General features: G+C 42.5%; 4 protein-coding genes and 1 long non-coding RNA gene across 7 annotated transcripts in view; 3 read left to right on the forward strand and 2 right to left on the reverse strand.

The window, feature by feature from the left end:
- Positions 1-8,053: 8,053 nt before the first annotated feature.
- Positions 8,054-15,093, reverse strand: ndufa10 (NADH:ubiquinone oxidoreductase subunit A10). Its single transcript, XM_023950681.1, has 10 exons — positions 14,943-15,093; positions 13,931-14,099; positions 12,278-12,493; positions 12,119-12,205; positions 11,925-12,046; positions 11,778-11,857; positions 11,370-11,424; positions 11,213-11,298; positions 11,000-11,108; positions 8,054-8,237 (listed from the first exon to the last, which is right to left on the reverse strand). The coding sequence occupies exons 1-10, from the start codon at positions 15,015-15,017 to the stop codon at positions 8,169-8,171; spliced, it is 1,068 nt and encodes a 355-aa protein (XP_023806449.1). The 5' UTR covers positions 15,018-15,093; the 3' UTR covers positions 8,054-8,168.
- Positions 15,035-55,884, forward strand: LOC101170061 (aryl hydrocarbon receptor-like). 2 transcript variants are annotated; one of them, XM_011490013.3, is made up of 11 exons: positions 15,035-15,109; positions 38,564-38,754; positions 44,540-44,646; positions 45,268-45,357; positions 45,447-45,561; positions 48,109-48,236; positions 48,305-48,507; positions 48,603-48,712; positions 49,959-50,100; positions 50,176-51,577; positions 53,197-55,884. In XM_011490013.3, the coding sequence occupies exons 1-11, from the start codon at positions 15,078-15,080 to the stop codon at positions 53,248-53,250; spliced, it is 2,574 nt and encodes an 857-aa protein (XP_011488315.2). In that variant the 5' UTR covers positions 15,035-15,077; the 3' UTR covers positions 53,251-55,884. The 2 variants fall into 2 exon arrangements, with proteins under 2 accessions (XP_011488315.2, XP_023806448.1); XM_023950680.1 differs by lacking the exon at positions 15,035-15,109 and adding an exon at positions 24,734-25,737.
- A 1,688-nt stretch (positions 55,885-57,572) lies between these two features.
- LOC101170311 (aryl hydrocarbon receptor) lies at positions 57,573-87,271 on the reverse strand. The gene is made up of 11 exons (XM_011489981.3): positions 86,764-87,271; positions 84,927-85,114; positions 75,821-75,918; positions 71,139-71,228; positions 69,186-69,318; positions 68,753-68,886; positions 67,123-67,325; positions 66,944-67,053; positions 63,886-64,027; positions 62,080-63,097; positions 57,573-60,063 (listed from the first exon to the last, which is right to left on the reverse strand). Exons 1-11 carry the CDS (start codon positions 86,802-86,804, stop codon positions 59,977-59,979), a joined length of 2,244 nt encoding a protein of 747 aa, XP_011488283.1. The 5' UTR covers positions 86,805-87,271; the 3' UTR covers positions 57,573-59,976.
- Positions 87,272-88,072: 801 nt separating this feature from the next.
- LOC110017387 lies at positions 88,073-94,922 on the forward strand. The gene is made up of 3 exons (XR_002292765.2): positions 88,073-90,142; positions 91,090-91,171; positions 92,378-94,922. It is a non-coding gene; the product is annotated as an uncharacterized LOC110017387 (long non-coding RNA).
- A 10,397-nt stretch (positions 94,923-105,319) lies between these two features.
- Positions 105,320-125,469, forward strand: part of kalrn (kalirin RhoGEF kinase) — a 128,272-nt gene continuing 108,122 nt past the window's right edge. For both annotated transcript variants that reach the window (XM_023951149.1, XM_023951150.1), the window contains exon 1: positions 105,320-105,654. In XM_023951149.1, the coding sequence (XP_023806917.1) occupies positions 105,588-105,654 (67 nt within the window). In that variant the 5' untranslated portion in view covers positions 105,320-105,587. The remainder of the gene's footprint in view (positions 105,655-125,469) is intronic.

Consider the following 125,469-nt stretch of genomic DNA (forward strand, 5'->3'; position numbering starts at 1 on the left):
GAAAATGCACAACGTGTCCGTGTCATACAGAGTTTAGTTTATGTGCTCGTCTTTTTTGTTCTTCCTACTGACTTTATCCACTAAAGATTACAGAGTAAAACATGAGGAAATTAATAATTATTGACCAGTATGAACCGTTCTGTTTCTGAGTTAATCCAATGACAACATCGGGAACAAAGCAGGGAAGTCCGTAGGTGATCTGCTGGAAGATCACGCTGTGGGTGTGGTCAACTTCGTCAACTTCACTGTAATGTTTTCAGAATTTGCTATATATTTTTTTCTGAATTTGCTCTAATTTTTTCTAGAACTACAACAGTTGTAGTCCTAAAGCGAGGAGATAAGGACACGTCTAGAACTTGCATGACTTAAACACGCTGGTTCACTCTGAGAGAAAAAGGAAGGATATTAGAGATTTCTGTAGGGTTTGTTTGAACAACGTCTTTTGTGATGTTTTAGAGATTATTTGTGGTGAGTCCCTGAGAAACTGCTGTTGTTTGCCTGGGGTGTTTTCGTGTACTTTATTGACGATCCCTGCCTGCCTCTGCAGCTTCACATGAAGGCAAAGGGTGTTTTCTGCATTACCACAGACACAAACAAACAGCTCATACTGGTCAAAAGAACTACATCCAACATTTTTCTCTGTCATTTTTGTGGATAAAGTAAGTAGGAAAAGCGATACCATTACGAACACAAACAGATCATGTCTATGACACGGACATTGTGGATTTTCTAGTTTTAATCGCAGCTCATCTCCTAGTTTTCATGAGCAGATGAGGTCAGTTCCCAGCCTGTTTGGAGTTCTTTGCTTTTGTGGTTCTTGAAAATATTAGAACGAAAATCACGAAAAAAGATTTGAACAAAGATCCCCCATTTTTTGTTGTTGTTTTTCTTCATTTGATTAATTAAAAATGGAATGGAATGTGATACGCTTCCATAAGACCGAGGCTTTTAATGATGAACAATTTAGCAAAAGTCACCATGTAGTTTTTTTTTACAACAGTGCTATGTCCCTTTGACAATCCCAAAAGTAGAATCAATGTAAAGCTAAATACAAATCCTAACATGCTAAAAACTGAGCTTTGATCAAATAGAAGTTCTGAATTTTCCGTGAAACATCCAGGTTTGTACCATCAACGCTGAAGAAAAGAGATGAGCATCAATGGCCACATACATACCAACAATATCAACGTACAAGTGCCAAACTGAATCAGACTCCTTCCTTAAGGCAACTGTAGCTAAAAAGCTTGACCTCAACAACAGAAATGCTACATTCAGTGCTAAGCTAGCTGAAGAAAAAATACTAAAAATAAAACTAAAATTATCTCGACAATGCTGAAAACAAATTTAACTGTATTGGTACGGAGTGATTTTTGTGCCATTATTCCAGTGCAATACTGACTTTTGAGGGTAAAACTTTTGTGTGCTCAAAAAATTATTTTGCACTTGACGGTTGATGCTGATTGATTAGAAATTCTTCCAATCGCGCACAAACCCGATCCCGTCTGCGAACTGATTAGAAGAATTTCTGACCAGTCAGCATTAATGTTCATGTCCATGTCTGTGATTGGCTGGCTTTTGAGGTACATTTGTAAGTGCATTTATCTCTTTCAAGTGCAACTTAATTTTTGGAGTACACAAAGGTTTTACGCCCAAAACAGTGAGTGTTGCATTGAAATAATGGCATAAAAATTGTTCCATACATTCCTAACTGCAACTATGGCTAAAAAGCTTAACGTCAACAACAGAAATGCTACATTCAATGCTAAGCTAGCTGAAGAAAATACATGACAGCTGCAATTAGCTCTACAATGCTGAAAAAATTAAAGTGAGAAAGTAAAATAAATGTTGTAAAAGGCTACTTAAAAATCTTAAATAAGTAAATAATAAAAACAGATGAGCAACTTAAACGTAAAAGATATTTCTAAAATGCTAAATATTTTGTTTTGATCAAAGGGAACTTCTGAATCATTTACTAAAAGTTCAGTTTTATTCCATCAAAAGAAAAGAGAGCCGAATATCAGCAGAACCGGAAAAAAACAAAAATCAGACTCAGACTCACAGTTTTATGCAAATTTAGCTAAAAAGATCGACGTCAATAACAGAAATGCTACATTTAGTGCTAAGCTAGCTGAGGGGAAATACATGAAAGCTGAAATTAGCTCAACAATGCTCAAAAAGTTAAATTACTAAACTAAAAGTAATTAGAGTAAAATAGATCTCATAAGAAGCTACATAAAAAGATGAAACAATTATATAAATTAAAGATTAACGTTCTGTAACAACAAATATTAGTGAATTTTGCTGAAATACCTTTGTTAAAATTAGCTGAGAAAATTGTTTTTTGGGCTAAATTATCGAAAAATGCTCAATTATTTGAAGACTTCTAAATTAATAGTTTTAGTGTTGGTTTAAAAAAAGTCAAACACATCAGAATTTGTATAATCAAAATGATTAAAAAACAAATTTGCACTCCATTACATTGCATCCAGACAAACTTCCTTTATTAAATCTGTGATTTTTTCACTTCTTTCTGGTTGAAATGTTTCTGTTGCTGCTCAGAAACATCACTGAAGTTCAGAATTCTCACCTCTTCTACAGAGAAACAGGAGGTCTCTGGTTCCATTAAAGCTACAGCAATGAAGGAGGTGTCTTGTTTCTCTTGCTTTGCTCTTGTTGGTTACCATGGTTTCAGGCAGCACAATAAAGAGGAGACCAGCTGAGACCAGAAAAATACAGATGAACAAATATGAGGGGAGTAGGTCACCGAGACCCTCTCTGCTCGACACAACACAACACACACCAGAACAAACGGGGACAAAACTGTTCCCGCTCAGACACACAAATTCAACACAATAACATTTCAGCAAAAACTATGACCTTTACCAACACAGAGTCTGTGCTGCATGAAGTCTGACACCAGCACCTGGATTTTCTAAGGGAAACATTTATAAAAGATGTGTTCAACCAGGTAACTGTGCCTTTTCAGCATGAACTGGCAGGTCCGGTCCACAGAATGACCAAAGTATGGACCTTCATTTGATGCAGATATATATTCTAGTTTATTCTCCTGTTAAGCTTTAGCTTTCAGCATTTTTAAACATGTTTTTCATGTTGTGTGAACATAAAACGGAGCAAGTTTTATTAAAATACAAGGTTTGAATGGTTCTTTTTTCAGAATAGACAGAATTATGCCTTAGCAGCAGCCTTAGCATCTTCTGTTAGCATTTCAGACTTTAGCTAATTTTTAGATATTCCTACCCTAACCCCTAACTACTAAAAAACTATATAGTGCAACACTATGTAGTGCCCTGAATTTCAAGGCAATTCTGACATCATGCTCACTACTTTTTTTTTTTAAATGGCGAAAATGTCGTCATCGACTTCACTAAGTTGAAATGTAATTGATATGATTGTTTTGCGACGATTATTTATGAGTCCACTGTCTTCTGAAGATAAAAATGTTGGTTTATTTAAAAAAAAACCATTTAAATGCAATTTCTTCCGCCCAAATTGTTCAAACGCAACGCATTGTGGTCTACATTCGCCAATGTGGTATACATCGATGTACACTGGTTTTTCACAGCGACTTCTGGGAAATTTCTAGGGCACTGGATTTTGGAATTGTAGGCTATGTCGGAATTCCCTCATTACTCGCTACATAGTGTGTTCGCCATTTTGTAGTGCCGTCCGAATCTATTCCAAAATTGAGTGCCCTACAAATTTTCCAGAAGTCTCTGCGAAAAACCAGTCTGCATCGATGCTCACTAGATTGGTGAATATAGACCACAATGCATTGCAAAGAAAATATATTAAAATACATATTTTACTAAAATATCAACATTTTCATCTTCAGCGGATTCATAAATGGTTATCGTAAAACGCTCATATAAATTATATTTTAACTTTGTGAAATTGATGACGTCAATTTCACAATGAGCACAGTGTCCGATTTTTAAAATCCAGGGCACTAGATAGTCCCGCATTAGATAGTTTTTCAGCAGTTAGGGATTAGGGATTTAGAATTCGGACACAGCCTTAGATTAGGACAGCACTACAAAATGGCGAACTCACTATATAGTCAGTGGTGAAGGAATTTGGACACAACCAATAACCATTACTTTATTCTGTATTTTTAACCTACTCTGCCATATGCTCTTGTTGTCTTGCTAACCGAGCCTACAAATGTTAAGTTACCAAGAAGCTAACTGTTAGTTAGCTTTTAGCTAACTTAACCGGGCAGTTTCTGTCCATTAGCTTAAAATGTTGTTGATTGTTGTTGTTTAACATTTACAAAATCCAAAAAACTTTGTTTTTTTCACCTGTTCTCGGTAAATAAAGCCCTCTGCAGTTAGACTTCTTTTACATTCAGGTATTCTGCAGAAGTTTGTATCCAAAGCAACTCAGAAATACAGACTAGATCTATCAAAAATAAACAAATGATGTTAAAAAAATATCGGATTTGGGTTTTCCTTTTGTTCGGTTTATAAAAAAACTACAGAGAATGGCAGTTCTTTGTGTTTTTATATTTTCTAATTATAGAGAATTTTTGTGAAGAGAAAAAATACTAGAAGGACTTTTGTACTTTTAGACAAAATAAACGAGGACTCCAAACATCAGACCCACACGTACCACACTGATGGTATTCACACGTTTACGTGCAAACGGATGGAAATACATGTTGGCCACACGTTATACATGCGGCCAAGATACCCATGGCGAGGTTGCCTGCACATATTTTAACCCTTGTCCTATCCAAGGCATTTTAAAGTTGGGAGTGGGGACATCTGGACCGTATAAGACAGCACAAAGGTTAAGTGCGTCCAGGGCTGAATGTTGTTAGTTGCTTGTATTAACCTAAACATAACCTTTCCTTCAGTTCCATGCAGCCAAGAAAAACAGTTTAGCACTGGCCACACCTTTTCAAAGAATTACGTACAAATAGTCAAAAAATAAATAAATAAAATTCAGGTATGGAGTTGAAAACTGAACGTTCGCGATCAGTTCCCACATAAACTTCATGTTTGCAAAAGTAGAACTCAATGCTCCAGCTTGGAAGCCATTATTCTGACTTCAAATGGAGACATTTTGTTACCAGTCCTCTTTATTAATTTTCTTTTGGCGTCTCTCAGTCACACAGACGTGTTGGCTCTTCATCAGTGGTGCTCCACCGTTAGTCATCTTCATGTCTGTGGCGTCGGTTCTGCAGGAACCTCACCGCCGCCGGGCGTCTGCGCCTGTTGGACCTCAGTGTTGCTCCTTCGTCTGAGTTGTTCCGGCCTCCATTAGTTCAGTGTGACAGTTCCAGGTGAGTGTGCTGTCATCTCCCCCCTTGGATTTGTGCCAGCAGCTCCATGCTCCGCAGTAAACAAGCTGCTGACCTTCTAACACTGTCACTCCACCAGGAGTCTATTTCTGCTCTGTTTGGGATCAGACTGTGAGGGATGTCGCTTCCAGAAACCAGTTTTTTTGGTTCATTTTCAACATCTTGGAGGAAAAAAATATTTAAGAAAAAATATGTTTTGAAGGACTAAACTTTTGTCAAATTGATCAAATTAGCATTGCTAGCTTTAGCATTGATGTTAGCAGCAGAAAATAAGTATTTTAAATATGAAACTTCTTTTCGCTGTTTTCATAAATGAAGTATGCAGCATCTCGTCGTGAATTTTTTAACGTATGCTTGATTGTTTGTTTTAATTTTACATTCAATTGTGTCACCTAATGTAGTGTTTGGCTTAACCCTTGTGCTATCTTAGATGACCCCAACCTTACACTGACATGTAATTCCTAACATGGCAAAGGTGGATAGACTTCCAATGTTAAAGTGCCTTGGATAGCACAAGGGTTACATTAACCGATTTTCATTTTAACTTATTAATTTTATGTATAATTAATAGTTTTTTAGCCTTTTGATGATTTACAGAAGCGTTAAACCTTTAAATTAATAATCTTTTGGAATTTTTGTCAATTTGATTTTGGTTTAAATTAGACAGTTAATTAGCTTTTGTAGCTTTTTGTTTTATAGTTTAGCTTTTCGTAGGATATGTAGAATTGAATTGTATTTTATATATTTAGTGTATGATTTAATTATTACTGTAACCCTTGTGCTATCTTAGATGACCCCACCCTTACATTGACGTGTTCTTCCTACCATGACAAAGGTGGATAAAGGTGGAAAGATTTCATGTAATCCATGGACACCAGTGAAGATCACAAATCATTGAAGAAAACGCGTTCAGAGCACTGTCTAGTGGGTCTAGATGACCCAAATCAAAACGTTAACGTGCCTAGGATAGTACAAGGGTTAAAGCGAAAAATAATACCACAGTATTAGTACAGTATTTGCCTTTTTTTTAATCTTTTCCTTGCTTTGGGCTAGTTTACGAGCTAAGTTGGCATTTTAAAATTGCTAGAATAAGTTATTTCTTACAACAGTGTTCATGTTTTATCATCATTTGCTAATATAGAATGCATTTGTTGGCTTTTACTTTAGAGATAATTAGGAATAAAACTTAAAACTAAATTTTTATTGTTTTTTTTTGTTTGTTTGGGGGGCTAGTTTACGAGCTAAGTTAGCATTTCAAAAGTGCTAGCATTATTTATTTTTGTAATAATTGTCAGGTTTTATCATCATTTTATAACATGGAAGTGTTAATTTCTACTTTAGTGCAAGCCAAGTTAATGTTTTTAAATTTGTTAGCATAATTTAACAATTATTTTGCCAAATCCTCAATTTTTAAATAAATTATTCATTTATCTAATCTGCAGATAATTATTTTTTTAAATCTTTTTTTCTTTAGTAATTCTCTTTTGTTTGTAATTTCTTGTATATTTTATGTTTTCACTTTTTGCAATTGGTTTCTATACTATTAGCTTTTAAAGTAAAATAAACATTGTTAATTTTAAACTTTTCAGAGTTAAATTTAGAACTTTAATGTGATGTAACAGCATTTGAACATTTGCCTTTTTTGTGTGTGTGAAAACTCTGTTTTCTCATTAGATTATTGTAGATTTTTTAATTAACCCTTTCATGTTTTCCAGCTTTTTTTTCAGGTTTCTAGTCTGATTTTTTGCACAGACTGACCTGATGACGCAGAGAAACCATGAGACCTTGATGTCCCTCGCTAATAACCCTTGTGCTATCCTATGACCCCACCCTTACATTGACGTGTTCTCCCTACCATGACAAAGGTGGATAAAGGTGGAAAGATTTCATGTAATCCATGGAAACCAGTGAAGATCACAAATCATTGAAGAAAAAAGATTCAGTGCACAGTCTAGTGGGTCTAGATGACCCAACTCCCAATGTTAAAGTGCCTAGGATAGCACAAGGGATAAGGAGGTTCTCTTGTGGGTGGTGGAGCCACGGCGTTCAGGCCAGTAACCAGACCTAATGCTTCACGCTGACTCAGCATTTATGCTGAAACATCATTTAAATATAGAAACGGGAGACGTGGGTGCCTGTGACCTTTTCTCTTCCGTCCAGAAGTTTGGGGCATCAGTGTCTGACCTCAGAGCGTTAAAAGACGTTCTAATGCAAGTGGGAACATCTGGAAAGCTTTCCGACTCCACATTGATCCAATTTAGCACCTCCTCAGTAAAGCAGCGCGATGCAAGTGAACTTTGACCTTGTAACCCCCTAACATTGGGAGTTGGGTCATCTAGACCCACTAGACAGTGCTCTGAACCTTTTTTCTTCAATGATTTGTGATCTTCACTGGTGTCCATGGATTACATGAAATCTTTCCACCTTTATCATGGTAGGGAGAACACGCCAATGTGAGGGTGGGCTCATCTAAGATAGCACAAGGGTTATGAAAATGATGAGACACAAAAATAAAGGAGACAAAGTTAAAAAATTAAATAAAGTAAAAGAATCTAGAATTCGTTAGAGAAGTTAAAATCTGCGGTCAGATGTTCGGTCGTAACCGAACGACCGGAGTGTGTCTCCACTCTTCCGTGCACGTTAGAGTGCGCACGTAAGCTCTTCATCTTCAGGCTTCTCCAACCCTGCAGCTCCTCTTCTTCAGCAGCTTCAGGAAGATCAACACTCAGAAAGGCTTTGAAATCCAAATTTATTCTTCCAACACACACATATATATATATAACATTTAGGATGTACAATCGAGCGACCGCGTCCATGGCAACCATCCGTCCAAAGGGCACGGCGTTCACTTGAACCAGATGAGTTTGTCTCCAGCGTCTTCATTGTAGCCCGGTGCATATTTCTTCCCAGGAAGCTGCGGAAGAAAAAAAAAAACAGACGTTTGTTTGACGCGACTCTTGTTTGAGAAGCAGGTACAAACATTAGTTGCCGTGGAAACAATGTGGATTTCACACAGAGTTTTTTGTTTTTTTCCGGTTATGCTACAGTCACAGAAACAACGGCCACCGCGCGATGGGGAGGCATCGGCAGAATCTTTCAACATCTCAAGCCGCTGGCCCATTTTTTGGGGAAAATCGGTGGCGTGGTCACGAAGGAAGTCACTGTAAACGTAGGCGGCCACAGGGTCTCCAGACGGCGGCCGCCCGGTAGCACATGAACAGTCACTGTCCGAGCAACAGTCTGCACTGCAACCACGACCTCACCCAACAACGCCTTCGCCCAATGTTCTTCCATCAACGCCACGATGAGTTTTGTGCAGCAGTGATGCCGTCTACCCATTTGGACCCACGGTGGCCGGCTTTGTCATATTGACATCGGTCATTGCCGGGCACCCGGCCCACGTCAGCAGCCCTCATCGAGCGCCCGCGCTGCCCGCCACCGTCCGATTTCAAACAATCGTTGAGACCCTCCTATCAGTCAATGATCACGCCTCCAAATGTGCCCGGGCGAACAGAGACCCACAACAGAAAATTGTCAACTTGCTGTAAACTTTTTACTTATTCTTAAAGCCTCGCTGGCCAGTGGCATTCTGGGAAAATTGGTTTTTGATGGTGTGATTCTTCAGAAGCTCCACCTTTACCAAGCTTTGTTTTTAAAATGTTGTCGAAGCTTCCTCAGAGCAAAGACGACCGCTCTACTGGACCTTTGGCCTTCATTTGGAGGCGGAGCCTCCTTGTCATCCGTTTTGGGGGCGTCGCAGGAAAACTTCCTGTCATCTGTAGAACCACAGTTTGACATGAGGTGGCGCTCCTCTGAGGTTTCATCTTGTCACGTCTAAACGTGCGTTTCTGACCAGTAAGGACCACCTTCACTCCTGGATCTTCTGACCTTCTACAGAAACACAATGAGCAGCATGAAGTTTAGGTTCAGGATGCTCTGGACCAAAGAGCGCAGTGTGAACATGTCCGGAGGAAAAAAAAACATCAGATTATCATGACATCAGCTTTAAACTAAAGTCATGTTTTTATCTGAAATCTTTAATTCAGAGATTTTTATTTTGAAAAACTTTGGTAGAAAAAAAAAGGTGATTCTCATTATTTTACAAAATTTTTACGTTTTTGCAACTTCCTTCAACTTATTTGGGTGTTTTTAAGTAGCAACTTGAAGAAAGATTTGAGTTTGAGTGGAGGAGAGGCAGATATTTATAGAAGGGAAAGCTCCCAGCGGTCTTTGAATGCAGCATAACTGCTCTGAATATTCCCTCCTTTTTAATCGGGAGCGGCGCCATTCTCAGCAGCGGGTTTTGCCGCCGTTGTTCTCGCAGCGAAATGTCAGGTCGCGACCCCCCTGCTGCGCTAGGCGGCTCGGCCCGTTCAGCAGGAGGGGACAAACCCGTCTGCAATCGATACGCCGGAAAGGTCAACGCAAATGTTTCCCCAGAAGAGCGCCGACACGGGCGGGCGGAGAGAAAAATCCCACTTTCTGACATTTGTAACGACGAGCGGCGCCATAATTCACTGAAAACCGGAGCGGGAAGACGAGACGCTGAAGGAGGGAGGAGCTCCACGGAGGTAAAATTCCACCATCAGAGTCTCTGGCATCACATTTATCCAGAGCCAATGAGCAAACGCAGAGGCAGAAAGGGCAGATCCACAAATACCCGTTTGCCGTCGTCAGCAGGTTTGAGGCGGCGTCTCTGTACTCAAACTTCAAAACTGGGGGTACAAACTTTACACACTCCTTCAACTGACGAACTCAAAGAATCACGGAAGAATTGAAAAATGTCGCCGTTAGGTGAAACGTTGGCCTCAAAGAAATGAAAGGACCGCAAAAAAACAAACAAAAAAACCCCAGAACAGAACCCTGAGGATCTCCCAAACAAACATCTCAGTTGAATTCGATTTAAAAGTTCAATAGAGGCCACAAATTTACATTACGCAAAAATATTTTCCAAATTGGTAAATAAATATTATGATATAGAAAATTTAAACATCTCTTTTATTCTAGAAACATATGATTTCATTTTATCGCTTCTCTAAAGAAAAGAAAACGTTTTTTTTAAATACATATTAATAGCTGCGTTTATGTGGACAAAAGCAATCGGAATAAACGTAAACGGATAAAATAAATAAAAACGGACTGGTAGAGGACGGTGTGTGACCTGGCATGAATGCAGAAACGCCGGCCCACAGTCCTGAGAAACCGTGTAAACAATCAGGTGAATTTGTGTTTCCAGTTGTGTCCAGATAAAATAAAGCCTGGTGTTATTCCCACATATATATGTGCAGCCGGGATGCACAGTGCTGCACTGACCGCACAGATTTAGAAATTATGAGCGAACAGGTACTTAATAATAATCATAACAATAATAAAAGCATGTTTAGAAAATCATCTCGCTTTATGCTGCAGCTCTGTTTGTTTACAACAAGCCATAACAAACACAGCCGCGTTTTCTGACCGTTCCCCTTCCCTTTCCTCCCATAACATGCAGGTAAAGTCGTTTCACAACGTAAACATCTGAAGTACTTCCTCCAACAAGCTCTAGTGGGAGGAGCTTATCAGAGCGGGTCACTAGCAGAGCGGGTCACCGGTTCAGATGCTTTGATCCTCTACAGAACTCCATTTTTTTTTTTTTTTTGCTGCAACATTCTAGATTGTGAAGCGGAGCGGACTCACTGCTCTGTAGGCGTAGTATTTCTCGTCATAGTCGTGCGCCCCGATGGTGATCTCCGGCAGGAACCTGGGTATGTGCGTCAGCGTGGCCACCCTGTGTTTGTCCTCCGCACTGAAACACAGAATCGGGAACTTTTACCCCCAAAGTCTTTGAACACGAAGAGGAGCGGCCCCGAAGCGGCGTGTTCGGGTGCTGGTCGCGGGCGAGGAACTCACAGCATCCTCATGTGATGATAGCTGACGTCGTCCTGCTCCAACCACGGCCCCTTCTCGAACTTCAGGTACTCGATGTCCTCCACCACCTGCAGGACAGGCAGGGCGTCAACGCCGCTGCAGACGGAAAGGTTGGAAAAGACTCCGGCGGTGGACTCACCCGCTCCACGTCCTGCGCCTCCGTGGCGTCGTAGGTCAGCACCTCGGCTTTTTCCCTGCAAGATAAGGAAGAAAAGTTTGGAGCAACATCTGCAGAACCGTCTCATGTCCTTCATCCTTCATCACAGCCTTTTGAACACTTCACCTGTCATGTTTTATTTTGAAAATCCAGGGAAGTTCTTCCTCTCTAAAGCATTTCCTTTAATCTCTGACAGAAGGACTTCCTGTGGTCTAAACTGACTACCTTTAACTTTTTAACGCTGATTCTTAACAAAAATGACTATTTTACATTTTATTGATGTGTCGACAAAGAAAAATTTTCATTTTTTTTTTTAATTTAAAAGATTCCAGATTTTCGTGAACGAGAACCACGAGGGTGAAACGTGTGAAGCTTTTGGGGATTTCTAACCTGATTTCAGGGAGAAAAGTCTTTTTGTAGGACTCCTCGATGCTCTTCAGGTACTCCAGAGGAACGTTCTGCAGGTAAGGCTGAAAAGGGTCGTTAGTTTGAGCCCGAGCGGAGCGGAGCCGAAACGCCTCCCCGCCGGCGCCGTACCTTCCCGCTCTGCCGGAGCTTCTTCTGCACCTCCTCGGCCGGCGAGTCCACGTACACCACGAGGTGCGGCGGCAGGAACTCGCAGATGCTGATGTTCTTGATCTCGTCGTAGTGCTGCACGCCTGCAGGAAACAAAGGTCTAAATCAGCGCGGCTTCCTCCTGGCGGCGGCGGGAAGGCGCCGGCGTCACTCACACTCCTTCCTGATGTACCCCTGCTTGAACATGGCGTCCAGGAAGACCACGTCGCTGAACGGGGAGCGCTCCAGGATGACTCCCTGACCTGCGGGACCACAGAGCAGGTGAGGAGGAGAACTCACTTCCTGATTCAGATCACATGACCGCAGGCTCTCACCTGTGCTCAGCAGGTGTTCGATGGCGTCGGAGTACTGCAGCAGCCTCATGGCGTACATCCACATCTGCAGCCGGTAGCTGTTCCCGTCCGCCGCCTTCGGATTCGTGTAGAACTTTTCCAGACTGCACATCCCGTTGAAGTCCAGCGGCAGAGGCTCCGCCTCCCCGGACATCTTGTCCAGGTAGAAGTTGTCGGCTTCAGGCATGTAGAGCATCCCTGCAGGTGCAAGCGTTGAACCAACAACCCCACAGACGAACGCCGGCGAGCAGATTAATAAATGCAACATTTTTTATGAGTTTGAAACAGAATTTCTTTTTTAAAGTTTTGTAACTGTTTGTACAGAGACTCACAGTCCAATCAAGCATTAAACTCACAAATGCTACACAATAACAGAGTACACAAGATGAAAATCAGCCATAAATTAAAGAATTGAAAAAATTCGAAATGACATTAAATAATAATACAGTGGAAGCTAAAAGGATAAATAAAAGGGCGTCGGTTCCAGTACGATTGGATATGAAGATGTGCTGAAGCTTGCAGAGTTTTCATTCTGGAAGACTCTTTACGTCACCTGCAGCTTCTTCATTAACGTCTGATCGCAGATTCACGATCTTTTTGAATCAAGTAGAGTGTAAAAAAAAAAAAGCAAGAATCGCTTTAAAAAAAAAAAAAAAAATCCATCTCAGAGTAATTTCAAATGTCTAAACTAAACAAAGCGAATGCTGTCAACGCAAATAAATAAATCTAAAATAAAGGGTCACGGCAGGTTCTGATTTTCAAAGTAAAACGATCGAGTGTCGTATCTGTTTTCAAAGCCTTTCCAGTGGTTTTTCATTTTTAGGCAAAATTTTCAAGGACAACGTTTCTGCAGAGCTTAGTAGTTAATCAGAAATTCACCTCTGGGTGGGCGGGGCTTCTAACTTTCAAAAATGTAGTGAGCGATATCAGAGCAATCCAGCCGTCCAGTTCTGATCCAGATTCCAGCTCAGATGAGGAAAACAAAGACGTTCACGGATCTGTTTGTCTGACAGAGGGTGCATCGGAAAGGGGCGGAGCAGGGAGCTTGTGGCCCCGCCCAGAGTATTTTCTAGGTCACGAATACGATCTTTTTCAAACGGCCTCTTTTCATCTGCTCCTGATTCACAGCAATTTGAGTAGAGAAATACTCAGAAAAGTAATTTTTAGCTTAATTTTCCTAATCTGCCCTTCGTCATCAGAAAAATGTGACAAGAACTTGTTAAAAACCCCGAAAAGATGATTTTCATCAGAGGTTTTTTAAACATGCTGCCGCGTTTCCTGTTGTCTTGAAAAGCCTCTCTGAAGCTGAACTTCTAGCAAAGATTATTTATCATATGTTGGAATGTAATTTGGTAGTTTTTTTCCCCTCACAGACGGTTCCACTTCTACAGTTTGTGACGGATGCAGAACAGAGGATGTGGAGAAAAAAACAAACTTTTTTTTGCGTCTTCACTGGGTGTTAAGGACGTTTCCACCGTCTTTTGTGACGTTTGGCACCAGCTGATGGTGATAAATGTTCCATTTCTGGTAAGAATCCGGATTTGATCAGTGAATCGCGTCGCCGCCTAACTGACGATTCTCTGTCTCTGCCGGCTCAGACCCGGAGACGTCCGGTTCCGGCCCACGCCAACTCACCCAGTTTGTCGGCGAGCTTCTGGGCCAGCGCTCCTTTTCCTGAGGCCAGGTTTCCATCCACAGAGATGATCTTGCTGTACTGCGTCAGTCGGGGCGTGGTCCTCTCCCCGAGGGCGTACGCCCACCAGCCGTACTCCAGACGCCTGGCGGCGCTCACGTGAAGCCTCGCCTGCAGAAGCAAACGGGTTCGTTCATCCGAGGCAACAGTGCAGCAGAACCCTCTGGATGAGGCTTTTGGGGGTAAATCAGCTCTGAGGGGCGAGTTGGGTCTCAGATTGTAGAGATTATAATTATTTACATTCCTGAGAAACTAACATTTTCTAGTTTGTTTTTAAATAAAGTAGACTCTGCTCCACATATAACAGATCTAACTTTATTTGCATTGAGAAACTTCTGGGTTTTGTTTATTTAGTTTAAAATATAACAAACTGTTTCTTAATGAATAACATTGTTCATTAAACAGCCTATTTAGTCACTTACATAGTTTACATTCTAAATAATATTTGAACATGCTTCAAGAGGAAACTGCGGATGTTTCTTATGCCTTCCAGCAAGAATCCTCAGTTCAGGTCCTCGCAAAACACCATCCGGCATGTTTTCCATCCCAGAATTCCACGCTGCACTCAAACGCAGCTGGTTTTAATTGCAGCCTTTATAATGTTTTTGCAAAGGAAGACGGTGAGCTGAACTAGAGTGGCATGGAAACATGCAGGACGCTGCTGTCCACAGTCAAACTATAGCTCCGGTTTCTCAAATGTAGGAATGATGGGAAACAAAGATGGAGTCCAGCTGTGCCGAATGTTTAAAGCTCGCGAGACCTTTTCTTTGAGGGAAAAATGATGTTTGTACTTTCAAAAATTCCTTTTGATTCAAGTTACGTCCCAGTTTGGATCGGAAAAAAACTAGTGAGCAGAAGCGGTGCTAACTTTGCTAGCGGCGTTAGCCTGCCCTTGTGAGTCGGGGATTTCGCGACGCTTAAACCGGGAGGTACCGGTTCGGTTCCGGGGCTCACCTTCTGGGCCGCGCGCCCCGCTTCGAGAGCGAAACCCCCCGCTGGGAGCAGCAGGCGGGTCACCCTTAGAGCCATGGTTCAGCGTCCTCTAACAGTGACCTGAGGTCCACAACACCGAGGCCCTGTGACGTCACGATGGGGGTCCAGCAGACGTCTGAGGCTGCCCGGTGAGTGCCTGTCTTAAATCCACTTTTTAACGGGAGGAAAAAACGTTTTTATTCTAACTTTTATAAATTGACTCGATCAAAATGACGTTCTACAGTTTAATTATACATTTTGTCGCCATGTTTTCTTCTTTACAACACAAAGAAAAAATAAATTTGACTGAATTCCTTGTAGGGATGATGGGACACCCTCTGCCCCGCTCACCAATCACAGCGGCATTTCAGCAAATCAAACAGCAGAGGGCGCCATTGATTCTTTGGCCTTTGTAAGCAATGCAGTGACAAAGAAAAATCTAATCAAACTTTTACAAGACGAAAGTAGAGCATTGTTAGATTTAATTCTACTAAAATTAAGAAATATGCGGATTTAAGATGCTGCATTAAAACCCTAAGAGAAAAAGGAAATTCTTTTTAAACTATTTTAGTTTTTAAGGTTTTTAGGTTAATGAGCAAATATTTTGCTCATAAATATAAATACATTTTTGGTCAGACCTGTTCTTACTGGAAAAATGTCAAAATACACCTTTAATTTAAGAACAAAAATATAAATGCAAGAAAGAAGCAAAAAAATCACAAACAAAATAGTTTTTTTTTTTTGTTTTTCCACGTACGAATGTTGCCTTTTTCTTTCATTAATTCCTTATCTATGGAAGTAATTGGGTTTAGTTTTAGCATTAAAATACATAGATAAAAAAACAAAATGAATTTATGGAATTGTTTTAACCTATAGCAGCATAATTTTGAGTTATTCTTCGAAGAAAAGAAAAAAAATTATATATATATATATATATATATATATATATATATATATATATATATATATATATATATATATATATATATATATATATATGTATGTATATATATATATATATATTTTTTTTTTACAATGTTATGAAAAAAAGCACTTTTCACAAAATAAGGAACCTCCAAGGCTGCACAGTGGTGCAGTGGTCAGCGCTCTTGCCTCACAGCGAGAAGGCCCCTGGTTCAAGGCCCGGCTGGGGGACCTGAAACAGAACGTCAGTGGGGGACCTTTCTGTGTGGAGTTTGCATGTTCTCCCCATGCATGTGTGGGTTCTCTCCAGCTTCCTCCCAAAAACATGCTTCATAGGTCAATTTGCAACTCTCAATTGTCCCTAGGTGTGAGAGTGAATGTGTGTGTGTTTGTGGCCCTGTGACAGACTGGCGAACAGTCCAGGGTGTACCCTTCCTTCGCCCACAAATGGCTGGGATTGGCTCTGGCAGCCTCGTGACCCAGAAAGGGATAAAACGGTAGAGAATGAATGAATGAATGAATGAAAGGAACCTTCATATCAAGTTGCTATAAAGAAACATTCCTGACGTCCAGAATCTAAAAATGTTCAAAAGAAACCCAAACTACTTTAAAACGTTTATGTGCTAAATCATAATTTATTATAAATTTTATTTGTAAAATTATTGCTAGAGAAGTGATGGTGTGTAACCATCAATATTGAGCTCTTTACATAAGAAAAAGTTCTATAGTTTTTCAATTGTTTTCTTTTATTAATGACCTAGTTCTGTAATTTCCTGTTGTTTTTTTAAATCTGCTGTAACAAGACTTTTTCTCATGGGATCAATATAGTTTAATCCTTTTAAAGTGAAAAGCATTTATTGGTTTGGCGGATGCTTTTTCCCTTAAACGAGTTACAGGTTTGACACAGTTTAAGTCCGGATCTGATCAAGCGTCCAGCCTAATGACTGTCAGCACTGAGATTTGAACCTTTGCCTTCTTGGTGGGTGGAGGTTGGTGCTTCCCTGAAGGTCAGAGGTCATGTGTGTAGCAGTTTCTGTTTAGGCTCTCTGAGACTGCAGGCAAAAGAAACCATTTGGAGTTTTAGGTCTTTTTTGAGCCTGGTTGTCATGGTGACGGTGGGTGATGGGCGGAGTCACCTGTTTTGATGTGCAGTAGCGGCCGTCTGTGGCAGGCACTGTTGGATTTTCCCACAGATGTAAAAATGAAATGTTTGGGGTCTGATTGCGCGGCCTGCTCGCGTCAACGACACGCTTTCCCGTCCAACTGTTCTGGCTGGAATTCCCGTCGTGCGGTTTCTCCTCCAGGAACGAGTCCAGCAGCGTTTCAGACCGGCGTGTTGGAAACCGTCCACACGGTCACAGAAACGCCGTTTCAGGAAGTCGAGTAATTTAGAAGCAGTGAAACAACAATACTCCAGTTTGAGGGGTCCACGCTGCAGCCCCAGGAGGCGGGCTGGGCCGGGTCAGAACTCTGCTGACTCAGACGCTGCCAGGTTTCTGCTGGTTTCACTGCAGGTTCTGTTGCTCGGGCCGAGCCGGCAAGGAGGAGACTTGCAGTTTGTCCAGACAACGACCCAAAAGTGGGATTTCCCGCTGGAGCTGGAGGTGCCGTGAAGGTTTCAGGAGGACTGAGGCCTTCAGGGGGGAGTCCCCCAGAGGAGAACATCCCACCTGAACCATCCCGGAGGGTTTCTGGACCTGCGCAGAACCGACCCAAGTAATAATACCAGCTGTGACTGCGATAGCTTTGAGTACAGACAGCGAATCACCTCCTGCATTCATCCCCAGTGAACTCATCATGACTCATAGTACCGGGAGGATTTAGTCTGAGCTCTTAGCAAACCGTTGCCATGGCAACTGTGAAAAGTCTTATAGTACATTTTGTGCATTTTCCAAGTATAAAATGTCTTTTTTTTATCGTGTAACATGGGTGATAGACGTAACTCATAAGTGTTTCTTGCTCGTCGACGTGCGCAGATGTCCGTCGACGAGGGTTTTGGCCGACGGGCTTTACGTGACTTCGGGTTTTGAGTTGTTCAAAAATTTGGGTCGACTGAGAATTACGCAGTTTACGCATATTTTGCTTTTTATTACGCAATGATTAAGTAAATCTTACGCAAACGTGCGTCATTTTCCAAGATGGATACGCAAATTTGTGTCTTTCCACGACAGCTTCACGTACGTCTAACAGACTTTTTATGCATGTGCCACCAATGTATTACTTGTATATCGCGTTGCAGAACGTAGTAGATGTTCCACCTCCAGACTTGTCCTGCAGTCGTGTTCTGGTATGAACAGAGCTGGTACAGATGCTGAATGTTTCACTCAAATGGCTTCAACCAAAGATGATGTCTTAGTTAACTGTTTATCAGCAGAAAATTGGCATATTAAGCGTCTCCTTTGTGGTTGTGACCAATCAGATGATGCTCCAGGCTCCACCTCAATGCAGTTGAGCCAGCAAAGGGTGTTGAGCATTGACCGAGGACTGGATTGAGTGACCCCCCCCCCCCTGCCATTCCAAACAGGAAGTACTTTCTGGTTCCAACATATTTTTGACCATCCCCTTTTGTTTCACGATATATTTCCTATAGAGCAAGTCATAAACTGACCAATCAGATGCCTTAATTAAAGTAGGCGGTGCCTCCAGGTCACCATGTCAGTATTGGAAATTATTGATAGATTTTGTGTAGCTCCCTTTCAAGTGGTAGGGGGTGTGGCATTCTTATAAGCCCACTCCTGATTGGAGAGAGTGGTTGCCAGAGGAACGATAACTCAAACAACGGACCAGTCGCTGCTGATGGAGGATGTCTGGTTCTAACATGGCTGCGTCAGCGTAACAAGAAAAAGGCGACTGAATTGACTTGACCAGGTTAGAGCTGGAAGTTAACCGTTTCCTAAGGTTGACGTCACACTAAAGGCCCATACACACCGGGACGAATATTCGCCAGGCGTTTATCGCCACGTTTTTTGTGTTCACACCCAGGCGATTTTCGCTGACGATGAGCCGAGCGAACATGCAATTTCATTCCCTGACATTAGATGGCGCTTAATGTAAACAGAAATACTCCTGTACACAAGGTGGCGCTGCGCAACTTTACGATTCTTAAAGTCGCTTTTCACTCAGAAGAAGAGAGCAAGTATTTACGCACTTGTCAGACTCATACAAAGAAAACATGAATATTTCAAGCACCAGTAGCTCCAACTGGTGTTTGAAATGATGGTTAGGGGATATTTTAGAATGTCCGTCATTATTTCTTCGCGGCAGTGTAGACGCTACTTGGCGTCTATCTTCTTCGCTGGTATGTGTGCTCAGCAAGGCAGTTTTGTGTTTGAGCGCCCCCAAGTTATGTTTTACTGTAACTTCAGAAGCTCCAGACACGTGTGCAAAAGCGCCATTCTCATTGGTCGAATAGATTTCGACGCGACGCATCAAAAAAAAAAAAAAACGAACCCGAGGCGATTTTTTTTTTTTTTTTTTGACGCGTGGCGTTTTTTCGCGTCGGTGTGCACACTCTCATTGGTGCCCTTTGTTTAGTCACGAGGCGTTAAACGTCGGCGAATATCGCGCGCGAAATTCGTCCCGGTGTGTACGGGCCTCTACTCGGTCCAGTTCTCTTATGGCGTTGAGCCAGAAACGTGCTGGTCGTGCGTCACGATCCTGATATGGAAACGTTCACAGATCAGAAACGCTACATGTTGCATTTTTCAAAACGTCCTGCCCGTATTCTTATTGTTGTTGTTTTTTGTTACCATAGAGGTTTGGATCCATTGAAGGCTCACATTTACAGAATTCCGTGTCACTTGTTGGGTTTTGCTATGATGCCGGGGGAAAAAAGGAAATGAAACGTCCTTTGATCCACCAAAAGGAGCGTTGACGCTCTGATCTTCTGTGTTCTGTGGCAGAAGATGCAACATCCTTTTATACACAGACACACAAACTGCACCAAAAAGGGGATTTTTGGTTGCCAGCGGGCGACACATTTGGCTACATTATAAATCATCACTGCAGGCTGTGGAATAATGTGTTAAATGGGTGTGGCCAAAGGTAGTTTTCGTTTATGGAGTGGGGCTACTCTTTGTAAATGTCTGATTTTTGCGGAGAAGCTGCTTTGTTTCCGAGTCAAGTTGAAGGAAAACAAAATGGGGAAGAGAAAACGTCATGTGTGGTCTTTCATGAAGCATGCTTTGTTTCTGGGGGAAATGTGTCCAAACCCCTTCAGCTTTCCCGCTCGAGTCTCTTTGGCTCCCGGACAAATAGCTTTCTCTGCTAATAACGCCGCGCCGCAGCCGTCTGACCACACGAGTGCAAATGAGAAGGAGCAATCAGCGGCGGCGTTAAATAAGCTGACGTTCACGTTAATGGGGGCTGCGGCTGGAAGGGTCACGGCGCTCGCTTCCATCTCACAGCTGAAAAATCTGCCCTCCTGTTCTTCACACGCAACTCCTCCTCCTCCCAGAGGGCAGCGGTCCTGCTTCTCATCAAGCCTGAGCCTGTTTGAAAAGGACGCGGCAGCTCCGAGCGCTGATGGTCAGCAGAAGACCCGACAGCTGCTGCAGCAGCAACAACCGCAGAAATCCTGCAGCGGGGACGCCAAACTGGTCTGATCGATTCCTTTGGAACTTAAACCGACACGGTAAAAGACCAGGTGACGGTTGGGTAGTGTGAAGATACTTTGAACCGGATGATCTTCAGTTTGGCTGAAAATAAAATTTTTGAAGAGACAATTTCCTACGTTCACTCCTGTTGTTGAAAAGCTCGCCAACAAAAAAGCCTCCAGCTGCTGCTGTCTTTCGACTGGTCTACGGTGGTAGTGGTGGCGATGGTGGGGGGTCCCCTGTAAACCCACCACCACCACAGTTTTGCAGTCTCCCATAGAGGAGTCCTCGCTCTGTTGGAATCCGGCTCTGGTGGGTCTTTGGAGCAGTCGTCATGGCAACGGTTGACAAACGGAAAAGCAAATGGTTTTACCGTCAGAGGTTGTGGTTCAATTCCTCATCCCTCACCTCGAACGAATTGCTCGGCCGTCCTCGTAAAACCAGAACCTTTTTAGAAACGGACCAACCTTCAGATTAAATTACCAAAGAGTCCAGAATCTGATGGATCTCTTTTGCCATAAATTGAACAACATTCCAGGTGAAGGTTGTCATTAATTTGTGTGTCTGAGCGTTGATGAGCTCACAGCACAGGCTTTTGTACTTTATTCCCCTCTTAAAGAGAAAATCCTTTTTATATTTATAGGTTATTTATAGGTGGCGTTTCCTGAACGCTCACAGGAATCCAGTCCCACCGTCGTGTGGAGATACGAGGGAAGTCATTTGTAACCTCAAACCTTCAACCACCTGAACACACACCGGTGACGGCCAAAACCCCGTTCTCATGGAGCCCGCTCACATCCTTCATCGCCTCTGTAAACAGCGGCGAGCTTCATTTCCTCATAGTGTGGAGGAGTGGGCGTGGTCCGTCCCTGCTTGACTGGCAGCAGGACATTATCGTAAAGAATGTTCTAACAGCACCACGATCAAACACCCACGTTTCACACAACGTTTCTTTTTCTGTTGTTTTTCTTCATGCGAGTCGTCCCTAAACTGAACCCGACACTCCGGACGGATTCTGTTTAGCCACAGGCAGCAGGGATCAATCATCGTCCACAACCGGCTGCCAGAAACAGCAGATACTTTCCTGTGGATGAATAACTGCAAACACTAAAAAAATAAAGAGGAAAAAAAAAGCTAAAATACAAGAAAGGTGTTAAAAAAAACTGTGTTTAAAAAAAGGTCTGTTTGTTTTGTACAATGTGTTGTGGTCCACAGCGCTGATCCAGTCGGTCCCTGCTGTTTCCACGCAGACAGAACCCCCCCCCCAGCTCTTCAGTGTAGATGTGGTCATGCTTTTTAGAAATGTTCCATGTTTTCTGGAGACTCTTGTTTCCCTGAGGGTGTGATGTAGTTCTGGATGGGATGGCAAAGACCAATCCCAATAGGAGAAACATCGCAGATTGACTTGATTTTTGTTTCCCGCCTCAAAGATGCTCAACATTATTATTTGTTTGGACAAAACAGAAGCTGGTGGACTGATATACCAGGCGGTGGTCCTTCTTTTCAAGAATGAGGAGGACCAACTACAGAACAAACCACCCAACCTCCGTAGGAAAGTCTACTTCAGAGTAACGGAGAGGAGAATCTAGTGGAACCTTTGATGCAAGAGGAACGGTGGATCAGGTCCCCAGAGTACTTCGAGGTTCACTTATTTATTCATCGTGTTCTTTGTGAATTTGAAGCGTTCAATGTTGTCTTTTCTGTTGGAGATGCTCTGGGACAACAAGATTTGGGGACCCTTACTAAGGGCTGTCTGTTTTTGGTCAAGGACCGTAATTTGTACTGGCGGCGGCAAGTCAAGCCTCTTCCCGTGTTGGACTCTGGCAGCGATGACATTTGTCAAGAGTTCTGTTCATGATCTTTATGGACTGAGATCTGACTCCTCCAAGTCAGAAGCCGGTCTGATGGTTCAGGCCAGTCAGGGCTTTGGCTTTTCTGGATGGGTAGAGATAGATCCTGCCTCAAATATATGAATCTCAGGCTATGTCCGAATTGCTTCCCTACTCACTATGCAGTGCTGCCTGAAACTGCAATTCCCAAATCGAGTGCCCTAGAAATTTCCCAGAAGTCTCTGCGAAAAACCAGCGTGCATCAATGCTCACTGATCAGTGAATATAGACCACAATGCATTGTCTGAGCATTTTTTGGCAAAATATTTTTTAATAAATCATCAACGTTTTTATCTTCAGAAGACAGTGGCCTCATAAATGATCATTGCAAAACGCTCATAATAACTAGATTTTAACTTTGTGAAATCAATGACGTCATATCTGCCATTAAAAAAAAAAAAAAAAAAGTAGTGAGCATAGCGTCCGAATTCCTTTTAAAATTCACGGCACTACTTAGTTTTTTAGTAGTTAGGGGCTAGGGTGGGAATTCGGACACAAGTATCTCAGAGGTTTGTTAACAGCTTCTCATGTCATCGATGTGTTGCTATGGAGAAGTCTAAAACCCAGGATCCGCCCCTTTCGGGAAGAGTCTGCACAGTCAGCCCCGCCCCCAGGCTAACACACACACCTTGAACGCTTTCCTCTTATATGCAGAATATCCACATCCATCTTTGCAAATATTCAGATGTTTGTTTTCGTGGACCAAACTCAAGACACGCTGCCGAGGCCGGCTCTAGGATGATGTCATGAAATGGGCGACACCCACACGGAAAGAAAGGCGGAGCCTCAGAGATCGAGTCGTCTTACTTCTGGGTAGGAAAATGAGCAGCAAAAATAACTCATATTTCATTATTTCATAATGTGTTCTTTAGTCTGCCAAAGGTAATATCATTTATATGATTATAGTTTACTCTGAAAGCCTCAAAGTTTCCCTCCGATGAAAATCATGTCTTTTGAGTTTTTGTGGCCTATTTCTTATGAAAGAGAACAAGTGTAAAAAAAACATTTCATTATTAAGTTTCTAAGTATTTCTCCTTTTTAAATCGCTGTCAATCAAACTGTTGCAAAGAAATTTGGTTTGAATTAATGAGCTGTTGTGATGTCACAACAGCCCAGGAGCGCATTGGAACCAAAAATATGTCACTTTTCACAGTTTATCGCTAAAGACATTTTGAGAATAGAGACCGTCAGACGGTGCCGCGTCATGCTTTTCACTCATGCAATACACAGCTTGGAGTAGGGAGGATAAAGGGCAGGGCTACTCACCTCACCACCAATAGCCGCGCCCACATAGAGGAGATTTTGGAAACCGAGGCTTCAGATAGACACGATGTATGTAGGGGGTAATGGCCAGTAAAGTGTGCATTGTAATAAATTAGCACACACCGTGGAAGCCTGAACCTTACGCTAAGTGCGGTAACGTGACAACACGCCGCTCAACCTCGCGTGCAGCAGCAAAGGAAAGCTATATATGTAATATATATATATATATATATATATAGTATTCCGGGTGAATACTCGATTCAGATTGGATGCTGGGTGTGCATTAAAACCTGATAACCGCATGGTGAAAAAAGACGTTCCGGTCACCTAGATTAACTGTTTTGTATCACTGCGCCGGCTTCTTTAAAACAACCTTTTGCTTCATCATTTGGACAAAAACCAGCGGTAAGAGGAGAACTTTCTCTCTGAACTGATGCTTTATTCAACCCATAGGAAAGATCAGCATATGACTGCAGCCATGGTACGTCGCGTCGCAGACTATTTTTACGTGATGCGCCGCATCACGTAAAAAATAGTCCACTTTTTGTGAGAAAAGCGATCCAAATCGAAAAAAAAAACAAGAGTTAAGGACTAAAAACTGGTTCATATGTATTGCTTTTGTGAGTGACCATGGTATAAGCGGGTTAATGGCCTTCGAAGTATGCATTATCACTTTTCAACGTACTTCGCAGACTCAACCGTCCGGTTCAGGCTTCCACTGCGTGCGTTAAAAAGTAATAACGCACACTTCGTCGGCCATTAACCCTTACTTATACGCTGATGATCACGAGGTGTTACACAACTTTCAGTTTAGAGAGAAAGTTCACCTCTTACCGCTTATTTTTGTCCAGATGGTGAAGCTAATTTTTTTTTTTTTTTTAATAAAAACATTTAAGTTACGTGACCGGAACTACTTTTTTAAGGTGTGCATTATCACTTTTTAAAATACACCTGGCAGCCAATCAGAATCGAGTATTCACCAGGACCACGGTGTAAGGCTTTTTAAGACATTTAGGTTGTGGGATTTCGGGTAAAAACGTCATAATCATAATTAAAACACCACTGGGAATGTTAAAAAAAGTCCTAGGGGGACTTTAAGAATAGCATGATATAATTAATATTTGCTAATCATCCGTCTGTTTTCTTCTTGTGATGGTTGATTAGAAAAGTCTGCATGTAGATGTTTTGGTAATCATCTAAAAGAAAGCACTTCCTGTAGGTCAGGTGTGCAGAAACACCAGAAACAAAGATATCACACTTTGCTGCAGCATTTTGCTCTGGAGCAAAGGCATCAGTGGCTAAATCTTCTGATTTACCCCTTCCTGGGGGATTAAATGACACTTGATTAATTTCAGAGTGGGGTTTTGACTCTAACTGTTATTAACTGCAGTTAATCTGCCTATAAAGGGGTTACAATGGTATCAGATCACTAGAATTAACCCCGTCCTTTATGCGCTGCTCCATTGTTCTGCTGCTTTCTGGGCCTTTGTTGAACTTGGCAGTGAACTCCAATGTTTTGAGGGGAAACGTTGGTTTTATAAGGGGGAAGTTTTTCAGCATGAAGTTGTATAACAGGCTGCAGTTGGACCCTTAGTTTTTTCTTTTTTTCTTTCACGCGGATGTTACAAAAGCCTGTCAACAAAAAAAAAAGTCCAGTCCACCTTAAGCTCACACAAACTGCACACATTTCCTGAAAACGCCCCGTCAGTGAGACACAGAAAGCGACTCCGGATCGCAATAACAAGGCGGAGTAGTTCAACGGCGGCTCACTTCTGCTGCTTCACCGACACTTCTGCCGCTCCTACGAGGTCTCACCCACCAAGGTCAGCCGCGGAGGAGCTGTCACGGCGGCGGCGGCAGGCGCCTGCCCCCCCCCCCCCCCCCCCGGCTCTTTTGTCTCCAAGTCCGAACTTTTTTTCTTTTCTTTTTTTGCTCCCCTCAAACATGGACCTGACTGCGTGAACCGCCGACAGAACCTGGACTTGCCTCCGCGTGGATGGATTAAAAGTGTCGGAACTAGTTGGTCGGAGTTGTGCCGCGTGCCACCATGTTGAGTAACCCGGGAACGTACGCCAACAAGAAGAGGAAGAAGCCTGTCCTCAAGCAGTAAGACCGCCGCGCTTTGTCTCCACACACATGTGCCTATGTCTGGGGGCTCAAACTCCACGGTTTTACTGTACACTTTATACAGTTCAACCAATTTAAACATTCCGAAGTGCCAAATGATTTCTCCTTTCCCCCAAAACCTCAGTCATTATGGGTGAATAATAACGTTTTAAACTAGGAGTGTGAAGGGAGTTGCAGTTAAGGTAGACCGCGGGCTGTCCCGGGTCACGTTGTTGCCACGTTCGCTTTCTGAGATTAACCGAAAACGTTGTGGTCGTATGAATATTTTTTTCTTGCGATCTTTTAGGCCGTTCTGAGCTCAGAAAGTTGCCTCTCTTCCCAATTAGTCCGTCTCCGTCTCTGGGGCCACCTTAAGAACGGAGTTTCTCTGGATCTGGCACGGACATCTTGGCCTCGCGCATTAATCAAGTTGGAGATTCGGCTGCTGCTCTCACGCGATGCTCGGCGAGGGAGGGGCACGAGGCAGGAGCGCGCGCGCCTCGGACTCTGTTATTGTAATGTGATATGAGCTCGCGCGTCTGCTTATCGTGTGTCCTAGCTTAGGACAAAAAAAGCATGTAGACTTTTCGGAAAAGGTTAAAATAGAAAAAAGTGACTCATTCTAGAACTTTCTACGAGATTCGATTTGTCTGAGTGTGTGTGCGCGTGCGCGTGCGCGTGAGCGCAATGTATTCCACTGTTTAACAAAATCAGACCAATACTAAAAAATAAACAACAAAACCAAAACAAAAAAAACAGTTCCGTTCTTAGCAGACTAATTCCTGGTTTCCACTGAGCGGTCTGGTATGGTAAGGTCCAGTCCGGTTTTTCTGACCTATTAGCTGGACCAAATTGAACCTTTTTGGTTTTTTTGGGCTCCCATTGGTTGTAGGTCCAAAAAAAATGGAAAGGACCAGTTAGGGCGGAGCTACTGTTGAAACCAATTGATTAGCTGAAGGTCATTATGACTATAGAAAGTGGCTGTATTCCTATTCGCTGCCCGCAATCTTCTCTCAAACAACATTTAAAGTTTTGGATCTATGAAGAACCAAACAGAAACATGTTGGATGACCTCCATTGTTGTTGTTGAGAGCTTCACCCCACATGCGCCGTGACGGTCCAAATTTGAAAGGAAATGCTCACCTGAACTGCCGGGACCATTCTAAACCGGACCGGACCGCTCAGTGGTTTTAATGTAACCAAAGACCTAGTAGCTGTTTAGCTCCAGGTTTTGGTTCCTAGCAGTTATGAAAGTCTGGTTTTATTTCTGAACTGTATTGGCTTTAAACCACAGTTCTCTTGAGACTCTGGTCAGATCAGATCCAGATTGACGTGATTCATTGGGATACGGTCAACAATGACATTGCGTCATCTTACGTATGGAACCATAAGTTTGTGTTCCTCTTCCAAAAAAAGTAAGCGCTTGAAAAGTTAAAGCATCAATTCATTTAAGATGTTTTTAATTTTTTTCTGATCTGCTGTTGTTAAAACGGTTTCCAGAAAATACCATCAACTCAATCAAACGTTTATCCTCTGTTTAATTTAATCATTTTTACCCATCATGCAACAATGACATAAACGATTGTATTCACTTCTATTGCTCAATTTGTATCATGCACTATCATAAAATTTAACTAATTTTCTGAAGGAAAGTTGGTCTTCGTCTTTTAATAAACTCTTAATAACAGTAAAATAGATCATCATCATCAGCAAACGTATAGATTATTCTACGAGAAGTCTAAGCTTTTCACATTACCTCCTGTTTATTCTTGCTCCAAATATAGTTCTGACTGATAACTGGCAAGTTTGCAGCAATTCGATCTTTGGTTGGTTGGGCGATGTCCCCTAAATTGGCAGTTGACGATGTTTGCAGTAAACCATCGGGATGGACGATGATATCGCCGGGGGGGGGGCTTATTTTTTAATTTTTTGTTATTATATAATTATTATTTGTTATTTTACTTTATCACTTCATTTATTTTATTTCCCAACTAATGACTCAGTATAAACTGAGGGAAGTGACTTTAACAAACAAAAACATAACAAACGAAATAGAAAAGAAGTAGTCCGCTCCTGCACTTGATTAGTCAAGTGGGCCGGTGGATCGAGCGACCGTGTCTCTGAGCAGAGCAGATGGACTTTGTGTTTGAGGGGAAGGGAGGATGCTTTGTTATGTGCTTTGTCTTCGAGCAGAGCTCGGTCCGCCAGCTCACACAGCGGCTTTGGGGCGGTGTTTGAGCTTTTCAAAGCAGAAATGTCCCTCAGTCTTTAAAAACCGTTCAAACAATCTCGTGGATTTGTGTTTCCAGTCGTGTCCCGACAAAATAAAGGCTGATGTTATTCCCACTTATTTACGTGCAGTCAAGATGCAGATTGCAGCGTTTCCCACATAGATTTTATGTTCATCAAAGGCTAAATGTTGTTAGCGCATGTTAGCCTCTCTTATTAGTCCTGGCTTCTTCCAGCTCCGTTCTTTAACAGAAAAAGCACTGACCACACAAAATTAAAATGATAAGTGAACAGGCACTTCATAATAACCGTAACATTAATAAAAGCACGTTTAGAAGATCCTCTCGTATATTTTCTAGCTGCTAGATATCTATGTATGTAGCCTCTCAGCGGAACTCATTTCTTCTACTGGTATTTCAAACACTACTGCGCATGTGCGAATGATTTATTCCGACCGAAAGTGTGACCCATGTGAACGTTTGTTATAATCGGAAAAAGTTTTTCTGTGCCCATGTATACGGTTGAATTCTAATCCTATCATTGATCCGATCAAGATATTTTGCACATGTAACCGCGGCTTATGGTGGGGGCGTTGCATCACGATGGTGTCTCTCCATCGTGAGGTCAGTCAGCCATCACGGTGGACGATGGTATCGTCCATCGGCACAACCCTAGTTTGATCATCCCGTCTGTTTTTTTCAGCGGACACTTCTGCTGAATCTCAATAAGGTCCAGAAATCTCCGCTAAGTCTCGTAATTTATTCAGTCACAAAAGGAAAAGTCTTTTCTGGACCTAAATGATGTTTAGAGTGGGGCCATGTTTGGTTGATCCAGAATTGTGAAGCTGAATTTGGTTCCTCGTCTGGTTTCTTTGCTTTGCTTCATTGAATCTTAAAGTTTCGCTATGGAAATGGGTCTCTAGATGTGTTGGATTGCTGAAGTTCAGATGTCCCTTCTTTCACCTCATGGTCTGGTCGGTAGCATCAAGCTCGGGATCATCTGAGCTGCTGCTCTCGTATTGTTGTGTGCGGCATCTCATCAGCACCAACAGCAGAACAGCAGCAAGCTCCGCCTCCAAAAGCTTAAGTGTGTTCAGCTCTCAAAGTTCATTACGGGTCAAGTAGACCACGTCAAGCATGAGGGAAGTCACTGAACTTCTAGACATTTTAATGTGGTTTTATCGTGTTCTAATGAGGATTCCTTCACAAACATAAACAATGTATAACTGTAACTCCCAGAATGCATCACGAGCCAGCGTCTGACTCTGGAGATGTTGGTCTGGTCGGGCAGCTGGCCTGCGCCGACAAAGCCTCCATTAAGAACGACTGTAAAAGGCTGCGGCCGGCTCGCTGCAGACTCTGTCCACATTCTCCTTTTTATTAGCAGGACGCCTGCCGAGCACAGACCTCGTCTCTGTGGGTCCTTAAAAACAGGCCGGCTTCATGTCACAGTCCTAACCTAGAACCTCTGCTTTCATTGTTCTTCTCTTTTATTCCAGCGCTGGAGAGGGGAGACATGGCGGAAGTATGGAGCTACAAAAGGGCAGCATGTAGAAAAACTAACCATAAATCATTTAAAAACTACAAATTGGACAATTTTCATAATTTCATAGTCATTGTTTTTTTGTTTTTTTTTGTAAGGCTAATTATTGGTCTCAATGGGACGGAAAGGCCATATTATGACTAAATAATTATTCGCTGTGCTTTTAAAAAATCTGTCATTTGAGTTGTATGGAAAAACATGGGCGCCATATTGAAATAAAACGAATATCAGTTTAAAAAGTACAGTTCAAAGTAGATCATGTACAGTATTCCCCCTGTATTAATAATTTAGAGAGAGTCTGCAAAGAAGAGTGGACCAAATTCCCCCTGATATGCGTTCTAACCTTAACTACAACAAACGTTTGACGGCTGTGCTTGCAAACAAAAGCTTTGCCACCAAGTATTAAGTGCTTTTGGATAGAGGGATGAAATACCTATTTCCCTCAGTGAAATACAAATAAATTAATATAAATTCTCTAAAGTTATTTTGTCTCTCCATTTTAGAATACATCTGCCATTAAAAGTATAGAAAGATCATGTCTTTATTACTGGAAGAACCAACTAAATCCACAAGGGATCAAATACTTTTTACTCTCACTATAGTTCCCGGGGTGGCTTCTCAAAGATGGCGGTCTTAAAATTGTAGAAGTCCGTTCCGATCTAAACCCCCCCAAAATGCTAATGAATGCGAACATGCTAATGTGGACGTGACAGGAGTACTTTCAAGTTGCTATGGATACTTTACTTTAATGTTCACAGTTCAAAACAGGAAGTCGTGTATCGGTCTGTACGATGACGCCTGGACGTATTCCAGTTAGAGAGGCTTTTATTTTTGAAACAAAGCTGGCGGTTTCATTCAATCCAGAATCTTTTTAGATCTATTGCACAGATTATTGACGAAAAAGAAATGTACTCTAAAAGTTGAACCTAAATAAGCTTAAAAATTGCAAATAAGTAAAGTGTTTAAAAACCAAGAAATATATAGTAAAAGCTTAATTAAATAAAATACTGAGAGAACCACACATTATCTGTCAATTTAAGAGCCAGAAAATAAAAATAAAAACTTTAAATTTGACCTCAGGAGCCGTAAACTGCAGTCGACCCTTTGACCTCAGAGGGGCCGATCCATTCAAAACCTTGAAATCTTATCGTCTCCTCCGCCGTTGTAAAGATGCAGGGCGGTGGAGGAGTTTAGGTTTCTGTTCCAGCCTTTGCCCACTATTAGGTGTATTTGTGTACGTGTTATTTAGCACATCCGAATGCTTAAAAAACTCACAGAGAACCTGTTTTGGTCCTTTCTTATCTCGTCCTGCTGATATCGGTGGCGGCGGCGGCATTCCTGCAGGTCGCTTTGTGAACTTCTCCGTTGGACAGTCTGAGTTAATTATAGTGCCGTGCACTAATTTAATCTCGCCCAGGACAGGCCTGCCCTCTGTGTCTGCTGGAATCATTTTAGGCCCAACGCTAAAGCACCAGCATGCAATTACACGGCCTGCGAGGGTAGCGCCGTCAGAAAGCTGGAACGGGCGCGTTCTTTCTGATGGGAGGCATGGTTCACGCTGGCCTCTGCGTCACCTTTTTATCATGTCTTCAAGCATTTTTTATTTTTTTTTTGAAAGACTGATAAGTCCTAACTCAACAAGGAGAAACTGGAAGACGTGAACCAGGGAGGAGATTCCTCATCGCTGTCTGGATATTATCACGATTTACACAAAGAAAGACCGGGAGTCTATTAAGAAAAAGGCTGAAAAGATAAGATTTTGTTTGGAGGATATAAATCTATTCATCAGTTCATGACAGGACACAAATAGGAACAACTGATTTGACAATCTCTTGTTATACTTGTTATTTCTACACAACTGCTTAACAAAACTAATTTAAGGAAATAAAAAGTTTGTATCAGTTGAATCTGAGTCTTCACGTAGTCAATCTACTGTTCTAATTCTATTCTCGTGAACTGTTTCTGAATGATGGTTGCAACCGATGACAGTTTCTAACTATTTAATGCATGTTGTCAGAAAAAAGATCACAGCCTCTTTATGCAAATAATACATAAAGGAATTAAATCATTCAGATTAAAATATTTTTTCAGATTTTTAAGACGAGACGTGTTAATCCATAGTTTTCCGAGCCAAAAATATATGCTAGATACATCTAGAGGTTTGGGAACAGACATATTGGCTTGCATCTTTATTTTAAGACCAGACAAATGTCCAGTGAAAACATTCTTTATTTAGTCATTGATGCTAACACGTAGGACAAAACTCAAGGCCCGCAGGCCAAATGTGGCCCGCCATGTCATTTTATGTGGCCTGCGTAAGCATAAAAGTTTTTAATTTCTTAAAAATAAAAATTGGTGTGTATTTATTCATATTTAAGGGGAATTGGACTTGAAATATTGGATTGGGCAACCATACCTTATGACTTAAACACTGTCTATATAACCTGACCTGACAGAAACAAATTTAAAAATATGTATGCTAGAGTAACAAGCAAACATATGTTTTCTATGCAACTTTAATTGTCACTTAAAAAGTTACAGTAAACAAATAATGAGTTATTTAACATTAAGGAGTAGTTAGATTTTTTTTCAGTACATTTAGCTACATGCATAAGTTATATCTGACCCTTTGAGGACAGCCACTATGCTGATGTGACCCTCAGTGAAAATGAGTTTGACACCCCTGATGTAGGCATAGGTGTTGGGTTTTCTGAACAAACATGCTAGTCAGTACTTTTTTATACGAAGCTAGCTAAATTATACAAAATGATGCTAAAAAATGATGCTACTTCAGTAACCAAAAAAGACGTTCTTTTTTTTCCGGATTGATGGCAGAATTTTTTTCATACGATACTAGCTAAAAAAAAAAGATGCTTATTTAGTGGATTCTGAATGGATGGTGACTTGTTTCTCCATAGCAGGAGCAGACAAATTTATAATCGAGTAGTTTGTTTTCGATGCTAGCACTTAGCTGGTGTAATCAAAAGCTGTTAAGTTAATATTAGTTAGCTGTTAGTTGAGGCTAATCCAGTGAATTGTGAACAGGCATATTAACACCGGTGACGCCTAAATGACCTGCGCTCTTTGACACACTGTAACTCCTCAACCATCACCCGATCAACGTGAATCCGCTGATTCTGAAGCAGTGAAAAGCTACTTTCCATTTCAGCTTTTTGCTGTTATGCACCACAATAAACGTAAAGTGTTGGATAACGGCGAAAAGCTTACATTACATTAATTGCAGAAACATTGGAGGAGTTAGCGTGGTCAAAAGAATGTAAACACTGAAGTTAAAGCTCTGGGGTTAAAGGGTGAATGACTTGGATCTCTATTTAAAACCTCATAAGTGTGTAATCGAGTCGTTTCTATTTGGCTATTGATGCTAACACGTAACCAGTGAAATCACTCGGTAGTGGTTTCTTTGAAGACATGCTGGCTAGTCTATTGCACCTTTATAAAATTCCCTCCCATAAGAAATGTTAACACTTTTGTTTTTAAAACAGAAATACTGGTTGCCACCACCCGTATTTTTAACCCTACTAGGCCTGCACGATATGAGAAAAACTCGCCATATGCGATATTAATGATCAATATGGTGATGGCAATATATCTTGCGATATATGAACAAATAGCAAAACAATCAAAAATAGGGTTGTGCCGATGGACGATATCATCGTCCATCGTGATGGGTGACTGACATCCTGATGGAGAGACCACCATCGTGATGCCACGCCCCCGCCACGTTGCGCGTCGACACCATAAGCCGCGGTTACATGTACAAAATATCTTGATGGGATCAATGGTCGGATTAGAATCCAACCGTGTACATGGGCCCAGAAAAATGTTTTCAGAATATAAAAACGTTCACTAAGGTCACAATTTCGGTCGGAATAAATCATTCGCACATGCGCAGTATTCGCACGTGCGCAGTTTGAAAACCGGAAGGGGATACAACTTCCGCCGAGCGGCTTTTTTTCGAAACTTTATTGAATGTAACAATTCAATACAAAACGATAACAGCACCGAGCGGCTATATGCATTGACATGTCAGCTCGGTAATATACGAGACGATCTTCTAAACGTGCTTTTAATAATGTTACGGTTATTATCAAACACCTGTTCGCTCATCATTTGAATTTTAATCCGTGTGGTCAGTGCTTTTTCTGTACGGAGCCAGGATTAGCAGTATGCTAACACGGGCTAACAACATTAGCTTTGGGTGGCGCTGCACGTAAACGTGTAAGAATAACATCAGCCTTTAATTAGTCGGGACACGACTGGAAACACAAATCCACGTGATTGTTTGAATGTTTTCTAAGGACTGAGCGACATTTCTGCTTTAATGCTCAAACCGCTGTGTGTGCTGACGATCCAAGCTGTGCTCAGACACACGTTTAGACCCGGTTCTGAGTTCGGTTGCTTGTACCCCTAGAGCTGCGGGACGGATCGCCGTCTTAAATCTCCCACACATACCGCTCATGTACCCCCCCCCCCCTTCCCATCAAACACAAAGCTTTAAGTCCGCGCTCCGCCGGTCCACTTCACTAATTAAGTGCGGGAGCGACTACACTAATTTTCTATCTTGCTTGTTACTTTTTCTGTTAAAGTCACTTCCCTCAGTTTATACTGGATCATCGCGGATTAACCATTAGTTGGGAAATAAAATGAAAAAAGCAAAATAACGAATAGCAGTTATATAAGAACGAAAAATGTAAAAATACCCCCCCGACGATGTCATCGTCCATCCCGATGGTTGACAGCAAACATCGTCAACGGCCAAATTAGGGGACATCGCCCAACGCTAATCAAAAACATAATTTACATTTCACTTTAACAGTTTAATTAAATAATAGTTAACCCTCGTCTACATAGGAGGCCAGCATAAAAGAGCTCTGGCCCAATTGTCAACAAGGTGTCCATCTGATTGGTCAAATGGATAAATGAATATATTTATTTCGTTAAATATTTCAAGGGGCCATAAGATCGTTTTAGCAAATTTAAGGTTACCATTAATTGCAATTTTCGTGATTATGCGTATTGCACAGCTTGATATCACGATAAGGATAAATTTGCGATTTATTATGCAGGGCTAAATCCTACCCAGTGAAATGGCAAACAAGCAGTTGTCTAACCAAAAAAAAAGTTAGTAACATGAGCCTGGATGCTAACCCCTTTGCCAAAAACATGGCCAACTGAGTACTTTAAACATAAAACTAATAGCCAGTTGAAGAATTGACTCGATGCTAAGAACATGCATAGTTCAGTGGGTTCTGTTGTTCTTCAGAAGTGCCTCTCCTCTTTCAATCTTCCAGAAAAGCTACATTTGGATCTTTGTTGTTTTTAAGTCTTTAGGCACAAACTTTTCTCCACATTTCTCATTTAAAATCTGTAAACGTTGTTGTTCCTTCAGTGGGAATGTGTTTTTTTCTCTGCCAAAAGCAGGTTATTCTGTTCAGAAGCAAGTATTAGCTTTCTGTATTGTGTTTCACCTCCCAGTGCGTGAGCTTCTTGTGAGGGGGGGGCCGCCTCTTAGGTCTGCTGCACTCGTGTTTGTCGCAAACCTGGTCCTTCTGGATGGAGCGTGGCGACGGCAGAGGCAGAGGTCGTCCGGTTCATGCCCGTGCAGCGCCGCTCCGCCATGTGATCCTCAAAATAAAGGGGGAAGCAGCAGCTTTTTAGTTTTCCTCTGAAGAACTCCTCCATGAGAGCCAGTTTAGTGGTTCAGGAGGAAATGTAATACCCTGACATTAACTCCAGTTTCTGAAAAACGTTCTTAGAGGGGGAAGAAAAAACACACAAGGCGGCCAAAAAATATGTCAAGAGTTAAGCACTTCAAGATAAAAAGAAAAAAATAAATAACAGAGCGTTTAAGTTTGATCCGAGATCATTTTTGATTGGACGGGTAAAGTAGGCGTCGAAATGCAAAATGCTAGTGGTTTAACCGGTTAAAACCGGAGCTGTCACTGGTGGCGGCAGAGTGACACACACTCTTCGTATCACCGTAACTCTTCAACGGTTAATGCAGTATCAATGGATTCCAACGTATAGAAAAGCGTCAGTTTGCTAGAATTTCGTGAATTGCGTAAATGGTTGAAGAGTTATATAATTATACTCCAAATGACCCTCATCGACAAAGGAGGCGAACATTTAAGATAAAAGGGCTCCATCTGATTGGTCAACACCAGGAAGGTGTCCATCTGATTGGTCAACAATGGGAAGGCGTCCATCTGATTGGTCAACAACGGGAAGGCGTCCATCTGATTGGTCAAATGCATAAATGGATTTATTTGATTTGTTACTTCAAGCTGCCATAAGATTGTTTTAGCACATTTAAGGTAACCAGGTAACTCTTTATAAGAGTTCCTAATAAACCATTTATAAGACATTAACAAGCACTAGTTGTGTTTTAATAAGTTACTTATAAGTACATTAATAAAATTTGTAAATGTCTTACAACTGACTTACACATTTAAATAAGGTGTTTATAAATACATTAAAATATTCCATAATAAACTACTTTCAAGACATTAACTAGCATAAGTAATGTGGTATTAAGCTGCTTATAAAGACATTTATTAGCATTTGATGATCCTATTCACAAGCTATTTATAAATTGCTTGTATATGAATAATAAAAAGTTTATTGAGTGTTTTGCAGCCCCCTCCAATCTAAAGCGTGACCAAATATGGGGTGATCCTCACAAGCCATTTCTAAATTGGTTGTGGACAGGTACTGCCCCTTGGAAAAGGCAGATTCTGAGGGCAAACATTTTAAAGTTTATTAAAAGTGGTTTAGTTCACAGTGTTATAAGGCACTGAGGCACAATCTGTAAAGGACAGGACGTGTGTCTCTTCTTTCACAATGGTTGTGACGTGTTAGAGTTGTTATATATTTGTGGCTGTGGTTAGTGTTATAAAGGTCATTTTTTTATACTCTGTACTAGGGTTGTGCCGATGGACGATATCATCATGCTTAATAGCATATTACTCATGCTTGTTAATGTCCTATGAGTTTATTAAGGAATATTTTAATGTATTTACAAACAGACTATTTAAACTTGTAAGTCAGTTGTAAGACATTTACAAATGCTAAGTGATATAAGCAGCTTAATAAAACATTACTAGTGCTTGTTAATGTCTTATAATTGGTTTATTAGGGACTCTTATCATAAAGAGTTACCTAAATGGGCGATATATTGTGCAGGTTTACTTTATGGGGGGGAAAAAAAACATCTACCTGCTTCCTCTGTTCATTACTGTTCATGGAAGCGTCCAGCAGCTCCTGCAGCAACTGTGTTTAATATTAGTCATATTAAGAACTTCCTGTCCTGACCCTCACGAACATGCTGAGAGCAGAGCTGGCAGTCCAAAACAAACAGCTCATTATCAGCTGGTAGACGTTTCTTCACTCAGGAGGGGGTTTGGGAAATCACCAGTTGCTGTTAAGGTTGTTCTGGAGTTCTGCTCTTCCGTAAGCCTTGTGCTATCCTAGGCACGTTAACATTGGGAGTTGGGTCATCTAGACCCACTGAATGTTTTTTCTTCAATGATTTGTGATCTTCACTGGTGTCCATGGATTACATGAAATCCTCTCCACCTTTATCCACCTTTGTCATGGTAGGAATAACACGTCAATGTAACGGTGAGGTCATCGGATAGCACAAGGGTTAAGGGGACATGAACCAAACCAGCGACTGTCAGAATGTCCTCTGGACCCAATGGTTTTTTTTAGCAGCTGCTGAACACTCCGATTGAAAAGGAACAGGGGTCTTCATGTGTTTGAAGTCAGCAAAATGAGAGAAAATAAGCTTAGATGGACAGCACCTGATGTTTACACAAAAAACAACTGGAGAGAAAATGCAGAAGCAGCTTGTTGATAAACAGCTTGACCGATATTTTTCTTTATTTTTGGTCCAAGTTTCTCACATTTAAACCTCAGAATGTTATTCATTTTCATATTTTCCATTTCTGCGGTAAATCTTCTGCAGTACTCGTAATCATTGGTTTTATCTTAAAGCTGTAAAGTCGGCCCATATCATGAAACCTCCACCGCTGCTGAGATTTGGTTAAAGACCTGGTTCTGGTCTTTAAAAACCGAACATGGCGTATTTACAGAACACGGTTCCTGAGGGTCTGTGGTTTGGTCGGATGACTCTCAGCTGTGTTTTCATGACTTGTGTCGTCATTAAACACCAGAGGCCTGTAGAGTCTGAGATGACCTTCTTGGTCTAAAGCTGCGGTCTCTAACCTTTTTTTTCACGCAGTGGATCTGCAGGTACACATACGGGTTCTTCCGCCCGTCTCATGACCCGGCAGGATCCAGCAGGTCTGTGGCCCGGGTGGAAGGGACCACCGGTCTAAGGTTTGACTGAAGTTGCGGAACGTTCATCTACGAAGGATCTTCATCACTTAAAAAGAGCTAAATTCAGCCGTGGATTTGATGTTTACTCTCTTGGTGCTGCGTTCTGTCAGTTTTTTGTCAAAATAGATTGACTGGACCTGGTTTGAGGCTCAGGTAGAACTGGAAATGAGACCTTGAGTTCTGGTCCGTATTTGTCCAGCTGGTTATCTGGATCAGGTGCGTCCAGTTAGTCAGAAGGAGGCAGGAGAAGCAGAGAAGAAGCAGGACGGTGGTTTTTAGGCCTCACTAGAGGAACTTCCTGCATCAGAGCTCATCAGATTCTGTCCGAGCTGATCACGTCTCGGTTCAGCCAGCAGGCCACCAAACTTCTTCCATCCCGGTTTCCTGGTGGAGACGTTTGGTGCTGAGGATCTTTGGTTGATCACTTCATTCAATGCCCTCAAACCCTCACATGATTATAGCTTCCATGCTGCCATGACGACGCCGGTGTTATGACGATCAAAACATCCGACCTGATCCGATAATTGATGCACAGAAGGAGCATCTCTGTAATTACCTCCAGAGCCACTCCCACACTTTTGTCCAGGTCAACCGCCAGACCTTCTTTTAGAAGACGTTCCCCCTCTGGTCTCCATCTGTTCTTTTTCTGACAAATCAGGATTTGAATCGGTGATTTCTGTTCTCCTCTCTCCAGAAAGAAGATCCCGGATGCCGGGGAGGTGGTTAAGTCCAACCCCTCCAAGCGCCACCGGGACCGGCTGAATGGGGAGCTCGACCGGCTCATGGACCTCCTGCCCTTTCCAGAGGAGGTGCGCTCCCGGCTGGACAAGCTGTCGGTCCTCCGCCTCAGCGTGGGATACCTGCGGGTCAAGAGCTACTTCAAAGGTACTTAGGCGTTCCACCGGTCGCAGCGACGGTGTGATGCGGCAGCGAGGACGCTGCTGAAAAGCTGCCGGTTCTTGTTTGTGCAGAGAGGCGGCAGCTGGTCGGTCAACATTCCCAAACGCGCTCTAACTTCCTCTGAGACTGTTGTTTTTTTGGCTTTGTGCTCTGAGGGTAACAGCTGCTGCATCAGCGCTATTTCGGTTTGTGAGTTTGGTCCAAAACGGCACAGAGTTCCAGACAATGACTCGACAGATGCAGAAAGTCCTGTTTCTGAGACTCTCAGCTAAAGAGTAAGAGGACTAGATCTGGATAAACGGAACCAGTACCAGCTGGCGGTGGTGAAGGTGGCGAGTTCTGAGTGGGGACGGGTACCGTATATGTCTGTGTCAAGTTGGTCTTGGCCCTGACGTATACGGTACCACCGATACCAGATAAAAACGCACATTTCTGTGCTTTGTTTCAAACACGTCAGCCCCATGTGTTCTGTTAAGGTTTTCTGTACAATTCTAGCCAATCTCTTGACCTTTCCAGCGATTGTGGACGGGCTCATACAAAAATGGGTGGGGCAGTGAGCTTCAGTCAGAATGCTGACGGCGAGGCAAGCAAAAGTTCTGTTCTGCTTTACATCAACATGTTCTAATTCAGCGACTTGATGGATCAGAGTGACGCACATTAATGCTGTTAAAAAAAAGGCTGTCGTCATGGCAACGAGCGGTGAAATACACGTTTACTTCACGAAACTGTCAGGAAGAAGGACATTGAGCATCTCAGACACCAGGGATGCTACAGTTGTTGGTTTAAAACCAAACCGTTACCCGGAACAGAATCGCGGCGGCTCTATGAAGCTACGTTCACACCGGGCTCAGCAACGGACGTTCAAGCCCTCACTTCTAATGAAACGTCTATGTAAAGGGGCGTTTCCGTACAGATACGTTCTGAGGGTTCAGCGGACAGAACGTGCGGTGAAGGTTAAACCAGTTGAACTTTGTGGAGTCGGGACTCTGGTTTGGTAGTGACGAATGGATGGCGTCCTTTTTAAAAGTGCCAACCGTTTGAAAATTGATCACGGAGGAGAAATGAATGATTGCGGTTTGGGCCCCGAAGAAGGTTTCGTACCAAACCTCTTCAACCTGTAGGTACAGGCGCTACGCTAGTATCGGGTGGCGGCGGTCCAGCGCGTTCAAGAACGTAGCCTGAGACTCGTTCAATTGCCCCCCCCCCCCCCCCCCCCCCCCCCCCCCCCCGTGACGGACCTTCGTCACATTTGAATTTTTTTTCTTGTTTTGAAACTTCTTGAGCACCGTTTAGGGACCAGAACCGGGTCAGGATCCAAACCGGAGGAGGTCACCTGCCAGAGATCCGGTTCTGAGGAGTCGATGCTCGGCTGCGTCTGCGATGACTCATCCGTCTGCGTCTGTCTGCAGACAGAAATCACGGCTCGCTGCGCGGCCCGGTTCATGCGTGGAGCTGTCGGCCAGCGAAGCGGCTTCCTGTCCGCGTGCCGGCAGACGTGCTGCAGCATTCCTGCCTTCACACCTCTCACCTGCTTTCATGCAGCTTTGTGGCGTTAAATAAACGTCTGAAAGCCGTGAGAAACTTCCCACGCAGGCGGTGCAGCCACTGTTTATAAACTAAGCTTCCCCCAGGAGGCGGAGCCTAGCTTCTGACTCCGCCTTTCTCCTCTGCTGGAAGAGGCTTTCACCGTTTCACAATCAACCCAAAAATCAACCCAAGGAAACTGTTTTTTAGTGAAAAAGGTCAAAGACCGGTGAGGGTGTAAATGCTGTTCTTCCTCTTGAAGCCTCATCATCTTCCTCCCTGACCTCACCTGACCTCACACCTGTGGTTCTCCACCTGCAGACGCTCCACCAAATCGAGGAATGAAGGAAAGAACTATGAATATAATTTCATATAAATATTATTTCAGTCTCATTTATGAGACTTTGTGGCTTATCTACTGAGGCACCTGTGGTTTCCATGGTAACGTTTTTTTCCCCCTTGGTGGATGTTGAGCGCCTTGCTCCTGCCGGAGGGTGGTGGTCTACAGTAGGAGAGAGGAGCTTTCCTTCAGAACTCGCCGAAAATATTGAAGAACTTCTCCTTCATTCGGTGAGGAGTGTCCTCTGTTTGCTCTTGTCTAGTCAATTTTAAGGAGTCAACCCCCCCCCCCCTCATAAAAGAGGTGCACTTCAATGAGTATAGGAGCTACAGGAGAGGGGGGGGGGGCGAACTCAGTCAAAACAGGGAGGGGGGAGGGGTCAGGTGGAGGGGGCACGCTCAGATCTGCAGATGGAGATCCTGTAAATCATCAGGTGGCAGAAAAGCCTTCTGAGGAGAGCGAGCATAAGCAGCCGTAGGGGTGTGATAGTGGGGGCAGATAGCACCCCCCTCACCCCCCCGGCCCCATAGCGTGACTGTGTGAGGCAGCTGTGGATGTTTTGGAAAGCTCGCCGCTGCTGACATGTTGATGTGACGCCGTTGGAAACTCGAAAGGCGGCGGGGATCCGTCCCAAAAAACGCAATCCCCGTCACCGTTGTAACGCTTGAGCGCTCTCTCTCCGACTTCATACAACATGGGTGGGGCTTTCACCGTGGAAGAGGAGGGCGGCGTCTTTCGGGTCAGCCTTTTGAAGCTCCGCCTCATCACGCCGCCGTCCTTCCCGCCGTCCTTCAGCTGGATCCAGATGAGATTTGTCGGAGGGCTTGGACGGGGATCCACGGCGTTTGCTGCAGGAAGGACTTCCTCCTTTCAGGAGCCTCCAGGAACCGACCGGGACCCCCCACCCCCCCACCCCCGTCAAAGGCTGGAGGAGGAGTAACCTGCAGGCCGAGCGCCCGCCGCCCTTCCTGCGCATCTGCGTGAGAACAGAGATCTCTGCTCAGGATCTGGTGGAACTAAATAATTTTAAATCAAGATAGTATTCCCCCATGCATTGCTGGCGTGCTTGCACCGCCCCGGAGAGGGAGGCTGGCGGACCTCCAGCCCGTGACAGCATTTCCTTTTCTCCTGAGTTTTCGTGCCTCAGCTCTGGACCGCTTCCTCTCACTTTGAAGTAGACGCGGCGAGCAGAGCCTCTCGGTTCACATGTTTGTTTTTTCTGGCGGACTTTCAGTTTCATTTTTTTTAATCCTTTTTTTTATTTATTTTTTTGTTCTGTATTTCGGTCTGACATGTCAATACGGCAGTTTGCCCCGCGGTCTGCTGTCCGACGCCTTCCTGCTTCAGAGGTTCTCTCTGTTCTGCGTCCTCTGGAACAGGAAGCGGCAGAAACCGGCCTCCCGGCGTCGAGTTGCCCCACCCCACCCCCGCAGCCATGGCAGATGCGGAACAACAAAAGATTCATTTATTCAGAGATTCAACCATTGACTGTAAATGAGAACTGGACAGAGTGACCCCTCCTCCTCTGTAGCGTTCCAAACAGGAAGTAGCCGCTGGTTCCAAGAAGCCAGAAAAAAAGTAAAAACAGCTATTACTCAGACATTAAACATTATCGCTCTAACACAATTTATTAGCATCTTCTTGAAAATCCCTTTTCCCCCATATTTTACAAGTTATTCAAATTATAAAAAAGTGACTGAATCGACTTCATTCGGTCGAAGATTATGGGATTTTAGATTTACTTCCTGTTTGAAACGCCACGGGGGAGGGGTCACTCACTAGAGGGGGCAGGTCTTTAAATGAATGACTGTTTTGCTCCAGAGGAACGTGAGGATCAGATGTTTGTTCTTTTTCGGTCCTCCTGATGTTTTCTTTTGACCAAAACGTCGGTGGAATTTGTTTTTTTTTAACTTCCTGCTAAATGAATTAAAAGTCTGTAAACTGTCGGCTTCTGTCTGTTCTTCAGCACTGAGACCAGAAACATCACTATCTGGTCGTGTGTCGTCTCATTGGTCATTGATGCCCCCCCCCCCCCCCCCCCCTCCCCACAGGCCTCAGCTTGTTTGATGTAGATGGGAACGCGGGCCCCCCTCTGGTGTTCTGGAGGGCTCCGCTGGCCCCCGCTCTGCCTGTTATTGCACTTCTGCACGCAGCAGCGTTTGCCGCCGCAGAGGCAGAGTGGAATGAAAACAAACGGGGCCACGAAGAGGCCCATTTACGCACGCGAGCGGAGGGGGCGGGGCCTGGCACTGCTGCAGCGGTGAATCGATGGGACTCGGTTCTGCGCTTTTGGCTCACTCTGGGTTTATTTCCTCTCCTCCTGGCGGCGCTCCCGTCAGCGGGCGGCGCTGAGGAGGTGTGATGGGAGTGCGGCTGCCTGCGCTGCCCCCCCGTCCTTAAAGGAGTTGCGTGACAGGCGGAGGCGCAAGGAGAGGCCGCATCCTGGGATTTTCCTGTAGTGGTCGTCCAGATAAGAGACGCTCCTGCTGCCCACAGAAGTCCCTGTAGAGCAGCTGCAGGACGCAGGGGCTCCTTCTGCGTGTCTGCGCCTGCGCAGATGGGCGGATCACTTTTTTGGTCCTAATCTCTTTGGCGGGGAGCCAGTTTTTAGATTTTTTGATCCGCAGTTCAGTTTATCTGGATTTTTAACTTTATTTATTAATTTTAGCAGCAAAAGTGAAAAATTAGAAGAAAAAAAATACAAAAGAAAAACTTGTAAAAGCGTGAAACATACCACACTAATTTTTTATATCAAAACATCTGTAAGGTAAAAGTGGCTCCACCTACAGGAAAGGTGCCACATGGCATCAACCCTTTAACACCGGAGCTGTAGCTCCAGTGTTGAGGGTCTTTAAATTATAGTAACTCTTTAACCCTTTACAAATTGAGCCAAATTCCAACAGATTCTAAAAGCCAAGAAAAGCAGCTTTATGCTGATATGCAACACGGCACATCAGTGTAGTGTTCACGTGGTCGACGTAAATCCGCCGATTTTCATGATTTTTGGATTATTTACGGCTCACAATACATGCAAAAGAAATAACGCAAGCCGAATCACGACGGAAATGAGGAACAGACTACTGTAAAACTAACTGTAAAAAAAGAAATGTATTGAGTTTCAAGCTATTTAGCGCTTGAGAGTTAAGGCCCGTTCACACTGGGACGAATATTCGCCAGGCGCTATTCGCCAACGTTTTTCGCCACGTTTTTTGTGTTCACACCCAGGCGATTTTCGCTGACGATGAGCCGAGTGAACATGCAATTTCATTCCCTGATATTAGATGGCGCTTAATATAAAACAGAAATACTCCTTGGAGCCCCCACTCCTAGCAAAGAACCAAACAGACAGACAGGGGGGGTTGTACTGAGCTGATGGGCCAATTTCTCTGGTTGAGAACAAATATGAGTGTCTGATGTGAGGAACGTAGGTCGATGGACGTTCTGTTGCTGCTCCGTCACGTCTACGGTTGAAGAACTGTAGACGTGACGCGTAGAACTTCAAACTCAGACCAAAGTTGGGTTGACTCTTCCTGGAATGAAAGCCTCAGCAGACGGATCTGTGTCTTGTGTTTGCTGCAGATCAGAGACTGCAGGGCAGAAATGAAAGCTGGGAGAGTCTTTAGCTGTGAAATGTCTTCATCTGCAGAGAATCCAGAGCAAACAAAGGACGTACAGTTCTCTCCACACTGAAGGGGTTTCAGGTGAACCGCTCTGTTGGAGCGGCAGGGACGCACGTTGCCAGGTTTCCATAACCCCTACCTTAAAAAGGCCGTCTGAACGTTGTTCTCTGGCAGCTCGCGGCCGGGGTGTCCCGTTACCGCGGCCTCTGCCAATCGGCTCGCCGTTCTTTCCGCTGATGTCTGAACGTTGCTCAACTGCCTCTGTGTTCTGGCTTTGTGTCTGCAGCCACCATGAAGAGCAGAAACGGCGGGCGCCTCGCGCTCGGAGTGAACGGGCAGAACGGGAGCAGTCTGGACGGCGGCGGCTTGTCTGAAAGGGAGCTGTTGCTGCAGGTAACGGGCGCTGCAGAGTCCCCGACTGAACCAGGGAACTAAACACAAAAATGAAGCGGGGTTTGGTCCCAAAAAACCAGACCCAGTGGTGCCTAACCCCCAGACCGCAGACTGGTACCAGGGGACCCCTAGTGTAAAGAACCCGTGTTGTTCGTTTTGTAATGTTGTAGCTGTCGGTTTGGCTCCAGTGTCGGTTTTTTGTTTTTATTATCTGTGCCAAAATGAGTCCATCAGATGAATAAACCAAAAAACTTGATTACAATAACTATGTTGTTTTTCTTCTGGAACCACAACGAAGTGCAATATGTGGTGAAGATCCAACTAAACGTGAGAATTTTAGGGAAAGGCCGACAGAGGGTTGTTTTTTTTTTTTCTGTTCACATTTAGTGGAACAATAAAGATATCATAAACCCTTTGCGCTAAAGGAGGCTGCAGATCAAAGCCCCCGGACTTGTGGAAACGTTCTCATCCTTAAAACACTTTTTTGGTGTGAAACAGAATAGTTTTGTCTGCAATTCTTTTCCCGGGAACAACGTCCTTGTTCACACATGTTCCCACTTGTTCCTGCTGAAGTGCTGTCGTTGTGTTCAGCCGCCTAAACCCCGTTTGCGCTCCCTGCAGAGCCTGGACGGCTTTGTGATGGTGGTCACCTCGGACGGGTTGGTGTTTTACGTCTCCCCCACTATCAAGGACTACCTGGGCTTCAATCAGGTGAGACTCTGAAGGGGCGGGGCTTATCTGCCGGCGGGTCTGGTCTTGCAGCTGCCGGGTAAACGGCGTGTTTTGCTTTCTGTCTGCAGTCAGACGTGGTCCACCAGAGCGTGTTCGAGCTCATCCACACCGATGACCGCGCCACGTTCAGAGAGCAGCTCCACTTCGCTCTGAACCCACCTCCGGTCGCCGCCGACGAGCAGAGTGAGCGCACTTTTACCTGCACAGAACGCAGGCGTTCATGAGGTTTTTTTCACCAGAACCACATCCAGAAAACCATATGATTTGGCAGCGGGACCATTTAGTCCTGAGCTTCACTTTCTCTTCTTGTTTTAGGTGTTGGAATGTTTCCTCATACATTCTTTCATCACTCCAACAGTTTCGAAATCCATACCTCTCCCCCCCACCACCCCCTCCCCTGACTTCTATGAAGAAATCTTCATCTTCCTGTTTAACATTGAGCTTCAAAGCTTGTGCAATATTTTTCAAGTGTGGCGAAAACTTGGTTTTGTTTCATCGAAAAGCTTTAGTGAAAAATTCTGCAAAGACGACACTGAATAACAACCGATGCTAATAAAGAAAAAACAGTATAAAATATTACTTTATTGTTGCTGAATGTCAATCGAAAAGTAGAATAACGTTATTCCGTGGGATGGTAAACTAATGGAAATGTTAACATGTGCCTAGCTATTTGCTAATCCCAAAATATTTCCACGAGGTACTACATATAAGAAATGTAAACAAATTATGGAAACGCTTTTGTTAAACAGGGTTGAATTGTCCTAATTGCCAAAAATGCTCAAAACTAAGTTAGCTCAAGTAATTAAATTAACGTTTTACTGAATAATTTATTGCTAAAATAATGTACTTGATGCTAAGTGTTAGCAATATAGCTAATGATGCAGAAAAACACTTAATGGTTAATTTTTTTATGTTAAAGGCTAAAATATAGACGTATCGATATTTTTCTAATCATATGTATGAATTCTAAATAGAAAAATTGGCCAAAAAAGGAAAATGGGGCTAAAAATTGAAGCATATCCCTTGATGCTAGGTGTCCAGATGCTAAATAGAGTTTAAAATGTTCCCTTTATCCTAAAATATTCACCTAATGCAAATTTTTTCTAGTTATATGCACAAATGCTAAATATGAAATTAGCTTAAACTAAAAGAGGTGAAAGTAGGTTATTAGTACTTAAACATAAGTTATTAGCTTGGTTTTAATGTAATTAAGAAGTAATTACACAGCTACTGATACAGAAAAATATTCAAAATGTTCAAAAATATTTAAAAAATCACACTTAATGATTTTTTTCTTAATTCTATGGATAAATGCTAAAAAATAAAATTGGCGAAGGAAAAAAAAGTAAAAATGCTAAAAATGAGGGGTTTTTGGGAGCTACAAAGACGGAAGCATATTAGCCTGATGTTTAGCGTTACTAAAAATGATGCTTAAAAAATCTTCATTTTCATACCAAATGCTATAATATACACTTAATGCTCAAATTTGCCCATCGTTCACATAAATGCTAAATCTGAAAATAGCTTAAAGTAAGTTTTTAGTAGTAGCATAGAAGCTATTAGCTTGAGTTCATAAGCTAATTCGGTTCAAAAATGTAATTTTTATGCTAAACGCTAAAATGTAGACATTATGTTACAGAATTGTAGAAATGCTCAAGACAAAATTATCTCCAAAAATATGGAGCTGATTAATAATGAAACATGTTAGCGTAATGCTAAGAGTTAACAGCAATGGTAAGCTAACTTTTCATTGCTAAATGTAGCATTTACATTAAATCATACATTATTTTTATGTATTTATTTATAAAACCCTGGAAAGAAAATTAATTGCCTGATACTCAATAAAACAAAGAAATAATACATTTATTTTTGAAATATGTTAACATTAAAAAATAATATCGTTAGCAAAGTATCTAAGAATTTGGAGAACCCAACAACTTAGGGCTTTTAAAGTTAAACAATTTGCTTTTTGTTTGTTCATTTTGGGAAGGAATAATTAACAACGGCCAAAAAACTTCAATTTAAACATATTGGGGGGGGGGGGGGAGATTACATTTAAAAAAAGTCAAAAAGGCCAAATTGTTATTGCTATTGTTCAAAAACTATTGTCAGACTTTTTCAACGCAAACAAATAATTTTAAAGAATCACACATAAGGACACAAATGACTTCAAAATTAGGTAAACTACTAAGAAAGCAGTAATATCAGTGAAAATATAAACAGTAAAATAAAAGCCTTTAATAATAATACAAAATAGAAGATTAGTTTTGATCTTGTTACTGAAACACCTTTGATTTTAAACATTTAAAGAACATAATTTAAGAATAAAACAGAAATGAAATCCATATTTATACACAATACTAGATCAAATAAAATCAATTAAAACTAAAATTTGATAAGATTTTGTATTAAAAGTTTAAAAAGACAGGAAAAAAATCATCGAACGCAGTAAAAGTTAAGAAATTGTATTTACAGATGAAATCCAGAAAAGGTTAAAAAAAATAGAATTTTAGTCGTAAACTAAAAATAAAATACTAATTTGTAATGAAGCTGTTGTTTGCATGAGATGCGCCATCTAGTGTCTAAGGTAAGAACTGCAACAAAATGAGGCTGAAATTAAGGTTTTTTTTGTCTACGGCTGAGACTTTGGATGAATTTACGTTTAAGAGTCGGATAGTTTTGTCAATTTTTCTGAACTTTTCTCCATTCCGTCTCTGCTGGTTTTCTCAGTCGCACAGGGTCACGGCGCCACCGTCATGTACAACCCGGACCAGCTTCCTCCAGAGAACTCGTCTTTCCTGGAGAGGAGCTTTGTTTGTCGCTTCCGCTGCCTCCTGGACAACTCCTCCGGCTTCCTGGTGAGTCCCACTTCAGAGAAGGAGAAAAACCTGAAACGTCCAAATAACTGAGGCTTTTTCCCCGTTAGGCTCTGAAGTTTCAGGGACGGCTGAAGTATCTCCACGGTCAGAACCTCCAGGTGGAAAGCGGCGGCTGTACCCGACCTCAGCTGGCTCTGTTCGCCATCGCCATGCCCATCCAGCCTCCGTCCATCGTGGAGATCCGAGCCAAAATGCTCCTCTTTAAGACCAAACACAAGCTGGACTTCACGCCCACGGGCGTCGACAGCAGGTGCTTCCCACGGGCCGGTCCTCCGTGCTCTGTTATCCATTTGACCTTTCAAAATAAAAGCCTCAGTTAAGAAACCCTGCCTTCACGTTTTGCAGGGGGAAGATTATTCTGGGGTATTCAGAGACTGAACTGTGCATGAAAGGCTCCGGCTACCAGTTCATCCACGCCGCGGATATGATGTACTGCGCCGACAACCACATCCGCAGTATGTAGATCGGGCTAAACGCCAGAAACTGTTTTTATGTTATGAATCTTTGTGAAACTACTTCAAACCCAAAGTTCAATATTGATGAAAGTTGATCAATAAATCACATTTCTGTGGTGAAGTGTTGTTAAAGTCGAAGCAACAGAGATTTTGACAGGATGATCACTCTGGGGAAAATTCATAGAGCGGAAAATGCATCACTTTAATTGAGATAAAAATCTAAACATTTGTGAAGAAACCTGATATTTCCCAGTATATAAAAATGAAATTTTCATCTACCGTTCACAGGAAATGCACCACCTAGTGTCAAAAACAAAAAGTATATCCAGTGAATCGTTTATATGTGGAAAAAAAATAAAAATTGAATTTATGACTTTGTTTTTGGAAGAAATGTCAAAAATCAAGAGAAAAAAGTAACTTTTACATGTTTACATAATATACAGATAGTGAAGTTTTATTACAGTATTTTGAAAACAGTATCACTGAGCACAGAGATGGAATTTCTTGCCCCCTTTGTGGCAATCATTGTTTCACTATGCTGCACTATGCACTAACTATATAGTGCACTATATAGTGCAAATACATAGTTCACTACATATGTATTTGCCATATATATGTAGTGCACTATGTGTTAATTTTTCTGTAAATACAAGTAGTATGTAGTGCAAATACATAGTTCACTACATAGTGCACTACAGTGTAAATACATAATGCACTCCATTGTTAATTTTACTTCAAGTACATGTAGTATTTGCACTATATGTAGTGTACTATGTAGTGCACTATATAGTGCTAATAGTGCACTACATTTTTAATTTTACTTAAAATACATGTCATATGTAGTACACTATATATGTAGTGCACTATGTAGTGTACTACATATGTAGTGCACTATGCATTAGCACTCTGTGCACTACGTAGTGCACTATATAGTGCATGACATATACAGTGCAAATACATATGGAGGGAACTATGTATTTACACTACATAGTGTAGTGCACTACATTGTGCACTACACTATGTAGTGCATAAGCAGTGTAATATATAGTGAGCTGTGAAGATAAAGCGTTGATGGGGGGTGGGACCTTAAAGTTTTCCTGGGTCTCCATAGACCCTTAATTCAGTCAGCGATTTGAGATGTTCCTCTGAGCTGCCGTGTCGGAACGATGTCTCAACCTTTCTAAACTCCAGGAGCCTCTGAGGGTTTGGAGATCTGACCTCTGTGGTCATTTCTTTCTCGCCGCAGTGATCAAAACCGGCGAGAGCGGACTGACGGTGTTCAGGCTCCTCAGCAAGTCCAAAGGCTGGCTGTGGGTGAAGTCCAACGCCAAGCTGACCTACATTGGAGGAAGGCCGGAGTTCATCATCGCGTACCAGCAGGCCTTGACGTGAGCGCTCGCCGACCCGCCGGCTCCCGGCAGACAGAGCGCAGGCGTCTCAGTTTGCTGTGGGCTCTTTTGCAGGAACGCCGAGGGGGAGGAGTACCTGCGTCAGCGGCGGCTGCAGCTGCCCTTCAGCTGCACCACCGGGGAGGCCATCCTCTACAACACGGGTCCCACCGTGGACGTCATGCAGTTCCAGTTCGACAAAATCTTCGGCGACAGCAACATGGAGAAGGACGTGCTGCCGGGCTCCCTGCTGGACAGCTTCCTGCAGCAGGACGAGGTCATCTACGCCCAGAGGGTGGAGCCGCCGCTGCCCGTCGACCAGGTCTTCATGGACAGCCACCCGCTGCTCAGCATCGCCAGCGACCCTCGCCAGGGAGGCGACGCCCCCACGGCGGAGACGCCGGAGGTGAAGGAGGAGCAGCAGTCCATCCTGGCGGTGGTGGACAGCCTGGAGCGGCTGGCGCAAACCGGCGAGTTTGAGGAGGTTCTGGAGCAGTTGCAGGCGGACGACACGGCGGAGTGGGAGCGCGCGCTGAAGAGGTTCAACGTGGGAGTGGATCTGCAGAGAACGTCCGGCGACATCCTCACCGAGGACATCTTCGATTACATCGACTCGGTGTTCCAGAAGGGGGAGGAGTTTCTGAGCGAGAACCCTCCCAGCTGCCTGGCGGACTCCTTCCCCGCCTCAGAGCTGTGCGAGCCACTGCCGTTTATGGCGTTCTCTGCGGGGAACGGCCTCCCTCCCCCCGAGCAGGCCCCCCAGGAGCGCCCGCTGCCCGCAGCTGCCGACGGCCTGCCGCCGCTGCAGCAGCTGCAGCTGCAGGACATCTTCGCGCTGTCAGAGGGGCTGCCGGAGCTCGCCATTCCCGACATCTCTGCCGACATCTCGGCTCTGCAGAACTGCCAGCAGGCGCCGGTGAGGCCGGCGGGTCGTCCGAACGTCGGTTCTGTTCGAGTCCAGCCGCCGGACCCGCTGCAGTCGGTCGTGGTGACGGCAAACAGGCCGCAGCTGCTCCCGCACGGCGACGTTCCCTCCATGAACTTCAGCTCTCCGAACGCATCGACGGCTCCGGCGGGTTTTCCGGCACCGATGCAGAAACAAGCCGCCATCAGCGACCCGTTACAGCCGTGGACTCAGATGCTGCCGTACAGCGGCACACTGCAGAACGGACACGAGAGCGCGGCCCTGTTCCACGGCTCAGAAAGACAAACATTCCAACAGGCGGCGTTTTGGCAGACGGCGCCGCCCGGTAGCTGCATGATGGAACCGCGCTTCTCCTCCAGCCCATCAGGGGGCGACGTCCCGACTCACAGCGAATCCCCTCAAGGTCCCTGCCGCTACCGGTGGAGAGGCCGCGAGGTGGGGCCGTCCGCCGTCAGCAAGGAGGGCGCCGCCATCCACCCCCTGACGGTGCCACCCGGTGCCGAACTCGCACACAACAATAAGCACTACCTGAACGGCATGGCGCAGACAAAGGTAAAGGGCGCTCCACGCGAGCAGCTTCCCGTATTCTCAGCTGCGACCTCGAGTTCGATTCCGAAATGAAAGTAAAACGAGTGAATCGAGAGTTAACCGGCGAACTGCTACTCCGGTTACACGCAGCCTCTAGTGGTGTTTCAAGGAACTGCAGGATATTTCCACCGTTGGCTTTAAATGGAAGTTTAGTTGAAAACCTACGGAGAAAACCAAATTATGAATTTAAAAACTGTTTTAAACTCAGAAGTTAAAATTTCCTTAAATGTTACACTTTTTTTTTTCCTATTAGGACAAATATAAAGAAAGCTAAGATTAAATGAACATTCCTGAGTCCTGACTCAAATGGCCATGAATCAGGAGTTTTTGTGTTAGTTACAATCAGCGGGCCACAAGCTCCGCCCATTTCCGATCCATCCACCTGCAGACAAATAGATCCGCGAACGCCTCGTCAGCGCTGGAATCTGGATCTAAACTGTACGGCTGGAAAGCTCCGATACTGATGGCCGTTTCTGCAGCAGCTGTAATGCTAGCGGGGGGGGGGGGTCGTGAGGGGCTGTTAGCTAGTTGGAGATGAACAGAGAGCTCTCAGCAACAGGGTTCCTAGTGAACTCCTGCCGCTCCGCAGAATGTCCAGAAAACAGAAATTGGTTTTCTTTTTTTGGCTCAAAACGGCGTCATCGTCTCGAAAAGATCAAAAGATGATCGGAGTTTTTAAATTTGATGACATCACTAAAACATTAAACTGTTACCAAACGGAAATGTTTATTACTTCTGCGGGTCCGCAGTGGTCCGTCCGCCGTGGTCCGTCCGTCTCACGGTTGTCTATGGTGCGTCTCCCCCCCTCCCCCACGGCGTCTTCTTCCTCACATATAACATGTTTTGCGTCATAGAGGATGTTTTTCTTTGTCTACTTTCAAAACAAAACTCGTGGCGTCCATGGCGAAAATGGACGTGGGCGTCGTCCGTGGTGTTCACAGGCACTTTCAATAGATAAGAAGATCGTTGGCATCTTTATTTTGAAAGTTCAAGTGGAGTTTTTATTTCAAAATCTGGACCAGTTTCACGTTTCTCTGGATTTTGACCCAAAATCGACGCATCAGCGGACAGGAAGTAGAACTCCTGCGCGACGGCGTCGACGGAAACATTCGGATCGATGAACAAAGGTCCTGATTTTGTGTGGAAATCCGCCTTAACTGCTGCTTCTTTGTAATTTCAACTTTTTGCCTTTCTTCTCGGTTGCCATCCTTGATATCAGAGTTTTTGTTTTCGAACTTGATCCTAATTTGACTTGGGGGCGGAGCTTATCCATTGGCTGCCGGGAAACGAGGAACTGAAACCAAGAAGAAACAAAAAAAAAACCCAAACAGCAGCTGTTCGGAATAAACATAGTTTTATTGTTGAACAGTTTCGGCTTTATAACTTTTTTTTTTTTCATTTCAGCATTTTTCAGTATTTCTTGAGTTTAATTCTTCAAATTCTCAATATTTCTTCCAGGTTTAGTTTAATTTTGAGTTTAAAACCTTCTTTATAATCCAGATCAGCTCTTTTCAGCGCAAAAGTTTAAGGATCCTTTTCTATTTGGTGTTTCCACCTTAAATGTGCTCTTTTTCTCCCTGCAGAGCGACAGCCTCTTTGGTGGCCCTGCTCTGGATGTCACTGCATACCTGGAGTAGGCGGAGCTTGGCGCATGGTTGGCCTGTATCAGTGCATACTCATACCGCTCCTATTACTGCATACTTTGTACCTGTGCATATGTATCTCTATATCGTGTCTGTCCGCTGTGGCTTCACCGCGCTCACTTTAATGAAGTATGAATTCACAAGTGCATTTACCCAGCAGCAACCAAAGACGTCTTTATAAGGGAAACTACGTCCAAAAAATGTCGAAAAAGCTGAAATCCGCAGCAACTTTGGTCTGAAAGAGTTTGTGTCGCCATGGAAACGAGGAGCTCCGTGCCTTCAGTCGATTCCCCCGACAGATTTGTTTGTTTAAACCTTCAAACTGGTGCTTGAGTCTGTATTTATCGTTTGTGTTGTGCTGTTCTGCTTTGGCTCTTGAAACCCCCACCTGTGCCGAGCGCACCGCAGTGAAACTGGATTTCCCCGCACGCCGGCGGCGGATGCAGACTTGTAAAGTCTCTAAACTATATAGCTTAAGTGGGAGGGGAGCTGGAGCGCCGCTCTCCTCCCACGCCACGCCGCTCTCTTCCCACGCCGAGCTAGGGCCATGCGCCGCAGATGTAGTTGTAGTCCAGGGAAGTTCTCCGCGCATCAACGCGATCAGGAAGGAAAACTTCGTCTTAAAACGAGGTCACAAAAGATGGCTGCTTATTTTTGTTTTTCACATAGGAAGTGCCTTAAAGTGCAACGCCGCCGCCAGCCACTAGGTGCTGCTAACGCCCACCTCTAGTGTTAATGTGGTCCCTTCAGGTTAACACGGGGGTGTCTAAACTTTAACCACTGAGGACCCCGATGCCTTATAATAATAGACAGGAGCGGGTGGACGGTGTCAGAGATGGAGGTCGCCTGCTAACGGCGTTTCAGCTGAAGAAACTTCTGGAAAGAAGCCGAATCGTCGCAAACATGACAGCAGATCTGAGAGTTCCTACTGAGGCTTTGAGCTGCTCCAAAGTGTAGACATGAAGACAGGAAGTGACATCAGCGCTGTGTATTTGATTAAACCAAACATACTGCCCACAGCGCTGAACCAATTGTTGGGCAATATCGCCTCCTAGTGAGCAACATGTGGAACTGCGTTCAGATCCAGAGCTTAAGTGTGAAAACAGGTCAAGTTACCAAAACTAAAAAAAATAGATAAGAACTAAAAATAAAATGTGGAAAACCAACAAGAACAGTTACACTTCAAAAATATTCTAAATATTATAAATTATTTTCAATTATGCACTTAATTACTAACTTTAGTAACTACTAAATGTATGTCTGTTTCAGCAGAAAAAGCTGAACAATGCAAAGGAGCACAAATTAGTCAATAATTCTAAAATATCTAGCACTAAAAACATGACAATCATAAACTATTTATAAATTATGAGACAAATCTACCAAATTAGCCAAAAGATTGTCGGCAGGCCAAGAGGGAAATGTAAAATCTGAAGAAAGAGTTTGAACAGAAGCTGAAAAATGAGAAAAGTGCTTTGAGAGTTTCCTGTTTTGAATGAAGTAGGACGTTTCTAACAGAGGAGAACTTTTATCTAGCTTAAAATGAAAAAATGTTGGGAGATATTAAAAGTGTTCAAATAGTCAAACGACTTTTTACCAGTGGGATGTTTAGAAAGTCTTTTAGAAAGAAAGTCTGTTAAAGTAGTGAGAGGTCAAGTTTAAAGATTTATTTTTGTTTCTGGAAAATATTTAAAAAAAAAATACAGAAAGGGACATAGAACCTCAAAGTTTCCTCAACAGTTAAAACCGAACAAAGTTTTTTTCAGAATCTGTCCCCTTCTAGTGTCAGAAGTTGGAATGATCCAATGCTTTTTTTTTAAAGGAATCTCCAGCTCAGTGACGGATAAAAACCGGTTTTCTCACTAAAAATAGACATTGTCCACAGAGAAGTCACACTACAGCCCGCTGTGGTCCAACAGATGTGCTGCTGCTGCTGCTCTTGTGCCTGCAGCTCTCTGAAACTGTCCTGCAGCGCCCTCTGCTGGGCTTGTGCGGAATCGCCCTAAACCTGACCTCTAAGCATTATCAAACCTCCACCTGCCTCAATGCCAGAAAATACAAACTTTCATTATTTTGTTTGATCCTTTCTGTCACTTTGGAAAAAATTCACAAGGAGTCGACAAAGACGGCCGTCCTCGCCGTTGATTGTAGTTCCAGTTCAAAGACAACTGGAGGCGGCACGGGAATGTCCTCGCCACCTCGGATGTTCCCGTGCCGCAGAAGTGCCTTCGGTCCTCCGCCGCGTCTTCCAAACCCTCACACTACAGAAGAAACGTTTCACGAACCGGAGCTGGATCAGCGTTTCCGTGGCAGCTTCACCGGATCCCAGCGGCGGCGGCGCCGGACAATTCCACAGTATTTTCTTTCCTCGTTTCCTCCGTCGTTGTCACACCGGATCTGTGTTCAGCAGAAAACCTGGAGCCAAATCGCTGATTCAGAGCCGCGTTGACAGCTGCCATATTTGTTTGTTTTTTTTAAAAAAAAAAGAAAAGAGAAATAAAAAACGGTTCCATTTTTATTTAGCCAAGTATGTAAACTGCATCATGTATTGAAGCCATAACCAGCCTTTGTTTACTGTTAAATGCTTTTTCATAAACGTGTGCAATCATTAAACTGCTGCTCGCCTCTTCATTTTGACACTTTTTCTTCTTCCTGATCATCAGAAATTTTGACTTTTCCCTCCAGAAACAAATTTTAGCCTTTTTTCTTTAAAACAGACATTTTTACATTAAACAAACTTAACTGTTATTCAGAAATGTTAGCTCCACTTCACTGACTCCCAGTTGATTCCCCCTGTTAACCTATAAGGCCGTATATGGTATGACCCCATCCTATTTCAAAGACCTCATAGTCCCTTAACAATCAAACAGAACACTTCGCTCCCAAACTGCAGGACTGCTTGTGGTTCCTAGCGTTTAGCCACCAAGCCCCTGTTTTATGGAATAAACTCCCAGCTCATGGAAGAGAGGCCGACACAGTTTCTACATTCAAAGTTAGACTGAAAACATTCCTCTTTGGACAGGCTTATTGTCAGATTAGTTAGTGTTCAGAGAATATTTAACGTATTGCACCCCCTACCTCACCTACTGTAATGAAGTTTGGGGGGATAATTATCACCCACAGCAGCCACTGACTGCAACGTTTAGCTGGTTTTCACGATTGGAAAAATGTTGTACACAACTATGATCCTGAAAAAGGGAAAAAAAAGCAGGATTAGGAAATGAACGAGTGAAAGATGAATGAACAATAACAATTTGTTGCTAGAAGGCTGCCAGAAGTTGGACTGTATGGAGCACTGGGGCTCTCTCCTCTATTCTCAATCATTTGTTTGTCATTTGGTTCTCTGTTAGGTGCAGTGCGATTCATGTACTGTCCCTCTTTCCCGTTCCGTTCTGGGGGAGCGGGAGTGATTCCAGAAAGCCGTTGGCTCGTCCGTGCTCCTGTGCCTGACCAAGTACCTCGTCTCTGCTCCTACACCTGGTTGTGGATCCTGCATCCGGCGCGCCCAGCCGTACCCCAACATCTTGATGAAGGTGTAGTTGTAGAGTTAGATAAGCTAATCTCTTGAAGGTCTCTGCTACATCGCCTGTCCGTCCTGGGGGAGGATCCCTCCTTCATGTGGACACTCCAGAGGTTTCTTCTTTTTTTCTTCTTGGAATCTGTTTTGTTTTTCTCCATGAGTTTTTCCTTACTGAGAAGAAGGGTCTAAGGCAGGGGTCTCATACTTGCGGCCCCCAAGACGATACTTTGTGGCCCCCGCCTTAATATGAGAGTTAGGTGACCAGTCATACCAGCCCCCAGACTCTGGAATGCCCTCCTTCTGTCCCTTTGTGTGGCCAACACGATTTTAAAAGGCAACTAAAGACACTTTTATTCAAAAAATGCTTTTAGCTGACTGGTTTCATTGTTGTTTCTATTCTTCGTTCATTCTATTTAGTTGGTTTTACATCATTTTTATTGTGTTGTATTTTATTGTTCAGTGCTTTGTGATTTTATCTAAGAAAGGCAATATATAAATAAAACATACTTACTTACTAATAAGCTTTGGTTCAAAACAGGATAGTCCGGTTAAAGGCGGTCTGAATTCAGGCCAAACACAAGGTTCAGGACTCGAGCCACACCAACGGATCTACAGTCTTTATGAAAGGAACTGATTCAGGCTACTGTGTCCTCCATTCATTTCTGATAGTGACACCTCCTTTACTTACTAGAATAGATGCTAACTTAGCGTTTTCAGAGTTCTACTGTTAAGCCTTCTTTTCTTTGCTTGTCATGAAAGTGTTTTTTTTCCCCCGGTTACAATCATCAAGGAGACGTTCTTCGTGTGGTCATTCTTTATTGATGCTAAAAACCTATAGGAAGTTTTTCTTCGTCCTCAAACGCCTCCTTTTGGTCCAAGTGGATAAAAATCACCTCAAAAATAACAAGCCACTGCTCTGGAGATGCATTTCCGCTTAAAACCAACGTTTACAAAACTCTTGCTAGTTCAGTCGGATCGAGCCGCAAAAGTTTGGCACTTTTTTCAGCCCATTTTTTCAATATTTACGGTAAAAAAAAGCATAAATTAAAATGCCAAAGGAACGTCATTCATTTTTAAATCTGCTTTGAACATATAACATTAAAACTATATACATACCTGAATTTAATAAGACAGCCTTCCTCACCATGTTAGTCATATTAAACCTTTTGCTCACATTTCACACAGAATAATCATAATAAAGAAGAAAACATCATCTGCAAATGAAGGTGAAATCTCATTTCAGCACAGTCTAACATTCATTACAGAAACCTTCCACTTGCTTCACAAATAATTTTTAAAATTATTTTCTACATGCGGGGGGGGGGGGGGGGGGGATTTTCATATGAGTCACGTAACTGAATTTAACCTCAAACAGAAAAAATTACCATTTCAGGGGTGTCTAAACTTAAAACAGCTGCAATTCCCAATTTTTTTTCAAACAACAAAAATCCAAAATAAACCGCCAATAAAAAAAAGTTATTAAGATTTCTAAATTATGTGGTGAAAGTGCAAAATTATCCCCAATGCTAAATTAGCTTAAAGTTCCAAACATCTGAAAGAAAGTGGCTAGGCTAAGGCGAGTCATGCTAAAGCTTTGTTTCTTAAAAAGGAGTTTTGCTAAATAACTCAAAACAGAAAAAACTGTAAGACAGTTTAAAAATACTAAATGACAAAAACAGCTTGACTAAAGCTAAACATTTATCAAACTACATGATTAGAAAATCTAACTAAAAGCGAACTAGCTTCATGCTAAACTGTGATACAGTTGCTAATTAGCCAAAGAATAAATAACAACCAGAAAAGAAGCTAACGGTGTAAATAATGCTAACAATGTTTGATCCCTATAGCTACAAAAATTCAGGCAGCATGCCAAATTAAATACATAAACGTTCTAACTGAAAGGGTAAAACATTATAAAATGCTAACAAAAGATTTTAGTTTGATAAAAGAAAAATGAGGACGGATATTATTTATGCTAACAGTTTAAATGGTAGCAAAAAAAGGTTAGCCTAAATATGGATATTAATTAAAATGAATAAATTCAATATCTGGGCAAAGTGTCAGAAATTTGTCTGAAATCCCTGTCAAAACATAAGATATTAAAAACAAATAAAATAAAAACAAGGAGATATATGCTAAATCGACTAGTAGATAGAGTACAAGTCGGACATTTTTGTTAAATTCTGATAAAAACAAATTAGAAATAATACTAAGAAAGGTGCTCAAGTCAGTTAAAACAAAATGATTGATGATAATAAACTAATTCAATGCTTCATAAGTTGTAAAAAAAAATCTTTGTGCTAAACAATTAAATATTAAAAATCAAAGCTGATTTAGCAGAAAAGCTGATAATCTTGTTGAAAAGAAACTGAAAGAAGCCAAATTTGGAATAATGATTCATAAAAATGCCCCATTAAACTTTCAATAACTCTAATTAAAAAAAAAGTGGAAAAAGGCCAAAAAAATTGTAATGAATCTGAAATGCTGGAAAATGTTTACATATATTAAATCATAGATATAGAAATATTTTTTTTAAAATATTGAAATAAAACGTGACTTGAATATTGTGACATTTGGAATGGAGACACAGTTGGCTGAGTTTGGACACCCCTGGTCATAAACCTGCTTTACTGGCAGATAAAATCACCGTTTGGTTCTTCAAAAAGACCCGTTTATGTCTAATAAAAACGTCTGTCAGTCAGAAGGTGATGAACCTTCGATGAAGACGATTTTCTGCATGTGAAACCTTTGAGGATATTTCTAAAAACCTGTTACAATAACGTCCTGATGGTGACACGTCTGTCCTTTCACTGTAACCTGCTAATAAATCCGGTTGTTCTTTTCTGGGGCTAAAATGGTGAAACTAAAGTAACTTTTAGGAGAGAAAAACAAAAAAATGATATTTAAATCATCCTGCCCCTCCCCCATCCCTCACAATAATCATATTTTCTGTTCTTTTTCCGTCTGACAGCAGATTCATAAACTTAACTGAAAGCATTGATCAGAATTACATAAATAACGGATCTGCACTGCATTGTTGTAAACGTGAACATCGATCGCTCCAGAAAACAGGCCCGTGTAAACAAACAAACAAACAAACGCCTGTTGGTGTTTTCCACATAAATAAGGCGGCTGAGTTTTCCTGCTACTGTCGTGTTGGAGGTAGGAACTGGTGCCGAGTGGGTCGGAGGTTTCAGGTGCAGTCAGAGCTGAGCGTCCGGACCGCGGAGGCTGCAGGTCCAGCTCCAGCCGTCTGGGTAAGAACCGCTCAGAACGCAGCCGTTTTCCCTCTGTGAGGCGAAAAAAGCAAACAAATCCAGAAGACATGGAGGTGAGAGCGTTTACACGGTTTTCTGATTGACATTTGTGTCTTTGTTTTGTGGTTCCTGAAGAAAATTTGTGGGTCTTCAAGATTTTTTGTTCTCTTTTCATTAGTTTTTTTTGTTCCTCAAGCTGAATCACTAAATTAGCTGAAAAAATGTAAAGCAGCTGAAAAAGAAGCTTCATTTTCCCAGTCACTCTTAAAAACGCGAAATTAACTTGTAATTAAGCTCGGAGGCACGTTAACGTTGGGAGTGGGGTCATCTGAACCCCAAAGGATAGCACAAGTTTTCAGCAGAGAATCTAGACGTGTCTATTTTCATGTTTACACCTGTAGCCCTTGTGCTATCCTAGGCACTTTAACGTTGGGAGTTGGGTCATCTAGACCCACTAGGCAGTGCTCTGAACCTTTTTTCTTCAATGATTTGTGATCTTCACTGGTGTCCATGGATTACATGAAATCTTTTCACCTTTATCCACCTTTGTCATGGTAGGAATAACACGTCAATGTAAGGGTGGGGTCATAGCCCACTGTAGGGTGTGTGGGCGCTCCCTTAGAGATAGGGTGAGAAGCTTGGTCACCCGTGGAGAGCTCGGAGTAGAACCGCTTCTCCTCCACATCGAAAGGATCCAGTTGGGGTGGCTCGGGCATCTAGTCCGGATGCTCTGAAGAGACTAGGTCTCTTGGCTGGCCTAGGAAAGCCTCGGGGTCCCCCCAGAGGAGCTGGAGGAAGTGGCCTGGGAGAGGGAAGTCTGGCCATCTCTGCTTGGAGTGCTGCCCCCGCGACCCGGTCCCGGGTAAGCGGAGAAAGATGGATGGATAATGAACCTGTGTTTCAGTTTGGCCACTAGGTGGAGCTCTCTAGCATTACATTCCAGAAGAGTTTAGCTAAAATCGGTGCTCTACACCACAAATGGTTACTTTAAAAAATGATTCCTTAAGAGTTTACAAAAATTCTGCCTGTGAGTCTGTAAACCTCTTCATTTAGTCAGAAATGTATGTTTAGATCGACCGAGCGTTAGCATTAGCCGTCCTACGGGAAATTCTATTACATGCTAGCATCAAGCTAGCAGACTTTAGCTTTGCTGCTGTTATGCGTTTGGTCACCAGAAAAAGAAAGGCATAAAAGATCAATCTCTACTTTTATGGGTCAATTATTGATTTATTAAGTTTGGATCGATTCAGATCGATGAATGGATTTCATCAACCCAGCCCCACTAACAACCACTAGAGGGCGCTGTAGGTTTGTGTATCAGTGTTTGATACTGACAGCAACACAGAAGAAGCACCGTTCAAAACAAACATGGAGAAGAATCAGATCGTTCTCGTCCTGAACTTCAGGATTTTTTTCTTTCTTTTTTATTTGCATCGAGACTTTTTAATTTTTTTCCGTCCTCGGAATAATGCGATCCAGGAAGTCGTCAAACTGGGTCGCAGAGAGACGGAGGTATTGCTGAAAGCGACCGAAGTAGACGGTGAAGGAAAAACTGAACCTCTAAAAACCAAATCTCATAAAACCAGGCATGGAGACATGTTTACTGATGTTTTTGTAGAGCTGTCCTAAATAAATAAACCTGATCTCTGAACGTCTTCTGTGTAAATCAGCTCCACAGTCGATGCCTCCATGCAGCCATGAGGCTAAAAGCTTTGCATGCTAGCTTCTCCCAAACGCAGCGGGGACATCACGTTTGCCACTTCTACTCCAGGCTGCTGTGACTTATGGTCTGAAAAATACAGAACTTGTCTGTGAACAAAATCACAAATAAGACTCATTTTAAAATTGCAGTGTTTATTTTATCCCTTGTGCTATCTTGTGGGGTCCAGGTGACCCCACATGATAGCACAAGTGTTAAAATGTGTCCTACTGAATTCATCTATTGTTGTTGTTGTTTACTATTATTTGGTGGCTCACTGTCAGCATAAAAAAACGTCTTCCTCGCTGAATGAAAATCTGTTATTTGATCCCATCAGAAATCAGACCCACCTTACTCCTGCTGGGGTCCCAGGGGTCCCCCTCTGGGATCCGCCCCCTGACTCGCACTATGGGGGAGTCCATGATCGGAGCCTCTGAAGTCTGCTGCCCCCCAAACAAGGCGCCTCCTCCATTTGGTGTGCTGTAATCGGACGAGACCACCTCACGGTCCCACAGTGGGGTGGGGGCTTTCTGCAGGTGGGGGTGATGCTGATGGAGCTGTTCCGTGTTCCGCTCCGCGTCCAGAACCTCTTGAGCTGGCCACGCTCTGCTGCTGCCACACGGGACTGCGCTGGCCGCCGAGTCTGCGGCGCGGTTGCTGCGCCGCTGCCAGGGATGCATGCAGAGGTGCTGCTGCATCTGCTGGACGGGGGCCTGCAGGACCCCTCCAGGGGTGGGGGCCCCACTCAGAGGCTCCTGTCCGTCAGATGGCGCATCTATGAAGTCGTATATGTAGGACAGAATCTCGTCGTTGGTCAGCAGGTCGTCCAGTGTGGGAACGCGCTCGGGGTCTGTCTCCACCCTGATCATCCGCTCGTCCAGCAGCAGCAGCTCCAGGTCCTCGGCGCTAAGTCCCAGCCCCTCCAGCGCTCCGAACAGCTCGCCATTTGAGCACCCCCCCTCCCCGGCCCCCACCTGGACGTCCAGGTGAAGCGAATCCAGAGTCTCCAGCAGCGGGTCGCAGCAGCCACCGAGGTCTGGGTCGGGGGAGCCTCTGGACGGGTCAGACATGGCGGCTCCTCCAAAAAAGCTGCTGTGGGCGGAGTCTCTGGGGTCCCCGGACGGCTGGCAGACGTAGACCGACTCATCCTGACTCATGAGCGCCCCCAGCAGGGATGCAGGGTTCACACCATCCCTGGCCAGCCAGTCGCTGCGACTCTTCTTGGATTTGCTGGCGTTTTTTTCTGGGGCGGGGCCTCTGGATCCAGCGATGGGGTGGTTGGACTCGTAGAGCAGAGCCTCACCTGTAGCGTAGGTGAAGGGGAGGAGCATGGAGCGCTTACGCAAATGTTCTGCTCCTTCTTCATCCCTGAGAAACCACAAAACACCGTTGATTAACCCTTAAAGGCCCATGAGAACGAGGAGTTTGACACATTTTTCTGATGAGGGAGGACATAGAAACAGAAACAGAAGAGAATTTTTCAGACTTCTGGAGTCACAGCAGCCAAAAAACTCATTATAAAGAAGAATAAGTCTCTAATGGAGAGAACCTAGAATCATTGGATTTGTGTGTGTGTGTAGTTCTTGATTTGTAACTCAACAACAAATTTGTGTGTCCTTGCAATTGCGTACCGAAATCAGAAACGTACAAATATTATTTATTAGTATTTCCTCAATAATATTTGTTATTATCCTCCTCACCTGTGCAATTACACATATGGACAAGAAAGTGTTCTTTTTGTCTTTGGGTTTGTGCGTGGATGATGCGTTTAAATGCTTCTAGAATGCTGGGTCATCAGAGTTCCCCTTTCAGAAACACAGATTGTGAAGAATATCCAGTAAAAACATTTTTTCCACTTTCTTTAACAGGTTTGCCCCAATAATTGAGGTTTAGAAAAGAAAGGCTGGAATTGTACGACACAAAGTCTTTCGTGGTCAAAACCGAGCTGGGACAGAAAAACCCTAAGAAACAAGAATGACCAGATTTACGCTTTGACCTTCTCTAACTGCGATCACGTGTGCTGGTAATGTGGGCGGGCTCACTCCGCACCCACGGCCCCGCCCACAACTTTGAAGCAGTTTTCTAATAAACTAGGTCCTAGAAACGTCGTCACCGTGTTTGAAAGCTTTGAAAACGGATCAGAAGGTTTTTCTCACAGCAGAGGCCTCTGGGTGGCGATGATGTAATCGGGTTGGCCGTTCTTGTAGACCAGCCGGGCGTTTGACTGGACCCACTTCCAGCGGTTCTCCTTGGTGAGAAGCCGGAACACAGTCAGTCCACTTTCTCCAGTCTTGATCACTGAAACACAAACGGTAAAGGAACTTTCTGCTCAGGTTTCTGCAGACTTTAAGCTGAAACGTTTCTGTCGACGCCTCCGTCTGTGTTTGACGCGCTTCTGTCTGATGAATGCACAGCGGCGGGGGCGGAGCTACAGGGGGCAACCTTGAGTCATCCTGCTTCACATGGATTAAGAATTCCTCCAAACAAGCTTCTTCAAATATTGCAAAAATGATCAGAGAAATATTTGGGAGGGAACTCTGTAACGGCTGTTCTCACGCACAAACGTCTTCGTTCTAGCGCCGCCGCTGCGCAAACGTGTTTACTTTTTATTTATTTGACAGAAAACAGTGAGAAAATTATAAGCTTGTCTCGATTGTTTTGACGAAGCGCGGAAAAGAAAGAAAACGGTAAAGAAAAAAAACAAACCTTTCAACCAGGTAGACATTAAAAAAACCTACTAATTACATTCAAAAACAAAGAAAACGACATTTTGGCTTCTATGATATTAAACCGTTTTTGCTCCAAGAGACGTTGAAAATGCAGAAACTGGTGAATTGGATAAAGATAAACTGTTTTTGTTTTATTCACATCCTATTTAGCTTTTTATTTAGCATATTTTTCAGAATCCTCCACCTCAAAAAATGACTGCCAGTTTTAAACTGAGCCTTTTTTTGGGTTCTTCAAACTACAAGGCGTTCACTTCACTGACTTGGATGAGCGTCACCCCCACGCTGTGGTTTCCATTCATTGTTTCAGTCGTTTTTGTTCTTCTATGGGTTGTTTGGTGTGTATTTTCATTTTTATTTTGGTTTAATTTCCTCTGTCGTGCAGGTTGCAGATGTTCTTCTATATTGTTGCACTGTTCAACCTGAAAGTCACTTTGCTTGAACTTCATTTTTACTATTTGAATTCTCTTTGCTGCTTCAGACAAAAGAATTTCCCCATCGTGGGACGAATAAAGTGTCATCTTTTCTTCATTCTAACAAACCTTCAATTGTCAAAACGACACGGACGGATGACCAAAGAGCAAAAGTTGAGAACATTTTCTACACAGTCAACCAAAGCTCTGCAGTGATGAAAACAAGAATGCCGTAGAGAAGTTATTCTGATCACAATGAATCCTTAAACTGATCAATAATACATTAAAAAGCACGAAATTACATGTCAAAAGATTGTAAACGTTGAAAAAGACGCTGATTTAAGATTTGCTGGGAAAAAAAAGACTAAAAAAGCTGAAAAGTGTGTATGTTTCATGTTTTTTATTTTATTCGTGGGACTGAATGAAGCTGGAAATTCAAACACTAATCAAGACCAGTGAAGTGAACGCTTTAAAAAAAAGGCTTAATTGAAGCTGAATGTATAGGAAAAATGTGAAAATCAGCAGAAAATGACGTGAAAAGCTGATCATTCTGAAAAACAAGCAAAATAAAAAATGACACAAAAACAGCGAATCTAAATGCAAAAAACTTTATCTGGAACAACTGCCAAAGAGCCGCAGCTCTGACACTTTCACCGTTTTTCATCCGTTTGTTTCCTCCAGGAAAGCCTGGAATTCCCGGCGTCTCTGTGTTTTGGCTGCAGACGGACGCGGGTGAATCCCAGATTTGACCTCGGTGTTTTCCCGTCTGGATCCTCTCTGCCTCTTTGCTCACACCGTGGATTTGTGTCACAGATCCTTTTCCTCTGGAAGCTCTGAAGCTGTGCTCAATCTGCTCCCTAATCCAGCGGGATTATAGGCGACGGCCGTCTGACCTCTCGGATCACAGAGGACCGGACCTTTGACTCGACCGACAGCCGACTCAAGAGCCTGATATATAAATACGTTTTGAATATTACAGCTAAATACTTTTCTCTAGAGGATTCCATATGTTTTTATGTATTTTTAGATTTATTTATATTTATATTTATTATGTATTTTTTTCAAAGCAAATTTAGCCAATAAAGGATTTATTAAGCAGTTGGCTAATTTCTTACTTTTTCAAATGTTTAAACGTCTCTCAATGTTTGGATTCAGAGCTTAAATTTTCCCTCTGATCATCTTTTGACCTATTTTCAAAGTGTTTTCAGTGTTCTTTTAATTATGATTGCGCCGTTTTTAACCAAACTTCTTAAAAAAAAATATGTTTTTTTTCTTGGACGTAGTTTCTGCAGAGCGGCAGGAGTTCATTTAAGATTTACATCTGAGTTGGTGAGGAGCAAACATGACCCCCTTTCTCTCCCAGCCGCTGAGAGCTCTCTGTTTACACTGTCTCCCACTAGCTTACAAACCCCCCATCCCCCAACCCAACATTAGCGGTCCAAAAAAAAATGGCGGCCGTATCAGAGGCGGATTCCAGCTCAGACGAGGAGAACAAGGATGGATGGATCTCTTTGTCCAACAGTGGAAGCATCAGAATGAAGCAGGGGGGCTTGTGGCCCCGCCCAACTTATTTTCTACGTCACAAATACATTTTCCCACTACGAAATCTCACAACGATTTGAAATGCTAGAACACCATGATGAAACACCAAAGTGGGTCTTTAAATACCATCTGAAGCCTCGTTTCCACTAAGCAGTCCGGTCCGGTCCGGTTGAGAATGGTCCCGGGAGCATTTCCATTCAAAGTTGGACCGTCACGGCGCAACAATGGAGGTCATCCAACATTTTTCTGTTTGGTTCTTCGTAGATGCAAAACTTGAAATGTTGTTTGAGAGAAGACGGCAAACAGGAATCTCTCCGCTATAGTCGTGATGACCTTCAGCCAATCAACGGGTTTCAACAGAAGCTCCACGATCATGGACCGGACCGGACCGCTCAGTGGAAGCGAAGCATCACAGGTTTAGCACAACATGTGGAAGTTTAAGCGTTACTTCACATTCTCTTGCTGTCGCTCAGCTGCGGCTGCTGCATTATTGTCATCATTGTCGAGTGTTGTGACGTTTTTGTGTTTCTTACTTCTGACGTGGTTCTCTGCACAGTGCAGCATGTCTGCAGCATGGATGAACTGATATCCGGACCCTCGGACCCTCAGCTCAGCTTCAGTGTAACCCAGAACGATCTTTCCTCTGAAAGACGAATGCTTTTGATCAATTTCTGTGGGAGACGCGGCCCTGAGGCTCTGAAAGTGTCATTACTTTGCGTCGCAGGCGGTTGGAGTGAAGTCCAGCTTGTGTTTGGTCCTGAAGATCATGTTTTTGGTCCTGATCTCCAGAATGGATGGGGGCTGCAGAGGAGTGGCGATGGCGAACAGAGCGAGCTGCGGCAGGCGCTTCCCTCCGTTTTCCGGCTGCCGGTTCTGCCGGTGCAAGAACTTGAGTCTGCCCTGGAGGTTCAGCGCCTGCAGTGGAAACCAGATCCGTCATCAAACACGCAGAAACGACCGCATGACCTGCTGCTGCTGCATCCAAACAAGACGTGTTTGTAAAGTCATGACCGCTAACAACAAATGGGTTCATCTTTGAATCAAAATGCCCTTTGATTGTGAGATAGTTGTGAATCTTTTAGTGGATTTTTTTTCTTTGCTTCTTTTCAACACAGATTTAAGCTAATTTAGCATTTATTATATTAATTCAACATTAATTAAGTTATTAATTTAGAATTTTACTATTTCTTAAAGGGCCTATATATCATACAAAATCCGCCTCAAAGTGCGTTATAATGTTCATTCCTCACGAAACACAACCCCAAAGTGGTATTTTGATCCGTTCATCTCTTTCTAAGTAGTTCTCTAAAAAGGTCCTCTGAGCACTAGCCCCTCCCTATCCAGGAAAACCAGTGGGTTCTCACATTGTGACATCACAAAGTGAGGATCCGCCCCTTCCAGGAACAGTCTGCGCCAGCACCGCCCCCAGGATAATGCTGCATTCACACAGACCACCGAACACAACTAGCATCTAATGATGACGTCACACTATCTGATTGGCTGTACGTTGGTCCGCTGACGTCTATGGTAGTGATTGGTCTGGATAATCCATTAAGGAAAAGAAATCTTGATGTAAACATGCTAATCTACGATCAACACAGGGAGATGATCTTCTAAATGGGCTTTTATGATTGTTATGATTATTACTAAGCACATGTACGCCTATAGTTTTTTAAATCCGTGCGCCCAGCGCTTTTTTTTTTGGCTGAACTGACACGGAAGAAGGGTTAGGATTACGTTAATAGGTTAATAAAACATGCGTGCTAACAACATTAGCTGTGCTAGTGGATCAATTTAATTGGAATAACCATCAGCCTTTGCTTTGTCTGGACCTGAATGGTAACAAATTCACATGAATTTCACATGGGCTCCGTTTATTCTGGCTAATTATTGCCATTAAAATATTTGTTAATCAGCATTTAGCTTGGCACAAAATTCCCAATTGACCTTTTAAAATATTCATGAACAGAGTATTTCTAGCTTACATAAATCACAAACGTTATCATTTTGCTAAAGCGTCCTTTATAGTTGTGAGATTTGATTATGAACATATAGACCACTGATGTTACGACACTAAAGAGTTAAGATGCTAGTAAACAATATCCAACTGGCTTGTTTTGTGAACACTTACCAATTCTTTCCATAAATTACAACTGATTAAAAATGTTTTCCAAATTATTTCGTTTCTTGTGTAGACATTGGGTAGTTAATTTTAGTTTTTTTGGCACAAAAATGAAGGCCTTTTTTTTTTTTTACACTTTTTTTTTTACACTTTTCTGAGCAAAAAGCTTCTAACTGGTTGAATGGCAGTGACCTTCCAACCGCCTGGACTGTGAACCCACCGTAAAGCCTGAGGAGTTGTCGAGGAGGCAGCGGAAGCGACACACAAAACTCCTCTCTAAGAAAGACGAGTTCTCTGGTGGAAGCTGGTTGGGTCTGTAGGAGACCGAAGCGGCGCCGCTGTCGGGGGCCGTCTCTGTGGAAGCAGTAAAGCAGCGGTTTAAGGTCCAGAGGGGAGAAAACAAATATCTGTCGGGGAACCTTTCATCATCGTGTGATTTGACCTGCACTGGTTTACAGCTTAAGGCCGTAGCAGCTTTGCATCTGTGTCGACGTTTTTACACGCACCCATTCAACTCTGGCCGACCTCCAGATCAGCTGCTCAGCCCAAAAACAGAGTTAGAAATGTCAGGAAATGTCTACAGAGACATCATCTCTGCTTCCTCAATCCTAAATTCACCGTCCAATCACCTGAAAGGGGGGCGGGGACACTACCTGGATGGGAGTCCTGGGAAATGGTTGACTCTGCGGCGGGAGGGGGGTTCAGAGCCCAGTGCAGGTTTCTCCTCAGCTCCTGCTGGTCTTCAGAGTGGACCATCTCGTAAACGCTCTGATGCATCACGTCAGTCTGAGGAGGAACAGGCCAAGTTTTTAAAGCCGCAGCGGTGGACGCATCGCCCGCCGGCCGGCGCAGCAGCAGCAGCATCGCCGGGACGTGCCGCTTCCAGCCCGGCCTACTTCGTCCATCAGAACATCAGCTTTCCAGGTGAACTGATTCTTTTTATCTTCTCGTTCAGGTTCGGGTTGTGTCCGAATTCCCTCCCTACTGAGTTCACTATATCGAGTGGTAGCTATTTTTTTGGGGGTGTTTGAATTCCAAATCCAGTAACCTGGAAATTTCCCAGAAGTCGTTCATCTTCTTAACCAGTTTTTGTCCCTTTCGGGGTCACATGTGACATGCTGGACAGGTCGCCAGTCTGTCGCAGGGCCACACTCACACACACATGCACACTCACACCTAGGGGCACCAATAATGAAGCATGTTTTTGGATGACGTCTGTGCAAAAAAGCTAGTTAGCATCGATGTTCACTAGATTGGCGAATATAGACCACAATGCATTGATTTGTCATTTTAAAAATGTTTTTTAATTTTTGTTTTTAAATAAATCTTCCAAGTTTTGATCATCAGAACAGTGGATTCATAAATAGACTTGTAAGATGTTCAGTTTTGTTAGGTTTTTACGTTATATTTTCAGTTAAAAAAAGAAGTAGTGAGCGCGTGTCAGAACTGCATTAACATCCAACACCGCGAAGGAATTCAGACACCTCTGCAGCTTCATTCTAATTTGAAAAAAACACATTCCAGCACAACTTAAAGAAGCGTGCACATTTCTCCTAGGGCTTTCTGCACTTACTGACAGGTTTTTTTCTACCTCTGCATTTTATGTCACTTTTGCAAAGGTGTTTGTATTTCCAGCATCAGTGTTTCATCTTCCTCTACTAACAGTTTCAGTTTAAAAAAAAAATGTGCAGTTTCTCAGCACACAGCAGCTAAAGATGTCAAAAAGGTCATTTTTACCAAATTAACTGATTCAGTTTTAAACTTAATAAAGTATAGAAAAGTGTAAAAGAAGTGCCATTCTTATAAATGCTAAAGAGAAGCTAAATAATGATTGTATTTGATATGTTTCTAAAAAAATTAAAATACGGTCAAATGAAGCAGAAAGACCATTAGCAACACTAAGCAAACTGATGTCAAATTAGCTTAAAAATACATCAACAAAGAAAAACAAAAGGCTACTAAAAGCTAAAACATTAAGTTATGCTAACTTAGCATCAGACAGCAAAAAATAGAATTTGTTTTAGTAAAAAAGAGCAAAAGATATGAAAACAAATGAAAGCAAACATTAGTACAGACGTTAAAATCATTAATTACGCACTTATAGCTAACCTAGCAAAAGATGCTAATGTAGCAAAAGATGCTAACAGCTTGTCACCATGTTTTTAGTATCAGTTTTTTATTTTTTAGCAGGGAGATTGTGACGGAGTATTACAGCCACAAACCCAAAAAAAGTCTTATTACCAGATTAAAATCGTAAATTTACTGGTGAATTTTGTTCCCATGCTAATAAGAACAAAATTTCTTTGTTTAGGAAAGTTGTCCAGCACTTAGCTTCGCCAAACGCACCACGTCTTTCATCTTTGACCACGGTTCAGATAATTTATGACTTCTTTTTGTGTTCTAAAGTTGTAAATTTACATTTAAAGAAATACATTTAATTTTATTTTTGGAGGTTTTTTATCAAGTGTAATAACAAAAAGTTTTGTTCTTAGGATTTACTTTGGGACTAAATTTCAGACAGATCTCCACATCGACCCTCATTTGCTGTTGAAATGTTTTCTTATCCCGTTTCCATGGAGATTTGCAGCTGATGATGACAACAATACCTGATGGAAGCCGAGGTAATCCTGGATGGTGTGTGACGTGTAGAAGATCGTTCCGCTGGCAGTGATGACCAGAACAAATCCGTTCAGAGCCTGTCGGGTAAACACAAACATTTGGATTCATAAATCTGGAACAGGGTTGTGAGTGTGAACACAAACATGAGCTTTGCTCATAGCTGCTGAGCCTCTCAGAATATTTTTTAAGTTTACTTGTTTGCTAACTTTAACATTTATTCAACATCTGTTCGGGTGTTTTAGTGTTATGCTAACAAAGAATCTGGTCTTTTTTCCCCTTATCTTCATTTTCAACATGTTGCAGTTCCTCAAACGGTCACCAGAGGCTGGTTCATAAAACTACCATTTCCCACTGACTTTTACAATTAAAAAAAACAATGATGAAAAACTTTTTTTAGGATCTTTTAAATGTCATAATTCTTAGAGGTAAATATATTTGATTGGGTGAAAATCACTTTACTCACCATTTCCAACACTGTCTGAAGCACTGAAGCACTTCTGGCTTCATTGATTCAGTGCTCAGTTTGATGTATTTTTAACTAACAAAGTATCAATCAAAATTATGTATGATTAGCTCAGCTTTTAGCATTTTTTCTGTATAATTAACATGTAGGTAGAATTTAACGGGCCTATATCATGCTATTATAAAGCTTTTAGAGTAAACTATATCCATAGATTGGGAAGGACTGGTTCTCAGAGGAATATTCAGAGATGCATGAATGGATTAAAATACCACTTCGGTTTTTTTTTTATAGTGGGAAATAAACATTAAAATACACTTAAAAGCTCAAAAAAGTTAATTCTGCATGGTATAGGCCGTAAAATCTTCATTTTAACCCTTTTGCTGTTTTGTAGGGTCCGCATGACCCCACTCCCAAGGCACGTTACCATTGGGAGTTGGGTCATCTACACCAGTTTTTTTCAACCAGTGTGCCGCAGCACACTAGTGTGCCGTGGGAGATGGTCAAGTGTGCCTTGGGAAATTGCCCTCATTCACTGATGTAAAAACATTTTCCATCTCCAGGAAATCAGCTCTGTGTTCATCCAAACAGGCCCTGATAAAACACTGAGTAGTGAGGAATATAAAAGATCATAAAATACTTTTTTCTTTGTGTTTATTTGATTCTATTAAAGACATTTAGATAAGAATGACGGTACGGCGATTTAGCCGTAGCATAAGCTGTTTTCGGAAAAGTCCCGCCCCTTTAACTGTCTCCACCAATCATTCTTGGAGGCTTAATCACACGTCATCAGTCTGACCAATCAGAAGTGATTAAAGTCTTCACTTCCTTGTTCTGATTCTGCTCATAAAGTCTCTCAGTTTAGACAAAAAGACCAGCTAAAGCTCGTCTTTAGCGGTGTAGCTTTCCACAGAATCCGGCGTCAGACCGTGGAACAAGTGAACAAAACAATGAAGCTCAGAGACGCGAGTCGGTCTGCGTTTGCCGGCTGTTCGCACTACATCTCCCATGATGCATTGGGTTTAAGTGACAGCGTCTCAGCGCACAATGAGTCGTCCTTGTTAAACGTCTTGAAACCACAACAAACACACATCAAACAGTTTTTAAATCTTTTAACTTAACTTTTAATATATCTTTTAGAAAAAACAGCTGCAGCTTCCAGCTTTTTCTGCCACAATTATCACAAAAATGCACGTGAGATTGCGGAGGGGCTGCAGATCAATACAGACTATGAGTGTCTCCTTTTTTTAAAATTTTGCCATCTTTAAGCTTCTTTGTGGGTTTTAAACATTTAAATTAATTAACTTTATTTGGGGTTTTAACCTTTTAATTTAGCATTACTAACATAATTAGCATTATTTATGATTTTTTTTCTTTATTTTAGATCCATTACAATATTTCCATCCAAAGGGGATAAATGCAGATTTAAACGTTAACATTTTCTGCATAGCAAGATAGTTTTAATTAATTCATTTCATAATTTGGCACAAACAAAATCTCACACTTGAGGGGGGGGGGTCTCTGATATTTGTTTTTTTTTTAAGATGAAACAGGTTTTTTTAGTGAAAGAGTATAAATATTTGAGTCAAGAACAGGAGGAAAAAAGACGTGAGGAGCCAACGGGGAGTTTGCCCGTCAGTGAAGTGAAGTGGAGCGCCCTCCTGGTTTCTGCTGGAGGAGGAGCAGCTGCTGAGTTTCTGCCTCGTCACACAAACGTTTGCTCCCATCAAACCATCGTCATGAGGTCCTGTGGGGGGCTGGCCAACGCTGCCGGCGGCGGGTTGTTCTTTTAGGTAACTCACCAGTGCGTCGCTGCAGTCGGCGACCACACTTTACCGCACAGTAAACATAAACAAATGTCCGGCGGGGCGGCAAACCGCTCCCTTACTGTTTGGCTCTGTGTGACGCGAGGCGGCAAACATGAGGCCTCTTGGTCCTCTCGTGCACTCGATGACCTCTGGCTCCAGATAAGGCGGTTCTGAGAAGAGGAACCAAGGCGTTGGGTTTGGAAATTCAGCTCAGAAGTGGGTCAAAGGTCAGCTCCCGGGTTTACTTTCCACCTTCTCGCGCTGAGACATCCTGCAGGTCGCCTGATGTCCAGATTGGCTTTTCTTTTCAACAATGTGGGGAATGTCTGATAAAAACGGCACGCCCCAACCACTTACTGAGGGGGGGGGGGGGGGGTTCCTCTCCTGGAATTCCTGAGTGATGCACATTAGAAGGAACTGGACTGGAAAATCGACAGCAAAAAAAAACCCAAACAGATCTTGCAGCCGGCGGGCGTGCTCCGTCTGTGTGATGAGGAAGCTTTTATTTTGAAGGTGAGGAACAGGAGAACACGGCCACTGAGCTATGGACGGGTCAGAACCCTCTGAGCTGAGAGGGACGTCTCTTTCCAAACGTCCGTAGTGTATCTGCAGGAGTTTAGAAAACTTCAGTGAAGACGACCCTCATGGGAGCGATGATCCTCCTCTGTGATGATCCTTGATGTCTCTCCTCAACATAATCCTGCGTGATGAAGTTCTTGAACCGTCCTAAAGCCTTAGCCACATGCTCCTGTACAGGTTCTGCAGGTTTTTGGGTTGACCGGGTTCATGGAGGGTCGTAGAGAGGACCATCTTTAGGGTCTGTCAGTTCCCTTGAGGCTCGTACGATCGCCTTTCAGGGACGTCATGAAAATGAAACGTACCATTGTCGTGGGTGTGGAACGTGTATTGTGAAGTATTCCTAAGGATAGTGTAAGTCATGCACACTAATGACATATGGCTGATGTTGGCATACGATGTCCTAACGCCACACTTTACTGGCTGTGTTCAGGCCAAACGCGATTTGCCCGTCGGGTTTCAATGTTAAGTCGACGTACAGATGCGATCTGAGGTTCTGTGGGGCAACTTGAGCGTTGGGCGTGTCGGTCCAGCAGCACAATTTGAGTTTCACAGTACGTCCAGCATTACATTTTTTGTTGAGGTTGACGTGTCACGTCAACCAATCAGGGACTTAGCTTTGGGCATGTGACGTGTTCAGTGACTCGAGTAGCAGCTAGAATACAAATCCAATATGGCTGATCAATGCAAGCGCTCTTGTCCTGAAGTTCCATCAACTTTCGTAAGCCGCTGTTCCCCTTTCAGGGTCATGTGGTTGCTGGAGCCAGTCCCGGCTACTGTTGGGCTACTGTTGGCGAGGTAAGGGCAGGGTGGACGAGCGCGTTCGGTGTGAACGCAGCACTGAAGCGCCATCACTACGGCTGCACGGAAGGAGCGCGCACGTATCACATGAACAGCACTAACGGGCTCCGTGCACAGTCCTCATGGTGTGTGTGGGGGGGGGGATGAAAAATCTGTATGTAAATCTGTACCCGCCTGCATTTCCTCTGCAGGTTCACTCAGCGATCTATGACCTGCATGTCCGTACAGGTTTGTCACCCGTAGCCACCCATAAGGACAGTTGGTACACTCCGGTTATCTCTTGATCTGTTTTCAAAGCGTTCCCAGTAGCGTTTTAATTACAAATATGCTGTTTTTAGCCCAAATTTGGAAACCTGTGTCGTTTTCCTGGATATAGTTTCTGCAGAGCGGCAGGAGTTCATTAGACAGTTACCTCTGAGCTGTGGGGCGGGACTGTTGGCTCAGTTCCCATCAGCCCTTTGTTTACACTCTCTCCCGCTAGCTAACAGCCCCTCACAACCACGATCTAACATTACCGGTGCGACAGAAATGGTGAGCAGTATCGGAGCTTTCACTTTGGTCAAATGCAAAGAACAAACGGCACACAACCAGGTGTGTGGCAGCTGGTGGGAGTTTAACTTTTATTGGGGGGTAGAGCCTTCAGACATCCATTTTATCTCTTGTGGAACCAACTTCCTGCAAAAACAACTCCCTGCTTTGCTTTAGACGGTAGAGACCATCTTTAAAACTTACTTTTCGATCATTTTTATAGTCACGGTCGGCCTGGTTTACCCAGATCTGTAACTTTAAACATCAAACACGTCAATGTAGTCATAGAGCAGGAGTTATGACCTATTATAGTCAAGAAGCTGAACAATAAAGGCTTTCTTGATAACTTTCCTTTTAAAAGGAAAAGATCCAGATTATTTTCACATAATACACACTTCCACGCGCTGAGCAAACACTGAAAACCAATCCATAGAAAATGACGAAACACTTTGGGATTAGCATGTGCAGCTGCAGCCTTCAGGCTCCTCAGACTGACCTGCAGCAGCAGTTCACCTTCTGGAATCTTCTGCTTCCGTGCTGCTTTTGGAGTCTCCTGGTTTCCTTCAGAGGCTCCGTTGGGATTGTTCAATGCAGCTGGGGAGACAAACGCAAAGACAACTCTTCAGCACAGCTGTCCATGAACTACATCCTCCTGATGGAGGCCTCCACCTCTGGACTCACTGAGACTAAACCCGGTTACATCAGAGTTCACCTGAGCGTGCCTTCATGAGAGGATCTATAGTCCTCACATTGACTCACAAAAACTAAAGTATCATCAGCAAAGTTCTTTACCTTTACAGTTTACATGTTTGCAGGTGTGATCTGGACATATTTTCCTATTTGTCAAGAGTTCACTTCTTCACTTTTAAAGCTGCAGCATCGTCCATAAATATCTGTGCCAGGATGTAAATGGGTTTGAATCTGGTTTTCAATGTGTTTTTATGTCAAACCTTAATGACAAAATAGCCCCTATGGGGGTTGTCAATGCCCATTGTTTCTTATTAACGAAGGCCTGTTCCATTTAGTGTCTCTATCTTATAAAAACTTTATTGTTTACTCATCCACACAGCAGCTTTAAGGACATAAAGACGCCTTTATCTGAAGACAAACCTCAACCGCATTCAGGTTTAAATGGATCTTTGTTTGAAAGGGAACAAACTTGAATAGATGAGGCCAACAAGAGAATGTAACTGGATGTTGACTCAAGGTGGCGCTATTCATTTAAGTCAAATCTGTGGTTAACTTGAGTTTTTTTTTTTTCCGAATTTGTGGTAGCTTTGTCACCTGATTTTTTTTATTCGTAAATTGGTTATATTTATATTTTTTAAACCAACGTTGAGAAGTTTCCATGGTAACAAAATAAAACCGGTGGAGGTTCGTAAAATTTTTTCGGTCATTTTTGTTTTCTTTTGTAGATAGCGTTTTCTTTTTCCAGGCGAAGACCTTTTCTTGTCAACACGAACAGTCAGACGTCGCGTGAAGCCGCGATCTGCCGTAACTGATTTGGACGCCGAGGTCAGGTGATGAGCTGAGGAAGAGAGCGGCGATCGGAGGTCATTAGTGTCTGATCTCTGCCAGCTCGCTGCGCCTCGACCCGTGAACACCTCCGACCCTAAAGGTGACGCTCAGCCCGATTGGACGATGATTCTGGGTCACGTCTTTTGTTTCCTGCTGCTGAGGGTTAACGAAGAGTCCATTTGAGAGTCGGGTCGGTGCTGGGGGGGTGTCGGAGCAGAAACAAAGAAGCGTCGCCGCCGTTCTGCTTCATTTCAGGATGTCAGACGGAGCGCAGCTTTGGTTTGACACCCCTGACCTTTAAGGCCAAGCAGCCTTCTTGGATCACATAGTGCTGAGACCCAGAACACAAAGATGCACCGGACGGAACTTTGCAGGGAAGACATGAAGTGTCATGTAGGGAGGAGGTACTATCATGATCCGTTCTGCATTGTTCTGGAGTTACCCAACGTTTGAACATTTTGTTCAGGTAAAAAAGGTCCAAACCACAACGTGAAGACAGCAGAACTTATTCCCAGTAAACACACAACCAGGTTGGTTTCAGAGGAGATGCATAATTTATTTATAAAGAGAAGCTGAACAACTTTACTTAAAACCTATTACATCAAATTAATAAATACATTTATTTTGGATTTTTTTTTAGGACTTACAGAAAAATACATTTAATATATTTATATTTTATTAGGAAAAGCTTAAAGTGCCAAATAACATTTTTGTAAAAACAAAAAAAAGAGTAAGAAAGCGTTAAAACTCAGAAAAAGCCACATTTCTTAAAAACAACTCTTAATAGAATCAAAAATTCAGTTTCCTCAGCATTTAAGTTGCCATGTGAAGGGTTTTATTTCGCGTTTCTATTATTTAGTCGCCGTCATTCTGCTTCTTTTCAGCTAATTCAGATTTTTCAAGTAATGAATTTTTCCTTTTAGTATTTTTGTACGTGTTTCTAAACTTTTTTTCAAAGCGTTTACATTTTTGTTTACATGAACACTTTTTGAAGCATACAAACTTTCAGATGTCAGCCTCTGCTTTTTCTTTACATATTATTATTTCTCAATTGTAGTTTTGGGATTATATGGCTATTCTTCAGCTTTCTTAGACTGTTTTCAGCCTGTTCAGCATTTGAATTTAACCTTTATTTTGATGTATGGGACCACAATATTAAGGTTACATTTTAGAGAAACATCTTAAGTTTTAAAGCACTTTTAGCAAATTTTGTTACCATTTCACCTCTTTGTTTCTTCGTTAGGTCTACAAAGCTTGTGGAAAGCTTGTTTGAACGCCTGAAGTTTCCCATTTTTGCAGGTAGCGTGAGCCGCGGCCGTCTTCTCCAGTAGCTACAGTGGGTAACGTCACATTAAAGCATAAGGGATCCATCCAGAAAAGTGCGTTGACGTGAGCCGGATCAGGGTGGTGGGAGGTGACCATGTGTGGGGTGACCTGTCACATCAGAGGTTTTTACGGCGTTTCTAACTTCAGAGCAAACATAACCCGGCGTGGGAAAGCAAAGCTGTTCTCCTTAATTCACTGGAAACTCCTCGGGCTCCGACAACACGGGAAAACCGTAAGGATGTGAATTTTTCGTGACTGCGCTCACTGAAGCCGCATAACACGATCTGCTCCTCGTCCTCCTCCAGCCATCCACAGCTTTGTGCCGGCTGACTTCCTGCAGCACTGTTAGCTCGCCGTACCTGGAGTCTGTGATGCAGAACAAACAAACAGGAAATGGGGGGGGGGGGGGGGGGTCGTCTGCGTGTCTAGAGACAGACGATGCGACAAACTGCCACAGACTGCACATGTGGAGCTGCAGACACATGTGACGGAGCGCCATCGCCCCTGAACTTTTGGGTTAAAACACCCAAACCGGCTCTAGATGAGTTTTTGTTTGCCACTTTAACAACTCACCTCAATGGAAAAATTGTGTTTTTGGTGTTTTTAACATATTTTTGTTGCATTTGTTTGATGATGGAGTACATGCTTAAAGGCAATTAAGCCTAAAATGTCATTTTTTAGTGTTTATTTATTTAAATCATTGAGAATCAGGAGGAGACGATAAAATGCAGCTTTAAAAAGATCATATTTGTGACGTAGAAAATACGGTGGGCGGGGCCACAAGCCTCCAGCTCCGCCCCTTTCCAATCCATCCACCTGCAGACACATAGATCCATGAACGTCGTTGTTTTCCTCATCTGAGCTGGAATCTGGATCTAAACTGAACGGCTGGATAGCTCTGATATCGCTGCGGGGGTGAGGGGCTATAAGCTAGCAGGAGAGAGTGTGAACAGAAAGCTCTCAGCAATGGCCGAGGGAAAGTGGGGCGGTGTTACTCCGCACAAACGGTTCTGCCCATAACTCAGAGGTCTTAAACAACAGTTTGAAATAATCTACCAGTAAAGGGTGGAGGGATTGTAGTGAATCTCCTTCAGAGCATTTTATATGGGGTCGGGGGGGGTGCAGAAGTCATTGGAGAATGGGAACAGCCGAGTGAACAGCCGTTACAGATGAAAGGATCAGAATGACATATGTCTAACGATCTTATTATTGTTATTAAAACTGTCGCTGTTAGCTGAGGTGCTAATGCTAATGCTTAAAAAAGCTTGTGTTGTTGTTTTCAAATCTTATAAATTTAAAAATATACAAATATTACAAATACAAATATTGACTCAACTTGGAGGGGCAAAAGTTTTTTTGCCGAGGGGGCAGTTTCCCCCTCTTGCCCCCCTATTGTTCCGCCCCTGATCAGCAGACAAAAGCCTATCAAACTAGCTGCGTTTCCATTATGCGCAAAACCTTTTTCGAAATTCGAAACAATGTCGAAAAAACTCAACTTTTGATGATCTTTGTGACGCTGTGGGACCTCTGGTGGCGCCAGCTGTGCAGCGCCCAAGGCCGCCACTTCCTACCAAGAAGCGTATCGCCATCCAGTTGTTGATCAGGTGACTCATTTATTTTGAAAAAAGTGTTTTCATTTCACGCCTCAGAAACCGCCGTTAACGAGATTCAAATGTTTTTAAATGATGATGAGGAAGGACGGATAGTGTGCTGGACGCCGTGTCTATAAAAGCTTTGGGCGACCAGAGAACTGGGGGATTCTATCTTTGACCTTTTCTCGACTGTGTTGTGGTGCTGAGATCTTCTGTTAATTCCAGAATAGACAGAGATTCTAGTTTCTTGTTTTTTCCTGGCGTTCACAAGCTTCTAAAACTGTATGGGCTCTATGTACGAAAAATGAGTCAAAAAACAAATTATTTAGCTTCTTGAATAAACTGTGCCACAATACAACCACAACGAGCACGTGCGAGTATGAGCTTTTGCTTAAAAACCCTGGCAGAACAGAAATGAATATTGTGACGCAGCACTGCTCACCTGCAGGGCGGGAAGCAGAGACGCCATCAATCTGGTCCATGTTTTCAGAGACCTACGTCACTCAGGACATTTTTTTTTTCTCTTTGCCTCTTTTTACATTAAACCCGTCAGCGTCTATTAGACGACGTTCAGTGTATCTGACAGGAACCAGCGTCTCTAGAGCGCTCATGTCCAAACAAACCCTCAGGCCAACTGACATTTAGATTTTAATTAGCGCTCTTCTTCTTGAGCTGCTTTAGCATTTAGAGGAATATTATTATATAACCTGCATGGATTCAGATACTTTAGGATTATCAGCCTTTCCGAATGTGTTTCCTTTGACTTTAGCATTTCTAGGTTTTGTTTGGCATTATCGACTTCCTGTGTGTCTCATTTTACGTTTACATTTTACATGTTTAGCTTTGCATTATTTTGGTATTATTTGTTTGCAGTTATCCACGCATGTCTCAATCCAGCTTTTTCACCAGATTTTGCATTTAGCACTTGAGCTGGTATTTTTAACCATCATTCAAAGCTCGGGAAGAGCGGTCAACCAGTAATCTGTTGCCTGTGTGTTGATGTGTCGCTGGATTAAACCCCACGCTGTGCTTGGTTAGGGATTCATTTGGATTTTTTTCTACAAAAGTTTAAATGTGCGTGTGTAACAGAGCAAAGAAGGGCCCTTCAATGCGCCTATGATGCTTTATTTACGTCTTTCGCTGCACCTCCGTTTTCACACAGGCTGAAGTAAACACATATTTCACCGCTCATCGCCATGACAACGGTTTTTTTTCTGAGCGCTGTACATATCACTCCTATTTGTTCTATTCTATCTGAATTAGAAGAAGTTTTGCTCGCTTCACATTTGGCATTTTGACAGAAGCTCCGCCCACTCTCATGACCACACCCCTTTTTTAAACATAAGCCCGCCCACAATCACTGGAAAGCTAAAATGTTTTGCTAGAAAATTGTTTGGCAAAACAGAATAGAATAAAAGTGAAAAATACATCTAAAACGGAGCAGCTAAATCCCCATTATGCTACGTAACCATGGTAGTACCGTGTACATCAGTACTATCAGTACCGACATTTCTACTGCATTCGTCAGTACTATCGGTGCAGACAAACATGATACCGATAGTACTGCATTCGTTGGTACTGGTATTCACTTGGCACCAAGTTTTGGTACCCACCCCTAGTCTTGGTGGCCTCGTTAGCTAACTTGATAATTACCTCTCTCCCCATCTGTGTATTAATATGTGAGGAGGATAAAGAATAATCAATAAAGCACAAAATAAGTACAAAGCTTACTGTATAGTTGTTAATTTAGCATTTTGTCTTTAAACAGCATCGAGATATTCATTTTTTTATGCAGCACAACGCAGTGCTAGCAGACTTAGCCCTTAGCATGACAACAAGGAGTTTTTACAACAAATTCTTCTGCTAATTTGGGATTCTGCTTTTTTTTTACTACTTCTAACCTTGATTACTTTATTTTTTGTGAACTGAAAGTTTCTGTGATATGTTAAAAATTGTGATGATTTGGTAATTAAGCTAATATGCGATATAAGCTAGGCTAATATGCTAACAATATTTAGCATTTAACCCTGCAGAACTCGAGAAATATTTTCTTCTGATGTTAAAACTGATTTGTATGAAACCGTATTAAATTCAGTTAAGAAAAAGATATTTGTACATTAAAAAAAAAACATATTTTAGAAAAAGTGGGTGATATTCATTTAAATGTTTTCTGCTTTTAATATTTTTGAAAAGTAGAAAAGATTTGAACGAAGATCCTCTGTTTTTTTTTTGTTGTTTTTTTAACCCCCCCAATTGTAATTGAACGCAATACACTTCCAGAAATTTGACCTTTTTTCTTGTTAGTTCATTTTGTGTGGCAGAAAAAACAGCATCCCATAAAAATGTAAATAAATAAATATACAATATTTTTAAAAGCTACCTTTTAAAAGCAACCTTCATTCTCTGTCTCTTAAACCCTTAAATCAAGTCAGAAATCTAGGGGTAATCATGGACTCTGACCTGAACTTTAACAGCCATATCAAGTCAGTAACATCAGCGGCATTTTACCATCTGAAAAACATTGCCAAAATCAAAAACATAATCTCAAAGCGAGACCTGGAGATACTCATTTATGCATTTGTCTCCAGTAGGTTAGACTACTGTAACGGCCTGCTCACAGGCCTGTCCAAACGAGCCGTAAAACAGCTTCAGTACATCCAGAATGCTGCTGCTCGAGTCCTGACCAGAACCAGGAAGTATGATCACATTAGTCCTGTGCTCAGGTCTCTGCACTGGCTCCCTGTACCTGAAAGAATAGACTTCAAAGCAGCTCTGCTTGTGTACAAGTCTCTCCATGGCCGAGCACCAAAGTACATCTCTGACATGTTAGTGCCATATGAACCATCTCGTACTCTGAGGACCTCAGGGACCGGCCTCCTGTTGATTCTCAGAGTCAGAACTAAACAAGGGGAATCAGCGTTTCAATATTCTGCAGCTAAAATCTGGAACAGCCTCCCTGAAGGCGTAAGACAGGCCTCTTCTGTGTTCATGTTCAAATCTAGACTTAAAACATTTCTGTTTAGCCGTGTATATGACTGAAAGGTCCTATCTGCACTTTTCTTTCCTTCCTTTCTTTTTAAATCAATTTTCAAATTTTTTCTTTTCTTTTAAAGTAAATTTTACGTTGATTATTTCTATGATGTATTGTGATTTTAATGCATTTTTCTGTTTTGTGAAGCACCTTGAATTACTTTGTGTACGAGTTGTGCTATACAAATAAACTTGCCTTGCCTTGCTTTGCCTAAAAAGCAGTGGCTAAATTTGATCCTTTGGGTTCTCCATAGTTAAATTCATTTTAATTTGAAAAAAAACTGCAAAATTATTGGAAGTTTGTTTAAATGAGAAAAAAAATTATTCTTTAATTTCCTCATAAAATGTCAAAGGAATACAAATATATTTTACATATTTTACATTAATTTACTTTTTTTTTCCTGCTTTTGGATTTTATTCCACATTTTGAGCTTTTAGTTTCTAACTTAAATAAAATTGTCAACTTTAAACTAAGAGAAGCAGCAAAGCAGATGCGGTTTTATCCACGGATCAGGAAGAGGAGCGGAAAGCAGACGATGGAGGTTTGTTCCTGCAGGCAGCAGCTCTCTGAGACTCTTTGTTGGCATAATTCTGTCATCCAGCATCTCGTCAAGCTTACTGTCTTTTTCTCCCAGGACCAATTCTCAATGTGGAGAATTCTTACGGCTCATCTAACAGGGAAAAGCGAAGCTAAACACAAAAACTTTAGAGTGTCAGAGACCAACACTTTTTTTAGGCCAGTTTCAGCTGCTTTCACTTTTTCAGGTTAGTTCAGCAGTTTGACTCAAGCTTTTTCAGTTGCTGATTACTGCTAAATTAGCCATTTTAGCAGAACATTTTAGCAGAGCCTTCTTGCGTCTCTTACATTTGACTTTTTTTTAAGTGTTTAATTTAAAGTTTATTTTCATTTATAATATTCTTTTTTATTGGCCTTTCTTCGTTGTTTTTCATTACACTAAAACAGCTAAATGTTTTTCTATCTTTTTAGCAAGAAATAAAAAATCTTTAGCAGTTAATTTATGTGACCATTCAGCTAAACGAACATCTTTAGGTTAAATGATTCTCAGAACGTCTCAAACCCACAGTCCTCTTCCTCCTTTTCATAAATTCTTAACATGTCGGGGTTTTGTCTATTATTTATACTTCAGGAGCATCGAACGGTGGCAGCGCAGAATCTCCACAGAGATCTTCACCTGAAGACAGAATATCATGGAGGAGAGCATCCATCCATGCAGAGAAGCTTCTTCTGATGTTGTACTTTAACATTTGCGTTTCTTTTATCTGCATTTTTTCTTTTAATTATCAGTTTATTTATTTATTTTCAGACTACTATGTATAAACAGTGCTTATAAATAAAGGTTGGTTGGTGGATTGGTTTGGTTGGTTGGTGGATTGGTTTGATTGGTTGGTGGATTGGTTTGGTTGGTTGGTGGATTGGTTTGATTGGTTGGTGGATTCGGTTGGTTGGTTGGTGAATTGGTTTGGTTGGTTGGTGGATTGGTTTGATTGGTTGGTGGATTGGTTTGGTTGGTTGGTGGATTGGTTTGATTGGTTGGTGGATTGGTTTGGTTGGTTGGTGGATTGATTTTGTAGTTTGATTAGTTGCTGGATTGGTTTTGTTGTTTGATGGATTGGTTGGTTTTGAATGTAGGTTGGTTAGTGGATTGGTTTTATTGGTTGGTGGATTGGTTTGGTTGGTCTGTCTTCTGGATTGACATGTCTCGCACAAGTTTCTCCGAAACAACAAAACTCTTATCTCAGAAACACCAGAGCACCACAGACACCGCTGCAAACAAAAGCAACTTTGATAGAAATGTATAGATTTGATGTATTTTGTTTACATTTCTTTAAATGTGTTACATATTTTGTATTTGTTTGTTTTCCAGGATGTTTCATGATCCGTCTGTGGCGGTTTGGTTCATTTTGGTCCCCCACAAACACAGTGAGGTGGTTTGTTGGAAACCCACCGTCTCTGAACTTATCCAAAACTTAAGATCATCATCTTTGCAGATGATGGAAATGTCAATGTCTGTGTTATCAAAGGGAACTTTTGTTCTCTTTTGACTTTCCGACCACAGGGAAAGTGGACCTCAGACTGCAGACAGAAGAACCTCAGTGCCGCTGCAGGAAACTGACCACAGAAGAAGTTTTTGGCCCTCAGGTAGCTGACGCTTAGCCGGAGGATGGACAGCTTGTCCAGACTGGCAGTGACGTCTTCTGGAAACGGCAGCAGGCCGGCCAAGCGCTCCAGCTCGCCATTCAGGCGGTCCCGGTGCCTTTTAGAGGGGTTGGATTTGGCCCCTTCAGCTGGAGGCAGCTTCACACTGAGGGTAACACCAGAAGAAGAAGTTCTGTTGGTTAACAGGCCTTAGAATAACGCTTTAATGATGCATTTTGGAGAAGCAGACTTGTACAATTATTTGGGGCAGAAGCAATAACCGGGTTCCAGAAGAAACTGAAGAAAAAACCAGAAGGACGCTTTCATAAACATGATAGAACCACAGAACGATTACTTTTTCATTTATTTTTGTCAAAGTGAATTTTAAGCCTTATGGAAACCAGTGTTTGATCTGGACACGCCCACATCTCTCAGCTGGTTTCACGGTGTGGAGGTTGGCGCTTTGGTTTGGTGTCCGTCAGCCGTTGAGTCATTAAAAAAGGTTCAAACTCTGGAAAACGCAAACGTTTAGGAAGAAACGACGCCAGAAAAGTACAAACCAAAGAGAGTAGAGTAAAGTAGAGTCAAATTCAACAGAACAGAGAATAATAAAATAAAACAGAATAGAATAGAACACAGGAAAAGAACAGAACTGTCAAGAAAGGAACAGAATAGAATAAATTAAGGCAGAGCAAAATAGAATAGAATGAAATGGAAAAGAGCAGGACAAATTAGGAAGAAATTGAATAGAACAAAATAGAACTGAACACATTAGAAAACTTTTTAGTGTTTTTGCTTCAATCATAACAAACTTTATTGTTCTTAAACAGAATAGTAAAAAATCTCCTTTAGAACCGGAATAAACGTTTTTACTCAGTAAACTGTTTAAGCAAATAAATGTGTTAATATTTCAGTCTGTTTTATAGCAGAACGATTTATTTTCTTCATTTGTTTCAGGAGTTCTAAGTTTCAGTTCAAATCTTTAAGAGTTTTTCTTTTTTAAAGCTAAAAGGTCAGAAACATTTACTGTTTTACAAAAACTGTCATTAAATTACCAAACATTACAAATGTTTCATGTAGGAAAAGAAAAATATGAAAACTTAGAAAAACGTAAGATTACTGAGTTTTACATATTCATTTTTTTTGGTTGGAACCCCTTAAACGTTTTCAGAATCATTTTTAACTGAATTTCCACAAGAGATGATTTTATTTTATTTGAATATGTATCGTTTCAGGATTTTTAATTTAATTTAATTAAATTTTTAAATCAATAATTTAGAAAATAAATTTAAAAAGTTATTTAAATAGATTGTTTACATTTATTAGAATCTGAGACTATAGACGCAAACGGGGGGGTTTCGTTTAAAAATCATAAATATAATTCTTTCTTTTTTAACTCTGACACTGACGCGTCACGCATGCGCCGTAAACGGTCAAAAAATTTATTTCTATTTTATTCCATTTCTCAAAAATAATAAATAAATGAGGGAATAATATTAGACCTTTTACATTTATAACCATTTTATTGAATAATCATGTTTTATATAAAAAGGCCATAATAAGCGGAGGAAAATGGCCAACAGTTTATTTAAAAAGCGCCTCCAGAATCTTTCAAATGATTTTTTTTTATTTTTTACTAAACAATTTTCGTTTTCTGTTTGACCGGACGAAGGCCGCGCACGCGCCCGCAGTCCCGCATCTGTCCGCGCAAACGTAACCGTGAAACGTTCTGCCTTTGAAGGAGCCGAACGTTCCCGCGCTCTGCAGGTGGACGGACCCGCGTGCGTGGATCAGACGGCCTCGCGGGGCACTCACGCTCTCTGGACGGGTTTCCTCCTCTTGCGTCCCGCGTACATGACGACCCGCAAAGGATAATCCTCAATTCCGCTATAATCCTGCACGTGCGCAGCGCGCGCGCATCGTACCAAAAAAAAAAAATACAGAAAGACGAAGAAATAAAAATTGGGCAGACCCGCAGCGTTTGCGGTTTTCCCGCAGACAGCAGCCTCCTGGCTCCTGTCGGTCAGCGGCTCCGCTCCGCCGCTGCGCCGCGCGGACGAGCCGCAGTCTGCACCGCAAACCGCCGCATCTCAGACTGACGAGCAAGCGCTCCGCCAGCAGCGAGCCGCCTGGTGTCGGGGGCGCGCATTCCACATGCGACAGTCGACAGTCATGCGCGAGGCCGCAGTAGGCCTGTGGTGAAAAAAACAATTTTTACGAGGGCGCGCTCCCGATAGTCTCGGTCCGGGCACCCGCAGGAATTTTTCCGGGGGGGGGGTACCGCAGGATGTGGGTCAGAGGTCAGCAGGTACATCACCATGACCCTCACCTGCAGGGGGGAGGAGTCAGCGGCTCACAAAAGTGATTTAAATTCGTTCAACTTTTGTTTAACTTTATGTCAGAAAAATGTGACGTAAAAAAACAAACAATGAAAACAAAATTAAATCTAAGTTTTTAATTTTGGTTTTAGGAATATTTTTTATTTTAGTTTCTTCGTGTAAGTAAAACAAGAACAATAGAAGAAAGGCTAAAATAAAATAAAACAAACACATGACTTAAACGTTATTTTACAATTCCTAGTATTTAATGTTTTCCTTTAACAGTTTTATGAATTATTAGACAATACTATTTTATACTGTATTTTTCCTGCTTTATAGCTTTTCTTCTCCTTTATTTGTGGACTTTATTCCGTTTCTTTTTGGTTCTTTGTATTGTTTAGCGTTTCGAAATCCCTGTTCAGTTTGGTTTCTATTTTACTAGTTTTACTGGTTTTTCAGACATTTTAGTGCCGGGGGAGGGGGGGGGGGGACTGCACATCATTGAGCATGAGGAAAATTTGAACGAGGGCCGCATTTGGCCCCAGGGCCGGACTTTGGACATGCCTGATTTAGAAAGCTTAACCCTTGTGCTATCTTAGATGACCCCCACCCTTCCATTGACGTGTTCTCCCTACCATGACAAAGGTGGATAAAGGTGGAAAGATTTCATGTAATCCATGGACACCAGTAAAGATCACAAATCATTGAAGAAAAAGGGTTTAGCGCACTGTCTAGTGGGTCTAGATGACCCAACTCCCAACGTTAAAGTGCCTAGGATAGCACAAGGGTTACGTGTAATCTTTTTTTTTCCTTTTCTTTTGGCGGACTTAACATTTAGCAATGAGTTTGCTGTTATTTATTTATCTGAACTTGTAGTAATCTATAGTAATCTTAACAGATGTAGTTCTTCTTATTGCACCTTTTTTATTCTCTAATTCTTCAGTTTATTGTTTTGTTCTCCGTCAGTCTTAACTGCATTTGAACATTTCTCAAATGTTGATTTGTATCATTTGCTTTCCTTTCACTTCTATCACTTTATTTTCACCTCTTAAGGTGAGAATTTCTCGATTATTCGTCTGTTTTTTCTCTTTTTTTTGGCGAACGTCTTTTTGATCTCAGATCAGCAGAAAAAGAAAAATCCTCAGTTGTTTTTATTTAATCACCTTCGGCAAAGAAGACTGAAATATTTGGGTCTTTTTTCAGATTCCTGTTCAGAATTTCCTCATGTCTGCATTCTGGGGTCAGACGAGGTCATGACTTTTCCAGTGTGTGACCTACATTTCCCCCAAAGGGCAAAAACCCCAGGTGGGGCAAAACATTCTGTTCTATCTGCGGAAAAACACCGGAGAATCTGTTTGGGAGAAAATGTAATAGCTTTAACTTCAACTTTATTTTTGTATTTTCCTTATTTTTTATGTTTTTTTTTTGTTTTGTTTTTTGGATGAAGACGCCAGGAAACGTCAGAGCAGCTCAGAAAGCTTCAGGTGGATTTTCTCGCAGAAGAAAAGTTCAAAAGCAGAGGATTCAGTCTGAGTGTGGAGCGAAAAACAGACTAGAAATGTCAGAGAACGAAACACAAAAAGGAAACAAAAGTCAAACTGTTTCAAAATAAAAGCAGAAAGAAGTAAACAAATAGAAGAACCAAAAACGGAAAAATCCTGTTGACATCAAAAAACAAAAGGTTTTATAAATACTTTAACGTTTTAGCTACGAAGACAAAAAGGAACTAAATCTTAATGCTTAAATTCTTCATTTTATACATTTCAAATCGAATAGTTCCTGTTTTTTCATAAAGAATTCATTAAAAACAGGGTTTCTGGATGGTAATCGATAACTAATCAATTCCTTTCAGGTCATGTGATCCTGATTGAAGGGGAGCCGTCTTGTGGTGGTTTTTTTATGTTTACGTCTCAAACAGCAGCTTCTGACCCCAAAAACCCACAGATTCCAACTGTATTAGTGAGAAAAACACTAAAGGAATGAAAATAACACAGAATGATGGACAAAAGAAACAGAAAAAGATTAAAAAAGCAACAAATTCAGCAATAAATCCTATTTTAACACCTTTTATTATTAAAATCCAGTTGTCTAATGTATTAATAATCTTCCAAAAGAGCTAAAAAAAAATAACAGAATAGAAAAATAATTATGAAAATGACTAAAGGTAAATTATTCAAATATATAAATAAAACAAAACAAAAAACTGAATGTGTGGAAGATTGATCAACGTGAGACTTGTTTTTGTTCCTGTTTAAGCTTTATTCATAAAACTGTGAGATTTCTAAAAATAAACCGATCTCAGAAATGCTAAATAATCATAAAAATGCACGTTTGTTCCTAAATTCTAATCTAAATCAATAATGTGAAGGATGACGCTGTGGTACAGCGGTCGACCTCGGAGGATCTCACTTTTCCCCTCATGGTTCAGCGTCTGGATCAGCAGCCTGACTGAATCGGCGCCCCTGTCCTTGTTTTACGTAAAATGTGTGGAAAAAAAGTCAATCATGACAACAAACTGCCACAAGCCCCAGATGCCAGAAGGCGTGGCGCCACAGGGGAACCGTCTCTGGGCGAAGCACCGGCGTCTGAAGTAAAGAGCGCCCCTTAAACGAGGTCAGCCGCTGCTGGAAGATGATTGTGTTCATGAGAAGGAAGGTTTGCTTCACGTCAGCTGGGATGTTTTCTCCCTGCAGCTGTTGTTGTTGTTGACAGACGGAGTCGTCACGGTGAAGCTGCATCCGGCGAGCGTTCAGAACGCCACGTTTGCTTCTTTTTCCACACGAGCGGCTCCCTGAGTCACGCACAAACATCCGTTCCTCACATGGTCGGTGGGGCGAGGAGCTGATGTGATGACGGGAGGCTGACGAAGTCAGGAAGTAAATCTTTATTTATAAAACTTTTTTTTTCTTGTATTTCTTTTCTAACTTTTCCAACAGCTGAGCAAAAGAGCTGAAGGCCTCTAGTAATGAAGCTCCTGACACACGAGGAGTATATTTGAATAAACCCCTTTTGTAATTAAGCCTAAACTTTATTTATATTGATTATATTTGTAAATGTTTTTTGTTGGACCGGACAGAGAAGAAAAGGAGGGGAAAAAATAAATAAATAAATAAAAACAACACTTTTTACTGTCACAAAAGGCTTCACCATGTCAAGACAAACCAGAGAAATAATAAAACTCTATTAACTGTACTCAGACATTTTAAATAAAGCAACAGTAAAAAAAATAATAACAATAATTTATAAAAAGTCATTTCATCAAAGCCTCCGTGGATACAGTAAAGTTAAAGTAACTGAACTGGAACAAAGTGTGATGTTTTTCAGTCTCTTTGATCCTGAAACTTGTTTTTTGGTTTGTTTTAAGCAAAAATAATAAATTAAAGCATTGAGCGGCATCGTATGGCCCACAGGCGCTACCCTCCCTCGCCGCCCACCTCTACGCACCACCACCGCTCTCACCACCCACCAACCCCACTTGCTGAGCAGCCAGTAAGCACATCTAACTCCCCCTTCCCTTTCTGTAGGGCTAACTGCGGCGTACTAGCATTGCGATCCGCATCATCAACTGAGTTAGGAAAACACATCGCTAAAGATGCTATACATGCTAACTAGGTTAGTGACCACGCCCACATTCCTAAAGTGATCTTCTCGTATGTTACATCGTTTTGTCCAGCGTGGGCCAGGGGGTTGTATAACAAATTTTTTACCACATTCTGATCAAAAATGCGCTAGCTAACTAAGATCGCAACAGTTGCGAACTCGCCACACGCACGCCGTTCAAAATCTGCCACTTCTAATTCCAACATTTTCCTTTTTTCCACAGTAGCTAACCTGATGCCTGAGAAGCTACGAGGCGATCAATAAAAAACCGCAGGACGAGTTTTCATTTGAATCTGCAACTGAAGGTACTTTTTTTTTTTTAATTCAAGATGGCGCCCTCTTTCCAAGGTCAAAGGTCAACGAAACCTCTGTGTTGTTTGTAGACTTGAGCTGGCGGCATGTATGTGAGATTTCGTGAAAATCGCACAAACTTAAATGTCGTCTTCCCATATTGTCGAAAACCACGAAAATCGCCAATTCTCACAGTTCGCCACAAAATGGCCGCCAAGCCGTAGGTCGTGTGGCGTTCCCGTAATCATTTCAAAACTTCCTTTGGAGATCTTCGACACGTGAGTTTTCGTTACGAAACTGTATTTTAAAATATTCTTTTTTTTTGCCCCATACGTGATTTCCTGACGATTCTTTTTTTTACGGTATCACTCGCCGTGATGTCATCGTCTTGAGGGGGGTGTCGTTCCCTTTGCCGAAAGTTCCGAAAGTGTGTGCAAATTTTGGTGACTTTTCGCGCATGTGGCGGGGGTCTTTGTTGTCAATGCAGCTGCCATAAATAAAATGCACAGATTTCTGAAGCCCGTTTGAAATGTTGGTTTTTTGGGGCTGCGGTGCTGAGCGGTCTTGGTTCACGGTGGAGGATCCTGGTTCAAACCCCGGTCTGCAGTGTTCTCTTCCCGGATTCTGTCCGGTTCAGTCCAAAGACGTGCCTCATGGGTTTGTTAGTCACTCTGGACCCGGGACGGGCAAACGTTTTATGCTCATTTCAGTGCCGATTGCACAGATGTCGTCATTTTTCTGCGATACGGACGCCATTGTTTTGGCGTTGTTCAGCTTTTTAGCCCTTTTTTCAGGTAACTCACCATCAAATCGAAGCGAGGTCGCCGAATAGCAGCAAGTTTGACTTCAATATGAATAGAACTAAATCTGGGTTTCTTTGCCCGGTTTGGCTCGTTTTGGCTTCGAGGTTTTGTAGCATTTCTTCTACAGCACGCTACTTCCAGGGTACTTCAGTGGTATGTACATGGTACTTTTGTTGTACTTACAGGGAGGTTATGTAGTACCTGCTGTGTATTTATGTGGCCGTTATTGGTTCATTTGGGTTCGGTACCCACTTTTTTTCCGATTTTTTAGTCGTTTTGTGATGATTTTTAGAGTGAAATGAAGGTTGTGAGAGACGAAAGTTTGGATTCCTCTGTTTTAAATCATTTTTGATCTATTTCAGAAAACCCAGGAACCCTTTTAAGATGTTTTGAGAACCTGAAGCTTTTCCCTTGCAGTGAAACGGATCTCAGAGATCACCGCAGCTGAGTGCCACGGAAACGTGAAAAGTTTGTGAGCTCATCAGAGAGCTGGAGAAGACGCCGGAGGGAGCGGGAAAGCGCACGAGTGACCGAGTCATCCCCACGCCGCTCACAAACTCCATCCTCCGACAAATGTAATCACAGCAGAAGGCGGCGGCGGCGGAGGATGGGGGGTGGGGGGTGATCCAGGCTGTCCTGAGGGCTGAGGAGAACACCACACATGTATGGAAGCCCATTTGGGTCAAATTCTATCTCACAATTATGACGTTTTAGAGGTTATTGTCCGACAGCACATATCCCATAACCTCCAGTTGGATAACTGTTCACTATTTTAAAAACTATCTTTGGCCGTTCTGTTTTTGTCCCAATGGAGCTTCTGTACGCCTTTTCTTAAAAGTGGGGGGGGGTTGCTGGTCGTGTGTGCGCCTCAGGGGCGTCGTTACAGACGGATGAGCTGCAGACGTCTTCTGATGATGGGAGGGCCGTTGGGGCTGTGGGGAGGCGGCTGGCGGCTTAGAGAAGACGAGTGAATCATCAAACCCTGGAAGGGAGCAGCGTCCGTCGTTCAGGGTCGTTCTTCGTCTTCTCACAGACTCGTCACCGGTTCTTCAGAAAAGCCAGTTTCCGTTTGGAACAGCTGTCACTGTCGGAGACAGAAAACAACAAAAGCCTCACACTTCCATCAGATTTAGTCTGGTTCCATGAAAAGAAGTCCAGCCGGTTCCTTTCTTGTGGGTCAGAACCATTGACCATATCTGAGAACTGGACCGTCACCCGTTGAAAGCGGTTTACTGTCGGCTTCAATCACATGAGGCGGATTCAGGCGCCATTTGGACCAGCATGGATGGCGCCGTATTCAGGCTTCCGTTGATTTCTGACAATGCACGCCGAGTCAGGCATTATCTCACATAATGCACACCTCCATGGGCATTACACCTTACTTACCCCTTGGCCTCCCAATGTTAATGTGCCTACAAGTCACGTTAACATTGGGAGTTGGGTCATCTAGACCCACTAGACAGTGCTCTGAACCTTTTTTCTTCAATGATTTGTGATCTTCACTGGTGTCCATGGATTACATGAAATCTTTCCACCTTTATCCACCTTTGTCATGGTAGAGGAGAACACGTCAAAGTAAGGGTGGGGTCATCTGGGCCCCACAATATAGCACAAGAGTTGTACCATGGTCTGGATCGCTACTTGATTCTGATTTGCTGCAAGGTGGGAATTAAAAAGTTATAAGGAACGCCTAAAACAGAAGTTCCAGTCACTCAGTCTAAATGTTCTGTATCACTGTAGCCCCAGGGCAGCTGTGGCTACATCAGTAGCTACCATCACCAAGCATGAAGGAGGAGTGAATGAATGATGGACACATTATAAACGTTGTGAGCATATGGAAAAGCGCAGATTAATCCAATTAATCCAATCACCATGCTGGCCTGTTCGCCAATTGGTAACACGTCCACAGTTTATCACGAGACAGAAGAAAGGATGAGTCACTTTGTAGTTTTCTTTAACCTGTTTGGTTAATTGGATCATCTTGAAGTCTGGGCGGCAGCAGAACGAGAGGAGAATCTAAGTAGGAGGAGATGAGACACGAGGAGGAATCGAAACTTTTGCTTCATCATCCGGACTAAAACGAGCAGGAAGAGGTGAACTTTCCCTCTGAAATGATACTTTGCTGAATTCATCAATATCGATCGGCGTGTAAACGACTTTCCTCCGCTGCTTCGGAGCGAGGTCGATGCAGGCTCTGTAGCCGTTACCATGACAACACTTTGAGCCCCGTATCAGATACTCCACGTTTTGTGAAAAATGATTAAAACTTAGAAAATACTAAGAATAAAGTACTGATAATTTATTGAAAATGCATTTATTTGATATGTGACCATGGTAAAAGCAGAAAAATAAGCGAACGAGTTCGCCTTTCAGGCAGGTAGACTCTGCAGTATTACGGTTACTCCCCTAGGGCGGTAGTAATTAACTCACCTGTTCAGTGTCCTATTTAAGTCCAGGTGTGCAGCCGTTCATTCTCTTCCTTACCGCAATCGCTGCATTTGTCGCCCAACCCTCCTCCCCGGCTTCCACCTGTGGGCTACATTCGGGGTTATTACCCAAAAGTTTTATGGAAAAAATTATCTCATGGAATTGTACGGAGCCTAAAGCCAAACGAAAAGATTGTGAATGCCAACTTATGAATGTAAAATTTCTACTGCATGAGTTTGCCTGACTGAAATGGCCTTTGAGTTATCAGAACTTAATGTCGCAGAAATGAGGCGACCGTGTCGCGTCTTTAACATTTCTTTTTTTTTCTTTTCTTCTTTTTCTTAACGTTTCTGATATGGCACACCTTGTCCTTTACTGCTAAGAACCATCATGCTACTGTACAATAGTTGTCTTTTTTAATGTAATATTGTTTTTAAAAAAAGATAAAAATGTGTGATAAAACTGCAAAAAAGAAAGTAAAAAAAACAAGAATGAGGAAAAAAAGTCAAACTGAACTATATAGTTGAATGACAAAGCCTTAAAGATCAATAACAAATATATCGTTTCCTTGGTCAATTACCGGTAGGTCAAAATTAAGGTTAAAGTTATTTACTGAAACAAACTGTTTTGAAAACACAGTTCTTTATCAAATGTATTATTTTATTCCATGTATTTGTTTTTTACTCTTTCTTTTTTGTCATAAAATAGATTAATTCAGTTGATGAAGGGAAATTACTTAAATTTTTTTTTTATTTTTTTTATTTTTAATTTAATAATATTTATTTGTATTTTCCATTTTTGTGATTTTCTTTCCATTGCTGTAAAAAAATGCAGAATACTTTTGAGTTTACTGGAATATTTTTTATTACACTCTTAGATTAATTTAGGAGCAAAATCAAAGTAAAAATTGACAAGTAATTCTTTTTTTTTTTTTTTTTTTTTTTTTTTTTTTTTTTTTTAACTTGTCCTGTCCAACAGCTAGGCAGACAGATGAGAGCTGAGGGCCTCTTGGGTTGGACATATTTTACTTTAACAAGAGGGGTTATTAATCTTCAGACAAACCAAAGGTATGTCTGAATAAACCCCTTTTGTAATTGAGGCCAAACTTTATTAATTTCAAACATGTCTGAAAATCTTTGGTGTTGGACCGGACGGAAAAGGAAAGAGGGGAAGAAGAAAGAGGGACGTTAGAGAGAGGGGGGGTAGGGGGTGATAATAGGAGGGGAAGGGGGATAAGACCATGAAGCAGCATAAAGCAACAAGTTTACTGGTTGTTAATCATTATGGTAAGGTTCAAATGTAAAAAAAAAACAAAAAACAAACAAAAAAAAAAGGGCGGAGCCTGTCCACACACACACTCAAATGTTATAAACACACCTGTTAGTTGCAAAAATGTCCACCTGTCGACATGTACACAAAACAGATAGTGTTCACACGCATACTTATGCCTTAAAACCAACTAGTGTGAAATATTTCAGTCATTCAGTCTGTTGAGCTGACACCTGTGCTCAGGTGAGTGTTTATGTTCTTCTAAAATGGATGGTGGAACGTGAAAAGAAGGAGGGAGAGTGCCCAGCCATCCCCACCCCAAGACCCCCACCGCACCAGCAGCGGCAGCCGGATTCCCGCCAACACCACACGGGAACCGGCAGGGAACAACCGCCGCCCGGGCGACCAAGCCCGCCACCCAGGCCAGGGCCAGCAGGGCCGCCGCAAGGCCCCCAGAGCCAGAGAGCAGGGAGGCACGGAGGGAAAGAGGGCGCCGCCCCAGCCCAACCAGGAGAGCAGCCCCCCCGCCGCGCCGGGAGAACCCAACGCAGGGCCCCACCGGAGAAGGACGCCCACAGCCCCAGACGAGCACCCCACCACCACCCAGGAGTTCCGGGCATCCCCCCGCCCCAACCCCAGGTACGGGCCAGGACCCCCCAAGGGAGACCCACTCCGCACTCCAGGCAGCCATCCGCCCGGCCAACGGTTGGTCCAGGGAGGAGCGAGGCAGGGGCCCGCCGCCCCCGCCCAGGAGGGGGGAACCCCGGGGAAAAAAGAGGGCCCACAAGGGGTGTTGTAAATATGGCCCGACCAGGCTCGGCCACAGTTGGAAATTTGGCGGGGCCCAGCACTCAGGAGCAAGGACCAGAACCCACCCCCCAGGGACACGAACACCCCCGGCTCAGATGTAATGTGAACCCCCCCACCGCGCGGAGAGAGCACCGCCGGGCCCAGGAAGCCAGCACCCCGGGGACACAGCCGCCGCTGCAAAGGGGCCCGTACCCCCCACCAGGGAAGAGGCAGGGGACAGATGGTCCTAGGTCCCACCTTCCTTGCAAAATGTGTGTGCGTGTATGTGTGTTTGAGAGAGTGTGTGTGTGCATGTGTGTGTGTTTATGTTGGGATGTATATATTGAGGGGGGAGGGGTGTGTGTACTAAGGGGGGTGCGGTTAAAATTGGCGGGTAGGGCACTAAGGGGACGTCTCCTGATTACTCACAGTGACGTCCCCTCACCCTCCCCACCAAGGGGCCCTAAATGTCTAAGGTGCGGTTAAAATTGGCGGGTAGGGTGCTAGGAGGACATCCGCTGCTTGCTGGCAGTGATGTCCAAGCACCCCCCCTACCAAGGGCCCTACATGTCTAAGGTGCAAATAAAACCGAAAGAGGGGGGGCCCACTCCATACGGCAACCACAGGAGGGGGGTCACTGCCTAGTAAACCCCCCCCCCAAGGCTCATCGCAGGCTAAGCCCCCCACCCCCTCACCCTATTATGAGGTTATATGAGGAAGGGGGTAAGTTGGGGACAGATGATAGACTGTCCCCCGGTGGTCAAACAGCCGTCCCCCGCCCCCCCCCCCCAGCAAGGGGGCCAGGCCCACCCAGCCCCGGGGCCCCACCCCCGGAGGCGCAGACACCCCAGGCCCAGCACCACCACCCCCACACAGAGAGAGGGGAGCCAGAAAGCGCCGGCCCCCCCCGGAGCAAGCCCAGGCCCCCACCCCCAAACGCCGGCCCTAGAAGAGCTCTGGTCAGGCCTCGACGGGACCGAGGCAGCCAACCGGCCGGGGAAACCGCCGATGGCCTCAGCGGAGACCCCGACCCGTCAACCCCCCCTGCCCCGTACCAATAGTGGCCCCCCCCCTCCCCCAGAATGCCCCCCCACAGGACAGGGCCGACAAGACCCCCACCCCACCCCACCCCCAGACCCCGCAGCCGAAGCGGATGACACCCAGAGCGACCGGGGGCCCCAAGAGGGTTGTCCCGTCCCGCCCCAGAGCCAGGGAAGGGCCGATCCCAGCCCCAGGTGCAGACGGGAAGCCCATCCAGCGCCGCTGGGCCCCCCCCCCCCGAGCAGCGCCCCCCGCCAACCCCCCCCAGCACAGGCAAAGGGACCACCCCCCCAAGCCAAGCCAGACCACCACCCCACCCCCCCCACCACGCACCCCCACACCCAAGCCCAGAGGACCACGCAGCGCCCCAGGCCGCCCCACCCAGGCGCCGGACCCGACCCCCCGACCAACGGAGCCCCCACCACCCCCGGCCAGGCACCGGAGGCCCCGACCCCCACCCCGGCCCACGGCAGAAGGGCAAGGAGCAGCGACGACCATGCCCCCCCCACCCCCTAAGTCACGGAGTTAGCTATGGGAGACCAGAGAGACCGAATTCTTTCAAAGTTACTTGAACTTTGGGCTGACATTTTTTCCAAGCTGATATGATCAAGCAGCAGATTTCTGTGTTGACTTATATTTATATTTTTTTTGCTTTTCCAATTTATTAAAATAGTTTTTTTAGCAATGCAAAGAGTTATGAAAATGATAGAGCCTAATCCTCCTTCTACATCGATGGCACTCATGTCACCAAGCACACAAAGTGACGGTGAAGCTGTGATTGAAACCTTAAGCCAGACTGATAGATCGGCACATACCTGCTGCCAGAGAGCCTGGACAGGCGTGCAGAACCATAGTGCATGCATGTAATTGTCGGGTAGATTACTGTCACAGTGCTGACAAATGTCTGAGTTACTGAGACCCATCTTGAACATCCTCTGTCCAGTGTAGTAAATTCTGTGAAGAGTTTTGAAATGGATTAGCTGCAGATTTGGATTTTTTGTCATTTTAAAGGTGTTTAGACAAAGTTCTGACCAAAAACTTTCATCTGTGCTGATGCTCAAATCCGCATCCCATTTGGTTGTCGGAAGTGAAATATTGTTATCTAAATTACATAAAAGTTTGTATATTTTGGAGAGAGTTTTATTCATTGAGAAATTGATCAGAGTGGTAACTACATCTGGTAGCTTTAAATCGTTGTCTCTGTATTTAAACTTTTTAGTAATAATTGATTTAAGTTGCTGATATTCCAAGAAGTTATATATTCCATGTTTGTCTTGAAGTTCCTGGGGAGTTATGAATCTTCTATCAATAATTATGTGCTCTAGTTGTTTTATGCCCCCTGCTTGCCAAGCTGGGAAGTGGATAATTTTTTTGTTTATGAGGATGTCTGGGTTGTTCCAGATGGGTGTCATTTTGCACGGTTGAATTGATGATTTTGATATTTTGAGAAATTCCCACCAGGCTGTTAAAGTGGCATTTATATTAATACTTTTGAAACAATCCTGTTTTTTAACTATTTGACTAATAAATGGAAGATCTGACAGGTTGATCTTTCCACATAACGCCTGTTCCAAGTCTAACCATGAGTTGGTTTCTGGATTATTTTTTAACCATTTTAAGATGTATTGTAATCTATTTGCAAGAAAGTAATTGTGGAAGTTAGGTAATTCTAATCCTCCACAGCTTTTTGCAGATTTTAAAGTTTTTAGACTAATTCTTGCAGGTTTATTGTTCCATAGAAAGCTTGATATGGATGAGTCTAATGTTTTGAACCATTTTAATGGCGGTTGTGTGGGAATCATTGAGAAGAGATAATTAACTTTGGGTAAGATTTTCATTTTAACCGTGGCTACCTTGCCCATAAGGGACAAAGGCAGGTTGGTCCAGCGTGTTAGGTCGTCCTGTATGTTTTTCAGTAATGGGGTGTAGTTTAGCAGCACCAGTTCTGATATTTTGGGGGAAAAATAAATACCTAGATATTTTATATTGCCTGATTTAACTGGTATTGTGAGTCCTTGCTCCGCATTACTGTTCAGTGGTAATAAAACAGATTTATTCCAATTAATGGAATAGTCTGATATAGAAGAGAATTCATTAATGATTGTTGCCGTTTCATTTACAGAATGTATATTACTTAAAAACAGTAATATGTCATCTGCATAGAGACTAATTTTATGATGGCTGTGTTTGGTTTTAATTCCTTTAATACTCTCATTCTGTCTTATTGCTGCAGCTAGAGGCTCGATAAATATTGCAAAAAGCGAGGGGGAGAGTGGGCAACCCTGTCTAGTTCCTCTTCCAAGAAAAAACCTGTTGGAAGTCTGTTTATTAGTTCTAACTGATGCATTGGGGTTGTGATATAATATTTTGATCCAATTGATGAATGATTCTCCAAACCCAAACTTATGGAGGGCAGCAATGAGGAACTTCCAATTTACTCTATCAAAGGCTTTTTCAGCATCCAGTGATAGTATAGTCATTTCCTGGTTTTTGATGGTGGCAAAGTCTATTATGTTAACGAGTCTGCGGACATTGTCATCCGAGTGTCTGCCTTTGATGAATCCAGTTTGATCAAAGTCAATTATGTGAGGAGTGACTTTTTCTATTCTCTGTGCTAGTGCTTTGCAGATAATTTTTACATCTGCATTAATTAAAGAAATGGGGCGATAGCTTGAAGGACTCGTGGGGTCTTTGTCTGGTTTTAGAAGAAGGATAATGTTGGCAGAGTTCATGTTAGGTGGTAGAGATTGGCTTTCATTGATAAATTTTACCGTTTTATAAAACGTTGGTGCCAGTTGTTCCCAGAATTCCTTATAAAACTCTGCAGGAAAGCCGTCAGGCCCTGGTGCTTTACCATTAGGCATAAGTAACAGAGCTTCATGAAGCTCAGACAACGAGAGCGGAGAGTCTAAATTTGTGATTTGATCTTCGTTTAACTTGGGCAGGTTTATATTGTTGAGAAATGAGTTGATGCTTTGTTCTGATGGATTGATCTGTGGAGTGTATAAGTTTTGATAAAAGTCTTTAAACGCATTATTAATTTTTACCGGGTCATGGGTGACATTCCCTGTTTGGTCCATAATCGAAGTGATTGTTGATTTTTCTTTATTAATTTTAAGCTGATTAGCTAGAAATTTGCCAGATTTATTTGAGTTTTCATATCTTTCCAGTCGAAGCCTTTGTATCTGGAATTGTGTTTGTTTATTGATGATGTCATTTAACTGCAGTTTTAAATTTTTCAGGTCGCCCAGTATGTGTTCCTGTGCAGAAGCAGCATAAGCAGTCTCCAGAGTTTTTATTTTATTTCCTAATTCTAATAAATCTGCTTTCTCCTTGCGTTTTTTATGCGTTGAATAAGAGATGATTTTCCCTCTCATGACTGCTTTTGCTGCTTCCCAAAGAATACTTGGTGATATTTCAGAAGTATCGTTGAGTTCTAAGAAGGTTTCCCACTCTTTTTTAAAGAATTCAATAAATTCCTGGTCTTTTAACAGAGACGTATTAAACCTCCAGGTTGAACCCGAGGGTCTGGGTACTTCCCTTGAAATAGTAACAGAAACTGGTGCATGATCACTGATAATAATTGGATGAATGTTGGAACTTTTAATTTCTTTCAAAAGGGAGTTACTGACTAATAAATAATCTAAACGAGATTGTGAATGGTGAACTGGAGAAAAAAAGGTGAACCCCTTAGTGCTTGGATGACATGAGCGCCAAGCGTCGCAGAGACCCAGATCATTCATGTACTGCTTTAGAATACTTGCAGACTGCCATGTACGCTGGTTTGCTGCTGTGCTGAGTCTGTCAAGTTCAGGGTCCAAAACAAGGTTGACGTCTCCTCCTATAATGATTGTGGAGTCAGAGTGAACTGAGAGTGAGGTGAAGAATCTGTGAAAGAAGGAAGAGTCGTCAACATTCGGGCCATAGATGCTGGCGATGCAAAAGTCTTTATTCTGAATGGATATATTAATGATTACAAATCTGCCTTCTGGGTCAGTAACTGTATCCTTATGAGTAAATGTAACATTTTTATTAATCAAAACTGCAACCCCTCTTTGTTTGGAGTTGAAACTGGCAGAATACATAGCTGGATACTGGGAACAGCACAGGAGATGACCAGCTGATAAAGATAAATGGGTCTCCTGCAGCAGAGCTATATCTGCTTTAAGATCATTCAGGTGATTTAACACTTTCAATCTCTTTGGCCCAGAACCAAGTCCACGCACATTCCAGCTAACGATGTTAAGACTGCTCATAGCTGTTCTAACCGGGAGAGTGCAAGGCTAAATAGTGCGTGTGCCCGTCCGTGTGCGCGTGCCCGCTGTGCGTACCTGCTACACTGACAAGCGCTATGCGTTGTGGGTGAACGTGTCTTGGCTATGAGCTGCATGTTGCGTGCGTCCTGTGTGAGCCTAAGTGAGGTTTTTGCAGTTTATCAACGTGTGTGTGCGGGATCGCGTGTGCATGCTCTTATGCGCGCTAGTATGCGCGCGCGCCCGTTCCGTGCATAAATAAATACTCACCATGGTTGCGTTGACTTTACCTGATTCACATATGAGGACATGGGAAGGGGGGGGGGACAAGAGAAAAGAGAGAGGGAAAGAGAAAGAACAAAAAACAAAAACAACGAAACAACAACAGAAACATGAATGTGAGAGAAAGAAAAAACACTTTTCCTGAGAGGTGTGGATTATTGATGATCCGATTATTTCCTAGTTAAATAAGTTTGCGGGTTTCTTCTGGGCAGCGCAGATGTCAGTGCGCCTCTGAAAGCCTTCAGCACAGCCAGGGTGTTACCTCTGGGTCCCGGAACAGCTTGCCATTCACAAAAAGTTTATCAACAGCAACCACCGCGCGTGCTCCAGCAGACAGGTGCTTCCTCCTCAGCGGGAAGAGGATTTTCCGACGGCGGAGGATCTCGCCTGGAAACTGATCATTCACGCTGTAATGTGTGTCTTTCAGCTCGCGCCCTCTGCTTTTTACCTGCATCTTTTGTTTATAATGTTCAAATTTAGCAACAATAGGACGGGGACGCTGATTGTCCGGCCTTTTTCCTCCGAGCCGGTGAACCCTGTGGAAGGAGATCTTCTGGACTTCTTCCTTGGGGAGTTTCAGGTGGACCTCTATAAAGGACTTAACAATGTTCTCCGGGACTTCCCCTGCCTCTTCTGGAATCCCTGCGAACACTAGATTGTCCCTCATGCTCCTCGCCTGAAGATCCAGGAGGGTTTCCTTGATGGATCGGTTTTCCTCAGAGAGACGGGCGGTGTCGTGGCCCAAGGTCTTCACGGTCTCTCTGAGGGCCTGGTTCTCCGCTGCGAGCTCCTGCACCTGCTGTTGGCTGAACTCCAGAGACTCTCGCAGACCTTGGAATTCCTTATGGAGGATCTCCAGCAGATTTAAACGGCAATCAAGGCTGGAGAGCCTTTTATCAATTGAATCCAGGATATCACTCATGTTGCTGCCTGGGGAGGAGGCAGCCCCCGGGGAGTCTTCGGGACGGTTGCGTTTGGTGGACGGAGTGGCGGTGTTGGATTTCTTCATGAGGCAGGTATTGAAACACTCGTCGATGTAATTCTCCAGATCCTCCAGGTCCTCCAGGTCATCCAGGCTGGCAAATGCTTGACAAACTTTTTCAGATTTTTATTTTTTAAACTTTCTGGATTATTTAAATATGGCGGTGTAATTAAATAAATCAAAAATGTTTGTTCACAACTTACGCGCCGCCAAGTAAACTCACCACACTCCTCTCGTCGGCTCTCGCGATACTACAGCATCACGTGCTCCTCCCTTGAAAGTTCCTACAAGTAATTCTCGTTGTCTAACTCCAGACTGTGTTGCTGCCGGTTTGACAAGTAATTCTTCAAACCGGCAGCAACACAGTCTGGAGTTACTGTAAACTGACTGTCTTCATTGTCATGCAGTAATGCATCTGTAATGTGAAGCTTAGTCCGCTAGGTGGCAGCAGCACACAGTTAAGGTCAGACCAGCATCCAGAGCTCTGGAGCTGAAGGGTGGAAACACTTCTAATTTTAACACAACTAAATTCACATTTACGCCTAAATATTTCAAAACTCCCTCAGTTTAATGTGCTGCAAACCCTCAGGCTGAACATCTACAAGTATTTGGAAGGTTTAAGAAAAATACATTTCAAACTAATTTATATATTCTTTTAAATTTGAAAGTATTTTGTTCATTAATATCAGAAAACTCAGACTGGTACCTAAAGGTCAACTAACTTTTCCGTTCAAAGATAAATTTACGCATTTTAGAAGTTAGATTTACAATTCAACATATTCAAAAACAATTTAAAAAGACGAAGAATTGTTTGTTGTAATTGTTTTTAGAACAAGGAAACTGGCAGCTGTCCAGCACTTGATGCTTTAATGCACATACACAGCAATAAAATACAAAAATGACAACATAATACTAATGAATTAATTAATAAAGCAAAACTGATTAGTTTAACGATATCTAAATAACATATAACTTAAAAATTTGAGACAAATATTAAAAACTAGTTAAATCGGATTCTATTTAGTTCTGAATTTCCAAGAAAAACGTTCAAGAAAAAAGAAAATTATTTAGACGTCACATTTATAATCTCTGACTGCTTTGATCAACAGACCACATGGAAGGGTTTTGGGTGCAGAGAATTTTTTAAAAAGGTCTCAGGTGACAAACTCGTTTTAGAACAACACCAAAGCTTTTCTTTGTTTATTTTGCTCGAATCCATCATCTTGATAATGGCTGCTGGGATGTCCCAAGGTAAATTTGTTCATTTATGAATGGAAATTAAATAATCAAGAAAGGATTTTAAAACCAGGGAGAAAACAAGTTTGTCTTTGGCGTAATGTTACTTTTTAAAGTGAACGTTAACAGAAGATTGCTCCCTTCTGAAACCAGCCTCTAGTGGTCACTTTAGGAACTGCAGCATTAGGTTGCCTGGTTTAGATTGGATGGTTTATTTATTTAATAAAATATTTATTTTGGGACTGCATATGTTAGTTCAGTATTGTTAAAAAAGTTTGTCTGACATTGTTTTTATATGGATGCAAAATGTGTAGCCTTTAACAATTATTGTAGCCATTTAGCAGTTAGCTTAGCATTGTTTGCAATGTTCAGGATTACTTTATTTTTATAGTTGTCGTCAACATTCTTCAATTATTATAGAATTAGGGGAAAAAATGAAGTTTTTAACGCAGTATAATTAAATAGTTATATATATATTTTATTTTTTTTACGAAGAATGTTTAATTTGGCTAACATGAGATTTGTTAGATCATTTGGTCCTTAATCAAGCAACATTTCATTGTTTGATATCATTTTTTACATTAATTTTTTTTCTTTCAGCTTTCAAATAATGTATATTGCATGTATTATTAGTAAATAATTTATCATATAAGTGTTTATTTATAGTGTTTCTTCCGTAAAATTTATCTTTTAGGCTAAGTAGCGTTTTAGGTTATTAAGCTAACATTGAATTAGCATTTTTGCTTTTTATTTTAGGATGTAAACACATTAAAAAAAACGTTGTGTCACGTTAAAACATTAGTGAAAATATACTTTTTCAGATGGATGCAAAAGGTTTTGTTTTAAGAATTATAGTTTTTCTTGAATTGATAATCTGATTTATGACTTTATTTGGTTGTTTTCTTTTGACAAAATGTTGGGTTTTGTCGTTTTTTTTTGGATATTTTTCAGCTCCAAACTGCGATGCTTGTTTCGGATCATGTGATGTCTGTAAAAAATAGTTTCTTTTAGGAATAAAAACAGTTTTTAATTCGTCAGATTGGAGCGGTGAAAACGCGCAGGGATTACGCGCTGCCGGGAAAAGGTCAATTGGGAGCGACGGAGAGTCGGAGGGAGGAGGGAGGCAGAGAGACCCTGGCGGACAGCAGCGGAGAGAGAGGCTGGACCGGGAACAATAGAGAGGAACGAAGCCAGCAAACAAGCCGCGAGGCGAAGCGGAGAAAGACGCCGCGCGAGGCTGATGGAGGCAGAAGAGCGCGTGCGGAGGGCACGTGAGGAATAACCGGGCTCCCCCGCCTTTCTTTTGTCCTTTCTTTTGTCGGTGGATTGTATCGAACCGGATTCCGGTATGAACCCCGCAGAAGCGGCCGAGGAGGCGCCCAGCGACCCCGACACGGATGCCTTCTACAAAACAGGTATGAACCGGCCGTCCAGCCGGGGTTGGGGGTTCGAGTCCGCGGCTCCGAAAGCCGGAGGAGATGTGGGGGGGAGAAGAAGAAAGGTGCAGAAAGGAGAGCCCCCCCCCCCCAGCCCGCGAGGGAGGCGGCACGCTGAAGGCTGAGGCTGTTTTTTCCACGCATTTGCGGCGTGTTCTGGGAGCGCGCGCGAGCTTGATGCTCCGCACAAAAGCAGCTGAGGATGAGTCCCGCGTTTGATCTGGACTTTTAGGAAAACCGTGATTGTGTGCGAACGCAGAGTGGGAGGAGGAGGAGGAGAGTGGATGCGTGCAGCGAGGTGATGATGGAGCGCGTGGGGTCAGTTGATCAGCTGTTTCCTGCTGGAGCCCCCAGATGAGGGTTGGCCATGACAGACAGCGACCTAAATGTAACTCCACGAAGGAGAGGCTCAACTATGACGTCTTTGTCTCTGAAATTCCATTTAAAGACTGAAATCCAGACCCAAATAGTCACCGAAAACCTCATTTGATAACTTCACCACACAATAGAGAAAGTGCCTGTTTAAAAAAAGAATTGTTTGTTTCTGGTCAATTCCTCAAAAATCAAGGTTACCTAGAGACTCTTTTGACCCCTTAACATTGGTGTCTGTATTTAGGTGGTTCTAAACCCATTAGAATCTAGGAAATTGCAGAAAGAAGTGATTGAATTATTTGTAAAATATTGCTAAATGCTTTATTATTTTCAAAAATGTCATTAAATATGCTGCATTTTTTCTTCCTAATTACTAGTCAAATCGTTAAAAATGTAAGAAAATCAAACACATTTTTGAAACAGGCGGCAAAACACTTAAATGGATTTTAAAGGCTTATTTGTTTGTAAACAAGTATGCTTTATGGTAAGAGAGCTTTCATATGTTATAGTAATAGATGTACAGAAAAAGTTTTAAATATCCAATCTTAAAAGCTTTTATTTTGAAAGATCTGCTTAAAGCTAGATTAGTGATAGTCTGGTAAAGTTGGTGGTCATTTAATTAATTTTCAGTTGGGAGAAAACACGATGTAAAGTTTGTAAAGACAACATGAAGAACACAATTGTTCTAGTTTATCTTTTTAAACCTGCTGTTCCTGCCCTTTGACAGACTCATCACAGCATTTCAATGTTCGTTTTCTTCTTCTTTTCTGAGTCATTTTGGTTTGGAGTCGCTGCAGTGAGGGAGATCAGCGATGTTTCAGATAGAAGCCTCTTTTCCAGGCTCTTGAAACTGAACGTTTTCAAATGCTGTAGGTTCTGACCTCTTTGTGGTTTTTCTTTTAACATTTCTCCGTTTGACCTTGAACGGATCTAGACTGATCTGGATCTCCACCATGGACTGTAGCAAACCTGGTTTGTTTGTGAGCCACAGAGAGTCGTAGGTTAGCATTGGACCTGATGAATGGTGGGAAGTTGGCTTCTGCAAAACAAGACCAAACTACTGTTGCTAAATTAAAACCTAAAATTAGCAACATTCCTAATTGGTTAAAAACCAAACAAAAACATCCAATTAACTTAACCTTTAAACCCTTTAACACCAGAGCTGTCACCGGCATAGCCTAATTGACACACACTCTTTGACGTATTGTAACTCACTGACGGTTTACGCAATCATTCTGATGCGGACAAAATATGTGATGCAACACTTTCCTAACGTAAAGTCAATAAAGTTGACGAATGTTGCAAATCAGCTAAAGCGCCACTGTGGACATCCATCGGACTACCGGAACTCTTTGACTGTTTACGCAATCAGATTGTTTGTTTCTGTCACAGGAACAGGCAGACAGCTGGATCCAAATGCAGCAGGTTTTATTAGCTCAGCTCAGCTAAAAGTCCACAAAGCTAAATCAGGGTCAGGCAGGCTGGGGTCAATAACGAGCATGGGAGCATCAGAGGAGAGACGGGGCAGGCGGCAGGCAAACAGAGTCAAACACAGGGGTTAGGAAGCAGAAGATCGGATCCAAATGTAACGCTTGGTAAGGAAGTGTGGCACAAACAATGCTTTGCACTGAGTGAGGCTCAGTGCAGTGCTTAAGCGTACTTTGAGTGATTGGGTGAATTAGAGTCAGGTGTGCAGCATCCAGGAAGTGTGTGCTGGGGTTGCTGGGAGATGAAATGTGGTTAGAACTCTGGAGACTGTTCCCGCCGGTGACCAGAGGGGGAGAAAGAGCTCTGACTTCTGACAGTTGCTACGTCTTGCAAGGAAAGTTTCAATAATCCTGACACTTCTGTGGGAAAAAAAGAGTCCCTTTTTAATCGTACATCAACATGAAGAAACACTTCCAAATGTCGGTTCAAAATCTACGCGCTGCCTAGCAACCACAGCGTCTCTGTCAACTATCACCGGGACGACCCACTCCACACATTACGATTCTGATGCGCATAAAAGGCGTGATGGAATACTTTACTAGCGTAGAGTTAGTAAAGTAGTTAGTGAGTTAGTAAACGTTACTAATGTAGAGTGTTGCATTTCAGTGCAAAGCTGCTCTTCTCTGCATCAGAATACATTTGAAGTACTTTTATTGGGTAAAAGTTAGGGTATTTCAAAGAGTGTGTGATACTTTACAGCCACCGGCGGCAGCTCCGGTTCTAAAGAGGTTAGCTAACCCCAAACACCGCTACAAATGCTACACTGGCTAAAGAGAGTAATGGGGAGGGATAAATGCTAATGTTGGTTAAAGAGATACATTTTTCATAGAAAGCAAACTAAGTGATATATTGAATAGAATTTTCTAAAAACAAATCTTAAAATAAATGTAAAAATTTGAATAATAACAATTAGTGGTGATATTTTAAATTTAAAACAAAAAACGTAAACACAATTACATCAAAAATGTTGAACAACACTTAAAAAAGCCAAAATAAAGATGATGTCCTTCATTTGATCTGGAATATGATGCTAAACAACAGTCAGCGCTATAAGTCCATTGCTAAAAATGCTAACTTAACGCTGAATTTTAGATTGTTAAAGAGAGAAATGCTTAAATGTTGAAATGCTACATGGAGAGAAAAAAGTAAGACAGCAGAATCTTATTTTAAAAACACGATTCTAAAAAAAAAAGAAACAGAAACTGCCAGTAAACACAAAATACGAAATCAGCTAAACAAGCATTAAAAATGTTTTTAATAAGAAAAAAAAACACCAAATTGTGCTGATTTGGTGAAGTTTAAGAAATAGTTTAGGAATGTTTTCAGTTTGTTGTAAATTGTTTAAAGTTCGATTTATCTCTTGTATTCAAAGTAGCTAACTCTCGTACGAAACTTTCTCAGTTGATTTAAGTTAAAATTGACATGTTGATCAAATTTGAACATATATGAGCTTACTACTTATAATTTTGCTGCGTAACAAAGGAAATTTTACGACAGTTTAATGAAGTGAAAATGTTCTTCTCCAAATCAAACTTAACTTAGCTAAGCTAGTTAAAAACCAATCACTTGTTGCCTACTGCTTTAGCCGCTAACATGCTAATGAACTTCCTTTCTGCAAACTCACCCGTGTGGAGTTTTGGTTTCTATCATCACTAGTTCTCTGGTGAATCTCTCTCACTTCTATTATGGTTGGAAAAACATTGTTTTCATTTAAATGAAGCTGCAGCGGAGAATTAATAAAAAAAAAAGCAGGAAAGCAGAATGACTCACGCTTTGAAACCCGCCCTGCAACAGGAAGACGCAGGCGGCGTTGCCGTTCGCTGCTATGCTAATCAGCCGTTTGTAAATAGTTTAATTATCAGGCGGAAACAGGAAGTGACACACGGTCATATTACAAGCAAGTAATCAGGGAGCTTTTATGGCACAACTCACGGCAGCCGCCTGTCAGGGGACTCTGACAAAACTCTCTTCTTCTGATTAAAAGTGGATGATCTGTGCCGTTTTGGTGCTTTTGGTCGGAAGCAGGTAATTTTTAGCAGCTGCTCTGATAAGAATAGAAGAAGCTCCTTCAGAATCCAGTCTGAAAGATTCAATCCCAGAGCGAGATCTCTGAATTTCTCTGCAGGTGAAAGTAAAACGAGTGCTTGCTGTGCAATTACAGATCATTATCTCTGTTAATCTGCTGAGATGGTGACTGTTGGTCTCCATGGAGATGTTTAGTAAAGAGACAGTCTGTCTGAGAACTGGGGTCTGCAGTGTTTTATGCTATGTTCACACTGGGTGTTTGACTCGTGTTCTAGAACACCAAGTGTCCGCGTGACACCAAGTACCGCTCAGTGGAAACGAGGCTTCAGTGTCATATTTGATGCGTTTTCTTGAACATAAAAGGGCTCCATCCGATTGGTCAAATGCATAAATAATAATAATAAATAAATCCAACTCAGTGGCCTTGTGGAAGAGTGTCAGCCCTGTGACTGGAAGGTCATGAGTTCAAATCCAGGCCGACTCATACCAAAGACTCTTAAAAATGAGACCCATTGCCTCCCTGCTTGACACTCAGCGTTAAGGGGTTGGATTGGGGGGTCAAACCACCAAATGGTTCCTGAGCGCGGCTCTGTCTGTAGCCCACCGCTCCCCCAGGGGAGGGGTCAAATGCAGAGAACAAATGTCACACACCAAGGGGTGTGACAGATAATGAGACTTTAACTTTATAAATGGATTTATTTGATTTGTTAAATGCTTTAAGCTGCCATAAGATTGTTTTAGCACATTTAAGGTAACTTATCGAAAATTTTTCCATCTTTTGCGATATACGTATTGCACAGCTTGGTATCACAATAACGATAAATTTGCGATTGACTGTGCCAGCCAATAATGTATATAATAAACAGTCTAATTGAGAAATGCTTTCGAGTCTGACGTACAATATATATATTTGCAGGTTCGTGTAGTTTAAGAAGCAGGACATGGCTTCTTCAAGAGTGTGTGCATTGCTGTTTGGATTTAAACCAATTCCCATGTTTTGTATTTAGAGTCCAAAAATGGTTCTCAGACTGTGCGACGCTACACGTGAACACGGAGCCCTAAACGCGAATGTACGCGCGTTTACTGTTCATTTAAAGTGACAGCTTTAACGCATGGTGCTGAGGGGGGTGTGGGCGTTGATTTAGAGAAACCATCGGTTTTACAGCTGAACAGGGAAATATAGACAAAAGCCAGAAAACCAAAAAAGGTTATTGAGTCATCTGAACATCTTCTGATGTGAGATGTCCCAATCCAGTCCTGAACCGGTGTGGTCCAAAGAGAGGATCCATATGGAGACACTTCATGGCCATCATATCATAACTTTAAAAGCTACAGTGTTCATTTCAGAACTAAAGTATCTGCTGAAATGAACCAGGACAACCTGAATTAGATGATGGTAAATTAAAATGCTTATTAATTTTACAGACCATGTGACAAAATAATAAGCAACTAAAGACAGCGATTTGACAGATTTTAGGCTGAATCCGAATTCATTATATACCCTTGCGGCTTCTTCCTACCCCTGCGGCTTCTTCCTACCCCTACAGCTTCTTCTTACCCCTACGTCTTCTTTTTACTGTAAGGCTTCTTCCTACCTGTACAACTTCTTCCTACCCTTACGGCGTCTTCTTACCCCTATGGCTTCTTCCTACCCCTACAGCTTCTTCTTACCTCTACGGCTTCTTCCTACCCCTACAGCTTCTTCTTACCCCTACGGCTTATTCGACCCCCCTTACGGCATCATCTTACTCCTACGGCTTCTTCCTACCCCTACATTTAGCCCTCCAAGTTGAAATTATAGAAAAACAGTGTCCTCTAATTCAAACGCTACTACCACTTGACGTCATCAATAGTTGCCGGTCATCTACGCACTTGCAAAATACATAACACCATTGGTTTAATAACTTTAAAAAGTCAATAATGACATTGAAATGTAAACCTTTGTGCTTCAGAGCACACCCTTATGAAGAAAAGCGTTTATCACCCTACCGGCGTCACTAACTCCCTACTGCTACACCTTAAAAAAACAAGTTTGGACACTCACTATAGCTCCACATGACCCTACAATTGGAGGGGTAGGGGAAGAATTCAGATTGGTTGACAAGAACGACCACTATGTGTGGAAGCTCTCTGAACCGGGAATATTGAGGATGAATATACATCAACCTGTGCAGCCAAGTCACATGTCAGAAAAGTATTTAGTGTACCTTCGTGCCTATTGGCCCCCCAAAAAACAGCATTCATTCTTAAATAACTTAAAGCCTTTATTTATAACTTTCTTTTTGGACCATGAGTTATAAGTTGCACTTAAAATCCCTTAACTTCAGAAAAATCAACAGTGAGTCATATGTATGAATTCTGTTGTTTTTTTTGACCCGGAACTGGTTTTTTGTGGTACACAGCGCTCGGAAAACTGTCTAAATATTTTATTACCACTTTGGTAAACTACAAAGCTGGATTGTTGGAGCATTTTAGATGCTGTAGTCCAGAGCCTGATGGAGTGATACGCACTGCGCTTCATCGTAATGAAGGGAAAAAGTGAGAGTTTTGTATTTGAAGTGTTACAACTGAGACAATTTGAGATCTATTGTCTATAAAGTTTAACTTATTGGTTGTGTTGCACATGAACAACACGGTTAACTTGAAAAACTTCCCATCAACTCCCATCTTATCTTGCTCCTTGGCCCTTCTAGGCATTCTGGGTATTATCTGATTTAGTGGAGCCTATAATCTTGTACACTTTATGCATGTAAAAACAGCAGTTTATTCCCTTTTTAATTGATACTGACTACAATACCCACAATGCTCCAACAATCCAAAAAAAAGGTGCTGCTTTGTATCTTTACCAAAGTCGGAATAAGACATTTAGACAGAATATTTATGGCCGTGTAGCACAGAAAATCGCTTCCACGCCAGTTAACACAACCAGAATTCATATGTAAGACGCACTGTTGCTTTAAGAGAAAACTACAGGATTTACGGTGCGCCTCATGGTGAAAAAAATATGGTAAAACCAAAAGAAAAACAGAAACGGAGTGACTGAAAGGGTTCTGGCTGATTCTGTTTTTTGTCTTCCACAAGCCAAACAATCAAAATCAGCCTCAGGGCTGAGAAGATGTTTTTTTTTGTGGGTTTCCACTGGTATTGTGTGAGCAATACCAGATTTAACCCAGAGTTTGTGCTTAAATAAAAAAAAAAAATTTTCTCAGCTGCAGCAAGATCTATGTGGAATGATATCAAACTAAAATTCTATTTTACCTGGATAAAGCAGATGAAGGTAGAAATAGTGGAATTAGTTTGGGTTGTGTAAAGGGATGGGATTTCTTTTTAAAGCGTTTCTGTAGTCTCTCCCTTACTGATGCCCACGCCCTCATTTCAAGGCCAAAAGCCCATATTAAAATTACTCGGATTATTGGTATTGCTCCTTAGAGGTTGCAGTTCTGAATAAATGTGTGTGGGAGTCTAGAGAACATACAATAATACAAGGCCAGGGATTGTTGTGGTAAAAAAAAATAAAAAAAAAACGGTGTCAGCAGCTTCCTGCAGCAGACAATGAGAGAGGAAACAGTAAATTTACACTGACAGGAATGAATGAATGAATGAACTGAGGTGGCTGGGTTGACATCATCTGATCTGCTGCATCAGGCTGCATCAGCTTGTCTTTGAAGCTCAGTCTTCTTGTTACGTTGGGAGTTTGGGTTTCAAACGGGCCTATTACATGGCCGACTGACTGTAATCTCTACTTGGCTGTGTTCTTCCAGGCTCATCACCACATTAGCCTGGAGTGCGGACTCATCCTTTATTGGGTGTGGAATCTGTCACTGTCGCCAAACTCATTTGCACATTTTATTCTCACCAGACAAAGATGAATTCAGTTTACAGCTGCTGTTTGTGGAGCTGTTCAGGCTCTAGTTGCTGTTAAAGAAGCACATTGTATGGCCAACTAAAAGAAATGGATAAAATGCTTTCTGTGCTGATATAAGATTTAGTATTGGAGTTAGCATTTTTATCATGGTTCCGTTAAGGTTTAAGGACATTTTTGTTGGTGCAACTTTTAGTATTCCTTCATTTTATTCAGGTTTACTAATCTGTTTGACTTTATTCAGCTTGGTTAGCATTGGGCTAATAAGGTAGCACTGCTAGCTTACACGTAGCCCACAATCTATGTTTATTTTCAGATATTTTATCCTGATATTTTAATTATTTCAAGTTCATTTATGTATTTTTGAATTAGTTTCATTTTTCTTTATCTTCACTCAGTTTTCCCCATATGCAGCTAATTTAGCATTTGGCTAATAGGTTAGCCCTAATATTCTACACTTTGCCTATATCCTTTTATTGTCAGGTATATTATCCAAATATTTTAATCTCTTTACAGTGATTTTGTTTAATTTTTAAGAGCTTGTTTTTCCTAATCCCTACTCAGTTTTCCTAATTTGTTTTCCACCTTATTTGGAGAAGTTAGCATTTAGCAAACAAATTAGCACTATTAGCCCACATTTCATCTGGAACTTTTTCCTCGTTTATGATTATTTTCTGGTGTCTTACCCTAATAATTTATCAATTTTACAGTTATTTTGTTTACAGATTTGGTACTTTGGTGAATGTTTTATCACTCTTCAGCTCAAGTGCGGCCAAGAAGTTCAGGACGGACCCAGAGGAAGGGTTAAGTTTAGGATCATGGGCTACGGTTAAGCTGCGTTCACACCGAACGCGATTCGCGCGGCAGAGGCGGACACTTTCAACGTTACGTCAATGGTACAGATGCGATCTGAGCAGCGGGTGCGAGCAAAAGTGTGGCAGCAGCGGGATTTCAGCTGTGCGTTGGGATTTGCTATCCGGGTGAACCGCCTGAACCAAATCGTCTGACAGAACCCGTCCCGGCTGCTGTTAGGCAATGGCGGGTCCACCCTGGACTGTCTGTCGCCGGGCGGATGGAGCTGGAGCGATCCCAGCGATCCCAGCTCGTGGCGAGCCTTCCAACTCAGTCAGAGAGAGAACACAATTATGGAGAACACATTTACAGCTCAAGTCCAACAGCAAAGTCCAGCCTGATCGATGATTAAATGCGTGCGGGGAACGCAGCAATGTGCCACCTTCTCCTCTCTCCCACACGGACGCCGGACGGGTCAAATCAGGGAGCTTGTGCAATGCGCATGCGCTCCTGTGACATCACAACAGCGTTAATTCAAACCTAGCGTCTTTGCGACAGTTTGATTGACAACGATTTAAAAAGGAGAAATGCAAAAATGGAATTTTTATTTTTTTATTCCTCGTGTTCTCTCTCTCAAGAGAAATGCCACAAAACCTAAAAAGCAGGATTTTTTTTTTTACAGGGGGGGTTAAGTGAAGATTCAGCCCCACGGAGAACAGAGCCGAAAAGATGAGCTGCATTTATTATTGAAGGGATCAGGAACAATACGTAAGATTCTGCAGCGCTGGAGGAGGGAGGCAGGGGTTCCCTTTTTCTCTCCGTCTTTGTCTCCCAGATGGGTGTGAGAGAAAAGTGTGTGTCTTTGTGTGTGTGTGTGTTTTTGTGTGTGTGTGTTAGCAGGGGAGTGGGAGAAAGGCGGCTTAAGTGGATTAGCTCTTATTACCCACTGGGGGACCAACGAGAGATAGACGGCTAGAGACAGAGAAAGAGTGTTAAATAGAGAAATACAAAGGAAGGATTTCCTCTCCTCCTCCTGCTCCTTTTGTCTCCTCCCTCCTTAAAAGCTCCCCCTCATGGGGGACAGCTGCAGCCGTACGGTCCCTGCGTGGGTTTAGTCCGTGTTGGTTCTGACTGTAATCGATAACATGTTTGGGAGAGACGGTTTGACACCAGCTGATTCGTTTTGTCAGCTAATAGCGCCTGATGGTATTAAATGTTGCAGGCAGGTTTTTGTTGTGTGTGTGTGTGTGTGCATGTGTGTGTGTGTGTGTGTGGCAGAGACAGGAAGCTTTTATCTTGATTGACAGCAGCACAGAGCCATTAGACGCAGCAGAGAGTCTGGCCTCTTTTGAGTTTTTGTTCCTCCAGAAAGACCACATGAAATATGGATTACACAGCAGAATCTTTCAATGGTCGGCATATTAGGCTGGAAAATACTGTAGTAATACTGTAATGGGGCCTATTTAAGAGGATAAGTGTACCCTCAGCTCAGGGAGAACCTGAGGTTTTTGGGCTTTTAATACTAATAGAAATGTCGTTCTTTTACATTTAGACAAAAATGATTGGTGATAAACCATCAGAACTGATTTAAACATTGAACAGTTCACCATAGATCAGGTTTTAATCTGAAAATCAGCTATCTTATGCCGCCAGCGGCAGCTAAATAACACGCTGCCGGAACCATCGTAACTCTACAACCATTTCGTGTAAATCCAGCGGGTTCTGACTCCAGCGTCAGCTGCTTTACGCTGATCGCGTAAACTGCTGTAAAGTGTTGCATAAATGAAGCACAAAATTGCATTTCTGAGTTTTTCTTTATTCCAATTGTGAATTAGGAGCGGACGAAAAAATGCATTTTGAAAAAGATTGTTTTTATGACATAGGTGCTACAGTTGGCGGGCAACAAACTCCCAGCTCCGCTACATTCTGATGAATCCACCGTCAGACAAATAGATTCAAAATATTCAAAGATTTTTTATTTGTCGTATTTCTACAACGATCTACAACGAACTTTCCGATGGCACTCAGTCAAATCCGTGAACGTCTTTGTTTTCCTCTTCTGAGCTGGAATCTGGATCTTAACCGGAGGGCTCCGATATCGTTCGCCATTTTTGTTACCACCAGTAATGTTATGTCGGGGAGGTGTGGGGCTGTTAGTTAGTGGGAGAGAGTGTAAACCAGGGATGCCCACTTTACGATGATGTCAGAAGTCAGAGCTCTGTCTCCCCCTCTTGTCACCGTTGGGAACAGTCTCCAGAGGCCCTGCCCCGACCCTCGCCTGGATCCTGACTACCCCGTCTCTCCTCTGATGATGTCATGCCTGTTATCGACCCCTGCCTGCCTGACCCCGATTTAGCTTTGTGGACTTTTAGCCGAGCTAATAAACCTGCTGCACTTGGAAGCAGCCGTCTGCCTGTTCCTGTGACAGGTGAAAGAAAGAATTTGCACTCAGTGTATTTAAACACACATGTGCAGTGACACATACATCAGAGGATGTTCGATTGGTCGTTTTGCATGTCAATCAAGTCACATACTTCTCGGTGAGGGTTTTGATTCGCTGACGGATTAATATGAATATATATATATGTATATATATTTTTGGCTATTTATCTTTAATGGCCCCACATGTCCTTTGTTGATCACAATCAACGTAATGAGGACCCCTAGTGTAAACAAATGAATGGTGGGAAATGGGGGCGGGATCACTCTGTGCCAACGGCCCCACCTGCAATTCAAAGTTGTCGGAAAGAACGCTTGATCGGAAGAAAAATGCGTCATGTAAACACGCTGTTTGGAATACTCTGCCCCGATCAGACTCATTCGGATCAAAATTTCTTTCCGATGGAGACAGGTGGGTTATGCCGATTGTTGATCCAACCTTGGTGCATGTAAACAGTTTATTCCGATCGTGTGTCACTACCGCTCTGGTTTTACGTCACGCATAGACGGCCTCCAGAGAAAGCTTTGGAGCGCAAACAGGACCGACCCGCTGCTCCAGGCGAGTGTCTGTGAGCACAGCAGCCGGACTTACAGCTTTGAATTTGTGTGTGTGTGTGTATCCGCGGCTAATGTTTGCATCATTATTGTTCACATTTTTAATTTTACATGACCTAAACGTACTTTATCAGTGTTTGATTTTGATTTTTCACATTTAGTATGAAAACTGTGAAAATATTCAGCAAAACGTAGCTACTTTTCAATCTTCATAGGTTTTTCAAATATGGATTTGAATGAAGGATCTTTTTATATTTAGCACTTTACATCACTATCGGGGCACCAAAGTGCTTCACAAGCGCAGCGGAGAAGAGCAGTTTTTCGTTGATATGCAACACTTTACAGTTCAAAGTGTGTATGGACTCAAAATAAACCAAACCTACTCGATTCTCCACGTCAGAATCCAACTACGTTATTTGGGTAAACAGTCAAAGAGTTATACTAGTTTGAAGAGTGTGTTATTATGCTGTTGATGGTTGCACTTCTGGTGTTAAAGGGTTAAAAACAAAAATGAAAAAAAAACATTATTTCACAAAGAGCAACAAATGGCAGATAAAAAAAAAGAGTTTACACCGACTACTGAGTCTGAAAAGCCATTGTGACAAGGTTTGTCTGTAGTTGCTGTTTAAAACTGTTTGGGTCTGATATTCTGCTCAGAGTAACACTGATAACTAGAGGCCAACTATGGTCGCCCCAGTGTTTCCATGGTGACGTCAACCTCATACTGGTTTGCAGACCTTTAAGCTCTAGAATGATGTAATCTGTAAATGAAACATTATTTTTGCGTTAGCATGTTTGGAATTGTTCTGCTTTCACAAACTTTTATGGGATTTTGAAATCACAGCAAAGCAGAAAATCTGAGTGTAAACACGGATGATGTACTCTTTATGTACAAAAAGTGACGACAGCATTGAAAAGGAGAACTCTTTTTTTATAAAAATCAAACAAATTCAAAGTATTCAGATAATTGAGTGTATATGAGAACTGGAGGGAGTCAGTGTGACATCATCTACAGAAAATTACTTCCAGCTTCAACCAAATAAAGTCCATACAATCGTTTTTTTTTTGCGATACGGATGCCGCCATGTTGGAGCCAGACGTCGTCAGTAAGCAATGATTGGTTCTGCGTTGGTCTGAGCCAATGTTTCTATGGCAACGGCGCTTACCAGTCAGGAGTGAGTGGGTTGGAAGGCCACACCCCTACCACTTTAAAGTGGGGGACATGAAATCTGTCAAACGTTTTGAAAGTTGGAAGTGGGGGCCAGCAGGCTCCACCCACTTTTATTGAGGCATCTGATTGGTCAGTTTATAACTTGAATAACCTGAACTAGAAAAAAAATCATAAAATAAATGAGGATTATTAAGAAGATGTTGAAAAAAGTATCAGATAGAGAATGTTTTTTTATGACCAATACAGTGACTGAGTAACAGCTGTTTGTTTCTCTATAGACGTCTATGGGATTTTGGCATCTTGGAGCCAGCAGGTACTTCCTGTTTGGAACGCAAGTGGGAGGGGTCACTGAGTCCAGTCCTTTTATACAGTCAGTGGTCTAGAATCAAACTAAAAAAGGCCAAACCATCAGAAAAGTGAGCTGCCTGAAGTAACAGGAAGGACAAATCCAGTTCTGATCCTTTCATGTGAGCTGGATCGGGGTTGTGTGTCCGTGTGTGTTTTTGTGTGCTGATGCGACCGTCAGCAAAGCGCACACTGAGCAGAATCAGTGCATCTCTGCTCTGCTGATGCCGGCGGTCACGGTGGATTTGGATCCGGGCAGATATACCGTCTCCCACATCAGCGCCTGTTCATTAGTTTGCTGCAGGCAGTAATTAGCCTCCTGTGCTGTGCTACACAGCCGTTAAACTCTTTATTGGTCGCTCTCCGTAAACAAGAAACCGCCGCGTGTTTATGAGCGTGTGTTGAGAACTCGGCTCAGTTTAAACTGATCGCAGAAAGACGAACATTCAGGCCAAAAGAAAACCACAAACCATTGAATCCTCAGAATTTATGTGAGAGTTTCAGACAGGAAGAAACTAAATCACATGAATTTATTTGATGAAGTATGAACTCTTTAATTATGCAATAAAATTGAAGTGCAAAAACATTTTTTTTTATCAAAGACCACATGCAGAAAATTCAGTCCTTAAAAAGCCACAAACTAACTCCTTTCCTCTTGTTTCCATCCAACAATGATCCCTAACAGAGATTCAGATCCTAAACACTTAGATATTCCACCGATAATATCGTCAATCTGAAATAAATTTCTAGATTTACATGAAATCTCTCCAAAACTGCTGGATTCTGCTCGATTATAGTTCTTCAAAGCATCGTTTCCACTGAGCGGAACGGTACGGTCTGCTAGTGTAAGCAATTCCCAATCCGGCTTAATGGTCTTAATGGACTCATTAAGTTGGACCGAACCATACCATTTTGTTTGTAGCTCCATAAAAAAGTGGAACTGACTGGTTAGAGAGATTCTACGGTAGAAACTCTTTAATTGGCTGAAGGTCTTTACGACCAAAGAAAGCTCCAAGAAGGCGGCTGTATTCCTGTTTGCCGCCAGCGATCTTCTCTCAAACAACATGAAATGCTTTGTATCTACGAAGAAACAAAAGCCTTTCATTGTTGTTGTTGATCACCTCGCATGCGCTGTAGCGGTCCAACTTTGAGTGGCCCAGTCGCCTGAATTGCCTGGACCATTCTAAACCGAACCGGACCGCTCAGTGGAAACAAGGCTTTGGCATCATATAATTCCGTCGGGTACAAACAGCAACTATTAAATTCTCCTTCAGGATCAATTTTCAAACCGTTCTGTGAATTGAAGAGGATGTCATCCTTTCTTCACTACCAAATCCGAGTCCCTGATTGGTCAAAGTTCAGCCTAGTTTAACTTTTAATTAGGCCTGCACAATAAATCGCAAATTTATCGTTATCGAAATATCTAGCTGTGCAACACGCATATTGCAAAAGTTGGCGAAAACTGCAATAAATGTTAACCTTAAATGTTCTAAAACAATCTTAAGGCAGCTTGAAGCATTTAACCAATCAAATAAATCCGTTTATGCATTTGACCAATGGGATGGACCCGTTTTATAATAGATGCTCTCCTCCTACGTAGACTAGGGTCGTTTGAAGTATAATTTCAGTTATTCTGCAATATTGATCACTAATATTGAATATCGCGAGTTTTCCTCACATTGTGCAGCCCTACTTTCAATGTGCTTTTAATTTTATTTATTGAGTATTTATGTAAACAGGGATAGAGCACAGCAATGAAACATTTCTGTAAATGTGCCAGTTTTAGCTGCAAAGCTAATATTCTACTTAGCAAAGTGTAGGTTTGCCAGCTATAAACCCCAAAAACACAAACATCCACAGTAAAAATTACAAATAAAACAAAATGTGAGGAGGGGTTTGGAGGTTAGGGTTGTCTCTACACTAAAATATTTGCCAATGTTGTTGTGTAGTTGTTGATAGCTTCACCCCACATGCTCTGCGACGGTCCAACTTTCATTGGAAACACCTGAATTGCCAGGACCATTCTAAACCGGACCGGACCGCTGATTGGAAACAAGGATCTAGTTTAATTATTTTTCTTCATTACAAAGACATTTTTTTATATTTGTGATTTTTTAATTTTCTTATGTGGCAAAATTTTGTAACCATTTTATCACATTTAATTATTTATTTAATTACTATGAATAAAGCATTAATAAAGTTGATAAAGTTGAGTCAAAGCAGATCGTGTGTAAAATACGACCATCACTTCCCCAAACTACACTTGGGACTTTGTGCGCTTGGTTCATATTTTTGTAAGAGAACACAGTGGGGCTTACTGGAAGTTACTGGGAGTAGCAGAAGAAAGTAAAAAAACACCCCCTCACCCGTTTTCTATCAAAGGTTTCCTCCCTGGGGGGTTCTAACTCTGCACACGACAAAGGTAAAGATAACAGTGAGTTCAGGTGGAACCCCATCCCAAAGTTCACGCATGTTCAAGGCTGAGGCATCAATGGAGGATCTAAAGATGGCCTTGGTCCGGTTCTCTGTCAGGTTAACGCAGAACCCGACAGCTGGAGGAGAACGTGGTGTAGTGAGGAAGTAAAGGAATCCAGAAACCTGAATGAATGGTAGAGTTTCTCTTTTTTACTCTGGTCTGTGTTCATTTTGGTTGTAACTGCGTGACATTTTGGACAGTTTGGTCTCAAAAGTGTGGCGTGAACACGGACCACAGAAAACATGAGGGTAAAAAGATGAGGTTGGGTTCCTGCCTTTCACCACACATGTGTCCAACATGTGTCCTTGGGCAAGACTCTAGTCTGGACACCACATTGCTGGTGGTGGTGACAGGTGACAGACTGTGTGTGAATGTATGTTTGAGTGCATGAATCTGCATGTGTGTGTGATTGTGTTTTTGTGTATAAACCCAAATGTTTGTGTGAATGTAAAGCAAAGTAGAAAGCCACTAAATAAGCATCATCGTTACGATTTGAAAGGACTCCTCATCCTATAAAATGAAGATCTTTGGGGTTCCCCAGGGCTCCTGTTTGGGGCCCTCGGTGTTCTTTTCTCTATGGACATAAGGTTATTGCTGTTTCACTCAAAACTGCCTTTTGGCCGTTAAAGAGAGCTGCAGTCAGGCTGAAGGTAGTTACTGCTGAACTCTTTCTGCTCTGAGTTTCAAGAATCATTAACAAAAATAAATAATAAAATAAAAGTTTCTGCTTGTTTTAGCGACTGCTGGCTCTGTCCTGTCCTGTTGACTGACTGTTTATGTATTCAACAGCTGCCCGGTAGCCTTTTTTTCCCTGAAGTTAAAGGTAAAGCTCTGAAGCCGTCAAACTTCTGAAGTCTTAGTGTTCTGTGGCTAGCTCCGTGCATGAGCGTGGACGCGGGTTTGCGTGTGTCCGTGCACAGACACTAAAATCTCTCCCGCGCCACCGCATGCGGTTCTTTGCAGGAGAGCCGGCTTTCAGCTGTGTGTGCCGTGAGCTGCTGAATTATACTCATTTTCAGAGTTATGTTCATAGTTTTCGTCAGGCTAATTGAACACAGCAGCTGAATCCCAGAACTCTTGTCTTTGTTCTCCCCTCCTTTTGGTCGTCTCTGTGTTTTACTAGATTTATACCTTCCTGTAATAGTCATTTAATTTGGTTTACTCAAAAGAAAATTGTGTTTTAGGGGTGTCCAAACAAAGGCCATGGGGACAAACAGTGGGCAGCCGTTTACTCTTGATGGACCCTGAGCAACTATTGAAAATCTTTCTTCAATATTTTCTTCAGCTTATTTCGTTTTTAACACAGTGTTTTTGGTTGATTTGTTGTCAGATTCTATCATAGTTCTCTTTTAGAAATTCTTAATCTAGCTAAGTTTTAGAATTTTTTTGGACCTTTTTTTTGGTCATATTAAGGGTAAATTATCAGTTTTCTGAGGTGAATGAGGGGAAGTCAGATGTTATTCATCAGATCCTGGATGGACAAAAGAAGCTTATAGAGAAGAAGACGGTTACTTCAACAATTGTCTGGAAACGGCAAATCGTCAGACAACAGTTTGAAGCACCTATTAGACAACCCAAAGTTGCTCCAAAAATGTGCTCATTTCTTTCTAATAAAGTCCAAATTGTCATAAATAATGAATAAAACAGAAGGCAGACGTTTTAGCGTACGACTCCGTGGAGAACTGCTGCCTTCTGCAGTTTTTAGAGGAACTGCAGCGTCTGGTGCTTCCAGCTTTCTGTTGAGTTTGAGAATGAACTCTGTTTGATATTCAGCTTAGCTTTGTCTGTTGCATCATTTATTGGGATAAATTAGCGTGTTTGTTGAATTCTTCAGCATTATTCAGGTTTGTGAATTCTCTGTTTGGTAATACTTCAGGATTGGGAATTCTTCCGTATTGTTTAGCTTTTTGATTTCTTTGGCGTTGTCCAGATTTGACATTTTTTCAGCTTCGTTCAGTTTTTGGAATTCTGCTTTATTCAGCTTTAGGTATCCTTCAGAATTTGGAACTCTTTGGCATTGTTCAGCCTTGTTTGAGAATTCTTTGACATTTTTCACTTTGTTTGGAAATTCTTTGGCAATTTTTTGCTTTGTTTAGGAATTATTGGGCATTGTTTGCTTTTTCTTGGGAATTCTTTGACATTGTTCAGCTTTTTTGGGAATTATTTGGCATTGTTTGCTTTGTTTAGGAATTATTGGGCATTGTTTGCTTTTTCTTGGGAATTTTTTGGCATTGTTGAGCTTTATTTGGGAATTCTTTGACATTGTTCAGCTTTTTTGGGAATTATTTGGCATTGTTTGCTTTGTTTAGGAATTATTGGGCATTGTTTGCTTTTTCTTGGGAATTCTTTGACATTGTTCAGCTTTTTTGGGAATTATTTGGCATTGTTTGCTTTGTTTAGGAATTATTTGGAATTGTTTGCTTTTTCTTGGGAATTTTTTGGCATTGTTGAGCTTTATTTGGGAATTCTTTGACATTGTTCAGCTTTTTTGGGAATTATTGGGCATTGTTTGCTTTTTCTTGGGAATTTTTTGGCATTGTTGAGCTTTATTTGGGAATTCTTTGACATTGTTCAGCTTTTTTGGGAATTATTTGGCATTGTTTGCTTTGTTTAGGAATTATTTGGAATTGTTTGCTTTTTCTTGGGAATTCTTTGACATTGTTCAGCTTTGTTTGAGAATTCTTTGGTATTGTTCAGCTTTGTTTAGGATTACTTGTGCGTTGTTCAGCTTTGTTTGGGAATACTTTGGTATTGTTCGGCTCTTTTGGGAATGTACCTTATCTATGGCATCATCCTTTTACCCTTCACAGCTAGCATTGCACTCAGTGAGCATCATTGTTCTCAACAAGAAAGAGAAAACAGACTCTACAACCATTGGCTCAACTGATGAAAGCAATAAAATGTTCCTTGAGCTGTCAATGTAATCTAAAGTGATGTTTCTTCAGGTAAGCCTTTCCGTTTTTGATTTTTCGCATGAAAAGAGAAAAGCATGATGCTATCAGGCTCACAAACATGCTGGGTTTGTGGTGGTAGGTGAAAAGTTTGGACGCCCCTCCTCTGCACACGCAGGAACATTTGTGTCAGACAGTAATTGCATGAGCAGAGCTGCTCTACTGTAGAGTATTTATAGAACAGAGGGAACGAGAGTGGAACCATGAATCCTTAATATTCTCCCCTTTAGATTCTGAGGATCATCTGGTCTTTGGGTTTCACATCTGCAAACATTGCTGAGCTGCTTTTGATGCGCCTCCAGGATTAATGGAGGAATAAAACGTCTTCTGACCGCAGAGCCGACTTGTGTTTTTGCATCAGGTTCAGAGTGAAGCCACAGTCATCCTCACCATCTGTGTTCCGGCTTTTCCCTGAGGGATCGTTCTGAGTCCGGATAGAGTCAGAGTGTGATGAAGTTCTGCATCACATCTCTGATTCCCAGAGAAAACTCAGACTGACATGTTGTTCTGACTGCTTCTCCTGACGTTCCCACTTTCCCCTGGAGATTGTCTTCTTGATCAGGGATTATTTGGGCTCTCAGAGGCAGCTGCTTTCCCTCCGGATGGTTCTGCTGAGCAGGTCCAGCCCACTCGGCTCTCTTCTTCAATCACCAATCATCAAAGCGGAGTGTGACTCGGCATTTGAGAGGTGATAATCATTTGCACAATGATGAGTCACCGGACACAAATGCGTGCGGTCGGTTGAAGGCGGCGCCTCCGAGTGCCGACCTGTCACCAGGCTCTTCGCCGTCTCTGGCCCGCATTCCTGCGCAGCTCAGTCTGAGGTTTTCCTCTGCACGGACAGCTGCCGTCTGGAGACTGAAAGCCGACCCAGCGCCGCCTGCATTTCCATCTGATAGCTCAAACACGTGTTCCATGTTCCAGCATTTGCCTCGCTCTCGTCTCAAGGCCTCGCTCCGCCGGAGGAGGGTACCTCAGGCGTCCTCCTGACCTCTGACCTCTGGCTAACCGCGTTCACGTGTGAGCAGAAACACAGCTGTGTGTGGGAGACGGTCTGAGCGTGCTCAGACACTTCTGCTTTTACTGGCATAAGAATGAGGAGGAAGACGACGAAGACCAGTGCCCCAAAATCTCACGATTACCCCAGTGGTATTCATCATCATCATCTTCATCAATATATTCACTGTTGTTGTCTCTATTTTCCATACCTACATGTGCTCTTCATGATGTTTGTCCTTCACATTTGTTATCTTCATCATCATTTGCGTCTTCAGAGTTTTTATGACTTTGCCGTCCTTGGCTCTCATCTTCATCTTCA

Source organism: Oryzias latipes, chromosome 21 (genome assembly GCF_002234675.1).
Source record: "Oryzias latipes chromosome 21, ASM223467v1".
Classification (NCBI taxonomy): domain Eukaryota; kingdom Metazoa; phylum Chordata; class Actinopteri; order Beloniformes; family Adrianichthyidae; genus Oryzias; species Oryzias latipes.

Excerpts from the sequence above, each read along its gene's own strand:
- LOC101170061 (XM_023950680.1), top strand. The coding sequence starts at position 25,679 with ATGTTGAGTAACCCGGGAACGTACGCCAACAAGAAGAGGAAGAAGCCT. Across the intron at positions 38,755-44,539 it reads GGTCAAGAGCTACTTCAAAG|CCACCATGAAGAGCAGAAAC; the intron begins GTACTTAGGCGT and ends TTGTGTCTGCAG. Across the intron at positions 48,713-49,958 it reads CGCCGACAACCACATCCGCA|TGATCAAAACCGGCGAGAGC; the intron begins GTATGTAGATCG and ends TTCTCGCCGCAG.
- LOC101170311 (XM_011489981.3), bottom strand. The coding sequence starts at position 86,804 with ATGTACGCGGGACGCAAGAGGAGGAAACCCGTCCAGAGAGC. Across the intron at positions 67,054-67,122 it reads CCAACCGCCTGCGACGCAAA|AGGAAAGATCGTTCTGGGTT; the intron begins GTAATGACACTT and ends TTCGTCTTTCAG. Across the intron at positions 63,098-63,885 it reads GCCACCCAGAGGCCTCTGCT|GGATGAAGAAGGAGCAGAAC; the intron begins GTGAGAAAAACC and ends GTGGTTTCTCAG.
- ndufa10 (XM_023950681.1), bottom strand. The coding sequence starts at position 15,017 with ATGGCTCTAAGGGTGACCCGCCTGCTGCTCCCAGCGGGGGGTTTCGCT. Across the intron at positions 14,100-14,942 it reads CGGGGCGCGCGGCCCAGAAG|GCGAGGCTTCACGTGAGCGC; the intron begins GTGAGCCCCGGA and ends TTGCTTCTGCAG. Across the intron at positions 11,425-11,777 it reads ACTTTTCTCCCTGAAATCAG|GGAAAAAGCCGAGGTGCTGA; the intron begins GTTAGAAATCCC and ends CTTATCTTGCAG.